This window comes from Ranitomeya imitator, chromosome 3 (genome assembly GCF_032444005.1).
Source record: "Ranitomeya imitator isolate aRanImi1 chromosome 3, aRanImi1.pri, whole genome shotgun sequence".
NCBI lineage: Eukaryota > Metazoa > Chordata > Amphibia > Anura > Dendrobatidae > Ranitomeya > Ranitomeya imitator.
This window is the reverse complement of record NC_091284.1, coordinates 669,235,128-669,379,306: the sequence shown is the minus strand read 5'-3', so window position 1 is coordinate 669,379,306 and position 144,179 is coordinate 669,235,128. Positions and strand designations below refer to the sequence as shown.

The 144,179-nt window shown below is 45.2% G+C and overlaps 1 long non-coding RNA gene across 2 annotated transcripts in view; it reads left to right on the top strand.

Annotated features, from left to right (window-relative positions):
* The first annotated feature begins 139,546 nt into the window (after positions 1 to 139,546).
* LOC138672254 (uncharacterized) overlaps positions 139,547 to 144,179 on the top strand; it is a 9,168-nt gene continuing 4,535 nt past the window's right edge. The window contains exon 1 of one of the 2 annotated variants that reach the window (XR_011319672.1): positions 139,547 to 139,599. This is a non-coding gene — a long non-coding RNA (uncharacterized lncRNA). Of the gene's footprint in view, positions 139,600 to 139,884; positions 139,989 to 144,179 lie in introns of those variants that run through there. The other variant, XR_011319673.1, reaches the window with a different exon arrangement.

The following is a 144,179-nucleotide window of genomic DNA, read 5'->3' as shown; positions in this document are numbered from 1 at the left end:
TCTGCTGCAATGACCCGGGTTCACCAGACATCAACACAATTTATATCCGCTACTTACATGTTAACCTCTGCGACATGTAAATGGCTGTAAACAAAGAGAAACTTGTGAATAACTCATGAAAGAATAAAGTTACGCTAAAACCAAGCACACCAATGTTTTTCTTGTGAAATTATCAATAAGTTTGATGTGTGACATGACCCTCTTCCCATTGGAAAAAATAAAGTTTAATCCAAAATTGCCAACTTCAAAATGGCCACCATTGTCACCACCCATCTTGAAAAGTTTTCCCCCTCCCATATACTAATGTGCACAAACAGGAAGTTGATATCACCAATCATTCCTATTTTATTTAGGTTTATCCATACACATGGCTCACCCTGTAGATTTAAGCAATAATTCATTATAAAAAAATACATAAAAGAGTTATAACACTTTAACCTTGAAAAATGTGCTCGGTTATGTCATTAGAATAGTAGGTTTATTTATGTTTCATAAAGGACATCTAAACCTGGAAGGCCTAATGGAAATGTGCTAATAAATGAATTACGTAAGTCACAGACGTAAAGAGGTCACTGCTTACACAAGCAGCATGAATTACACAACACAGGAGCACAGATGTACAGTGTATTCACTGCCGCTTGGCACCGTGCTACTGCTGATCATTGTTACGTTTCTCAAGCAACAATGCCAGAAATGAGTTTCTACTGATCACATATTGCCTAAGGGATTATTCATACGATATAATTACTATTCTTCATACAAAGTGAATTGGCTCCATGACTCTTCATGATCTCTGCTTTTTCTGAGATTTTGTGTATTTTGGCCATGTATATTAAATCACATTTTCCATGAAAAAATTACTTGTAAGTCTCTGATGGCAAACCAGTTTGGACAGCATTATACAGGGGGGAAAAAAGTATTTAGTCGGCCACCAATTGTGCAAGTTATCCCACTTAAAAAAATGAGAGAGGTCTGTAATTGGCATCATAGGTAGACCACAACTATGAGAGTCAAAATGAGAAAACAAATCCAGAAAATCACCTTGTCTGATTTGGCAATATTTATTTTGCAAATTATGGTGGAAAATAAGTACCGTATGTGCTCGAGTATAAGCCGAAATTTTCAGCCCACTTTTTTGGGCTGAAAGTCCCCCTTTCGGCTTATACTCGAGTCATACCCAGGGGTCGGCAGGGGAGGGTGAGCGGGGGCTGTCTAATTATACTCACCTACTCCTGGCGCGGCCCCTGCATGTCCCTGCTTCTTCCAGCACTGCAGCTTCATCCTGTAGTGAGCGGTCACATGGTACCGGTCATTACAGTAATGAATATGCGGCTCCACCTCCCATAGGGGTTGAGCCGCATATTCATTGCTGTAATGAGCGGTAACGGTGACCGCTCACTACAGGAAGAAAATGCGGCGCCGGGGAACAGACGTGCAGCGACGGCGCCAGGAGCAGGTAAGTATGAAGGGGCAGTGCGCGATACTCCCCTGCTCCTCGTTTCACCGTCGGCACCGCTGTGTCTTCCGCAGTGATGCTCAGGTCAGAGGGCGCGGTGACGTGATAAGTGCGCGCTGCCCTCTTTCTGAACATCGGCGCAGAAGATGGGAAGACACAGCGGCGGTCAGCGGTGGAACGGGAAAGGTGAGTATAGCAAGTGCCAGGGGCCTGAGAGGTGAGTATATAATTTTTTTATTTTTTTAATCGCAGCAACAGCATATGGGGCAAACATCTGTATGGAGCATCTTATGTGGCTATGTGCAGCATGATATGGGGCAAATATCTGTATGGGGCATCTTATGTGGCCATGTGCAGCATGATATGGGGCAAATATCTGTATGGGGCATCTTATGTGGCCATGTGCAGCATGATATGGGGGCAAATATCTGTATGGGGCATCTTATGTGGCCACGTGCAGCATGATATGGGGTTAAATATCTATATGGGGCATCTTATGTGGCCACGTGCAGCATGATATGGGGGCAAATATCTGTATGGGGCATCTTATGTGGCCATGTGCAGCATGATATGGGGGCAAATATCTGTATGGGGCATCTTATGTGGCCATGTGCAGCATGATATGGGGGTAAATATTTATATGGGGCATCTTATGTGGCCATGTGCAGCATGATATGAGGGTAAATATCTGTATGGGGCATCTTATGTGGCCATGGGCAGCATGATATGGGGGCAAATATCTGTATGGGGCATCTTATGTGGCCATGTGCAGCATGATATGGGGGCAAATATCTGTATGGGGCATCTTATGTGGCCATGTGCAGCATGATATGGGGGCAAATATCTGTATGGGGCATCTTATGTGGCCATGTGCAGCATTATATGGGGCATAGAACACCATACCATGTGAAGCATGGGGGTGACAACATCATGCTTTGGGGCTGTTTCTCTGCAAAGGGACTAGGATGACTGATCCGTGTACATGAAAGAATGAATGGGGCCATGTATCGTGAGATTTTGAGTGCAAACCTCTTTCCATCTGCAAAGGCACTAAAGATGAAACGTGGATGGGTCTTTCAGCATGATAATGATCCCAAGGACACCACCAGAGCAATGAAGAAGTGGCTTCGTAAGAAGCATATGAAGCTCCTGGAGTGGCCTAGCCAGTCTCCAGATCTCAACCCCATAGAAAACTTTTGGAGGGAGTTGAAAGTCCGTGTTGCCCAGCAACAGACCCAAAACATCACTGCTCTAGACTCTAGAGGAGATCTGCTTGGAGGAATCGGCCAACATGCCAACCTTGTGAAGACTTACAGAAAGCGCTTGACCTCTGTCATTGCCAACAAAGGATATATAACAAAATATTGAGATGAACTTTTGTTATTGACCAAATACTTATTTTCCACCATAATTTGCAAAATAACTCTTGCCAACTCTGACAAGGTGATTTTCTGGATTTGTTTTCTCATTTTGACTCTCATAGTTGTGGTCTACCTATAATGTCAATTACAGGTCTCTCTCATCTTTTTAAGTGGGAGAACTTGTACAATTGGTGACTGACTAAATACTTTTTTTCCCACTGTATAATGTAACCCTCATTCTCATAAAAGGATCATCCCCCTTTCAGAAAACTGTTCCATGCAGACTCAGTTAATTTTGAAAAAAATTTTTTGGCTATACTTAATGTAGAAGGGGAGTACCCCAAAATGTACACCGGGAATGGTCTTCCAACAGGAAGGAGTTCCCAGAGATGCTTAGCACTTGTTGGCCCTTTTGCCTTCACTCTGCGGTCCAGCTCACCCCAAACCATCTCGATTGCGTTCAGGTCTGGTGACTGTGGAGGCCAGGTCATCTGGCGTAGCACCCCATCACTTGCCTTCTTGGTCAAATAGCCCTTACACAGCCTGGAGGTGTGTTTGGGGTCATTGTCCTGTTGAAAAATAAATGATGGTCCAACTAAATGCAAATAAATGATGGTCCAACTAAATGCAAACTGGATGTACAATTTTCATAGTCATGAAAATACAGAAAAATCTTTCAATCTTGATATATACAGCTCTGGCAAAAATTAAAAAATTAAGAGACCACCACATCAAAACCTTGTCATAGGCAGCCCAATCTCCAGACTTGAACCCCATTGAAAACCTCTGGAATGTAGTCAAGAAGATGATGGAAAGTCACAAGCCATCAAACAAAGAAGAACTGCTTACATTTTTGCACCAAGAGCAGTGTGAAAGACTGGTTGAAAGCATGCCAAGACGCATGAAAGCCTTGATTAAAAATCATGATTATTCCACAAAATATTGATTTCTGAAGTCTACCTGAATTAAAACATTTGTATTGTTGTTTCTAAATGATTATGAACTTGTTTTCTTTGCATTATTTGAGGTCTGAAAGCACAGTTTTTTTTTGTAATTTTGACCATTTCTCCTTTTCAGAAAAAAACTAAAAAATGTATTGCTTGGAAATTCTGAGACATGTTGTCAGTAGTTTATAGAATAAAAGAAAAAATTACATTTTACTCAAAAATATACCTATAAAGAGAAAAATCAGCAAAAGGCTGGAGGGGAGATACGTTTCACTGAGGCTATTAGCTTCAGTGATTTGAAACACAGAAGATTTCTCCAGCACGCTATATGATGAGAGGGGTTAATCGAACATTTTAAGGGCTGGGTTTTTGTCAACAACCATAGAACAGGTAAGAGGTTGTCCACCTTATCTCTACTCCAGGGTGTGGCCTTGGGTTTAAATAGTGTTTGTGTTTGTGCTAACCTGAACCATGCTATACAGATGGCAGTCAGGGACTTCTGGATATTACAAAGAAGACTTGGGCAGAGGTAACACCCCACTGAAGCATCAAATATGTGGCACAGATGCAAGACAGGATCACTAGGGTGATGCTAATTGTGAGAGAGAGCCTCCTTCAAGCACAAGAAGCCCAGGCAAGGGTTTACAATTGGTTGGCAAGGCTGAAATCAGTTTAGCCATGTGTACCGGGTGTTGGTGTTGATCCCTACTGCAGAAAGTAAATGCCTGGCCAAGTGTCAAGGGTCATACAAGGTGGTCGAAAAGTTGAGTGACGTTGACTACAAGGTGCACCAACCAGGGAGAAGAAAGCCATACCAGGTGTACCACATTAATCTGCTAAAACCATGGAGAGACAGGAAACAGGTGGAAGTGAAGTGCCTAGATACCTATCCTGAAGCCAGGGTTGAGGATGTCACAGTGGCAGAGACACTGTCACCGGCCTAGAAGCAACAGTGTCGAGAGCTATTTCAGTGGAACCAGAACCTATTTTCAGAGTTGCCAGGTTGAATGCAGGTTGTGAAGCATGAAATTCTGACAGAACTGCATGTGAGGGTGAACAAAAAGCTGTATCGGATTCCTGAAGCCCTCAGTGAGGTTATCTCCAAAAAAGTGAGGAGAATGTTGAGTCTGGGCCTCATTGAGGCATCAAAGAGTGGCTGGTCCAGCCCCATTGTCCTTGTGCCGAAGCCGGATGGAGAGTAGCGTTTTTGTAATGACTGCAGGGAGCTGAACGAAGTGTCCAAATTTTACGCATATCCGATGCCCTGGGTCAATGAGCTCATTGATAGGCTAGCCAAGTATATCACCACCCTGAACCTAGCGAAAGAGTACTGGCAAATTCTCCTGTCCACAAGTGCCAAGGAGAAGACAACCTTCTCTACAACTGACAGAACCAATACACCAGGATGCCGTTCAGTCTGCAGGGAGTCCCAGGTTCCTTCCAGAGGGCCATGGACCGGATCCTAGCCTCTCACACAAAGTACACCACAACTTACCTGGATGACATCGTGATCTACAGAAGGTCTCGGCGGTATTGAGGAAGGCAAGGTAACCATAAATCCAAAGAAGTGCCCCATGGGGAAAAAGAGGCAAAATACTTGGGCTACATAGTAGGAAGGGGCGAAATCGGGCCGTAAATAAGATAGAGGCAGTCCAGAATTGTCCACAACCAGTCTCCGAGAAACAAATTTGGGTGTTTCTGGGAATTGTGGTATACTATTGGCAATTTATCCCAAATTTCCCCATGATAGCCGCCCCCTGCTGATCTTCTTAGGGGCACAAAGACGTCGATGGCCTGGTCCTCTAAAGAAGAAATGGCATTCCAGGAATTGAAGCTTCCCTTGTGTAATCAACCGGTCTTGATCGCACCTGATGTCAGTAGGGAATTAATGGTCCAGATGGATGCCTCAGAGGTCGGATGGTTGGGGGAAGAGTTGTCCCAAGAAGTAAATGGGGAGGTGCATCCCATCCTATACTTAAGCAGAAAACTCTCTGCCAGTGAGAAAAACTACGCCATCGTGGAAAAAGAGTGCTTGGCCATCAAATGTGCAATTGGCACACTGAGGTACTACCTTTTAGCTCAGCAGTTCAGGTTAGTGTCAGACCATGCCCCCCAGAGATGGATGAGCGAAAGGAATGGGAAGAGTGCAAGGGTGACTATATGGTTTCTGGCGCTCAAGGACTTCAGCTTCCATGTGGCGCATAGGCCAGGGAAACTACATGGTAATGCAAATGCTCTGTCCAGACTTCCCTGCTTAGTGAGCAAACATTCCAAAAACCCAGCTTTGGGTAGAGGGGTGATATGTGATGAAGTCACTGGCAAAGTGCTGGTGAGGAAATACATTTCACTGAGGCTACTAGCTTCAGTGATTTGAAACCCAAAAGTTTGCTCCAGCATACTATGTATTGAGAGAAGTGAATCGGCCATTTTAAGGGCTGTCTTTTTGTGGACAACCATAGAGCGGATGGAAGGTTGTCCACCTTATCTCTACCCCAGAGTGTGTTTATTTTTACTTCACCATGGTTTATACCACATATATAGTATAATAAACCAGTGAGTATCTTAAAGAGACAGTGTACCTGTGTCTACCTCCGTGTACAACTAAGTGAGACGATCTACCTCTATATATATTGGAGCAAGCATGTGGTCATGATTAGGGTTGAGCGAAACGGGTCGTTCATTTTCAAAAGTCGCCGACTTTTGGCAAAGTCGGGTTTCATGAAACCCGATCCGACCCCTGTCGAGCCAAAGTCGCGTTTCAATGACGCGAAAAGCGCCATTTCTCAGCCAATGAAGGTAAACGCAGAGTGTGGGCAGTGTGATGACATAGGTCCTGGTCCCCACCATCTTAGAGAAGGGCATTGCAGTGATTGGCTTGCTGTCTGCGGCGTCACAGGGGCTATAAAGGGGAGTTCCCGCCGACCGCCATGTTACTGCTGCTGATCTGAGCTTAGGGAGAGGTTGCTGCCGCTTCGTCAGAAGCAGGGATAGCGTTAGGCAGGGTCCATTAACCACCAAACCGCTTGTGCTGTAGCGATTTCCACTGCCCAACACCACCTTTGGTGTGCAGGGACAGTGGAAGCTACATTTTTTTTTTTTTCCCCCTCAGCGCTGTAGCTCATTGGGCTGCCCTAGAAGGCTCCCTGATAGCTGCATTGCTGTGTGTACGCCGCTGTGCAAACCAACTGCTTTTTTCAAAGCACAAATCCTCTTGTTCCTTCCTTTCTGCACAGCTATCTTTTTGGTTTGTACACACTTTTTATTTAATTTGTGCATCAGTCCACTCCTTATTGCTGCCTGCCATACCTGGCTGAGATTACTGCAGGGAGATAGTAATTGAAGGACACTCCCTGTTTTTTTTTTTTTTTTTTGTGGGAGATTAAGATTGACATTTCTGCTAGAGTGCCATCCCTGTCTGTGTCATCTCTCACTCAGTGGGCCATAGAAAGCCTATTTATTTTTTTGCTTGATTTGGGTTATAAAATCTACCTGAAAAAATCACTACATCAATCAGTGGGAGAAAAATATTGGCCTCAGGGCTTGTGTGCCACTCTTGACTCCTGTGTGCATCATCACTCACTCAGTGGGCCATAGAAAGCCTATTTATTTTTTTGCTTGATTTTGGTTCTAAAATCTACCTGAAAAAATCACTACATCAATCAGTGGGAGAAAAATATTGGCCTCAGGGCTTGTGTGCCACTCCTGACTCCTGTGTGCATCATCACTCACTCAGTGGGCCATAGAAAGCCCTTTTTTTTTTTTTTTTGCTTTATTTGGGTTCTAAATTCTACCTGAAAAAATCAATAAATCAATCAGTGGGAGATTAATATTGGCCTTTGGGCTTGTGTGCCAGTCCTAAGCGTGCCATCTCTCTCTCTCAGATAGTGGGCCATAGAAAGCCTATTTTTTTTTTTTTTTTTTTATTGGGTTTATAAATTTTCCCTGGAAAAAAAAAAAAAAGTGGGAGATTAATATTGGCCTCTGGGCTTGTGTGCCAGTCCTGAGCGTGCCATCTCTCTCACAAATAGTGGGCCATAGAAAGCCTATTTATTTATTTTTTTTTGGTTTTATAAATTCTCCCTTACAAAAAAAAAGGGAGATTAATATTGGCCTTTGGGCTTGTGTGCCAGTCCTAAGCGTGCCATCTCTCTCTGTCTCTCAGATAGTGGGCCATAGAAAGCCTATTTATTATTTTTTTTATTGGGTTTATAAATTTTCCCTGGAACAAAAAAAAAAAAGTGGGAGATAAATATTGGCCTCTGGGCTTGTGTGCCACTCCTGACTCCTGTGTACGTCATCTCTCACTCAGTGGGCCATAGAAAGCCTTTTTTTGTTTTATTTGTTTTCTAAATTCTCCCTGAAAAAATCATTTTATTTTCTTTGGTTTCTAAATTCTTCCTGAAAAAATCATTTTATTCTATTTTTTTTTTTTTTCCTAAAGTCTCCCTGAAAAAAACAAAAACAAAAAACAAATCAGTGGGAGATTAATATTGCCCTTTCTGCTTGTGTGCCAGTCTTGACTCCTGGGTGTGCCATCTTTCTCTCTCTCTCCAATTGTGGGCCATAGAAAGCCTATTATTTTTTTAGCTTGATTTGGGTTCCAAAATCTACCTGAAAAAATCACTACATCAATCAGTGGGAGATAAATATTGGCCTCTGGGCTTGTGTGCCACTCCTGACTCCTGTGTGCGTCATCTCTCACTCAGTGGGCCATAGAAAGCCTTTTTTTGTTTTATTTGTTTTCTAAATTCTCCCTGAAAAAATCATTTTATTTTCTTTGGTTTCTAAATTCTTCCTGAAAAAATCATTTTATTCTATTTTTTTTTTTTCCTAAAGTCTCCCTGAAAAAAAAAAAAAAATCAAATCAGTGGGAGATTAATATTTACATTTGTGCTTCAGTGACAGTCCTGCGTGTGTGGCATCTCTCTCATTTGTTGCCACCAACAACAGAGTGTGTAACATTGTGCCTGATTTTCGTTGTGGTCTCACTCACCTGTAAAGGGGTAGCTAAATACTGAAGTTATAGCTCACCGTGTAATTTGTGTGACAGCAACAAATACCGTTAGTTTGTTTACGTTTTTAAAACAATGAGGAAGTATGGTGGAAGAGGTCGTGGCCGGGGGCGTTCATTGTCAGCTGGTAATGAGGGTAGTGGTAGTGGTGGAGCATCAGCTGGTCGTGGGAAAAAAAATATTGCACCTAAGTCTGGAGCTGTGGAGCCAGGTTCGTCGTCTGGCTACACAAGGCCTCGAACGCTCCCTTTTCTGGGAGTAGGAAAACCGCTTTTAAAGCCGGAGCAGCAAGAGCAAGTTTTGGCTTATCTTGCTGACTCAGCCTCTAGCTCTTTTGCCTCCTCTCGTGAAACTGGTAAATGTCAAAGCAGCACGTCGTTAGTGGATGTTCACGGTCAGGGACAAGTCGCTTCCTTGTCCTCTTCAGCAAAAACAACAACAGAGAAGAATGCAGCAGGCGACACAACGGGTTACTTCATGGAGCTCTTTACACATACCGTCCCTGGCTTAGAAAGTGAAGCAGTTAACAGTCCATGCCCATTACAAGTTGAATCTGACATGGAGTGCACTGATGCACAGCCACAGCCAGACTACTATGCTGGTCCTTTGACTCAGACCACAACATTGCCCTCGCAGGGTGCTGATCAAGAATCAGACCCTGATGAGACTATGTTGCCCCATCACGAACGCTATACCACCGACCGACACGGTGACACAGACGAAGTTGCACACGAGCTACAAGAAAAGGTAATAGATGACCCAGTTCTTGACCCCGATTGGCAGCCATTGGGGGAACAGGGTGCAGGCGGCAGCAGTTCTGAAGCGGAGGAGGAGGGGCCGCAGCAGGCATCAACATCGCAACAGGTTCCATCTGCCGGGCCCGTATCTTGCCCAAAACGCGTGGCAAAGCTAAAACCTGTTGGAGGACAGCGTGGCCATCCGGTTAAAGCTCAGTCTGCAATGCCTGAAAAGGTATCCGATGCTAGAAAGAGTGCAGTCTGGCATTTTTTTAAACAACATCCAATTGATCAGCGCAAAGTCATCTGTCAAAAATGTTCAACTACCTTAAGCAGAGGACAGAATCTGAAAAGTCTCAATACAAGTTGCATGCATAGACATTTAACCACCATGCATTTGCAAGCCTGGACTAACTACCAAACGTCCCTTAAGGTTGTAGCACCCTCGGCCAATGAAGCTAGTCAGCAACGCAACATCCCTTCCGGCAGTGTAGGGCCACCATTTTCCGCACCACCTGCAGTATCTGTGCAGGTTTCTTTGCCAGGCCAAAGCCGTCAGGGTCAGGGAATCACCAGTTTCGTAGTAGGAAACACTGCATCTAGGGCACCGGTGGCAACAATACCATCTCCCACCGTCTCTCAGTCTGCCATGTCCACCGGCACCCCCGCTAGTTCCACGATCTCCAGCTCTCCAGTCCAGCTCACCCTACATGAGACTATGGTTAGAAAAAGGAAGTACTTAGCCTCGCATCCGCGTACACAGGGTTTGAACGCACACATAGCTAGACTAATCTCGTTAGAGATGATGCCCTACCGGTTAGTTGAAAGCGAAGCTTTCAAAGCCCTGATGGACTACGCTGTACCACGCTACGAGCTACCCAGTCGACACTTTTTTTCCAGAAAAGCCATCCCAGCCCTCCACCAGCATGTTAAAGAGCGCATCGTCCATGCACTCAGGCAATCTGTGAGCACAAAGGTGCACCTGACAACAGATGCATGGACCAGTAGGCATGGCCAGGGACGTTACGTGTCCATCACGGCACACTGGGTAAATGTGGTGGATGCAGGGTCCACAGGGGACAGCAAGTTTGGGACAGTTCTGCCTAGCCCACGGTCTAGGAAACAATTGGCTGTAGCCGTTCGCACCCCCTCCTCCTCCTCTTCGTCCTCCTGCAGAAGCGAGAGCTCGTCCACAGACCGCAGTCGCACAACCACTCCATCCGCAGCTGCCACTGTTGCACACCAGGTCTCCCATTATGGGGCAGCTACTGGCAAACGTCAGCAGGCTGTATTGGCTATGAAGTGTTTGGGCGACAACAGACACACCGCGGAAGTTCTGTCCGAGTTCTTGCAGAAAGAAACGCAGTCGTGGCTGGGCACTGTAGATCTTGAGGCAGGCAAGGTAGTGAGTGATAACGGAAGGAATTTCATGGCTGCCATCTCCCTTTCCCAACTGAAACACATTCCTTGCCTGGCTCACACCTTAAACCTGGTGGTGCAGTGCTTCCTGAAAAGTTATCCGGGGTTATCCGACCTGCTCCTCAAAGTGCGTGGACTTTGCTCACATATCCGCCGTTCGCCCGTACACTCCAGCCGTATGCAGACCTATCAGCGTTCTTTGAACCTTCCCCAGCATCGCCTAATCATAGACGTTGCAACAAGGTGGAACTCAACACTGCACATGCTTCAGAGACTGTGTGAACAGAGGCGGGCTGTTATGTTTTTGTGGGAGGATACACATACACGGGCAGGCAGTAGGATGGCAGACATGGAGTTGTCAGGTGTGCAGTGGTCGAAGATTCAAGACATGTGTCAAGTCCTTCAGTGTTTTGAGGAATGCACACGGCTGGTTAGTGCAGACAACGCCATAATAAGCATGAGCATCCCCCTAATGCGTCTGCTGATGCAAAGTTTGACGCACATAAAGGATCAGGCGTCTGCAGCTGAGGAAGAGGAAAGCCTTGATGACAGTCAGCCATTGTCTGGCCAGGGCAGTGTACAGGACGAGGTAGCGGGCGAAGAGGAGGAGGAGGACGAGGAGGATGATGGGGATGATTATATTTTTAATGAGGAAGCTTTTCCGGGGCCACTGGAAATTGGTGGCGCGGCAAGGCCGGGTTCTGGTTTTTTGAGGGACACAAGTGACGTTGATTTGCCTGAAACTGCCCCTCAACCAAGCACAACCGCAGATTTGAGAACTGGAACTTTGGCCCACATGGCGGATTATGCCTTACGTATCCTCAAAAGGGACACACGCATAACTAAAATGATGAATGATGACGATTACTGGTTGGCCTGCCTCCTTGATCCTCGCTATAAAGGCAAATTGCAAAATATAATGCCACATGAGAACTTGGAACTAATATTAGCAACCAAACAATCAACTCTTGTTGACCGTTTGCTTCTGGCATTCCCTGCACACAGCGCCCGTGATCGTTCTCACACGAGCTGCAGGGGCCAGCAAACCAGAGGAGTTAGAGGGGCAGAAATCAGAAGTGGCGTTGGCCAGAGGGGTTTTCTGACCAGGTTGTGGAGTGATTTTGCTATGACCGCAGACAGGACAGGTACTGCAGCATCAATTCAAAGTGACAGGAGACAACATTTGTCCAGTATGGTTACAAACTATTTTTCATCCCTTATCGATGTTCTCCCTCAACCGTCATTCCCATTTGATTACTGGGCATCAAAATTAGACACCTGGCCAGAATTGGCAGAATATGCATTGCAGGAGCTTGCTTGCCCGGCAGCTAGTGTCCTATCAGAAAGAGTATTCAGTGCTGCAGGTTCAATACTAACAGAAAAAAGGACTCGTCTGGCTACCCAAAATGTAGATGATCTAACCTTCATTAAAATGAACCACAACTGGATTTCGAAATCTTTTGCCCCACCTTGCCCGGCTGACACCTAGCTTTCCTATGAAAAGGTCTTGCCTGTGGACTATTCTGAATGCCTTTTCCAATCTCGTAATTTTCTGCACCTGATTGTCCAGCATACGACATGTTTACACCTCACTAAATGGCCAAACTCCCCACACGGGGCCGTGGTATCGACACTTGGCGACAGCACCCGTGAGAGTGCAGTTTGTCTGAAGAGGTGGGTGAGCCCGCTTTTGGTCGACGGCACTGCCACTGGGTCCCTCCTAGTACAATAAAGTGTCTCTGGTGGTGGTGGTGCGCACCCAACGTCAGACACACCGTTGTAATATGAGGGGCCCTGGGCCTGTACCGCCGGCCACAAGACAGTTTCCCCCCACCCCAGCTCAAACAGTGCTCTACCACTTGCAAAATTATCTCACAGCTCCACCAATGTTTAGTCTATGCGCTGACATCCTTCAATGCCTGCCACTGACAATACCATTGTATTGACATTTTTGTTATGTTAGGCCTTCGATGCCTGTCTGTGGTCACTCCTTCCACTAGGCCTCCACTGACCACACCACTGCTGCCCGTGTACCCCTGGAACCAATTTAAAATTGCCTACAGCCATGTGTTATTATTTTAGGCCTTCGATGCCTGTCTGCGGTCACTCCTTCCACTAGGCCTCCACTGACCACACCACTGCTGCCCGTGTACCCATGGAACCAATTTAAAATTGCCTACAGCCAGCCCAATTTTTTTATTTTAGGCCTTCGATGCCTGTCTGCGGTCCATTCTTTCAACTACTACTACACTGACCAGGGCACTGCTGCCCGTGTACCCCTGGAACCAATTTAAAATTGCCTACAGCCATGTGTTATTATTTTAGGCCTTCGATGCCTGTCTGCGGTCACTCCTTCCACTAAGCCTCCACTGACCACACCACTGCTGCCCGTGTACCCCTGGAACCAATTTAAAATTGCCTACAGCCATGTGTTATTATTTTAGGCCTTCGATGCCTGTCTGCGGTCACTCCTTCCACTAGGCCTCCACTGACCACACCACTGCTGCCCGTGTACCCCTGGAACCAATTTAAAATTGCCTACAGCCAGCCCAATTTTTTTATTTTAGGCCTTCGATGCCTGTCTGCGGTCCATTCTTTCAACTACTACTACACTGACCAGGGCACTGCTGCCCGTGTACCCCTGGAACCAATTTAAAATTGCCTACAGCCATGTGTTATTATTTTAGGCCTTCGATGCCTGTCTGTGGTCACTCCTTCCACTAGGCCTCCACTGACCACACCACTGCTGCCCGTGTACCCCTGGAACCAATTTAAAATTGCCTACAGCCATGTGTTATTATTTTAGGCCTTCGATGCCTGTCTGCGGTCACTCCTTCCACTAGGCCTCCACTGACCACACCACTGCTGCCCGTGTACCCCTGGAACCAATTTAAAATTGCCTACAGCCATGTGTTATTATTTTAGGCCTTCGATGCCTGTCTGCGGTCACTCCTTCCACTAGGCCTCCACTGACCACACCACTGCTGCCCGTGTACCCCTGGAACCAATTTAAAATTGCCTACAGCCAGCCCAATTTTTTTATTTTAGGCCTTCGATGCCTGTCTGCGGTCCATTCTTTCAACTACTACTACACTGACCAGGGCACTGCTGCCCGTGTACCCCTGGAACCAATTTAAAATTGCCTACAGCCATGTGTTATTATTTTAGGCCTTCGATGCCTGTCTGTGGTCACTCCTTCCACTAGGCCTCCACTGACCACACCACTGCTGCCCGTGTACCCCTGGAACCAATTTAAAATTGCCTACAGCCATGTGTTATTATTTTAGGCCTTCGATGCCTGTCTGCGGTCACTCCTTCCACTAGGCCTCCACTGACCACACCACTGCTGCCCGTGTACCCCTGGAACCAATTTAAAATTGCCTACAGCCATGTGTTATTATTTTAGGCCTTCGATGCCTGTCTGCGGTCACTCCTTCCACTAGGCCTCCACTGACCACACCACTGCTGCCCGTGTACCCCTGGAACCAATTTAAAATTGCCTACAGCCAGCCCAATTTTTTTATTTTAGGCCTTCGATGCCTGTCTGCGGTCCATTCTTTCAACTACTACTACACTGACCAGGGCACTGCTGCCCGTGTACCCCTGGAACCAATTTAAAATTGCCTACAGCCATGTGTTATTATTTTAGGCCTTCGATGCCTGTCTGTGGTCACTCCTTCCACTAGGCCTCCACTGACCACACCACTGCTGCCCGTGTACCCCTGGAACCAATTTAAAATTGCCTACAGCCATGTGTTATTATTTTAGGCCTTCGATGCCTGTCTGCGGTCACTCCTTCCACTAGGCCTCCACTGACCACACCACTGCTGCCCGTGTACCCCTGGAACCAACATCAGAAAATATAAAAATAAGTATTTTGCTTATAAAAAAGAAAATACTGGAGAGATATCAAATGCAGACATTTTAACATTAAAAACAAACACATACAACAAAAATCTGGTACAGTACTAAAAATGGCCACCAGCTACAATAACTTTCTCCTGCAAGTAGTTAACTGAAAGGTTTTTTCAATTTTAAACACAGATATGGCATCCACCGAGTGTTGTCCTGTCGCGTCTTCTTTATATTATTGCCAAGAAGATGCAAAACAATGAAAATAATAAAATCATTATTTACCAAAAAAATAGAGTAAGTCAAAACCACATTGCAAATAAACATTCATTACAAATAAAGAAGCAGGGCGCGTCCGAGGGTGAGTATATACCTAATAAGAATATAATCACCCTCGGACGCACCCTGCTTCTTTCCGACAGCCTTCCTTCCTAAGAATCAGCCCTTCCATGGTGTAGAGAGAGGGTTTGTTACACTCCAAGGTGTTCCCCAGGTTGCCTTTTCTGAGCTTCGATCTTCCGGCTCTCGTTTAGTAGTTGTTGGAAACTACGCTGCATTGGGCCTACAAATTGGGTATGGGGTGTAGAGAGATGGTGTGTTCCACTCCAAGGTGTTCCCCAGGTTGCCTTTCCTGAGCTTCGATCTTCCGGCTCTCGTTTAGTAGTTGTTGGAAACTACGCTGCATTAGGCCTACAAATTGGGTATGGGGTGTAGAGAGATGGTGTGTTCCACTGTAGAGAGATGGTGTGTTCCACTCCAAGGTGTTCCCCAGGTTTCCTCGCCAATGCTTCGATCATCATGCTCTCGTTTAGTAGTTGTTGGAAACTACGCTGCATTAGGCCTACAAATTGGGTATGGGGTGTAGAGAGATGGTGTGTTCCACTCCAAGGTGTTTTCCAGGTTGCCTTTCCTGAGCTTCGATCTTCCGGCTCTCGTTTAGTAGTTCTTGGAAACTACACTGCATTAGGCCTACAAATTGGGTATGGGGTGTAGAGAGATGGTGTGTTCCACTCCAAGGTGTTCGCCAGGTTTCCTCGCCAATGCTTCGATCTTCATGCTCTCGTTTAGTAGTTGTTGGAAACTACACTGCATTAGGCCTACAAATTGGGTATGGGGTGTAGAGAGATGGTGTGTTCCACTCCAAGGTGTTCTCCAGGTTGCCTTTCCTGAGCTTCGATCTTCCGGCTCTCGTTTAGTAGTTCTTGGAAACTACACTGCATTAGGCCTACAAATTGGGTATGGGGTGTAGAGAGATGGTGTGTTCCACTCCAAGGTGTTCTCCAGGTTGCCTTTCCTGAACTTCTATCTTCAGGCTCTCATTAAATTGTGGTTAAACGGAACAACTGCATTTGGCGTACTAGTTGGTTTGGGGCCTACTATCGGTGTCTGCCACTCCTTGCTGTTCTCCTGGTTTCCTGTCCTGAAATTCCGTTTTCAGGCGCTCGTTAAGTAGTTGTTAATGTTAGACTGCATTTTGCCTACTAGTTGGGTTGGGGCTTACTATCGGTGTCTGCCACTCCTTGCTGTTCTCCTCCACTGAACAAAGCTGTGCCGCCTGTTTACTACGGTTGCCAATTTTGAACTGCATTTCGACTACTTACTGATTTGGGCCTACTCTCTGTGTCAGCCTCTCATTCCAGTTGTCCTCCACTGCAATGCCCCCTGGTTATTCCTGTGTTACCAATTTTGAACTGCATTTAGCCAACTTTATTCTTTGGGCCTATATCTGTGTTTCCTCCTCATCCTGCCCATTGCCCAGCCAGTGATAGATGAGTCTGCTGGTACATTGACCCATAACGCAACATTCCCCGTGCACGCTACACAACAACATTGTGACCCTGCTGAAAGTCAGGTTGCTCTTCCCGCATACCATACCACCTTACACGGGGACAAAGAGGAAGGTGCAGATGAAAGTGCAGGTTCCTTCATCAGGTGGGGGGGAGGAATACTAGTTGGCGACGTCACTGGCACAGGGCCTCTCATAGTACGCAAAAGTGTTGCTGCCGGTGGGAGGCGCCCCCGCCGTGCAAACACACCGCTGTACTTTGAGGGGCCCTGTGCCAGTGCCAATGCCAACGAGTGGGCCCCCCCTGCTTGCTCAGGTTCACAGCACTTGCAAAGTTGAAATACTTACCTCTCCCTGCTCCACTGCCGTGACGTGGTCCAGATTTCCTGGGCCCACTAATTACTTGAACCAGCCCTACCCACCACAACTTTAGCCAAATGACCCCCAATTTCAAATGCCTTCCAATTATTATAAGGTAAATTACGCTTGACAAGCTTCATTAAGAAGAATGGATGGTTTTGACATTAAAATGGGCACTCTAGGTGTTTTCCTGGCCCCCACTCACTGCCGACTATGCTGCCCCATTGACTTGCATTGGGTTTCGTGTTTCGGTCGCTCCCGACTTTACGTCATAATCGGCCGATTTCACTCGACCCGACTTTTGAGATAGTCGGGTTTCGCGAAACCCGGCTCGACTCTAAAAAGGTCAAGGTCGCTCAACTCTAGTCATGATAGTTTGTTTATGGACAGATGGTTGGTCTAGAATAAATCAACCAAACGACTTCACATGCTTGCTAAACTGATTTGTGCTTATGAGGATTCCCTGTGTAAGACAGATTCCCCAAATTTCTACTGAAATGCATTGTATCACTAATTTGCAGAGCGTTTGAGCCTTACAGACACAATTGGCAGAGAATGGTCAATGCCATATTGATAGAGAGAAGATTTGCATGCTTGAATCGCAACTACAATAGATGAAAAATCATTGTCTTGATATTGATGCACAACTGACTCTAGTCTAGTGCTGAGATTAAAGGGAAGGTGCCATAAAAAAAAAATTTCAGCTATTGAAAAAATGTAAAGAATTAATGTTAAAATGTTCTTTAAAAATACAGTATTATCATTTGTTTATAATTTAGTAAAATATGAAAAATAATTTTAAAAACTTTGGTATTTCCACTTTAAACACTAGGGGAGCAGCTACTGAAATTTGACACAAAAATCTAGTGTACAGTTAGCTCACATTACTGCACTGCAGTAAATATGGGCTGAATCTGCTCACATGTGTGTGATGTCACTCCTCTCCTCCCCTTCTGGGTGTTTGCTAAGGGATAAGAGAGGATGACATTTAGGAAAACAGTACAGAGCCATTTTGTTGGTGACAAGTTATACTGACAAGTAGACGGTCACCGAACTTGGCAGGTAGCAAGGATTCTGTTAGTTGGTCCTGCTCAGTGTATTATGATCACATGCTGACACTCACACGCTGATGCTCACGCTCCCACGCTGACGCTCACACGTTGATGCTCATGCTCACTCACATGCTCACTCACACTCACGCTGATGCTCACACGCTAACGCTCACACTTACACTCACACTCACGCTTACACGCTGACGCTCACATTCACACGCTGATGCTCCCGCTCACATGCTGACCCTCACGCTCACACGCTGATGCTCACACTCACACTCACATTCACGCACACACGCTGACGCTCATGCTCATATGCTGGCGTTCAGGCTCACACGCTGATACTCACACTCATGCACATGTTCACACTAATGCTCATGCTCACATGCTGCTGCTCACACGCTGATGCTCATGCTCACGATGACGCTCTCATGCTGATGCTCACGTTGATGCTCACACTCACATGTTGACACTCACTCGCTGATGCTCACACTTACGCTCACACTCACATGCTGACGCTCACACTCATGCTCACACTCATGCTGATGCTCACACTCACGATGATGCTCACATGCCTGCTGATGCTCACACACTCATGCTTACACTCACACTTACATGCTGACGCTCACGCTCACATGCTGATGCTCAAGTAAGCAGGTTGCAGGATGCAATGGCGCAATGGAGGCAGAGCAAGGGTTAAAAAATAAACAATTTAATTGGAACAATAGAGTAACTTCTCGCAGGGAGAAAACGGCTAAATTGAAATGGAGCAATTGCAATGTAACAACAGTCCAGTAATCAAACGTATTGAGTCTTTAAGTTCTCAGCCGCAGGTGATCCACTGGGGGTTGTAGTGCCGGCAAAGGCCGGTGAAGTGTCCTGAGATGGGGTCCCACAGATTATGGTCCAACTTCTGGTGGCAGCGAGCGGTCACCGGTTTTACTCGCTGAGCTCCTAGTCCATGAGCCTGTGCAGCTAAGGCAAAGAGATCTGCTGAAATCCCGGTGTCACGCAGGGGATATTGCACTCTGGCCGGCAGAGGGGATCTCAACTTACTGTCCTGCAGCCGTCTCTCGCTTCCCTGCGCAATGCTGTCTCACTTTCAGTCAAGCGCACGGTGCCCTCCAATCTCACCATCTCGCCTCGAGTGTCCAGGAGAAGTTGCCTGCAGCATGTTGTGGGACTGATGCTCGGGTTGCGGCGCATGCGGCCCCCCTGCTGCACTCTCCCTGATGGAGGGAAACTGACTGACGCTTCGCGCGCTTTCGGCTCTGCTTCCGGTTTCAACACGCTCCCTTGTCCTGGGTCATGGGGCCTGTCCGGTCCCTCATTTCTTTCCCCGGGCAACATGAGACGCAGCCTCGGCAGTTCCAAACCCGGCTCAATACATGTATCCGCATCCCGATCCACCTCCTTACACTCACACACACACGCTCACATGCTGATGCTCACGCCCACACGCTGACACTCAGACTGACGCTTACACTCACGCTCACACACTGACGCTAACACTTACACACTGAGACTCATGCTTAGGCTCACACTTACATGCTGACGCTCACACTCACCCTTACACGCTGATGCTCACATTCACACGCTGACGCTGACACTTACATTCACACGCTGATGCTTACAATCACACGCTGATGCTCACACTCACGCTGATACTCACACTCACTCTGACACACACACTGACGCTCACACGCTGATGCTCACACACATGCTGATGATCACACGCTCACACTCACACGCACTCTGACACTCACATGCTGACGATCATACGCTGATGCACGTTCACATGCTGACACTCACACTCACATGCACACTCACACGCACACTCAGCCCGACACCATCATTACTAAGCAGATAACTAAACAAACACACACAAAACTACGCAAACATTGTCACCAGCCTATGTAGGAGCGTTAACAGAACAAACGTACAATAGGCTGTAACCAGACAGCAACTGTTAGTTTTAAAGAAAAAAAATTGCGTGGGCTCCTGCGTAATTTTAAGAACCAGCACAGGGAAAGCCGACAGCTGGGGGCAGATGTTTATAGCCTGAGAAGGGGGTAATACCCATGGAGCTTCCCAGGCTATTATATCAGCTCACAGCTGAATACTTAGCCTTTACTGGCTATTTAAATGGGGGATCCCCCCCAAAAAATTACATGGGGTACCCCTATAATTAATAATAAGCAAAAGCTAAGCTGACAGCTGCGAGCTGATATTAATAGCCTAGGAAGGGGTCATTTATATTGCCCCCGGCTAAAAACATCAGCTCTGAGCCTCCACAGAAAAGGCAAATCTATAAGATGCGCGAAATCTGGCACTTAGCCTCACTCTTCCCACTTGCCCTGTAGCGGTGGCAAGTGGGGTAATATTTGTGGGGTTGATGTCACCTTTGTATTGTCTGGAAACATCAAACCCATGGCTTAGTAATGGAGAGGCGTCTATAAGACACCTCTCCATTACTAATCCTATAGTTATATGGTAAATAAAGGCTTTGCCAGAATAAAGTCCTTTACTTGAAATAATGACACAGACTCCTTTAATAATCTTAATTAAACCATACTTACTGAATGCCTAATCCACCAATGCCCTCGTCTCCTGCGACAAAAATAAAATAATAAACCATAAATATTCCTCACCTGTCCGCTGAGAAAATAATTCATAATCTCCCACGACGATCCTGATCACTTTGAGAGCTGTCAGATCAGTGATATGACTGCTCTTGAAGACAGCCAGCAATACACTGACAGGAGGTAGTCACTCCTGCAGTGTATCACTGTGTTGCTGTGTGAGTTGACCAGAGTTCATCAGGAACTCCATTGTTCTCACTTACGGCACCACTGCTGCATAGGAAAGTTCTCACACAGCGGTGCCGTAAGTGAGAGCACCGGAGTTCCTGATGAACTCCGGTGAACTCTCACGGCTGCACAGTGATACACTGCAGGAGCAATTAGCTCCTGTCAGTTTATCGACGGCAACCGGGTAGAGCGGTCAAATCTCCCGATGTGACTGATCTGCACATGAGATCGCTGTGGGACAATCTGGATTACCTGTACTATGGCGGACAGGAAGTATATGGTGGTTTATTATTTTACATTATTTCAAGGAGACGAGGGCGTCAGGGATTTGGTGTGAGGTGAGTATGATGTTTTTTTATTTTCATGTGAATATATATGTATTTTTACTTTTCATTAACTGTGAGCACAGGTGCCAGCAGATGAGACTTCTCTCCTATCAGACATTGCCCGATGGAAGCAGTAGCCTCATCGGCCCGCACCTGCTGTTTTTACCGCAGGTCCTCGCTGCGGGTCACAGTCAGCTGCAGAATCACGCTGACATCTGCCAGCATGATCCCGCAGCACTGTGATGAACAGTACTGGCGGTAGCATTAACACAGGTGACAGTCTTAGCTGCGGGGTCACGCTGACATGTGACAACATTACCACGCAGCGCACTGACCATCACATGCACTGAGCAGGGAAAAATAAATACTGCAGCATACTCTGCGGGCTACAACAAAATGACCACAGTGTCCTCCCACAGCTGTGACCTGGACAGCCCAGGAGGGTTTGCCCAGGTCACAGCTAAGAGGCAGGAGGAGCGGCTTCAATGCAAGAGATACAGTCAGAGTCCGACCGTTGGCTCTTGTGCACATGGCTGGCGTAAGTGAGGTGTGCAAGTGTCGTGACCAGACACTTACGCCCCTTCTAGTGAAAATGGCAGCCCCCAGTGGCAAACATAAAAGTCAATACATAAACTATTAAAGCAGTTAATTTAATTTTGTATTAAAAATAATTGATTGTATAATCAATAATTATTAATACAAAAATTAAAATCACGGCATCTTCCCTTTAAAGCTTTTAAGGGTAAGGCAGCAGCTAGTGATGCTATAATTAATCAGTTGAGTGTGGAACTTGATACTAGAACAGTAGAACAATATTGTTTAAGGATCAGCATAGGATTATATTACTACACACTCAGATTGACTTAGGCAAATAAAGATCCCTTATTAAAGACCCTCAACGTAAAAAGACCCTATGCATTAAAAACACAGAGTGCTAGGGAGTGAATATTAACAGATCAATCCTGATCATGGGTCAGTCAAGTGCTAGTGCTTTACTTTTTGGCAGTCTCTTTAACAGCTACTATCTCTCTATTTATACAGTAATCCTTACTGACCCATGAAAAGGATTGGTCTGTTAATCCTCAACTGGTGAAGTGGGGTTTGCCACACCTCAATTTTTGTTCGGCTGCCATTCATTTAAAAATGCTGGTATAAGGATACGTGTTTCGCTAGCTTCCATACATTTCCTTGTCAACAGGATGTTGTCAAGGCCTCTCTCTTCTGGCCACGCATAACAGAGTTAGCTGTCGCTAAATGCTGTCTTGGCCTTGCTGAACCCCACATCACCACTCTTGTAATTCTTTTTTACACATTTTCAAATTTTGAAAACTTCTTTTTTTCTTGTGGATGTCAAAAATTTGTTATACTCATGTGTAATAAATCGCCAATAAGTAAACGATTAAAACAAACTTTATCTTTGCATTTTCTGTAAAAATAAGAGATTTCTAAACACTGGGGTATAGGATACCCCACCTCACCAGTTGAGGGTTAATACTCACTTCCACCTCAGCCCCTTGCAAATCAGCCAAGCAGTTTGAGCCCCAAAGTCATGCAGGAGTCTCTTCTGCTTTTTGATGACTCCACTGGCTGAAGTTTTATCGCCCATCCACTAGGCCCTGCCCAAAAAGTGGAAGAGACTGAGTACACTGATGCCCAACCACTTGTTATGTTGGAGGATGAGTACGTGGGAGGGCTAATGCACATGGTCAGTGGACCACCGCAACACATGTCAGATGATGACGAAACTCAGTTGCCAACTGCAGCATCTTTCTGCAGTGCACAAACTGGCAAGGAGAGTAGAATTGAGGAGTCAGTAGAAGATGATACAGGGGACCATGAGGTCCTAGACACCACATGGAGAGAAGGCAATATTAGTGATGCGCTGAGTTTGGAGTACGAGAAGGCATGCTGCACTAGCAGCAAAGCAAAAGAGAGAGCAGGGTGCAAGGGCACTGCAGGCTTCCCCTAGCAAGTGTGTCGGCTGCTACTGCCCATCGCACTGCTGAAGTCAGTGCACCAAAGACCACTCCAAAGAGCTCCCTGGCCTTGCATTTCTTCAGAGAAAGTGCTGACAACAAGCCATGGGCGGTTTGCACGCTGTGCCATCAGACCCTGAAGCAAGGCATAAATCTTCTGAACCTGAGCACCATCTGAATTCCAAGCACGAGGTAAAGTGTAGTACACACCTTAAAAAACATGAAGATCTGAACCTCCTCCTGCTCCCTCTTCTGCTGCGGTCTTGGCTTCTTTCTGCTGCTCCCAATCAACAACCTGTTTTCCTGCAAAGAGAGGATGTGACAGAACTACCACCACCACCAGTGTCACCGAGCATTTCCACACCATCCCATTGAAGTGTTGAGCTTTCCATCCCCAAACTCTCGAGAGAAAGAAGAGATAACCACGAGCCATGGTACTGAAGGACAACATTTCCAAATTACTGGCCTTTAAAATGGTGCAATTCTGGCTGATGGAGACAGACAGTTTTAAAAAAAAATTGATGGCACTGGCTGTCCCACAGTATGTTGTTCCCAGCTGCCACTACTTTTCCAGCTGGGCCATCACTGCCCTGCACATACATTTTGCTGACCAAATCAAGTGTGCACTGCACAACACCATTAGTGGCAAGGTCCACATGATGTGGACCAGTTGCCACTATCATCTTCTCATCTGGTCCCAGTAAGACCTGCACCACCAACTTCAGCACATCCAGGGAGAAACAACAGCAGGCTGTTCTTAAACTCATCTGAAGGAGAAATCCCACAATGTGCAGGAGTTGTGGACTGGGATTAAACAGCAGACAGATGAGTGCTTGGTGCCAGTGAATCTCAAGCCCGACCTGGTGGTGTGCAATAACAGGCGAAATCTCGTAGCTGTCATGGTTTGTCTGGGTCTGTTCTTCTAGGGTTAATTCCTGTAGCCTCACTCTGACCCTAGGTTGACTTTTTATAGCCTCTATCTTGGAATTTCCTTTGTCAGTGATACTTTTGCCCTTGGCCGAGTGTGTTGACCCCTGAGTGTGTTTTGTGCCGCGTGCAGGTTTGCCTGATTCTTTGTTTTTTGACTCGGTCTGTTCCCTGGATACTGTTTGTTGGATTCTGTCTCTGCATTTTCTCTGTCCGTTTGGTATTGACCTCTGCTTGGCCCCTACTATCCGTTCTGTCTAGTCCCTTTGTACCGTCACGCTATCCATCTGACCCGGCCTGATCTGGTTTACGTCCCTGTATCTATGCCCCTTGGTAGCTCTGTCCTTTAGTTACCTTTCTAGCAGTCTTCCTTCAGCTCTTAGCTCTCTGGTGCTTAGGCCACACCCCCAGCAGTCAGGTGCTTTAGGTCCTGTCAGGCCTGAAGCAATCTCTCTCCAGTCTCGCTTGCCCCAAGCTCCTGGAAGCCTGATGCTCTCTCCGGGTCCCGTCTTCCCGAGAGCTTGCATCGGTGAGTGTCACTTACAACTCCTCCCGTGAGAGTAGCAGCTCTGGTCCTAACTGGTTTGACCCACATCCCTTGCCTGGTGCATGTGCTGAACTTGGTGGTACAGAGCTTCCTGAAAAGCTACCCACACATGTCAGAACTGCTGCTGAAAGTGCGAGCAGTGTATGTGCACTTTATGCGTTCTCACCCAGCTGCTGCTCGTCTGTCTGCACTGCAGCCTCACTTCTGCCTTCCTGCTTTCTGCCTCATATGCAAAATACCCACAAGGTGGAACTCCACCTTGCATATGCTGGAGTGACTGTGTGAGCAGCAGCAGGCAATAGTGTAGTTTCATCTGCAGTACGCATGGCTGAGTCGTTCTGTGGAACAACACCACATCACCAACAATGAGTGGACCTCCTTGCGTGATGTGTCTGCCGTGTTGTGCTGCTTTGAATATTCCACCGATATGGCCAGCACTGATGAGCTATCATCAGCATTACTAAACCAATTATATGCCTGCTGGTAAAAAACAATTCATGTGCTGATGGATGATGTGGTGGCACGGGAGAAAGAGGAGAAGGGCCAATTCACACTATTATCAGGCTTGTTGTCCACACATGGCTCGGAGGTACCCAACTGCACAGCCAGTGGACAGATTGGGAAGATGAGAAGTATGAATAGTGGTGTTCACAGCAGTATGGCACTCAAATCAGCTAAGGGACGTTATTGGAGCATGGCTGGGGGATACAGAGGACCCAGACCATATTCCTCTCATCAAGTACAGCTTGTCGTTGCCTCTGGGCAGCCTGGCACTCATGAGCCAATACATGCTGCTGTGCCTGCTCTTAACAACTGACAAATTGCCCATATTGGTACATGTGCTGATTACTGGATGCCAACCCTGCCGGATCACTGCTACAAGGACAATGAACCATCATTACTTCTTTCACTGGAGCGTAATTGCAAAATGCATGACTACAAAAACAGGCTGGTAGATAACCTACTGCTGGTTTTCCCACCTGACAGTGGAGGCTCAGTGGAAGAACAAGGCAGAGGAGGAAAAAGTCGTCAATACAGCTGGGACACTGCCAGCACCTCAAATGGCAGGGTTAGCATGGCCAAAATGTGGCAAAATTTTCTCAGCACGCCACAACATCTGGTAACATCATCTGATATTGTACATATTAGCAGGAGGCAGCATTACAACAACATGGTGGGAGAGTACGTGTCCACATGTCTCCATAGACTAACTGATGGGTCTGCCTCATTTAATTTCTGGGTCTCCAAATTGTACACATGACCTGAGATCTTTTACCCCATACATACCGTATATACTCGTGTATAAGCTGAGATTTTCAGCACAATTTTTTCTGTTGAAAACGCCCCCTCGGCTTATACATGAGTCAATTGTCCAGAACGCTGGTGGGGGAGGGGGAGTTGCGTAGCAGCGGCAGGAGCCGGCGAATGTGGCACAGTGACAGCTGCAGCTGCCGGCTAACAGAATACATCATACCTACCCTTCATCGCTGCATCTTCGTCCCTGTATTTCCGTTGTCACGGTGCCGGAGGCCTCTCCTGTGCTGAATGGTCACATGGTAATGCTCATTAAGGTAATGAATATGGATCTGTCTCCACTCCCATAGGGGTGGAGCACATATTCATTACCTTAATGAGCGATACCACGTGACCACTGAGCTGAGGAGGGAAGAGCTGCCGGCGCCGTGACAATGGAGATGCAGTCTCGAGGAGGGTGTATATGACAGGGGAGGCAATGTGAATCATGCATACAACCAGGGGAAGGGGGTACGGGAGAGCTGAGCAATGCAAGACCAGGAAAACTGAGAAATGCGGGATCGGGGGAGCCATGCATACAACAGGGGGAGCCACACATACCATGACAGGATGAGGGGAGCCACAAAGCAGGACAGGGAGAGCCACGCATAGCAGGACAGGGATGAGGGGAACAATGCATACCCGGCTTATACTCGAGTCAATAAGCTTACCCAGTTTTCTGTGGCAAAAGTAGGTGGAACGCCCGCCAGGGCAATTGGGGTACTCGGTACTGGGTCCGGTCTTAAAGGGGATGTCACGATGACTGCGACTGGGTCCAAGGCCCTGGGGGCCCAATTAAAGGGGAAAGGTCTTTTAAAGGGAATTATAAAGTCATTTGTTCGTGACGCCACCTGTGGTGTTCGGTGAGTGGGGACCGACGTTGCATAAAGGGGTCATCTGGGGTGATGGTAGGGCAGCTAGATGGTGATGCTTCCCACAGGTGAAGCGGGGTCCCCAAGGCTTCCCAAGTGAATGGCACAGATGATGTGGTGGATGGTATAGGAAAGAACGAAGACACAGGTTTGCAGTCTTTACCTGGTTTACTGATGGTAGTAGTCATCAGTCCAGGGTACCAAGTGCAGGGTAGCTGTGGTGCAGCCGGCTTGGAGGCAATAGGAGATCCCTCTCCCAGGTGAGATCCGTAAGCCTTTCCTACTTGCGCTTTTTAGTTGATTAGGTCTCTATCATGACCCGGGCTCTAAGGTTACTGCTTCACCTCAGACTTGATGCATGCAATTGACATACAGTCCTATACCCTCCGGTTCTGCCGCGCGTCCTGGAGAACAACACGACCTCGGGCTCCCAGTACCTGATTTCTGAGCTCTAGCTCCCAGGCTGTCCTTACGCTGTTCTCCTGCTGAGCCTCGTCCTCCTCTGTGCTTCTTCCCTCTAAGCTCCTCCACTATTCATCTCTCCTTTGGATTCTATCTTAGCAGCTCCCTGCCACGCTGTCTTCTATTGAGATAAGTTTACCTGTTTATAGGTTATGTACCAGTATATTCTCGTGAAGAACCAACTAATTCGGGAAATGCTGGCTTTCTCTTGATATGAATTATGTATGGGGTAAAAGATCTCCTAAATGAATGACCTTTGGGTACTGGCCCTGAATTGATTGTGTAATTTAAGTAGCAATCTTTTTGTTTGTATTAATGATCTTTGGCTATTTTAGATAATTTGTTAACCCCATTTTTGTCATTATGGGACTTTAATTGCTACATACAGTGCCTTGCGAAAGTATTCGGCCCCTTTGAACTTTTCAACCTTTTCCCACATATCATGCTTCAAACATAAAGATACCAAATGTAAAGTTTTGGTGAAGAATCAACAACAAGTGGAACATAATTGTGAAGTTGAATTAAATTTATTGGTTATGTTAAATTTTTGTGGAAATTCAAAAACTGAAAAGTGGGACGTGCAATATTATTTGGCCCCTTTAACTTAATACTTTGTTATGCCACCTTTTGCTGCGATTACAGCTGCAAGTTGCTTGGGGTATGTCTCTATCAGTTTTGTACATTGAGAGACTGAAATTCTTGCCCATTTTTCCTTGGCAAACAGCTCGAACTCAGTGAGGTTTGATGGAGATCGTTTGTGAACAGCAGTTTTCAGCTCTTTCCACAGATTCTCGATTGGATTGAGGTCTGGACTTTGACTTGGCCATTCTAAAACCTGGATACGTTTATTTGTGAACCATTCCATTGTAGATTTTGCTTTATGTTTGGGATCATTGTCTTGTTGGAAGACAAATTTCCATCCCAGTCTCAGGTCTTTTGCAGACTCCAACAGGTTTTCTTCAAGAATGGTCCTGTATTTGGCTCCATCCATCTTCCCAACAGTTATAACCATCTTTCCTGTCCCTGCTGAAAAAAGCAGCCCCAAACCATGATGCTGCCACCACCTTGTTTGACAGTGGGGATGGTGTATTCAGGGTGATGAGCTGTGTTGCCTTTATGCCAAACATATCGTTTGGCATTGTTGCCAAAAAGTTCAATTTTTGTTTCATCTGACCAGAGGACCTTCTTCCACATGTTTGGTGTGTCTCCCAGGTGGCTTGTTGCAAACTTTAAATGACACTTTTTATGGATATCTTTGAGAAATGGCTTTCTTCTTGCTACTCTTCCATAAAGGCCAGATTTGTGCCCTGTACAACTGATTGTTGTCCTATGGACAGACTGTTCCTCCTCTGAAAACTGAAAAGTGGGACGTGCAATATTATTTGGCCCCTTTAACTTAATACTTTGTTATGCCACCTTTTGCTGCGATTACAGCTGCAAGTTGCTTGGGGTATGTCTCTAAAAGTTTTGTACATTGAGAGGCTGAAATTCTTGCCCATTTTTCCTTGGCAAACAGCTCGAACTCAGTGAGGTTTGATGGAGATCGTTTGTGAACAGCAGTTTTCAGCTCTTTCCACAGATTCTCGCTTGGATTGAGGTCTGGACTTTGACTTTGCCATTCTAAAACCTGGATACGTTTATTTGTGAACCATTCCATTGTAGATTTTGCTTTATGTTTGGGATCATTATCTTGTTGGAAGACAAATTTCCATCCCAGTCTCAGGTCTTTTGCAGACTCCAACAGGTTTTCTTCAAGAATGGTCCTGTATTTGGCTCCATCCATCTTCCCAACAGTTATAACCATCTTTCCTGTCCCTGCTGAAAAAAGCAGCCCCAAACCATGATGCTGCCACCACCTTGTTTGACAGTGGGGATGGCGTATTCAGGGTGATGAGCTGTGTTGCCTTTATGCCAAACATATCGTTTGGCATTGTTGCCAAAAAGTTCAATTTTTGTTTCATCTGACCAGAGGACCTTCTTCCACATGTTTGGTGTGTCTCCCAGGTGGCTTGTTGCAAACTTTAAATGACACTTTTTATGGATATCTTTGAGAAATGGCTTTCTTCTTGCCACTCTTCCATAAAGGCCAGATTTGTGCCCTGTACAACTGATTGTTGTCCTATGGACAGACTGTTCCTCCTCAGCTGTAGATCTCTGCAGTTTATCCAGAGTGATCATGGGCCTCTTGGCTGCATCTCAGATCAGTCTTCTCCTTGTTTGAGATGAAAGTTTAGAGGGACGGCCGGGTCTTGGTAGATTTGCAGTGGTATGATACTCCTTCCATTTCAATATGATCGCTCGCACAGTGCTCCTTGGGATGTTTAGAGTTTTGGAAATCATTTTGTATCCAAATCCGGCTTTAAACTTCTCCACATCACGGACCTGCCTGCTGTGGTCATTGGTCTTCATGATGCTCTCTGTGCTTCAAACAGAACCCTGAGACTATCACAGAGCAGGTGCATTTATATGGAGACTTGATTACACACAGGTGGATTATATTTATCATCATTAGGCATTTAGGACAACATTGGATCATTCAGAAATCCACAATGAACTTCTGGAGTGAGTCTGCTGCACTGAAAGTAAAGGGGCTGAATAATATTGCACGCCCCACTTTTCAGTTTTTAAATCTCCACAAACATTTAAAATAACCAATAAATTTCGTTCAACTTCACAATTGTGTTCCACTTGTTGTTGATTCTTCACCAAAAATTTACATTTGGTATCTTTATGTTTGAAGCATGATATGTGGGAAAAGGTTGAAAAGTTCAAGGGGGCCGAATACTTTCGCAAGGCACTATATAATCCTGGATTTATATTGTGGCAATGTGCAATGGGGATATCTAATTAAACACTTCATAGTGATGGTTTATAAGATATCATGGTGCATATAATAAGATATCATTCAAGTTTGCATAGGTCCTTTTTGCCTCACTTGATATAGTTTTATATGTGCAGCGAGGATATCTAATTTAATATTGCACAGTGACGGTATATGGTGCAGATAACAAGATACCATTTACGGTAACTCTGCATCTCCCCCTTTCTTTGCCTCATTTGATATAATTAACATATGGGAATATGTGCAATTTATATCTGCCTTTGCCAAACTCTTTCTATATATGATTTTGTTGTCTGTTGTTGGGCTCATTATAATATACCTGTTACGACCGCACATACTTACCTCTCTTCTTCTGTCCCTCGGCGCGCTCCCGGCTCTGCTACATGCTGCTCTGCTTCTCCCTTCTCTCGTTCACGGCCTTCTGTTCTTCCGCGCATGCGCAGTCGCGTCTCCTGCGCCGCACTGCCTCCTGGGAGGTTGCGACCAGATGGCTCCGTCCCAACATGGCGGCGCCAATCGGGTATTTCTTCCCGGCGTCTTCCCAGGTAAGACGCTTTTGCTTTTTAGGTTTCCCTGTACTTTTTGTCAGTGTACCTATGTCCTAGGCTCCCCGGTCTCTGTACCTTTGTCTCTCCGCCGTGCCTGCCCTGCGTACTTGCTTCTTCTGCCCTGTCTCTCTGCTGTGCCTGCCCTGCGTTCCAGTCTTGTCTGCCCTGTCTCTCCGCCGTGCCTGCCCTTCGTACTTGTCTTGTCTGCCCTGTCTCTTTGCCGTGCCTGCCCTGCGTACTTGCCTTGTCAGCCCTGTGTCTCCACCATGCCTGCCCTGTGTTTCTGCCTTGTTAGCCCAGTGTCTTTCCCATTCCTTCTCCGTGTTCCAGTCTTGCCCACTCTGTGTCTCCGCTGTGTCTGTCCTCTTCTTTTGTTTTAGTAGCCGTCCCTTTGGCTCCAGCTTTTGTGTCTCCATCCCCCTTGGGCCTGCTCCTAACGCTCCCTGTACAGGGGGTGGTTCCATCTGGTCCACTCGTCCTCAGGGGCTCTAGTGTCACGACCCAGAGGGACCACTCTCAGGTTCTTCTCCGAATCCTTACAATACCTCCCTCTCTGACATATTGCACGTGCCATATGGTATATCAAAGCTAGGGTATCAGGATTACCTGATTACATATGGTACAATATTGTTAACTCTTTGTGCGCTCTGTCTTCATAGGGATTTTTAAGGAAAGGGAAGGAGAGGCATCGTTGAGTGGGGGTGTCATTGCGCAGGTTGAAGGTTGCCAACCTCCGCTGGTAGGAAGGGAATCCATAGTGATTTAATAGGGGGATTTTTCCCTCTGTAATTTAACTACCTGCTTCCTTACAGACCCATATCATATGGAGTAATAGGAATGTAGTGAAATATCATATATTAGTATTTTTATATTATTATATAAAAAATTACTGTATGTTTTAATTGGTACTCCTCGGTGAATTCTATGTAATTTTGGTGCCTACCTATTTTGCTTTATGGTGAATGTCTTGGACAAGACTACTAACACTATAGTTCCTACCTCAGTAAACATGAGAGTGTCACGAACAAAGAGAGTCATGCCAGCTCGGACGTCGCCTGAATTAACAAGGTCCACACCAGATGTTGAGAAACCAGGACAATCTGATGATAAATGGGCTACTGGAACAAACGATACATGGACAAGTTAAGAGAACCTGGATCTCATGAAATGCTACTATAACAGCAAACCAAATGAGAGAGGATATTTGAAGCGCATGAGAAAACTCTGGATGGATACAAGACCTGTATGTCCACTGACTGAGAAACAACTAGTCACCCAATGTTTAAATGTCATAAAGAGAAAGCTATGATCACAACTTGAGATGGATCAACTGCACTGCAGATCCACCCCACATGAAGACCTGGAAGAACAACATATGCAACACCCCCAAAAATCCTGATCCAATCCTACAATAAGAGAGCACTGCTGCTGATCTGAAACAGAATATCTTAGATCAAATAAATACCATCAATTCCAGAGATCAACTGTCAAGGCTCAGCAAAGAAATATCACCAGACAGTATGCTAGAAAATGCCAATAGAGCACTTGCATCAATACTGACCACCACCATAACTCATCCTAATAATCTGATCTATGCTACTGCCTCGGCAATCATGGAAATGCTTGGCTATACAACCAGCAGGAACAACAGAAGTACATGCCCCTCTTGCTGAGGCAAAGAAGATAAATGCCGTGTTCTCCAAAGAACCATCCAAGGTGTACCCCCAACTACAGAGTAACAGCACAAAGGCAGCAACTCCACCAATAGCAGACACTAAAAAATACTGGAGGAACATATGGGAAAAGGGAAAAAATCGCAACATCAGTGCAATGTGGCTGCAAGACCTGAGAATGAAATGCAGCAAACACTTAGAGCAAGAACCAGTCACCATTACAGAAGCAGACATCCAACAGCGGGTCAAGAACATGAAGAGCTGGACAGCTCCTGGCCAAGACATGATCCACACCTACTGGCTAAAGAAATTAACAGCAGTCCTTAAGGCATGGCAAAGCAGATAAACCATCTGCTAGAAGCAGGCCACCACCCAGCTTGGCTAACACAAGGAAGAACAGTACTGATCATGAAGGATCCTCACTAGGGTTGAGCAAAACAGGTCGGCCATTTTCAGAAGTCGCCGACTTTTGGCAAAGTCGGGTTTCATGAAACCCGACCCGACCCCTGTGTGTGGTCGGCCATGAAGTCGGCGATCTTCTGAATCTGGTATCGGAATTCCGATCCCGAGTTCCGATATGTTTGCAATATTGGAAATTGGTATCGGAATCCATATTTAAGTGTAAAATAAAGAATTAAAATAAAAAATATCGCTATACTCACCCTCGGACGCGCCCTGGTACTAACCGGGAACCTTCCTTCCTTCGAATCAGCGCTTGCAGGACCTTGCGGTGACGTTGCGGTGACGTTGCGGCTTGTGATTGGTCGCGTGACCGCCCATGTGACCGCTCGCGCGACCAATCACAAGCCCTAACGTCACCGCGACGTCACCGCAAGGTCCTGCAAGCGCTGATTCTTAGGAAGGAAGGCTGCCGGAAAGAAGCAGGGCGCGTCCGAGGGTGAGTATATACCTAATAGGAATATACTCACCCTCGGACGCGCCCTGCTTCTTTCCGGCAGCCTTCCTTCCTTCGAATCAGCGCTTGCAGGACCTTGCGGTGACGTCGCGGTGACGTCGCGGCTTGTGATTGGTCGCGTGAGCGGTCACATGGGCGGTCGCGCGACCAATCACAAGCCGCGACGTCACCGCGACGTCACCGCAAGGTCCTGCAAGCTCTGATTCGAAGGAAGGAAGGTTCCCGGTTAGTACCAGGGCGCGTCCGAGGGTGAGTATAGCGATATTTTTTATTTTAATTCTTTATTTTACACTTAAATATGGATCGCAGGGCCTGAAGGAGAGTTTCCTCTCCTTCAGACCCTGGGAACCATTGGAAACCCAATGCACTGCATTGGGTTTCGAGTTTCGGCCGACCCCGACCCCGACTTTTTATAGGATCGGCCGATTTCACTCGACCCGACTTTTGAAAAAGTTGGGTTTCGTGAAACCCGACCCGATCCTATAAAAGTAAACCCTAATCCTCACAAAGGAACAGTTCCATCCAACTACCGCCCAATAACCTCCCTTACAACAGCATGGAAACTCCTGTCAGGCATCACAGTCATCAAGCTACAGAACTATATGAACCAGTACATGAATCCAGCTCAGAAAGGCATTGGGACCATCACCAGAGGCTCTATGCATCAGCTCCTAGTAGATAGAGCAGTCGCTCAAGACTCACGATCCAGACAGACCAATCTCAGCACAGCCTGGATTGACTACAGGAAAGCCTATAACTCAATGCCACACATCTGGGTCTGTGAATGCTTGGCTCTACAATGTCAAAAGGAAATTAAGAACCTTCCCCAGAAACTCAATGGTACTATGGAGAACAACACTGGAAGTCAATTCAATACAACTAGTACAAGTGACCATCAAATGCAGCATATACCAAGGTGATGCACTGTCCTCATTGCTGTTCTGCATAAGCTTGAACCCCCTCACCCAGATAATTACAGAGTTTGGCTATGGATACAAGTTCAAGAGTGGAAGCAGCATCAGCCACCTCCTCTACATGGATGACATCAAGCCGTATGTGAAAAACAAAAGACACATCATTTCACTGATCCACCTGACAAGGATCTTCAGCGTAGACATCGGAATGTCCTTTGGACTGGAGAAGTGAGGCCGGTTGGTACTAAAGAGAGGCAAGGTATTCAAGACTGATGGAGTGGAAATACCAGCAGGGCACATACCAGATGTACAGACATGCTACAAGTACCTCCACCTCCCACAGGGATACGGTTAACATGATGAGGAGGCAAGGAATGCAGCAACATCCAAATACCATCAAAGGGTAAGACAGGTCCTGAAGAGCAAGCTCAATGGGAAGAATAAAATCCTCGCCATCAATACATATGCACTGCCAGTTATCAGATACACAGCTGGCATAGTGTGCTGGCCCAAAGAAGAGATGGAAGTTGCAGTTGTGAAGACTCAAAAGCTCCTCACAATGCATGGAGGTCTCCACCCTAAGTCTAACACCCAAAGATTGTATACCAACAGAAAGGAGGGTGGTCGAGGCTTTATAAGCATCCAAGCCACCATCACGGATGAAACAAGGAGTATCCAGGAATACATCAGAAAAATGGCACCAAAAGATGAGATGCTGAGAGAAAGCCTAAGGCAGCAACAACAACAGATCTGTAAGGAAGAACAGGAACATGAAGCACCATGGCAAGACAAGCTGTTGCATGGGATGTACCATCGACAGATAATGGAGGTGGCTGAAATGGAGAAATCCTATGAATGGCTGGAGAAAGCTGAACTCTGAGACAGCACAGAGGCGCTAATCATAGCGGCACAAGCAAGCACTCAGTACCAGGTCCATAGAAGAAGGAATCTACCACACAAGAGAAGACCCAAGGTGCAGACTATGCAAAGAAACCTCTGAAACAGTCCAACACATAGTGGCAGAATGTAAAACACAAGCAGGAACAGCGTATACCGCACGCCACAGTCAAATAGCGGGTTATATATGATCCACTTGAGGATAATGGGTGCACTGAATTGTACACTGTACATGTTGTGCTCCACTGACACCATTTCCATTCACTCAGCATTGTGGAGTACTCTGCAGAGCGCTTGTGCCTTCCACTTACATGATTTCCGCCCGCACGGCATTGTAGAACATCTTTGTGGAGCGCAACGTGCGCTCCACTGACGTCACATCTGTCCACGCGGCAGTGTAAGACTCATTCTGTGTCTCACTGACATCATCTCTGTCGGTGCAGTAATGAGCGGTGTTTCACTTCCTGACCATGAGCTAATTTGAATAATGACAGCACCATTGGGTATGTAGCTACTTTTTGTCCTAACCGCTTTAAGTTGGCAGCATGTGTATCAGACACAGCACACAGCACCTTTTCTGGCCATGTAGAGAGAGATTTGGGTCTCCCACCAGTCCCCTGATGAACCCTGAATAACACACGGGGAAACGCGTCGGAACTGCTAATGATAAGTGTTGGTTGTTTATTTGTACTGTTCTACATTGTTAGAGAGCCAGTTGCATTTGTCTGATTTGGGACAGGCAGACTATAACTCTGTTGCACACAATGAGTTTTATTAATGCTAACATTGAAAAATATGTAGATAGCTGAATAAGGTTTGATGTCTCTGTGGCCCCTGGGGATTGGACTAGAAAGACTGAGGTATTCTGGAGCAACATTTTTTTTGTCTTTTTGTTTTGTATTAGAGACATTAATTAATGTGACACCTTTGTATATGGTAGATAATCTTCCCAAACTAGTTACTTAGAGCTGCCTATGTACTCACTCTCCCTGGTGATCGGACCAGTGGATTTTGAGAATTTCTGGAGTAACAATGTCTGTTATTTAATCTGATTTTAAAATATTGTTACATTGACTGCTCTCCATATGAAATACGACCAGTCTTCTTAGATCTGTCTCCCTATCCCTTGGGGACTAAACCAGAGGGATTTAGAGAAGATTTGTCTCTTAGTAGACCATAAAAAACAAGAAAAAAGCTGAATGACACTAAGAAACAGGTGAGTACTCACTGTTTGAGCAGACTTAGCAGAGTCCAGTAGGATGAGCTGAGTCGACAACCCCACCAAACGGTAATCCACTGGAATAAGGCGTGCTTGCTTGAAAAAACACGAGTGGAAATCCAAACAGGAAGAAAATAGATCTGGACCCTTTGAAGCGTATACCACGCGAAACGGCTGTAGTCCATTAACCTAACCAGTTCATCTTGCAATTATCCTGCCCTCTGTAACCATGTCCACAGCACGTTGTTAAAATAAAGGACAAAGGTTTTTTTTACTGGAAGACTTGTGTGGTGCTATTTTCTTCCTGTATGGATGTCTCTTAGTAGAGTTTGCACCGGAAACATTGATATGGTGACAACCCAATGTATGGTGTTTAGTGATGAGCGAGTATACTCGTTGCTCGGTTTTCCAGAGCATGCTTGGGTGATCTCCCGAGTATTTGTTATTGCTCGGAGATATAGTTTTCATCGCCTCAATTGCATGATTTACAGCTTCCAGATACGCTGAATACATGTGAGGAATGCCTGTATGTTAGGGAATTACCACATGTATTCTGCCTGTCCAGCAGTCGTAAATCATGCTGCTGAGGCGATGAAAACTGTATCGTCGAGTAATAACACATACTCAGATCACCCGAGCGTGCTCAGGAAAACCCGAGCAACGAGTATAGTCGCTCATCACTAATGGTGTTTAATCTAGGTAACAGGCTCATGTATGGTACACAGTCTGCTTCACACCAAATTACCTGTGATTTGTCCTTATCCCCTGGAGATTTAAGCAGAAGGATTTAGATAATACTTATTTTTCTATTAGCATGGTCTGAATTTGAAGCATTGACATGGTGACAGTTCAATATATGGTGTATGTTTGGGCCTGTCAGATTATACCTTGTGGTAGAGATATTGTAATATATTTTCATTTGTTCACTGTCTGTGTATAGTTATACTCTGGTAGGATATCTACTAGGGCGTTCAGGGACACAATTTCGCAAATACTCAACAGTGGGTCAGTCAGCGGACGGCTGGGCTCACACACAACGGGATGGAAATGGGGAGAGGAAGGCCCTATTGATAAGGAGTGAAGCATGGGCACCTCCTGCTCAAACCTGAGCCTGTCCCGGCACTCCCATAACGCCCTAAGCTGGTCCTTCCCCCCACCGCCATCAGGAACCTCGTCCCACGCTGTCACCTCGCACCGCCCTGGCTAGTGCACTGGCTGGCAACGGCACTACCCTCACCACTGCAAATGGTAACACACAGGGGACAGTGACAAACACAAGACAGATGAGAAAAAACACCAAACTTAGCTTAATAGCCTTCTCTGCTAAAAAAAAAAAAACGCACAGCAGAAGAAAGGCACCCAAATCATGAACTCCACGAAGCCAGCTGATTCACCACTGCATCCAGAGAGCTCCTTACTCCAGGCTTGGTCAACATAGATTGCTCTATCACCAACAGTCAGCTGATGCATCAGGTGACTATTTAAAGGATGGTGGAAGTGGTCACCACCCACATCAGCTGACCTAGCAACTCTGCAACTTCAGTACACAGCCAGCAAGGGAAACTGACATTAACCCCCGCTGGCCTGAAAATAAAAAGCTACATTTAAATCATAGTGGAATCAGAGCTGTCACCCATCCAAAAATGGATCGTGACAATACTAGATGCCAACCTCCACTGCCAGGTAGGGTGAGAGAAAGGGACGACTAGCGATTTGGTAGGTCCATCATTATCACTGTCTGGCATAATTAGATCTACTCTACCGAATCCTTAAATATCCTTAGAGTTTTTGTTGTGGATATGCTAAATACCCGTGAGTCCTATATATATTTTTAATATATCAGTAAAAGTTAGTTTTTAGGGGTCTAACTTTCTTCTGGTTTCATTTGATTTATGAGGACCTGCTTCTTTATTTATGATTTGGTTGTTATTTTTTGACAAGAGAACTATACCAGCCATACCCAGTCAGTCTTCAACTCTATTTATCATTGGTTTCATTTGGGTGCCTACTCCACAAATAAAAAAAAAACAAAAAACTGTGTTGGCTACAACCTTCTCCACCTCTTCCACCTAGACCACCACATCCATCTACTCCATCTCCCCCTACAGTCAGATCTCCGCACCCTGGTTGTAGCTTGCTAGTTTATTTTTGGTTCATTCTATGCTCTTTTAAGCGCAGTTCCTTGGAAAAACATAAGAAAACAGAAAAAAATGCAAACAACAACAAAAAAAATGTTGGATTACTCCTCCATTGCATTTTCAACCTATACGCCACATTAATCTCTTCCTCCAATTGGACCTATGCCTACTGGTTCTAGATTGCTAGTTTGAGGTTTGTTAATTGAAGACTGTTTTAAGTCAGTTCCATTTTTTTTTTTTTTTTTTAAACTGCAAAGAAACAGAAAAAGAGTACAAACAATACAAAAAACAGTGTTGGATTATTCTTCCATTGCCTTTGCAACCTATACTGCCATGCCAATCTCTTCCTTTAACCCCTTAAGCCCCGAGGGTGGTTTGCACGTTAATGACCGGGCCAATTTTTACAATTCTGGCCACTGTCCCTTTATGAGGTTATAACTCTGGAACGCTTCAACGGATCTTGGCGATTCTGACACTGTTTTCTCGTGACGTATTGTACTTCATGATAGTGGTAAAATTTATTCGATATAACTTGCGTTTATTTGTGAAAAAAATGGAAATTTGGCAAAAATTTTGAAAATTTCGCAATTTTCCAACTTTGAATTTTTATACCCTTAAATCACAGAGACATGTCATGCAAAATACTTAATAAGTAACATTTCCCACATGTCTACTTTACATCAGCACAATTTTGGAACCAAAATTTTTTTTTGTTAGGGAGTAATAAGGGTTAAAAGTTGACCAGCAATTTCTCATTTTTGCAACACCATTTTTACCAACGGTAAGAGAAGAAATTAGACCACAAAAGTTGTTGTGCAATTTGTCCTGAGTACGCTGATACCCCATATGTGGGTGTAAACCATTGTTTGGGCGCATGGCAGAGCTCGGAAAGGAAGGAGCGCCATTTGACTTTTCAATGCAGAATTGACTGGAATTGAGATGGGACGCCATGTTGCGTTTGGAGAGCCCCTGATGTGCCTAAACATTGAAACCACCCAAAAGTGACACCATTTTGGAAAGTAGACCCCCTAAGGAACTTATCTAGATGTGTTTTGAGAGCTTTGAGCCCCCAAGTGTTTCACAACAGTTTATAACGCAGAGCCGTGAAAATAAAAATTCTTTTTTTTTTTCACAAAAATGATTTTTAGTCCCCAGTTTTGTATTTTCACAAGGGTAACAGGATAAATTGGACCCCTAAAGTTGTTGTCCAATTTGTCCTGTGTACGCTGATACCCCATATGTGGGGGGGAAGCACTGTTTGGGCGCATGGCAGAGCTCGGAAGGGAAAGAGCGCCATTTGGAATACAGACTTAGATGGATTGGTCTGCAGGCGTCACGTTGCATTTGCAGAGCCCCTGATGTACCCAAACAGTAGAAACCCCCCACAAGTGACCCCATATTGGAAACTAGACCCCCCAAGGAACTTATCTAGATGTGTTGTGAGAACTTTGAACCCCCAAGTGTTTCACTACAGTTTATAACGCAGAGCTGTGAAAATAAAAATTCTTTTTTTTTTCACAAAAATGATTTTTTAGCCCCCAGTTATGTATTTTCACAAAGGTAACAGGATAAATTGGACCCCAAAAGTTGTTGTCCAATTTGTCCTGAGTATGCTGATACCCCATATGTGGGGGGGAAGCACTGTTTGGGCGCATGGCAGAGCTCGGAAGGGGAGGAGCGCCATTTGGAATACAGACTTAGATGGATTGGTCTGCAGGCGTCACGTTGCATTTGCAGAGCCCCTGATGTACCCAAACAGTACAAACCCCCCACAAGTGACCCCATATTGGAAACTAGACCTCCCAAGGAACCTATCTAGATGTGTTGTGAGAACTTTGAACCCCCAAGTGTTTCACTGCAGTTTACAACGCAGAGCCGCGAAAATAAAAAAAATCTTATTTTTCCCACAAAAATGATTTTTAGCTCCCCACAGTTTTATTTTCCCAAGGATAACAAGAGAACTTGGACCCCAAAAGTTGTTGTCCAATTTGTCCTGAGTACGCTGATACCCCATATGTTGGGGTAAACCCCTGTTTGGGCGCACCGGAGAGCTCGGAAGGGAAGGAGCACTGTTTTACTTTTTCAACACAGAATTGGCTGGAATTGAGATCGGACGCCATGTCGCGTTTGGAGAGCCCCTGATGTGCCTGAACAGTGGAAACTCCCCAATTCTACCTGAAACCCGAACCCTAACACACCCCTAACCCTAATCCCAACAGTAACCCTAACCACACACCTAACCCTGACACACCCCTAATTCTAATCCCAACCCTAATCCCAACCGTAAATATAATCCAAACCCTAACCCTAACTTTAGCCCCAACCCTAACCCTAACTTTAGCCCCAACCCTAACCCTAACTTTAGCCCCAACCCTAACCCTAACTTTAGCTCCAACCCTAACCCCAACCCTAACCCTAGCCCCAACCCTAACCCTAGCCCTAGCCCCAACCCTAGCCCTAACCCTAGCCCTAACCCTAGCCCTAACCCTAGCCCTAACCCTAGCCCCAACCCTAACCCCCAGCCCTAACCCTAGCCCCAACCCTAACCCTAACCCTAGCCCTAACCCTAGCCCTAACCCTAGCCCTGATGGGAAAATGGAAATAAATACATTTTTTAAATTTTATTATTTTTCCCTAACTAAGGGGGTGATGAAGGGGGGTTTGATTTACTTTTATAGCGTTTTTAATATCAGATTTTTATGATTGGCAGCCGTCACACACTAAAATAAGCTTTTTTTATAGCAAAAAAGTTTTTGCGTCTCCACATTTTGAGACCTATAATTTTTCCATATTTTGGTCCACAGAGTCATGTGAGGTCTTGTTTTTTGCGGGATGAGTTGACGTTTTTATTGGTAACATTTTTGGACACGTGACAGTTTTTGATCACTTTTTATTCCGATTTTTGTGAGGCAGAATGACCAAAAACCAGCTATTCATGAATTTCTTTTGGGGGAGGCGTTTATACCGTTGGATGAAGCAGTTTTATTCTTCGGGTCAGTACGATTACAGCGATACCTCACTTATATCATTTTTTTATGTTTTGGCGCTTTTATACGATAAAAGCTATTTTATAGAAAAAATAATTATTTTGGCATCACTTTATTCTCAGGACTATAACTTTTTTATTGTTTTGCTTATTATGCTTTGTGGTGGCTTGTTTTTTGCGGGACAAGATGACGTTTTCAGCGGTATCATGGTTATTTATATCCGTCTTTTTTATCGCGTGTTACTCCACTTTTTGTTCGGCGGTATGATAATAAAGCATTGTTTTTTGGCTCGTTTTTTTTTTTTCTTACGGTATTCACTGAAGGGGTTAACTAGTGGGACAGTTTTATAGGTCGGGTCGTTACGGACGCGGCGATACTAAATATGTGTACATTTATTGTTTTGGTTTTTTTTAGATAAAGAAATGTATTTATGGGAATAATATTTTTTTTTTACACATGTGGAAATTTTTTTTTTAACTTTTTTACTTTGTCCCAGGGGGGGACATCACAGATCGCTGATCTTACAGTTTGCACAGCACTCTGTAATATTGGCGATCTCACTGACATCGCTGCAGTCTTACAGAGCTGCAGGCGACCCGGAAGGACTCCCTGCAGGACCCGGATGCAGCCCCGTGGCCATTTTGGATCCGGGGACTGCAGGGAGAAGACGCTCGGTACATGGTGAGTACATCACCGTGTACCGATCGTCTCAGGGAAGCACGCAGGGAGCCCCCTCCCTGCGCGATGCTTCCCTGTACCGCCGGCACATCGCGATCATGTTTGATCGCGGTGTGCCGGGGGTTAATGTGCCGTGACCGCTCCTGGCACATAGTTACGGATGTCAGCTGCGATAGTCAGCTGACACCCGGCCGCGATCGGCCGCGCTCCCCCGTGAGCGCGGCCGATCGCATATGACGTACTATCCCGTCACTGGGAATTAAGTCCCAGGTCACCTGGATGGGATAGTACGTCATATGGGATTAAGGGGTTAATTGGACCTACGACTCCTGGTTCTAGATTACTAGTTTGATTTATTAATTTAGGCTGTTTTAAGTCAGTTCAATAAAAAAAAACACTAAAAAAAAAAATACAAACAAACCAAGAAAAAAAAAAAAAAACAGTGATGGATTACTCCTCCATTGCCTATTCAATCTATAGCGCCACATTAATCACTTCCTCCAGTTGGCCCAATGCTTCCTGGTTCTATATTACTAATTTGAGTTTAGTTATTTGTAGGCTATTTTAAGTCACTTCCATTAAAAATAAATAAATAAATACAATTAATAAAAAAACAGTGTTGTATTACTACTTCCTTGCTTTTTCAACCTATACCGCCACGTCCAATTCTTCCTCCACTTGAACCTACGCCTCCTGGTTCTAGATTGCTAGTTTTGTTTTTGTTATTTCTCAGTTGTTTTAAGCCAGTTCCATAAAAAAAAATTAAATAAAAATACAGCAACTATGAAAAAAATACAAAAAATAATAATACTCCCATAAAAAAAAAAAAAATTGGATTACTCCTCCATTGCCTCTTTCACTCATAACGCTACGTCCTCGTCCTCCACTTGGATCTGTTCCTCCTGGTTCAATATTATTATTTTTTTATTTTTGCTCTTCTTAGCGTAGGGACACGATGCAGCTGTAATGAGGGACAATATTAGGTTTTGTGTGTGCGCAGTTTTACAAAAACACTCTCTATGTGTACTCTGCACCCATTTTTCTACTCTTATGCAACCATGCCCCCTGAGGAAGCGACATTTAAACACAAACGCGCATTGGGGTACGTGGCCGAGGTCTGGGCAGGATGCATCATTATAATGGGTAATTATTCCTGATGTTACTAATATTACTTTTGATAAGTACAGGGTGCAACAGAGGGATTTAGAGGCTTTTGTCTTGCTTGCATATTATTTAGGTTATTGGATATCTAATGTCAATGTGGAATTACTGGTACATACAGGCATGTGATACCTTGTTTTATTGCCCCTGGAAATGGATTACATATCCTCTTTTCTTTCTGTTTGCACTTTATTACAAATCCTGACATTTTCTTCTGCCCGATGTTTACGCCTATGGATTTAATCACTCTTTTTGACTAAAACCCATGTATTACATTTTTGTATTTATTTATTTACAAGAAATAGGCCCGATGCTATTGCATCGGGAGTGCGGTGAAATAAACATTCCCTGGTGTTCAACCAATGACCGGTGTGGGATTCAAATCCCCCACCCCGCCAGCTGAGCCAATGACTTGGCGGTGGATTCAAATACCGCGCGGCACCAGCTGAGCCAATGAGCGGTGCCGCAGGGCTTTGGCAGGGGATTTGAATCCCGCAGCGCAGCTTGGCGGGGGGTTCAAATCCCACGCAGCAACGTTCATTAGCTCAGCAGGCGGGACGGGGGATTTGAATCCCGCTGCGCTCAGCCAATGAGCAGATTTGAATCCCGGCCACCATATCGGAATACCCATAACTTGGGTGTTCCAATATGTCGGTCGGCGTAGTTCCTATGCGAGCAGCCAGGAGATGAGCGGCTGGTGCCGCTCATCTCCCGGCTGCATCGCTGCTGACCTCCCTGCAGCGGGAGATGAGCCACGGCTACCGTCGCTGATCTCCCAACGAAATATCTGTGCCATTTTTGTCACAGCTTCCGGCCGCAGCGGATTGTGGAATAGCGACACAATCGCTGGAAGCTGTGACAGAGCCGATTGGAAATTATATATTAGATTATTATTTTTTGTATGTATTTGGATTGTTGTTTATTTAATTGAAGTAATAAACTTTGTTGATTTTTTATTGGCATTTTTTTCACTAGGTTTTCTTTTTTTCTTTGCATTGTTTGGCGAGTCACCATTTACATGGGTATTTGCTGTTACTTTACTGGTAATTATATGTAGATCTTATGCAACCATGTCTGTGATAGTACTGTGCCAAATCTGCAAATCCCTTCATTGTCTCTCAAAGCCACAACATATCCACTTCAAGTTAGTAACACTGGCCTGCTAAGTCGTCCATCACCTGTCTCCCCCATACATATATGAACTAATCTCCCGATATAAACCACCATGTAATCTCTGGTCCTCCCAAGACCTTCTCCCCTCCACAATCACACAATCCTCATCCAATCGCCTACAAGACTTCTCCTGAGTATCCCCCATCCTGTAAAATTCTGTGACCCAACATATCCGATTATCCCCTACATTTGTAACTTTCAAATGAAACTTGAAACTCCATGTCTTCAGAAAAGTTTACAGCCTGCTATGACCACGCTGCCATCTCACCAACACCAGAGCTGCTGCAACCCTTGAACCTACTGTCTCCTTCTCCATTATCCAGTAGAATGTGAGGCCATAAGTGTAGGGTCTTTTCCCCTCCGTACCAGTCTGCCTATTAGTTTGTTCCTTTTCATTTCTATTTGTATTTTGTTTGTAACCCGTCTTCATGTAAAGCACCATGGAATCAATGGTGCTCTAAATATAAATAATAATAATAATCCCCGCTTAATGTTCCATCAAGTCTTCATCCCTGCCCTCCTTGCAGGTGTACACACAACTGGAAGCTGCAGCAGTTGGCACCTGTGGTTCATCATCATCAGAGACATGTTGTGGTGTTCCTTTGACCCTTTGCCCAACCCATCCCACGTACTCTTCCCTTAACAGAACAAGTGGTTGAACACTGTTGAACAAGTGGTTCAGTGCACTCAGTCTCTTCATATTGTGGGGCAGGGTCATGTAGATGGCCCACAGAACCACAGCTTCAAGACTCTGTGTTGAGTGTTCCGGGGGTTCCTTCCCTGTCCCTAATGCTAGGGGTGCCCTAACTCGCCCAGCTCCCTGGATTACTTGTGATGGTGAAGACGCTGGGGCCATGTACCTTGCCTTATGTCCTGAATCCACCCTCAGTTTGTACCCTTTCCCCACCCAGGAAAGAGAGGAAAAAGACCAAACATACAAATATACTCACACATACAACAGAGGAATGCATCGGGGGGTGGAGAATGGTGTAAAACCAAAGTAGGAGAAGAAAGGGAATTATCACACACTCAAAACCTATCAACAGTCACAGATAAATCCACCAAACGCCTTCTCCAATAACTAGCAACTTCCAGCCAAGCAGCATAAGCTAGCTCTGACAATGAGTACTAGCCAGGCGCCACTTTATACAGGAGATGGGAGTGGCTAACAGTGCACAACTGAGAGCTTTAATGCTCCAGGAGCTCTCAACTGGGCAGATTAACCCCTGCACTGCTAAAATAAATTTACAGCATTTAAAATGAAGGTGAAGTACTTCTAATCAGTGCAGGAGTAGGAGAAATCAGATGCTGTGGTCTTCTGGCTCCTCTGTGTCGTGGTAAACCTGTGGCACACAGCCAGCAGATTCATCAAAAAACAGAAATGATTGCTGCATGACATGGGGCTCAGACTGCTTGCCTAATTTGCAAGGGGAAGAGATGGAAGACAGATGCCCATGGGCCACAGGTCTAAAATCTCCCCTTTCAGCAGGGGAACAGGTGGAAAACAAAGCAAAGGGACTGAAGGCACTCTGGCACTCTCAGCCAACCAATATAAAACCACCCTACATGTTCTGGCCTTACCATTCATCCAATGGTACTTGGGCCTATGACATTACAGAGAATGTCCTGTTGCCTGCTTGCAGCAGAGGATGGTGTTTCATTTGGGAACATAGCAGACACAGATTGACCATGCTCAAATTTTTCAAATCTGACATGTCACTTTATGTGGCAAAACCTTTGGAATGTTTCAACATCTGTAAATGATTTTGAGATTGTTTTTTGTGACACATTATTTTTTATGAAAGTGATAAATTTAGGTTGATATGTTTTGCATACGTTTTGCATTTATTTATGAAAATATCAGAAACTTCACCAATTTTCAAACTTTGAATGCTAATACCTTTAATCCAGATAGTCATACCTCAAAAGTAGTTAAACAAAATATATATATAATTTCCCATATGTCCACCTTACATCAACACAATTTGTCTAATGTCCTTTTACTTTGTTACGATGTTAGAAGGTTTAAAAATGTAGCAGCAATTTTCCTTTTTTTCAAGGAAATTTTAAAAACTTATTTTTTGGGGGACCACTTCACCCATAATAGTGACACATTTTTAAAAACAGCACCACTCACCAAAATTAAAAACTGCAGTCAAGTAGTTGATTAACACTTCTGTTTCTTGTCAGGAATTAAGTGGAATGATATGAATAAAAATGTACAGTTTTATCACTAAAATGCTGCAACAATCTGAACAGGCCACAAAAGTTGCCAGACTCTTGGCCTTGGATTGCCATGGCAACCATCAGGTCTACACAATCTTGATCTCATGATGCCAATGGGGTTACAGAGGGTGCGCCCACATTCTGTTAGTCAGTTAGATAGTTATCCCTATTGACAGCAGCATCTAGGGGGTTAAACGGTCGTGGTTGCTACCAACACTGGTCGCTAATATAACAGTGTCAGCTAGAGTGTACAGCTGCTGCATTTTCACCTGTCGGGGGAATGTTATTCTCTTCCATCTCAGGTCAGTAGAAAGGTGTATTAGCGGTCATTAAGGGGTTGAAAACGTAGGAATTACTTAGAATTGTGCTTCAGTAACCATAGGAACATCTGTCTAAAGATCTCAAAATCACTGAAGCTGCAAACTTTGTGAAAACCTAAATTCACGCCTTTTGGCCACAACTGTACAATCTAACACATTGCACATTACACTTTCATAATATATCCACAAGATGGCGATATTGTGTTTGATTTACAATGACATAACCAAGATTATGGCGCTCCATAGGTTTAAGGGGTAACGTTTCTCCTTGTGGAGAGTGACACATCGGTTCTGGCATGCCAATGTAAGGAGGATTTTTTTGCCGTGCAATGCTCCTCTGGGAAATTTAATATGTAAATTGCCTCTTCAGAGAGGAAGAGGGCTTGAACTTTATAGCGCCACCTGTTGGAAGCAGCAATCCTAAAAGTCACTACCAACCCTTTAACCTGTCTTGCAGTATGACTTGGGATGAAAGCCAAACCAGAAATTCAATTTGCAGACACTGTGTTTTGGGGTACTGCCCCTCATCAGTGCAACGTATGAGATCTGATTTGGCTCGGTGAGAGGCTCTGAACTGAGATCTAAGCGGTAACATTTCTCCTTGTGGAGAGTGACATACTGGCCATGGCACGCCAATATAAGAAGCCTCTCACTTAGCCAAGGGGTTCTTTGACCGGACTACACATATTCCTTTCTTGTCACATCTCTTGATGCAAGCCTAGTCTTCCTAAATACGTAGGCGTAGTTCTCTCTGGCAGTCTAGGAATGTACCTTATAGACTTAGGGACCTAGTACCTAATCTTATTATTTTGTTATATTTATATACATATGTTTGTATGGGTCTTCCTTGGGGCACTCTGTCCATTTTCTGTATTGAGTGTTTGTAATTATCAAATATTATAATAAAGATGTATTTTTTATGAGACTTCATAGCACTAGTTTTTTTTTGTCGGTATCTATTGTATGAGTAATGTGTCTCTGGACTTTTTTTCCGCTTACTTTTGATCAGTGTTCATGTAGGTATTCATAATATTGCAACACTGGCTGCCTGTATACTCTATATCATAAGTGATCAGACAATTGCAGCTTAAAGTTCCCTAAGGGGATTAACAAGAACAGTGAATGTTTAAAAAAAAATACTGAAGAATATGAGAAAAAAAAATAAGTTCATATCACCTCCTTTTCCCCATATACCGTATATACTCGAGTATAAGCTGACCCGAGTATAAGCCGACCCCCCTAATTTTGCCACAAAAAACTGGGAAAACTTATTGACTCTAGTATAAGCCTAGGGTGGAAAATGCAGCAGCTACCGGTAAATGTCAAAAGTAAAAATAGATACCAATAAAAGTAAAATTAATTGAGACATCAGTAGGTTAAGTGTTTTTGAATATCCATATTGAATCAGGAGCCCCATATAATGCTCCATAAAGTTTATGATGGCCCCATAAGATGCTCCATATTAAAATATACCCCGTATAATGCTGCACAAAGGTTAATAATGGCCCCATAAGATGCTCCATAGAAACATTTGCCCAATATAGTGCTGCATAAAGGTTGATGGCCCCATGAGATGCTCCACACATTATGGCCCCATGAGATGCTCCACACATTATGCCCCATTAGATGCTCCATACATTTGCCCCATGAGATGCTCCACACATTTGCCCCATGAGATGCTCCATACATTTGCCCCATGAGATGCTCCATACATTTGCCCCATGAAATGCTCCATACATTTGCCCCATGAGATGCTCCATACATTTGCCCCATGAGATGCTCCATACATTTGCCCCATGAGATGCTCCATACATTTGCCCCATGAGATGCTCCATACATTTGCCCCATGAGATGCTCCATACATTTGCCCCATGAGATGCTCCATACATTTGCCCCATTTGCTGTGATTAAAATAAAAAAAATCACATACTCACCTCTCTTCGCTCAGGCCCCCGACACCAGCGATAGTCACCTTCCTCATTCCACCGCTGCATGCTGCTCTGTCTTCCCCGTCCTCCGCACAGACTGTTTAGGCAGAGGGCGGCGCGCACACTAGTCGCGTCATCGTGCCCTCTGACCTGCACAGTCACAGCCAGAGGACGGAAGACAGAGCAGCGCGCAGCGATGGAACGGAGGACAGGTGACTATCGCGCAATGCTCCCCCTCCCCCGTCATACTCACCTGCTCCCGGGGCGGTCCCTGGCAGCCTCTCACTGTCAGATGGTCTCCGGGAGCCGGAGGCATCGTCCTGTGTACCACTGATTAAAGTAATGAATATGCGTGCATATTCATTACTTTAAATGAGCGGTACCACGTGACCGATGAACACAGAAAGAGCTGCCCGGAGACCTTCGGACATGCAGGGACCGCGCCAGGAGCAGGTGAGTATGTCACCGCGCCGCTCCCCCTCACCAGCCGACCCCCCCGCCGGCACTGACTCGAGTATAAGCCGAGAGGGTCACTTTCAGCCCAAAAAAGTGGGCTGAAAATCTCGGCTTATACTCGAGTATATACGGTAATATATAAAGCTGAATGTGTGTGTGTGTGCGTGTGTGCGCGTGTGTGTGTGTGTGTATCCAGGATTGGCATCTGCACCGTCGCAGCTACAGCCACAAAATTTTGCACAGTCACACATCTGGACCCCGAGAGCGTCATAGGCTATGTTGTGAGGCGAAATTTTACCCCGCGCTTTCCAATTCACCAAACAATTTTGCCCCTATCTACATAATGGGGAAAAAGTGAAAGGAAAAGTGTTGGAGGCAAATTGACAGCTGCCAGATGTGAACAAGGGGACATAAAGAATGAGAGCGATGGCGCCAAAGAGTATATATCATACAGTTGCTAAGGTGGGACCCCGACATGAGATACTCACCACACATGGGGATATGAACACACACACAAAATGCGCCACACATTACCACGTGCTTGAACACATATACCACCCTCAGCACACATTTCACCACACATACACCAACCTCGCCACATAAAAGTCAAAACACAAAAGTCACCGCTCAAAACTCGCCACGCACAAAATTCGCCACATGCAAAACTCGCCACATGCAGAACTAGGCTCACGCAAAACAGGCCACACGTGCAAAACTCACCTCCTGGAAAACTCGACACACGCAAAACTTGCACACGCGGAAAAATTGCCACATGCACAAAAGTTGCAACACATGCAAAACGCACCGCACATAAAACTCGCCACGCGCAAATCTCGCCATGCGCAAAACTTGCTGCACACAACTTGCTACACTAACCAGTCACATGCAACTCGAGACACAAAAAATTGTTACACGCATGTCGCCACACAAAACTCAACACACACAACTTGAGACAGTTAGCAGGAAAAAATCAAGAACGCAAAAATCTACTTATTTTGGTTGCTGCAATACCATCGACCGAAAAATTAAAATGTTGCAGGAAAATGGCAACACAACCCAAAAATGTCTTTTTCAAACTTCTGTTTTTTTATTTTTACTAATAAAATAATAATAAAAAAACTGGACATATTTGGTATCATGGTGATGATACTGATGAGCACAATCCTATTGCGAGATCATTTTTACCAAAAAATTCCCCTGATGAACCCCCGTCATTCCCAATGGGGGGGAAATGCATCGGGCATTACTTGGGGATACTTTAGATGTTGACTACTGCCTCATTCATTATACTATCCTTGCACATGGGTTTTGTGGATGCCGCAGCAAATAAATGAGTACAAATCTGAGATATTGCATTGCCTTTCTATTTAAAGAGACAATTGTGTCTTTGCATTATGCATTAGTACATGCCTGCACAAGGCAATCTTGCCTTGCGTAGGCTAGTACTATGGAGGACAGAGAATGAACTTTAATCCAATATTGCAGCCAGCATGCAGCCAGCGGGTAAGGAAAGGGTGAATCAAACACCCGAAAACCCCGCCTCTATGGCTGAAAATTGTTCCCTCCAAATTCAGGTGACAGAGTCCCTTTAAGGGACCCTAGGGTCAGCCATCGATGAGTGGGTGCACCTACCGTTGAAAATTAGGGTGTCTACCTCCACTGCCAGGCAAGTGTTCTTATAGGGATTATCTATAGGGTTCACCAGAATTCCTGTATTGCAGGGATTTTTAGGGACTTAAAGGGTGAGCCGTCGAGGAGTGGGGGCGCCTACCGCAGAAACTCAGGGTGCCAACCTCCACTGCCAGGCAGGGCTCAGTATAGTTACCCTTCAGGGTCTAACAGGTACACATTTTGTCTTCCCAATTTGTATTGTTATTATGAAAAATAGAGTTTTTTTAACTTTCTTCTATTAAAAGTTATATTTTATGGATCCTTGTTGTTTTTTTGTTTTTTTGTGTTTTTCTAGGATTCTGACTCATTATATGTGTTTTTTGCTATCGTACATGTACTGCGCAATTCATGTCTCTCCCATTGATGTGGGCTACGGAGATGAGCCCACATCTTTTAAGGCAGATGTTAGCTGTTTTTGAGCATCTGATATGTGCCCCTAACAGCCGCGGGTGAAATCGTGATCCACCTGTGGCTGTTAAACCGTTAAATGCCGCTGTCAATCTCTGACAGCGGCATTTAATGTGATCGAGCCAGAAGCAAGTCACTAATCACGCCCATCAGCGCCCAGTGTCACATGACCGCAGGTTGCCAATGTGTTGGCATGACAACCCCGGGTCTGCAGCAGACCCCTGTGGTTGTCATTGCCGGATTGCTATGAGCGCCGCCCAGCAGTCAGTGCTCACAGCAAGTGAGCATTTCTACTACACACAGGCAATCTGATCATCACCTGTGTGTAGCGGAGGCAATCGGACAACTGCAGCTTCTAGTCTCTCATGGAGAATATTGAGGCATGCAAAAAAATTTAAAAAGTTTTTACAAATATAAAAAATGTATAAAAGTTCAAATCACCCCCCATTCGCCCCATTCAAAATAAACAATTTTTTTTAAAAATACACATATTTGGTATTGCCGCGTTCAAAATCGCCAAATCTATCAAGCTATAAAAAGAATTAATCCAATCGGTAAACGGCGTAGTGAAAAAGTAAAAGCGCTAAAATTTAGTTTTTTTGGTCGCTGCAAGAGTGCACTAGAATGCAATAACGGGTGATCAAGACATCGTGTCCACACCAAAATGGTATAAATAAAAACATCAGCTTGACCCGCAAAAAATAAGCCATGACCCAACCCCAGTTCACGACAAATGGAGATGCTGCAGGCATCAGAAAATAATGCCTTTTTTTTAACAAAATTTGGATATTTTTTCAATGTTTAGATAAAAAACAATCTATACATGTTTGGTATCTATGAACTCGTAATGACCTAGAGAATCATAATGGCAGGTCAGTTTTCACATTTGGTGAACAAGGCAAAACAAATCTGAAAAAAAGTTGTGGAATTTCACTTTTTTTGCAATTTCACCGCACTTGGAATTTTTTTCCCGTTTTCTACACGACATGGTAAAACCAATGGTGTCGTTCAAAAGTACAACTCATCCTGCAAAAAGCAAGCCCTCACATGGCTATATTGGCGGAAGAATTAGGCCGGCGTCACACTCAGCGTATGCAAATACGGTCCGTATATTACGGCCGTAATACGCTGAAAAGTCCCGAAAATAGTGGTCCGTAGCTCCTCCGTAGGCGGGGTGTGTCACCGTTTTTTGCGCATGGCATCCTCCGTATGTAATCCGTATGGCAGCCGTACTGCGTGTTTTTATCGCAGGCTTGCCAAACCGACATACGCCTACACAAGGGATCCATGTGTAAAAAAAAAAAAAAAAAACATATATACTGTCTATATATATATATATATATATATATATATATATATATATATATGTCAGTAGACACATATATATATATATTATTCCTTCATACAGCGCGAGATAGCAAAAAGCCGGTAATTCAATTACCGGCTTTTCCTATCTCCTTCCTAAAACCCGACATGATATGAGACATGGTTTACATACAGTAAACCATCTCATATCACCATTTTTTTTGCATAATCCACACTACTAATGTTAGTAGTGTGTATCTGCAAAATTTGGCCGTTCTAGCTCTTAAATTAAAGGGTTAAATGGCGGAAAAAATTGGCTCCCGCGCAATTTTCTCCGCCAGAGAAGTAAAGCCAGTGACTGAGGGCAGATATTAATAGCCTGGAGAGGGTCCATGGTTATTGGCACCCCCCTGGCTAAAAACACCTGCCCCCAGCCACCCCAGAAAAGGCACATCTGGAAGATGCGCCTATTCTGGCACTTGGCCACTCTCTTCCCATTCCCGTGTAGCAGTGGGATATGGGGTAATGAAGGGTTAATGCCACCTTGCTATTGTAAGGTGACATTAAGCCTAATTAATAATGGAGAGGCGTCAATTATGACACCTATCCATTATTAATCCAATTGAATGAAAGGGTTAAAAAAAACACACACACATTATTAAAAATTATTTTAATGAAATAAAAACAAAGGTTGTTGTAATATTTTATTTAACGCCCAATCCAATCACTGAAGACCCTCGTTCTGTAAAAGAAAAAACATAATAAACCAACAATATGCTTACCTTCCGCAGATCTGTAAAGTCCAACGATGTAAATCCTTCTGAAGGGGTTAAAACATTTTGCAGCAAGGAGTTCCGCTAATGCAGGCTGCTCCTTGCTGCAAAACCCCGGGGAATGAAGCTAAATATAGGTCAATGATCTATATTTAGCTTCATTTGCGGTGAGGCGCCCTCTGCTGGCTGTTCATAGATCGTGGGAACTTACCTAGAAAGCTCCCAGGCGGGAGCCCACGCCAATTTTTTCCGCCATTTAACCCTTTATTTTAAGAGCTAGAACGGCCAAATTTTGCAGATACACACTACTAACATTAGTAGTGTGGATTATGGTAAAAAAATGGTGATATGAGATGGTTTACTGTATGTAAACCATGTCTCATATCATGTCGGGTTTTAGGAAGGAGAAAGCAAAAGCCGGTAATTGAATTACCGGCTTTTTGCTATATCGCGGCTGTATGAAGTAAGAATATATATACATATATGTGTCTCACTGACATATAAATATATATATACCTATTCTATGTGTACATATTTATTCTACCTATTCTACTGTAAGCTGTCAGTGTGATTTTACTGTACACCGCACTGAATTACCGGCTTTTCTCTGTAACAGCGCTGCGTATTTCTCGCAAGTCACACTGCTGGTCCGTGTGTAATCCGTATTTTTGGGGCTTCCATAGACTTTCATTGGCGTTTTATTTGCGCAATACGGTGACAAACGCAGCATGCTGCGATTTTCTACGGCCGTAGAAAGCCGTATAATACTGATCAGTAAAATACGGCAGATAGGAGCAGGGGCATAGAGAATAATTGTGCCGTATTTTTTGCGAGTTTTACGGACGTAGTTTCTGTGCTCTTACGTCCGTAAAACTCGCAAGTGTGACGCCGGCCTTAAAGTTATGGCTCTGGGAAGAAGGGGAATGAAAAACAGAAACGCAAAACGGAAAAAGGGCTGTGGCGTGAAGGGGTTAATCTGCAATCATTGTCCCCTTGGTTAACACCATAAAAAAAGACCATATTGGGACACTAAACACAATAGACCATTTCTCTGGAACCATATATCACAGAATAAAAAAAAATACAAAAATGAATTACTCAGGAGAGCAGTCGGAAAAAAAAATAAAAGCAAAAACTTCCCATTTTGGACCTGGTGACAGGACCTTCTTAAGAGAGTAAAAGTCATTTATTAATATTGTCCCTATTCATAAAAACTGGAATGACAGGCTCTGGTAGTAGCTCCTGTGTGCCCCAAGGCTGCTGTAGTAATGTTGACTTGTTGACACTGCAAACATTATTATTAATAAATGTCCCTGCATTTTAGTCTTAGCAGAAAGATATCAACCTCGTGTTTTTGCTAATCCCCACTGCAACCATTACGGTATGTATGATAATACAGCTCTTATTTGAAGACTAAAAATGATACAATTGACAGGTCTCGAAATTGGTGATATATTACCAGCAATTAGAAATGAGGAAGGAACAGTAACTCTTTCAGGAGTGGCACGTCCTTTAGGTGTCTTCTAGCCAGCAAAGCTCCAGGGCAATTAAGCTGTGCCAAAGAATACCCGTCTGTTGTATATTTTAGGGAAGTGAGATTTAGTCTACAACAGACAACATTGGAGTTTTTATTTATAGATGTAATAGAAGTTTTGACAATGTTCCTCATTCTAAGCAGCTGAGAAATCTATGAGATAAGCGAGTCACAATGGATGGTTTCACAGCGCTACATTAAAAGGCGTTGTCTTCAGTCACAGCAAGTCGCACTCTATGTGACTGCAGACTAGTGAGTCCTCACATCGCGCACACTGCGCACTATGAGGATTCTTTGGTGTCGGGAGTGATATCCATAATCCCGGCCACTTTCCGACTAGACTGTTTTCCAACTTGCATTGAGCGAGGCCATGCCCATTAGTCTGAATGTGGCTTGTAGTATGCATATCGCAAACTTACACATGACCACCCTCTCCTGGCACCGGAGACGGAGAGTCCTCAGGCCCAAAAATGGACGTGATGTGAGGAGTCACAAGTCTGTAGTCACATAGAGTGACTGCAGACTTGTAACTTAAGACCGGACAACCCCTTTAGCAGAGCAATCAGGGGTACAAATACAATTCCTATTGCCTGTGGATATGGTGAGACCATGAATAAATAAATATATAAGAGGTCCTTATGACTCAATAAGGTGGTGGCAAAAGGAAAATGAATCAATCACTTATAAGAAGAAAGCCTTCAGAAGAAATAGAAAGTTGCCTAAAGTAACTGTATTTATTGAGCCAACCCATACGAGACAGAATATATTCCAACGTTTCCAATGTTTTGGCCCTTCTGGCCTCTATCAAGGTTATCCAGGTGCTAGTCAGTGGATAGGGGAAATCTGCCCTAAAGCTCATCAGTGTTTAACGGTATAGCATGTAATATCACAGTAGAGTGTATGGGGAGACCAAAGTTAGGGTAAAATATACCACAAGGATTCTAGGCTCTCTCTGGAGGCTTGTCCATCAAGCTGCAGCCTTGCAGTAATATGCGCACAGCTCCCTTCTGAGCCATAGTCCCACATTCATTCTGTTGATTTGTAAGGGTGTGACTGAGAGTGTCGTGTACATGACAACAATTGTAAAGTGTGTACTGTGACATCTGGCTTCATTGTGTAATGTAAAATGAGAAATGCGTAGAATGTTACAACTATTGATGCTGCTGTATGGGTACTATATTGGTAGTGCCTAATATAACTCTGTACACTCAGGTTTAAAGAAAGAATAGGATATAAGTTAGTATTTAGGTAGTCATATATAGCAGGAAAAATAAGCATTTATAAAAGTTTTCCCACCTACAATAAAGTAGGGGCCTGTAATTTTTATCATAGGTACACTTTAACTGTGAGAGACAGAATCTTAAGAAAAAATCCAGAAAATCACATTTTATGATTTTTACATAATTAATCTGCACTTTATTGCATGAAATAAGTATTTGATACAATAGAAAAACAGAACTTATTATTTGGTACAGAAACCTTTGTTTGCAATTACAGAGGTCAGACATTTCTGGTAGTTCTTGACCAAATTTGCACACACTTACTGTTGCACGGATTTTGGTCTACTCCTCCATACAGATCTTTTTGAGATCATTCATATTTCAGGGCTGTTGCTGAGCAAGATTGAATTTCAGCTTCCTCCAAAGATTTTCTATTGGGTTCAGGTCTTGAGATCGTCTAGGCCACTCTAGGATCTTAAAATGCTTCTTATGGAGCCACTGCTTAGTTGCCCTGGCTTTGTGTTTTGGGTCATTGTCATGCTGGAAGACCTAGACTTGACCCATCTTCAAAGCTCTTACTGAGAGAAGGAGTTTGTTGGCCAAAATCTTGCCATACATGACCCATTCATCCTCCCTTCAATACAGTACAGCTGCCCTGTCCTCTTTGCAGAAACGCACCCCCAAAGTATGATATTTCTCCCACCATCCAAGGGGACCGTGTTTCTTGGGTTGTACTCATCCTTCTTCTTCCTCCAAACATGGCAAGTGGAGTTGATACTAAAAAGTTCTGTTCTGGTCTCATCTGACCACATGACTTTCTTCCATGCCTCCTCTGGATCATCCAGATGGTCTTTGGCGAACTTCAAATGGGACTGGACATGAGCTGGCGTGAGCAGGGGGACCTTGCGTGCCTTGCAGGATTTCAATCCATGACGGCTTAGTGTGCTAATATTTGAAACTGTTGTCCCTGCTCTTATCAGTTCATTGACCAGGTCCTCCCGTGTAGTTCTGGGCTGATTCCTGACCTTTCTCAGAATTATCCTTACCCCACAAGGCGGTCAACCGTTGTTTCCTTCTCACAACACTGCTTGCATATTGTCCTGTAGCCCATCCCAGCCTTGTGCAGGTCTACAATTTTGTCCCTAGATAGCTCTTTGGTCTTGGCCATGGTGGAGAAGTTGGAGTGTGACTGAGTTTGTGGACAGGTGTCTTTTGTACAGTTAACAAGTTCAAACAGGTGCATTTAATATAGGTAATGATTGCAGAGTAGGAGGGCTTCTTAAAGGAAAACTAACAGGTCTGTGAGAGACAGAATTCTTGCTGGTTGGTAGGTGACCAAATACTTATTTTGTGCAATAAAATGCAATTTAAATATTTAAAAACGATACAATATGATTTTCTGTTTTTATTTCTAGAGTTTGTCTCTCACAGTTGAAGTGTACCTGCGATAAAAATTACAGACCTCTCCATTCTTTGTAGGTGGGAAAAAAGCAAAATCGGTAGTGTATCAAATTCTTATTTTCCCCACTGTATAGGAACTTTAAGACCCAGAGTACTTACAGATAGATTAAGATAGGCAATGGTGGGCCTGTTTTTGCATTAGTATTGTGTTAATATAGGTAAGTAATGCAAGCTGTGTGCTGGAATGTAGGTGAAAGGTTAGATCTTCCCAGTAACAGACTGCAGGAATACATACAGTTAAATGTTTGGAACCAGCCCAGCATGGGAGGGGAAGTGTCACGCAAGAAGGGGAGGCATTTCCTGGTTTAGTTGTCTGAGTTATTGGGAAGTTAGTGTGAAGTTCAGGTTCAGTGTGCAGCGTGGGCTGGAGGCACATGGCGGCACAGGCCGTACCAATTTTCCTGTGGACCTTTGTTTATTGTCCGGGGCCTATGCCCAAACTAGGAAATGAGGAGTGTGCCTTAATCCCTTCAATACAGAGGAAGCCGGACAGGGGAGCCATGTGAGCGAAACATACTGGATCGTTTGAGTGCTACGAGGCTGGGATGGGAAATCCCTGGGGCTGGAAGGAGGATCAAGTGTAGGGATAGTCCAAGCTGAGCATAAGCAGAGGCTTAAAATATACTGTGTTGATGAAACTGGAACTGGAGGGTTCTGTGCACGAAACTGTGTTAAAGACTGTTGTATCTGAACTGACCAGTAAAGTTGAATCTGTTATAACGAACGGCTGCGCTGCTGATCCTTGACCTAAGGACATGAGTGCAGCTGAGGCCTCAGGCCTAAAAGTGAGTGCACTGCATTGTAGACAGCACAACATTGATGGACTGGGACACTGTTTATTTGTGGGGTGACAGGGCATGGAGAAGTAGCAGCTCGCTCACGGATAGCGCCCTGGGCACCTTAAAACTGATGCAGGATCCCAGGTTGCGTTTTATACACAAATTAATGGAGGTTAGGCCGGAAGAAAGAAAAATGCCAATGAGACATTTTAGGTATATGCACAGTGCACTATGGGTGAATGAAAAATATGACTAACAATGTGGTGACTGTTTGACTTCATATTGGGTCAAGCATAAAAATTGCAAAAACTTTAGATACAGCTCTGGCAAAAAAATAAGAGACCATCACATCATAACTCTGTCATGGGCAGCCCAAACTCCAGACCTGAACCCCATTGAAAACCTCTGAAATGTAATCAAGAGGATGATGGATAGTCACAAGCCATCAAACAAAGAAGAACTGCTTACATTGTTTGCGCCAGAAGCAGTGTGAAAGACTGGTGGAAAGCATGCCAAGACGCATGAAAGCTGGGATTAAAAATCATGGTTATTCCACAAGATATTGATTTCTGAACTCTTCCTGAGTTAAAACATTAGTATTGTTGTTTCTAAATGATTATAAACTTGTTGGGTTTTTTTTTTTTGCATTATTTGAGGTCTGAAAGCACTGTTTTTTGTTTTTTTTGTAATTTTGACCAGTTCTTCTTTTCAGAAAAAAAATTACAAAATGTATTGCTTGGAACTTCAGAGACTTGTTGTCAGAAGATTATAGAATAAAAGAACAATTTACATTTTACTCAAAAATATACCTATAAAGAGAAAAATCAGACAAACTGAACATTTTGCAGTGGTCTATTAATTTTTGCCAGAGCTGTAGTATGTAAGTGCAAAATATGAAATATGGGAGAAGACTCCAAGCAATTATAATAACGTTACTGGAAAGATAAATGATAATCTATACAACTAACACATACAGAATATCACTAATGAAATGTTGTAATTAGCAATGAATTTTGAAAAGTAAAGTAGACCCTAACTCACTATGGGGGTCATGTCTTCAGAGTACCCTACGCTCTAAAGTTATAGTCAAGGAATTTGGGCAGAAAAAAACAAACACCATAAATTCCAAGGGCATACACATTGGAAATTAAATAATTCTTTTTGTTTGTTTTGTTTTAGTTTTTTGCTGTAGCATAGGGATCTTACTTATTAAAATCTCATCCACGTTACTGCTACTGTAATGGTCAGCACTGTATTCACTATTTGTAAACATGGCATTAAAGGGAATGTGTCATTAGAAAATGATTCACGTTTTAAATCAGGTTTTTAAATGTTGACAATGTTTTTTATTTTTTTTCCACAACACAATCTTTATTACAAATACAAATTAAAAATCTGTCAATTTTCACGCTAGACATACGAACATTTTAGACTACAAATTCCTGTGGTTTCAAGAAATCTACATAAACATGTCCACAATAAACAGACTGACTATTTGTACTGAAGGATCTTCTGAGCATGTGCAAAGGTCATTATAACGGGAGGGGATATGCGACTTCACCTGTTGTGATTGGTGGATCCTGTGTTATCAGCAGTGTATAGAGGTGTTACCTGTCATTGTAATCCTGCCTCTGATGATAAGGAACCTGCTGTAAACTATTCCAGAAAGGACAGGAAGTATGTTTAAAATAGCCTTAGTGACCAATGTTAAAATTAAAAGATATAAGAAATTAGTTTAAAAATAACTGTGAAATGAAGAAAAAAAAATATTGCCTAGAAAATAAGATAAACATGTAACACAAAAACGTGTTTTAAATGATATGTAATTTTTGGAGAGCACATTTAATTTACCAGACATTTGTGTTATACAATCACGGTTAAACAGCTAAACAACCACTAATAAGCTAAGGTTACGTTCACATGTCTACTAATCATCAGTTAGAATGGGTCCAGCAGCAATTCACAACTTTTTTAATCGAGCTAAAAAAACTGATTTCAACTCGATCTGTTTTTTTTTTTTTTTTGTAATATTAAAGGGCCTGTCAAAATGATCCGTTAATTAGCCATCTGTTTTTCTTGCATTTGATCCTTTTTTTGCTTACGGCATCAGTGTCAAATGAAACAAAGTGGATTGTTATTTAACCCCTTCACGACATGCGCCGTACATCTACTGCGCATGCCGTGAATCCCCCTTTGATGTGGGCTCCGGCGGTGAGCCCACATCAAAGTCGCGACATGCCAGCTGTTTTGTACAGCTGACATGTGCGCGCAATAGCGGCGGGTGAAATCGCTATTCACCCGCCGCTATTAACCTGTTAAATGCCGCTGTCAAACACAGACAGCGGCATTTAACTACCGCATCCGGCCGGGCGGCCAGATATGACGTCATCGCCGACCCCCGTCACATGATCGGGGGTCGGCGATGCATCAGGAAGGTAACCATAGAGGTCCTTGAGACCTCTATGGTTACTGATGCAGGTCTGCTGTGAGCGCCCCCCTGTGGTCGGCGCTCACAGCACACCTGCATTTCTGCTACATAGCAGCGATCTGATGATCGCTGCTATGTAGCAGAGCCGATCAGGCTATGCCAGCTTCTAGCCTCCCATGGAGGCTATTGAAGCATGGCACAAGTAAAAAAAAAATGTTTTTAAAAATATGAAAAAAATATAAAAAATATAAAAGTTTAAATCACCCCCCTTTCGCCCCATCCTAAATAAAACAATTAAAAAAAAACCAAACCTACACGTATTTGGTATCGCCGTGTTCAGAATCGCCCGATCTATCAATTAAAAAAAAGCATTAACCTGATCGCTAAACGGCGTAGCGAGAAAAAAATCCGAAACGCCAGAATTACGTTTTTTTGGACGCCGCAACATTGCATTAAAATGCAATAACGGGCAATCAAAAGAACGTATCTGCGCAAAAATGGTATCATTAAAAACATCAGCTCGGCACGCAAAAAATAAGCCCTCACCCGACCCCAGATCACGAAAAATGGAGACGCTACGGGTATCGGAAAATGGAATTTTTTTTTACCACTTAGATAAAAAATAACCTAGTCATGTTAGGTGTCTATGAACTCGTAATGACCTAGAGAATCATAATGGCAGGCTAGTTTTAGCATTTAGTGAACCTAGCAAAAAAGCCAAACAAAAAACAAGTGTGGGATTGCACTTTTTTTGCAATTTCACCGCACTTGGAATTTTTTTCCCGTTTTCTAGTAAAAGACATGGTAAAACCAATGGTGTCGTTCAAAAGTACAACTTGTCCCGCAAAAAATAAGCCCTCACATGACTATATTGACGGAAAAATAAAAAAGTTATGGCTCTGGGAAGGAGGGAAGCGAAAAACGAACACGCAAAAATGAAAAAGGGCCGCAACTTGAAGGGGTTAAGGGATCCGTTTTCCATAGGCTTCAATGTAAAAAACAAACAGATCCAGTTGAAATCAGTTTGCTGGACAAAAAAGTTGTGTTTGCACAACTTTTTTATTAAAGAATTGTTGCTGGATTCATTCTATCTGATAATTACTGAACATGTGAACAGAGCCTTAGACAGGCCAACTGTATTTCCAATGTGCAGAGAACAATTGGTAGTAGATATGATGTCTGAGCATAGACTATCATTGTTCTCGGCATTGTTTTCTTTTCCTCTCCCTTGATGAAGCTGACTTGACCAGTGATACGCATGTGGATTAATCACTGTCATTCCATTATACTGACTTGGATTCTACATTATGGGTCTGACATATTTAATACCAGAGTTATACTTTACTCTGCAGAGTATATAGCATTATATTACTATTAAAGGGGCATTAACGGTGGTTCTTTATTATTACTATTTTCATTGTATCTATAGTAGTTTTTTTGTATATTAAATACATTGCCTTGCACTTTATTATTTCTTCTTTATGAATTTATCTTGATGGTGTAAACAAGAAAAATATATCCCATAAAATTATATCTAATTTATTTTACAAGATATTGCATAAAAAGTCAAATAACAGACATCACATATATTGACAAAGTAAATAGATGATTAGCACAAATATAAAGTGCATTGGCCCCAGTAGTGAATAGGGGAAAATAATGAAGTAGCAAAATAAAAGAGAAATCTTTATATAAAGTGCAAGTGCTAGTGCTAATGCAATTTTTTGTCCCCAAATCTCAGAAAAAAGAAGGGGTTTACCAATCACATGATTATTTATGTACTAAAGATATCAGAGGGATATAATCACCGATTAAGTTAATACGGCATATATCCCTTTAAGGGAAACAAAAAAAACGCACAATAAATGCTAACTTACCCATAATGACCACCTGGGACCACAGCACTGACAGCCCCCCAAGGAAGCCCACGAGAAACGCCCGTTGGGGCTGGCAGTGCTGTGGTCCCAGATTTATTTACTAATCTTGTGACAAATGATTTGAAGTGTTTGAATAATTATAAAAAAGAAAGACAATCTGACCAGTCAACAACAGATGGCCCTGGATGAACTGAGGGCACTTGAGGGAGTTGTCATAAAGCTAGCTGATATGGGAGGGAATGTGGTGATCTGGCATGTGGAGAAATATGAGAAAGAGGCCTTCAGGTAATTGCGTGACCAGGACACATATGCTTGCTGTAAATCCCCTTCAGTCCTTTTAAGCAAAATTAGGTAACATCTTAGGGATGGCCTTCGAAAAAGGCATCATTTCTAAAAAAGAAATGGATGGACTGATTGTCAAGTTTCCAGTTGTTCCAACATTCTATCTTCTCCCCAAGGTCCACAAAGATCATGTCAACCCTCCGAGACGTCCGATTGTCTCTGGTATGGGAGGATTCTGTGATCCAGTTTGTAAATTTCTTGAACTTTATCTTAAACCACAGCTTGGGACGCTGTCCTCCAATGTCAGGGACACTATGGACATCCTGAAGCGGTTAGATGGTGTACATCTGGAAGAAGATATGCTCCTCGTCACTGCAGATAATGAGTCACAGTATACGGCACGAGGATGGGTTGAAGGCTGCTCAATTTTTCTTGGATTCTAGCAACCTTGATGCTGATGTGAGGGGCCTGGTGTTGGAGTTGTTGTGGTTCATACTGAGTCATAATTTTTCCCGTTCAAGGACCGCTTTTATTCATAGTGCATAGGTACCGCTATAAGGGCAGCGTGTGCACTCTCATATGCTAATTTATTCCTGGGTTACTGGGAGAGGAACATCTTCCCTGATGGTGCACATGCTGCTTCCCAGATCCTTGGATGGTTCCAATATATACAGTGCCTTGCGAAAGTATTCGGCTCCCTGGAACTTTTCAACCTTTTCCCACATATCATGCTTCAAAAATAAAGATACCAAATGTAAATTTTTAATGAAGAATCAACAACAAGTGGAACACAATTGTGAAGTTGAATGAAATTTATTGGCTTTTTTAAATTTTTGTGCAAATTCAAAAACTGAAAAGTGGGACGTGCAATATTATTCGGCCCCTTTACTTTCAATGCAGCAAATTCACTCCAGAAGTTCATTGTGGATCTCTGAATGATCCAATGTTGTCCTAAATGCCTAATGATGATAAATATAATCCACCTCTGTGCAATCAAGTCTCCGTATAAATGCACCTGCTCTGTGATAGTCTCAGGGTTCTGTTTGAAGCACAGAGAGCATCATGAAAACCAAGGAACACAACAGGCAAGTCCATGATACTGTTGTGGAGAAGTTTAAGGCCGGATTTGGATACAAAATGATTTCCAAAATTTTAAACATCCCAAGGAGCACTGTGCAAGCGATCATATTGAAATGGAAGGAGTATCATACCACTGCAAATCTACCAAGACCCGGCCATCCCTCTAAACTTTCATCTCAAACAAGAGGAAGACTGATCAGAGATGCAGCCAAGAGGACCATGATCACTCTGGATGAACTGCAGAGATCCACAGCTGAGGTGGACAGCCTGTCCATAGGACAACAATCAGTCGTACACTGTACAAATCTGGCCTTTATGGAAGAGTGGCAAGAAGAAAGCCATTTCTCAAAGATATCCATAAAGTGTCATTTAAAGTTTGCAACAAGCCACCTGGGAGACACATCAAACATGTGGAAGAGGGTGCTCTGGTCAAATGAAACCAAAATCAAACTTTTTGGCAACAATTCCAAACGATATGTTTGGCGTAAAGGCAACACAGCTCATCACCCTCAACACACCATCCCCACTGTCAAACATGGTGGTGGCAACATCATTGTTTGGGCCTGCTTTTCTTCAGCAGGGACAGGGAAGATGGTTAAAATTGATGGGAAGATCGATGGAGCCAAATACAGAACCATTCTTGAAGAAAACCTTTTGGAGTCAGCAAAAGACCTGAGACTGGGATGGAGATTTGTCTTCCAACAAGACAATAATCCCAAAAATAAAGCAAAATCTACAATGGAATGGTTCACAAATAAACGTATCCAGGTGTTAGAATGGCCAAGTCAAAGTCCAGACCTCAATCCAATCGAGAATCTGTGGAAAGAGCTGAAAACTGCTGTTCACAAACGATCTCCATCAAACCTCACTGAGCTCGAGCTGATTGCCAAGGAAGAATGGGCAAGAATTTCAGTCTCTCGATGTACAAAACTGATAGAGACATACCCCAAGCGACTTGCAGCTGTAATCGCAGCAAAAGTTGACGCAACAAAGTATTAAGTTAAAAGGGACGAATTATATTGCACGCCCCACTTTTCAGTTTTTGAATTTCCACAAAAATTTAAAATAACCAATAAATTTCATTCAACTTCACAATTGTGTTCCATTTGTTGTTGATTCTTCACCAAAAATTTACATTTGGTACCTTTATGTTTGAAGCATGATATGTGGGAAACGGTTGAAAAGTTCCAGGGAGCCGAATACTTTCACAAGGCACTGTAGATGACATCTTGTTTATTTGGCAGGACACTGCAAATGAACTGAGTAATTTTATGTCAGGGTTGAATAATAATATTAATTATAATCTTTATTTATATAGCGCCAACATATTCCGCAGCGCTTTACAGTTTAACAGTTTCAAACACAACAGTCATAAGTAACAACTTTATCAATACAATAATTAAAGCAAAATAAGACGACCTTGCTCGTGAGAGCTTACAATCTACAATGAAGTGGGGGAGATACAAGGTACAGGTGTGTATTTACAATGATGGCCCAGCCATCTTCAGAGGGTGGGGGATAGATGGAAGTAGTGAATTGGCTACACACACACACTTACACATAAAATGACTTTGATTAGGGAACGTGATAGGCCGCTCTGAACAAATGACTCCAACATCACTTATACTTTTCACCAGGACGAGACCTTCTTTTTGGACATTCTAATTTAAAAACAAGCTAATAGATTACTACATACGGATGTTTACAGAAAGGAGACTTCAGTGAACACATTATTACATGCTAAATCTGCTCATGCACACTCCACCATTAAGGCAGTTCCAACCGGACAGTTTCTCCATATGAGGACAATCTGTTCCTCTGACTCATCTTTTGAGAGGCAGGCAGTGGACCTTGGTGAGCGTTTAATGAATAGGGGATACAGCTGGAGATGTGTCAAAATGAGCTATTCTAGAGCCAAGGGTACCTACAGGAATGAGTTGCTCCTACCTAGTAAGAGAAAAACAATGATTCTTAGATTCATCTCATAGCCACATTTAATCACCAATGGGATGCAATTAGAACCATACTGCAGAAACACTGGTCAGTATTAAAAACTGATCCAGTGTTGTCCAAAATGATCCCTGACTTACCACTCATGACCCCCCAAAAAGCAGAAATTTGAAAGATATTCTGGTGAATAGCCACTATGTTTCAAAGACCCCTTGATCAATTTAAGGTGGGTAGATGGATCGCCCCCAGACACAGGGCCACGAGTTCTCGGTACCGGGCCTCTCTGATTCGGTTCTGAGGCTGTCACGGTGGCTAGACCCGGTCCGCGACCCTGCTAAGGGGCGTCCAATAAAAGGTGATAGGAGTCTGTCAAGGTTTCGTGACACCACCTGTGGTGTTCGGTCAGGGTGACCGACGCTGCTGTGGGGTCCGCTGGGGTGATGGAATGGCAGCTGGATGGTATACCTTCCCACAGGTGAAGTATGTCCCCAGGACTTCCCAGTAAGGTGGATGGTGATGGTGTGAGGTGCAGTCAATAACGAGGACACAAGGTTGCAGTCTCTTTACCTCTTTACTGAAGACTTCAGGATCCTCAATCCAGAGCACGCTTAACAGGGCTATCTGAGACTGGCCGGTCCGATGGGCACTTCCAGAGTTCCCTTTGCAGGTGGAAATCAGTGCCTACCACTAGCGCCTGTGTGTTTGTAGTGCTACCCTGCTGAGCATTCGGAATAGTCCTCACAACTTCTGTTCTCATTCGTTCGTTCTTTCTAATTCTCTCTCGCTTGTTCCAGATGTTACTTGTTGTGAATTCTGCTCTTGGGCTCCCTCCGGTGGTTATGAGTGGTAGTGCTGCGGTAGTTGGATCGCAGCATTTATCAGGTGTATCGATTTTTTGCAATTTGGGCTGGGCTATTTAAGTCCTGCTTTATCCTTTGTCAGTGCCAGTTGTCCATTGTTTTTGGAGGATTCTCATCCATACTTGGTCTCTCCTGGTCTGCTGTTCATTTCTTCAAAGATAAGTTCTGGCCTTGTTTTTGCTGTCCACCTGCTGTGGACCTTATAGTCTGTGCATTTTCTTGTTTTGTTTTGTCCAGCTTTGTCTGTGAAGGATTTTTTGCAGCCTAGCTGTGTCTCTGGAGATGCAGATATACCCTCCATGTCTTTAGTCAAATGTGGTGTTTTGTATTTTCTGTGGTGGATATTTTCTAGTGTTTTAATACTGACCGCATAGTACTCTGTCCTATTCTTCCTTTTTAGCTAGTATGGCCTCCTATGCTAAATCCTGATTTCATGTCTGCGTATGTTATTTCCCTCTCCTTTCACAGTCAATATTTGTGGGCGGCTGTCTATCCTTTGGGGATTTTCTCTGAGGCAAGATAGTTTTCCCGTTTCTGTCTTTAGGGGTAGTTAGTTCTTAGGCTGTGTCGAGGGGTCTAGGGAGTGTTAGGTACCCCCCACGGCTACTTCTAGTTGCACTGCTAGTTCAGGGTTTGCGGTCAGTAAAGGTACCACCTTCTCCAGAATACGTCTCATGCTGCTCCTAGGCCACCAGATCATAACAGCACAACTGACCAACAATGAGTTAAATGCATCTCAGAAGAAGGGAAGGAAGCTATTGAGCCATTTTTTTTTCTCCAGTCTATTCTGTGTTCTCTTCCCTCTTAATCTCTGGGTGGCTACGGAACCTAGTATTAACATGAATGTTCAGGAGTTAGTTTCTCGGGTGGATCAGCTTGCTGCTAGGGTACAGGGTATTTCAGATTTTATTATTCAGACTCCTGCCTTAGAACCTAAGATTCCCACTCCTGATTTATTTTTTGGTGACAGATCCAAATTTTTGAGTTTCAAAAATAATTGTAAACTGTTTTTTGCATTGAGACCCCATTCTTCTGGTGATCCCATTCAGCAGGTTAAAATCATCATATCCTTGCTGCGTGGTGACCCACAGGATTGGGCATTTTCCCTGGAATCTGGCAATCCTGCTTTGCTTAATGTTGATTCTTTCTTTCAAGCATTGGGGTTATTGTATGATGAGCCTAATTCTGTGGATCAAGCTGAGAAGATCTTGTTGGCCCTGTGTCAGGGTCAAGAAGCGGCAGAATCGTATTGCCAGAAATTTAGAAAATGGTCTGTACTGACTAAATGAAATGAGGATGCCTTGGCGGCAATTTTCAGAAAGGGTCTTTCTGAATCCGTTAAAGATGTTATGGTGGGGTTCCCCATGCCTGCTGGTCTGAGTGATTCTATGTCTCCGGCCATTCAGATTGAACGGCGCTTGCGCGAGCGCAGAGTTGTGCACACTGTGGCGTTGTCCTCCGAGAGGAGCCCTGAGCCTATGCAGTGTGATAGGATTTTGTCTAGAGCTGAACGACAAGGATTTAGGCGTCAGAATAGGTTGTGTTTTTACTGCGGCGATTCTGCTCATGTTATTTCTGATTGCCCTAAGCGTACAAAGAGAATCGCTAGTTCTGTTACCATCAGTACTGTACAACCAAAATTTCTGTTATCTGTGACCTTGATCTGCTCATTATCGTCATTTTCTGTCATGGCATTTGTGGATTCAGGCGCCGCTCTGAATTTAATGGACTTAGAATTTGCCAGACGTTGTGGTTTCCCCTTGCAGCCTTTGCAGAACCCTATTCCTTTAAGGGGCATTGATGCTACACCGTTGGCTAAAAATAAACCTCAGTTTTGGACACAGCTGACCATGCGCATGGCGCCAGCCCATCAGGAAGATTGTCGTTTTCTGGTGTTGCATAATTTGCATGATGATATTGTGCTGGGTTTTCCATGGTTACAGCTACATAATCCGGTGTTAGATTGGAAATCCATGTCTGTGACTAGTTGGGGTTGTCAGGGGGTTCATGATCACGCTCCTTTGATGTCGATTTCCTCTTCCCCCTCTTCTGAAATTCCTGAGTTTTTGTCAGATTTCCAGGATGTATTCGATGAGCCTAAATTCAGTTCCCTTCCACCACATAGGGACTATGATTGTGCTATTGACTTGATTCCAGGTTGTAAGTTCCCTAAGGGTCGACTTTTCAACCTGTCTGTGCCAGAACATGCCGCCATGCGGAGCTATATTAAGGAGTCTTTGGAGAAGGGGCATATTCGGCCATCTTCTTCACCATTGGGAGCAGGTTTTTTTTTTGTTGCCAAGAAGGATGGCTCCTTGAGACCGTGTATTGATTATCGCCTCTTGAATAAGATCACGGTCAAATTTCAATACCCTTTGCCTTTGCTTACTGATTTGTTTGCTAGGATTAAGGGGGCTAGCTGGTTTACTAAGATTGACCTTCGAGGGGCATATAATCTTATTCGTATTAAACAGGGTGATGAGTGGAAAACTGCATTTAATACGCCCGAAGGCCATTTTGAATACCTAGTGATGCCATTCGGACTCTCTAATGCCCCATCTGTGTTCCAGTCCTTCATGCATGATATCTTTCGGAGTTATCTTGATAAGTTCATGGTTGTATATTTGGATGATATTTTGATTTTTTGCGATGATTGGGAGTCTCATGTGAAACAGGTCAGGATGGTATTTCAGATCCTCCGTGATAATGCTTTGTTTGTGAAGGGGTCGAAGTGCTTCTTTGGAGTGCAGAAGGTTTCTTTTTTGGGCTTCATTTTTTCTCCCTCATCTATAGAAATGGATCCGGTTAAGGTTCAGGCCATTCATGATTGGATTCAGCCCACATCTGTGAAGAGCCTTCAGAAATTCTTGGGCTTTGCTAATTTTTATCGTCGTTTCATTGCCAACTTCTCCAGTGTGGTTAAACCTCTGACCGATTTGACGAAGAAAGGCGCTGATGTGACGAATTGGTCCTCTGCGGCTGTTTCTGCCTTTCAGGAGCTTAAACGCCGATTTACTTCTGCCCCTGTGTTGCGTCAGCCGGATGTTTCTCTTCCATTTCAGGTTGAGGTTGACGTGTCTGAGATTGGGGCGGGGGCCGTTTTGTCTCAGAGGAATTCTGATGGTTCCTTGATGAAACCGTGTGCCTTCTTTTCTAGGAAGTTTTCGCCTGCGGAACGCAATTATGATGTCGGCAATCGGGAGTTGTTGGCTATGAAGTGGGCATTTGAGGAGTGGCGTCATTGGCTTGAGGGGGCCAAGCACCGTATTGTGGTCTTGACGGATCATAAGAATCTGATTTACCTCGAGTCTGCCAAACGACTGAATCCTAGACAGGCTCGATGGTCCCTGTTTTTCACCCGTTTTGATTTTGTGGTCTCGTACCTTCCTGGTACTAAGAATGTTAAGGCGGATACCCTCTCTAGGAGTTTTTTTCCTGATTCCCCTGGGGTTCTTGAGCCGGTCGGCATTCTGAAGGAAGGGGTGATTCTTTCTGCCATCTCCCCTGATTTACGACGGGTTCTTCAGGAATTTCAGGCTAATAAACCTGACCGCTGTCCAGTGGGGAAACTGTTTGTTCCTGATAGATGGACTAGTAAAGTGATTTCTGAGGTTCATTGTTCTGTGTTGGCTGGCCCTCCTGGGATTTTTAGTACCAGAGATTTGGTTGGTAGGTCCTTTTGGTGGCCTTCTTTGTCGCGGGATGTGCGTTCTTTTGTGCAGTCCTGTTGGATTTGTGCGCGGGTTAAGCCTTGCTGTTCCCGCGCTAGTGGGTTTCTTCTGCCTTTGCCGGTCCCTGAGAGACCTTGGATGCATATTTCTATGGATTTTATTTCAGATCTTCCGGTTTCCCAGAGGATGTCGGTTATCTGGGTGGTTTGTGACCGGTTTTCTAAGATGGTTCATTTGGTACCTTTGTCTAAATTGCCTTCCTCTTCTGATTTGGTTCTGTTGTTTTTTCAGCATGTGGTTCGTTTGCATGGCATCCCGGAGAATATTGTGTCCGATAGAGGTTCCCAGTTTGTTTCTAGGTTTTGGCGGGCCTTTTGTGCTAGGCTGGGCATTGATTTGTCTTTTTCTTCTGCATTTCATCCTCAGACAAATGGCCAGACGGAGTGAACTAATCAGACTTTGGAAACTTATTTGAGATGCTTTGTGTCTGCTGATCAGGATGATTGGGTGGCGTTCTTGCCATTGGCCGAGTTTGCCCTTAATAATCGGGCTAGTTCTGCTACCTTGGTTTCGCCTTTTTTTTGTAATTTTGGTTTTCATCCTCGTTTTTCTTCAGAGCAGGTTGAGCCTTCTGATTGTCCTGGTGTGGATTCAGTGGTTGACAGGCTGCAGCGGATTTGGGCTCATGTGGTGGACAATTTGGTGTTGTCTCAGGGGGAGGCTCAGCGTTTTCCTAACCGTCGTCGGTGTGTTGGTTCCCGGCTTCGGGTTGGGGATTTGGTCTGGTTGTCTTCCCGTCATGTTCCTATGAAGGTTTCTTCCCTTAAGTTCAAGCCTCGGTTTATTGGTCCTTATAGGATTTCTGAGATTATCAATCCAGTGTCTTTTCGTTTGGCCCTTCCGGCCTCTTTTTCCATCCATAATGTGTTCCAGATTTTTGTTGCAGAAGTATGTGGTGCCCGTTGTTCCCTCTGCTGATCCTCCGGCCCCGGTGTTGATTGATGGGGAGTTGGAGTATGTGCTTGAGAAGATTTTGGATTTTCGTTTTTCGAGGCAGAAGCTTCAGTATCTGGTCAAATGGAAGGGTTATGGCCAGGAGGATAATTCTTGGGATGTTCATGCTGACGATTTGGTTCGTGCCTTTCATTTGGCTCGTCCTGATCGGCCTGGGGGCTCTGGTGAGGGTCCGGTGACCCCTCCTCAAGGGGGGGTACTGTTGTGAATTCTGATCTTGGGCTCCCTCCGGTGGTTATGAGTGATAGTGCTGCAGTAGTTGGATCGCAGCATTTATCAGGTGTATCCATTTTTTGCAATTTGGGCTGGGCTATTTAAGTCCTGCTTTATCCTTTGTCAGTGCCAGTTGTCCATTGTTTTTGGAGGATTCTCATCCATACTTGGTCTCTCCTGGTCTGCTGTTCATTTCTTCAAAGATAAGATTTTTTGCAGCCTAGCTGTGTCTCTGGAGATGCAGATATACCCTCCATGTCTTTAGTCAGATGTGGTGTTTTGAATTTTCTGTGGTGGATATTTTCTAGTGTTTTAATACTGACCGCATAGTACTCTGTCCTATTCTTCCTTTTTAGCTAGTATGGCCTCCTATGCTAAATCATGATTTCATGTTTGCGTATGTTATTTCCCTCTCCTTTCACAGTCAATATTTGTGGGTGGCTGTCTATCCTTTGGGGATTTTCTCTGAGGCAAAATAGTTTTCCCATTTCTGTCTTTAGGGGTAGTTAGTTCTTAGGCTGTGTCGAGGGGTCTAGGGAGTGTTAGGTACCCCCCACGGCTACTTCTAGTTGCGCTGCTAGTTCAGGATTTGCGGTCAGTAAAGGTACCACCTTCTCCAGAGTACGTCTCATGCTGCTCCTAGGCCACCAGATCATAACAGTTACTAGTTTCTCGTCCCCCAGTATGTTATGGCTAGGACGCACCCGTATGACGAGAAGGCTCGGAGCTCTTCCGGGACCCTAGAGACGCCCCTCTCCACGTGTTGCCCCCTATGTCTTCATAGGAAATTTAAGGTAGACAGCCAACCTATAATTAACTGTCCTGCGGAGTTCGAAGTAAGGCCTAGAGTCAGTTACTCCCGCGGTATTCCGGCCACTTGCTACGCGCCTCAGTAGGATGTTGCCTCGGTCTCACGGCACAACTCCTACTGGTTCTCCTTTGTGCTTGATCTCGTTTCTCACTGTTCCACAATATCCTTCCCTTCGTGTCTCTCTCTCTCAGGATACCGCCGCGGGGTGTGCAGGCGCGGTTCCGTTACGTTCTGCTCTGTTCGCTAGGCACCTGCCAGGTTCCCACGCCTGACAGGGACCCCCCTGTGTCTTCTCCCTGCAACACCCCCTGCCACAGGATGTTGCCTGAATCCAACCCAGTCAGCTTCTGACTAACTTCCTGTCCAACCCCTAGTTTTACCAGTGTGAGGAGTGGCCCAATAAATAAAGCCTTTTTCTCCCCCTAGTGGCCGGAGTGTGAAGTGTAATGTGTGCTGGTGATACCTGGTCAGTAGAATTCCTTCAGTGCCATCAGACGTACCATCACTCCCCTTAGTGGCAGAGTGTCATACTGCAACGACCAGATCTCTGGGGCGCTGCACTACCCCCTTTCACCCCCCCCGGTTAAATCCAGTACTCCTGGACTGGGAAGAAGAACAACAATACATTTCATCAAAGGACATACAAGATTTTGAAATGCTTAAAACAAGTAAACAAGTAAATAGAACAATGCTTCCCTTTATGGGAGGTGAGGACACTTGAACATTACAAACAAAACAAGGTTAAATATTTTTAAATAACATCCTATTCTACATAGTATAAATAACTCTTATCACCCAGCCGGGTATTCTACTAAATGCAAATTCTGAACAATAATTTAACTTTTCCTTTAAGGGCGTATAAGCTGAAGCCACTAAAGTCCTACTACAAAATACTATAAAATAACTCAACTTGTCTTTCCTTTCTAGCTTCACCAATGCAGGACCGCCTAGCTCCTGGGCCGGGCCTACTGTCATTGTCTCTCTTCCAACAACCAACTGTCGTTCTACGGTTCTCAGGAGGACTCTCTCTCTAACCCCTACGGGTTCACTTTCAATCTTTCCTGTCCTCAATCTCTATCAACATTATCAAACTTTTCTAAATTTCAACATTATCAACATTTCAACCTTTCCTAAGGCAACATGTAACCATTCCCTTTAAGAGGGAGCCGAGTCTCTAGGAGGTAGTGCAGATTCTCTCTGTCTGCAAGTCCAATGAAAGCAAGACCTTCTGCGTCATGTCCAAAAGCATTATCTTCGCAAAGTCTTCTTTCTTTTGTAAAACCAGGAGGGAGCACCTTTAAGAAGGTGCAAACTATATACAAAACAGTTTTGGAATCATTCATTGTTCATGATCCGGCAGTCTTTGAAACAATGCAAAAAGAAATGCAAAACAATAGGGTCAACAAAGGGATCCCTTTAACCCTGCTGTTCTGTTGGTCAAAAATGACCGACTTTGAACTTCAATATTCTTTAAAATATTCAAGATGCGGCTCTGAAACCCGTGGCCGACCGACCCATCCTCATTTAAGTCAATCAACCACAAGTTTCAGAACCGCATCTTGAACACCCCAAAAAATACCAAAGTTCAAAATAGGTCTCCCCAGACCGAACAGAACAGCAGGGTTAAGAAATAACCTTGGACGGGTTTAAAGCAGCAAAAGCAGGAAACAGTTAACTATTTACATTTGTCGGGGTTTCGAGGTTTATGTCTATAGTAGGTTGCAAGGCATCAATCGGTAGTGAACACCTCCCGGCCGTGGAAGCTCTGGTTCCGTGTTCTCGCCTGATGCGGTGTCAGTATCATGGGTTCGTCTCTCAGATGCGGCCAGGTCACCCGGTGTCTGGATCCGAATGTCAGCTTTGGTTGCAAGTTCAGTAGCGGCGATAATGCACACTGTGGTGACAGGGGTGGAATTCATCAAACCAGGATTAGTCATAGTCAGGGCAGCAGGTGGCGCCATTACCGGCTCGCATCGATAAACGTTTCGAGCGCACCACCCTTGCGCACTCCGATGGCGGTGTACGTCACCTGGTCCCCTCTGTATAGCAGCCAATCTTCACATCTATGACGGCACGGGGTCTTCACATTGTAGCTAGTAAAGAAGATTTCCGTCGGTAGCCCCGGTTCCTGTATGTAGCCCCAACCCCTCTTCGGGTGAAAGGCCAGGACAGTCCCCCGCTTTACCGGACTTCCTTTACTGTGTTCTGTCTTTGGTCCTTGTGCTTTCAGTGGGTCACTTTGTTCTGTCTCTTTTCGGTCTTTCCAGTGTAAAATTAGGCATTGTTTATATTGTTCCCAAGTGAGCGCAGCGATGCTGAGGCCCTCCTGCCTGGTTCCGTCTGGCCCAATCCTTGGGGTGTCCCACTGGAAGATTACCCCCTCTGAGCTTACATCCAGCGGTATCCCCATAGTCGTCGGTAGCGGAGGCACCAGCTTCTCCATGGTGCCGGGGGCTATAACCACCAGTTCAGGGGCAAGGACTCGGTCACTGTCAGGACAGGGAGCGGTCACGGGAGCTGGATCGGTCAGGAGGGTAGGGGCATTTTCCATACCTCCTTCCGATGTGGCTCCACCGATGCCGATCGGTTCCATTGATGATGACACTAGAGTCGGCTGTGGCTCTGACTGCAGTTCTCCCGATGCGGCCCTCGGTGATGGCTCCGACCTCCATTGCTTCACATCGGCTGGCTCCACACTCAGGATAGGCTGACTCGGCTCCTCCGCCCGCGGCTCCAAGAAGTCCGAGTCCTCCAGCCGCGGCAGATTCGAGTCTGGATCCTCCTCCGGCCGACAGGGACAGGCCAGGATCACTCCTTCGTCGTTCGGGCACCCGCTGGTCGTCATCCCCACTCCGCGATCTGCGATGGCACTCACACGCTGCTCCTCCATTTTCTGGGGGTGGAGCTCCTTCTTGTCTTGGTTCCTGCCATTGCAAATCAGGGGGCTGTTCTCCTCTGCTTTGGGGCCGATCGTCCTCCCCCAACAGTAATCGGAGGGGGCGGTCAGCACTTCTGGCGCCACTTTGGTAGTCTCCTCCCATGGCACGCCCTCCTTCTTCTTCCCCTGCGCTCCTCGTGGCGCGGCAATGGCGGCAGTTTTGGCGGGAATCTTGCGGCAGATAGCAATACACAGTCTTTGCAATAAATCACAGTCCAAACATGTTTCAATCACAATTCCAAGACACACATGACCTGCTTCTCAGGCTTAAGTACGATCCTGTTCGTGACGCCAAGTTGGATCGCCCCCAGACACAGGGCCACGAGTTCTCAGTACCGGGCCTCTCGGATTCAGTTCTGAGGCTGTCACGGTGGCTAGACCCGGTCCGCGGCCCTGCTAAGGGGCGTCCAATAAAAAGTGATAGGAGTCTGTCAAGGTTTCGTGACGCCACCTGTGGTGTTCGGTCAGGGTGTCTGACGCTGCTGTGGGGTCTGCTGGGGTGATGGAATGGCAGCTGGATGGTATACCTTCCCACAGGTGAAGTATGTCCCCAGGGCTTCCCAGTAAGGTGGATGGTGATGGTGTGAGGTGCAGTCAATAACGAGGACACAAGTTGCAGTCTCTTTACCTCTTTACTGAAGACTGATCCTCAATCCAGAGCACGCTTAACAGGGCTATCTGAGACCGGCCGGTCTGATGGGCACTTCCAGAGTTCCCTTTGCAGGTGTAAATCAGTGTCTACAACTAGCGCCTGTGTGTTGTAGTGCTACCCTGCTGAGCATTCGGAATAGTCCTCACAACTTCTGTTCTCGTTCGTTCGTTCTTTCTAATTCTCTCTCGCTTGTTCCAGATGTTACTAGTTTCTCGTCCCCCAGTATGTTATGGCTAGGATGCACCCGTTTGACAGGAAGGCTCGGAGCTCTTCCGGGACCCTAGAGACGCCCCTCTCCACGCGTTGCCCCCTATGTCTTCGTAGGAAATTTAAGGTAGACAGCCAACCTATAATTAACTGTCCTGCGGAGTTCGAAGTAAGGCCTAGAGTCAGTTACTCCCGCGGTGTTCCGGCCACCGGCTACGCACCTCAGTAGGATGTTGCCTCGGTCTCACGGCACGACTCCTACTGGTTCTCCTTTGTGCTTGATCTCGTTTCTCACTGTTCCACAATATCCTTCCCTTCGTGTCTCTCTCTCAGGATACCGCCGCGGGGTGTGCAGGCGCAGTTCCGTTACGTTCTGCTCTGTTCGCTAGGCACCTGCCAGGTTCCCACACCTGACAGGGACCCCCCTGTGTCTTCTCCCTGCAACACCCCCTGCCACGGGATGTTGCCTGAATCCAACCCAGTCAGCTTCTGACTAACTTCCTATCCAACCCCTAGTTTTACCAGTGTGAGGAGTGGCCCAATAAATAAAGCCTTTTTCTCCCCCTAGTGGCCGGAGTGTGAAGTGTAATGTGTGCTGGTGATACCTGGTCAGTAGAATTCCTTCAGTGCCATCAGACGTACCATCACTCCCCTTAGCGGCAGAGTGTCATACTGCAACGACCAGATCTCTGGGGCGCTGCATAGACAACAACAACATTGACTGTTTAGCGTGTAGGAATCTTATTCAAACAACTTCTTTCACCTCAGCAGATGTGCATCAGCAATATACAGTAGAATCAAGGACTATATTTCATGTAGTACAACACATGCGGTATACTGCACCAGATGCTCATGCGGGTTGCTATATTTTGTCCCTTACCTCATGTGATTTGAGAGTGAGAACACGTGAGGATGTCAGGAATATCCTGGCTGCTAAGAATGTGGCAGATGTGAGTGTGGCACCCCAGGAGTTCGGGTACCACAGTAGTGCTGCCTTCCTCTTGGGGAGGGTAGTGCTATGCCTGGAGACAAGTGAGATTCCCTTCAGCAGGTTGTCACACACACAACACTTTCCAAATCCAGGCCAGGAGGGACTGCTTCCCTGGATAAAGATCCTGGTTTGGAGGATGAGCTAGTTCAGTTTGTACAGACAGTCTGTGAGCGAGGACAGACAGGAAAGGAGCAGAGGAGAGATTCAGGGCTCAAGGAGGCTGAGAATAGGCCTCCGAGGAGTCAGTGCACAGAGACTGGGTACCGGGAGCCCGAGGCTAGAGTGGAATGACAGGACACTCAGCAGAACCGGAGGGCATATGATCATACAGATATTGCCCAAATTACGCCTGTGGCACAGCAGCATCGTGGAGCCTGGAGTCACCGTGTAGAGACCCCAGAAAGTATGGCTCAAGCTGCCTGCCATACAGGTACCTGTCCCAGGACAGGAGAAAAAACTGAAAGAAATAGAACCTTGTTTGGACCACTTCAGGCAGCAAGGGACTTTAGCAAGCGCAGAGTGGATGGCTGATAACCTGACTTGCCAAGGGGATTCCGCTTGTTTCCGGACTGCCTGGACTCCTATGTACCTGTTGCTGGTGCCCTAGACTGTGGCCTGCTAACTACAGTAAACCAGGTAAAGACTTACAACTTGTGTCCTTTACTCATTTACCGGCAACCGTCATCACCACCATACACCTTAGGACCCCTGGGGATCCCGCTTCACCTGTGGGAAGTGTACAATAACAATAACATCCCCCAGAGGACCCCTTTAATGCAGCGTCGGTCCCACTATTGACTGAACACCATAGGTGGCGTCACGACAGACCAATAAACACATTTCCCTTAAAAGACCGTCCCCTTTGTTGGGCGCCCAGGGCCACGAACCGGGTCGCAGCCACCGTGACTTCCGCTTTAATACCGGACCCGGTACCAAGTACCCTGCTGCCCTGGTGGGTGACTCATGAGCACCTTAAAAACGATCCCCCGACATTTTAGGATCCATCATAATTGCAATCCGGCTGAGATTCAAATGCTGGGGATCAACAGAATCCGCCTGGGCATTAGGGGTGGTGATGCCAAATGTATCTTGGCACAGTGTGAATGTCGCTGGATTGCAGTATTGGGGACCATGGCACCAGCAGACTTGAACAAGCATCTGAGTTTCATTCTGTATTTAGAAGGTAACGTGTCTCTAGATTTATTTTAATTCTGTGTTTTGTTTTGTTTTTAGTAATTGATTTTGATGAAATTGGAATGTTCTTTTTGGATCCTGATCTGAAGTTCTATCATCTTTCCGCTGTACCAACTGACATTAATCGGCCAACATGTTGGACATTTGAAGAGTACTTATCTTATTGACGAAGAGGCAAATATGGATTTCTAATCATATGCTCTTTTGGATGTATAAATGTTTTAAGCTGTACTGTGTTTGACCTAGTTTTTGCATTCATAGTTATGAATCTTATTTTATTACATTTTTTATATATTGGTTGATTTAGAAAAATATTTTTTTGTATTTTAATACTGTGCTAATTTGTATTGCATTGTATTATATTACTCTTTTTTTTCACTTAAGCAGTTATCTGCATATATTACTATTGCTGCTATTTTTTATTCAACATATGATATTTAGGATTATCTGTGTAATATTGTATTTTGGTGATATCACATTACTCTTTTGTGTTATTAATTACTTGAACGTTTTCCTTTATCAATTGATATTATTTGTCTTTTTGTGCACTGTCACTTTAAATTATTGTTACATATATATATGTGAAAAAATTTTTTATGGAGCTTATAGATATATATGTTCAGTGGGTGCTGTTCCAACATAGGGGCACAATAATTTGGGACTTATATAGTAATGATTTTTTTATTTAACTCTAACTATTTTTTTTTGTTTTATGTATTATCTTACCATATTATCTAATGGTTCCTGGTATATGCTGCCCACGTATGATTGTGCCTGCCCCCGTATTGAGCATGTCCATTTTTCCTTTGCCCATATTTAAAATGGTGTCATTTATGTGGGTGCACTCGCACGGTATGCGTGTGCATGCCCTCTAGTAAATATGTCCTTTTTTGTTGCCCGGGCCAAATATGGCATCATCTGCGCATGCGCAGCCTGCAATTTCTCCGGCCACATCGCCGATGGTCTCTTGCGCTGGTGCAGTCTGAATTAATTACATCATAGGGGTTTTCTTACGCGACGGCTCCAGTTTGAGGCTGGATGTGATGCGGTCGTGGGTTCAGGACGTGCTGCGCATGCGCCGACACAGTGTAGTTGATTGGGATTCTTATTTAAAGACAAGAAATTACATCTTGCTACAGCCCCCAGAGGAAGCCCACGCGAAACACGTGTTGGGGCTGCTGCACTGGGTTGCTGAGTGGAGAATATGGGTAAGGGCAGATGCTGGCGCATTTAAAACTTTTTTGGTGCCTTAAAGTGATACACATACACACCCTTTTTACTAAGTGTTTACGCATGACTTTCTGGTGTTATATACTTCATTATTTAGTGGTACTTACCTTATATTAATTATTAGACTGTGTGCGTTTTTGTCTCCACTCAGACTTTTACTTTATTTAGAGACACCCATGCTTGGGTTGCACGTGCACTTTACTTTACCTGCTGCTATTTTCTGCCTTCCCTTCCATTATATTACAGGTGGACCCTGTGCTTTACACCTGTGAGAATCACCATCTGGATTTGTCTCCATTTTGATTGCTACTATTTTCTCTTATGTGTTATAAATGTGGTTTTTTTTTTTATAAATTTGATACCATTTTATATTCTGGGACCTTTGTGCTCTCTTTTTTTCTTTTGTGTGGTTATGCTCTATGAGAGCGTCCTGAGTTACTGTAGCCTCCCTTATCACTTGGTATAGGGCTTGATGGAATGGAACTATGTTTTCTGATCTGAGGATTGTGTTTATAACATTTCCCAAGTGTCTACTTACATCAGCACAATTTTGGAACAAAAGTATTTTTTGTTAGGAACTTGTAAGGGTTAAAAGTTGACCAGCAATTTCTCATTTTTACAATAAAATTTACAAAACCATTTTTTTAGGGACCACCTCACATTTGAAGTCACTTTGAGGGGTCTATATGATAGAAGATACCCCAAAGTGACACCATTCTAAAAACTGCATCCCTCAAGGTGCTCAAAACCACAATCAGTAAGTTTATTAACCCTTCAGGTGTGTCACAGGAATTTTTGGAATGTGGAAAAAAGATGAACATTTAACTTTTTTTCACAAAAAATGTATTAAAGATCCAATTATTATTTATTTTGACACGGGTAACAGGAAAAAATGGACCCCAAAATTTGTTGTACAATTTTTCCTGAGCATGCCAATACCCCATATGAGGGAGAAAATCACTGTTTGAGCACACGGCAAAGCTCGTAAAGGAAGGAGCGCCATTTGAGTTTTTGAATGTAAAATATCCTGGAACAATTGGATGACGCCATGTCGCGTTTGGAGAGCCTCTGATGTGCTTAAACAAGGAAAATCACACACAAGTGACCCCATTCTGGAATTTAGACCCCTCAGGGAACTGATCTAGATGCGTGGTGAGCACATTGAATAATAAGGTGCTTAACAGAAGTTTATAACATTGAGCCATAAAAATAAAAAAAACTTCTAATTTTCCCCACAAATATGTTTTTAGCACAAGATATTGCATTTTCATAAGGGTAACAGGAGAAATTACACTATACAATTTGTTGTGCAATTTCTCCTGAGTACGCCAATACCCCATATGTGGGGGAATACTACTCTTGAGGCACAGTGCAATGGTCAGAAGGGAAGGGGCGCCATATTGGAGTTCAGATTTTTCTAGAATGGTTTAAGGGTGCCATGTCACATTGCAGAGCCCCTGAGGTGCCAGAACCACCTATATGTGGATTCAATTTGCAAACTACACTCCCCAATGAATTCATCTAGTGGAGTAGTGATCATATTGATGCCACATGTGCCTCACAGAATTTTATACCACTGAAGAAAGAATAAATTATATTTTTACCACTAAATTGTTTTAGCCCCAAGCTTTTAATTTTTGTAAGGGCTAATAGGAATTTTTTTTACAACGGGAACCCCTGCTCACAGGCCCCATAGCGTCCATGTGGCAATGCAGAGAAATTGTGTCTCCCTGCTCTGCAGAAGAGTTTAAAAGTATCTGCGCGCTGTGCCTGCCGATATAGTTAGAAGTGCCATAGGTCCGGGTGGGCCTCTCAGAGTGCAGGGCCCGAGGAGACCCCCACCGGTGACTTTGCTACTGCTTCTTCTGAAAGGAAGCTATTCACATATTTTATTTCCAGGGAGCACTGCATTTCCTGTTAGTCTCCCTATGCCAGCTTGACAGTCTCCTTTAGAGGAAACTTTACACGTAGATTCATTGTGTAAAGTGAAGAAATATTGCTAGTATACAACATTTTGTGATCTAAGTGGACTCAATCTGTGGGTAATAAGACCCTTGTGGATCCCGAAAATGAAGGTTCATAGTACAAGGTTTACCCTACCTAGAGGCTCTACTGGCCACACAGCTCTGCAGGGTACTCTGCTCTGTGAGATTCACCTAAATCGAGCAATGCTCCAGTTCCCTGCGCAGTCTTTCGCTGAGACCTTACTAACTGACATGTCATTGCATCTTATTTTTAATTAAAGCAGAGCTACAATACATTCTCTTTGGTATTCTACATTTCATGATGTCCGGTGTTATATCCTCCAGTGTCTAGTTTTGTTAGTTGAAGATAAAGTTTTTGTTACTGTGGAAAAATATATAAAATTATCTACCCTAGCGGTATCACTTTCCACAATTGCTTCCTTTGCTTGACAGACATGCTATGGAATATGAACTTTTGGCTCCCACCATACATAATCTGCATGGACTTCAACAGCTATTTATGACTTGACAGACTAGAGTCACTTTCGGTTGCAGCTGCACAAAAAATACAGAAGTTCTATGTTCTTCAGTTAATGCAGGGCCACATCCACACATCTGTGGCACATGGCCAGCATCGATAGAATTACAACTTCATCTAATGAATATCCAATCTGCAGCTTAACATGTGTAGATGAGTCGCCCACCAGGGCCATGGGGTACCCGGTACCATGTCCGGTGTTCACAGGGGATGTCACGGTGGCGACCCGGTCCATAGCCCTGGGCGCCCATGTAAAAGAGGATAATTGAATAAAGTTTATGTTCGTGATGCCACCTGTGGTATTCGGTCAGTGGGGACCGACGCTGCTTAGAGGGGTCCACTGGGGTGATGCTATGGCAGCTAGATGGTATAACTTCCCACAGGTGAAGTATGTCCCCAGGGCTTCCGGTGTGTAGATGGAAGATGGTGAATAGTGCAGTAAAGAACGAGGACACAGGTTTGCAGTCTCTTTACCTGGTTTACTCAAGACTTCAGGCAGCCACAGTCCAGGGTACCAGATCACCGGGTAAGCAGGGTCCAGCCGGCTTGGAAGCGAATCCAGAGTCCCCTTTACCAGGTGGAGTTAAAAGCCTTCCTCTAGTGCGGTGGTGTTGTAGTCCCTTACTGCCTATGGCTTCAGATAAGGTCCTCACAGTTCTTCTCTCTGTCCCCCATATAGGATAGGACAATATCGGCATAACAGGTAACTCAAGCCTTTTTTACAGGGACTATAGCACGCCCCAGGCTCTATGTGTTACTGTGTCTTAGGTGTGTGTCGTGGACAGGTAACTTGCAGTTCAGCTGTCCTGCCGGTCTCTGCTGTAAGTCGTAGAGTTCCTTAGAACCTCGGTGGTCCGGCTACCGGTTATCTGCACTTCATAGGGTGACAGCTTGTTTGCAGCTGGTCTCCCCTGATATCACTCTCCTGTGCTTCACTCTCCTGCACGCTCACTGAACAATATCCTTTCCTTCTGTATGTCTCTTTCCAGGAGCTGTAGTACTTCAGACTACACGGTCCCTTATACGTTCTTCCTGCCTCAGACTGCTCCAGTCTGCTTCATGGCACTATCTGACCAACTTTCCCTCCAAAACCACAATATATATGCATATGCAGGGGAGTCACCTAGGAATAGGATCAAGAGCTCCCCCTGGTGGCCTGGAGTGTGAACATGTTGCATGCTTGTATTTACCTGGTGAAAGTTATCCTTCCTTGCCTTCAAGCGTAACATCACTCTCCCCGTGAGGAAAGCAATATTACTGTGACGACCAGGACCCTGGGGCACCACATAGCTCTTTTTCACCCTGATCACTATGAATCACCCCAGGTCTATTAGGCCCTGGCAGTGTCAGACTGGGGTGCCAAGGGCCCACCAGTAACAATGACTTTGGGGGCCCACTTTTCACCTGCATACAAATATTACACTACCCTTGTTCACAAATTTACCTATATCTCTATATAATAAACAGGGCAGTTTGGTTAATGAATGAGGAGATGCTGCTATTTTTCTGTACAGAGAAAATCATGTGAATTATGCCATGTACTACCCATATATTGGGGTTGGGGCCCGTGTCTGCACAGGGGCCCACGGGGGATTTCCCTGTTCCCCTCTGGGCCAGTCCGAGCCTGGGCCCTGGTAACATTGGCTTGGTGCTGATATAGTATAAAAATATGTACTGTGTGAGCAGGTTGCGAGATACAGTGACGGACAGGAGGCAGAGTGTTGTGAATTCTGTGGCAGAGCTCCCTCCTGTGGTCACAAGTGGTACTTCGGCTGATTCTCTCTGTGAGCTTCCGTTGGTGGAGGAGAGTGGTACTGCGGCTCCTGAGTTTCCTTCCTCAGGTGATGTGGTGAAGTCGTTAGGTGCTGCTCTATTTAACTCTACCTAGTGCTTTGATCCTGGCCTTCAGTCAATGTTCTAGTATTGGACCTGTTTCCTCCTGGATCGTTCCTGTGGCCTGCTGCTCTGCATAGCTAAGTTCCGCTTTTGCTTTTTGTTTGCTGTTTTTTTTCTGTCCAGCTTGCTTATTTGTTTTTTCTTGCTTGCTGGAAGCTCTGGAACGCAGAGGGTGTACCTCCGTGCCGTTAGTTCGGTACGGAGGGTCTTTTTGCCCCCTTTGCGTGGTTGTTTGTAGGGTTTTGTGTTGACTGCAAAGTTTCCTTTCCTATCCTCGCTCTGTTCAGAAAGTCGGGCCTCACTTTGCTAAATCTATTTCATCTCTACGTTTGTCTTTTCATCTTAACTCACAGTCATTATATGTGGGGGCTGCCTTTTCCTTTGGGGTATTTCTCTGAGGCAAGGTAGGCTTATTTTCTATCTTCAGGCTAGCTAGTTTCTCAGGCTGTGCCGAGTTGCATAGGGAGCGTTAGGCGCAATCCACGGCTGCGTCTAGTGTGGTTGGAGAGGATTAGGGATTGCGGTCAGCAGAGTTCCCACGTCTCAGAGCTCGTTCTATGTTTTTGGGTTATTGTCAGGTCACTGTATGTGCTCTGACTTCTATGTCCATTGTGGTACTGAATTACCAGATCATAACAGTACTGGAGGCCAAAAGTACTAATGATTCTCAATAGAGGGAAAAAATAAGTTCTGAGACCATTTTTTTTTCTCTGCACTGTGTTTTGCCTTTTTTTTCCCCTAGACATTTGGGTGGTTCAGGACACAGGTGTAGCGATGGACATTAAAAGTCTGTCTTCATGTGTGGATCAGCTCACGGCAAGAGTACAAAAGATTCAAGACACTATTGATCAGAAATCTATGTTAGAACCTAGAATACCTATTCCTGATTTGGTTTTTGGAGATAGAACTAAGTTTATTAGTTTCAAAAATAATTGTAAACTATTTCTGGCTTTGAAACCTCGCTCCTCTGGTGACCCAGTTCAACAAGTTAGGATCATTATTTCTTTTTTACGTGGCGACCTTCAGGACTGGGCATTTTCTCTTGCGCAAGGAGATCCTGCATTATGTAATATTGATGCGTTTTTCATGGCGCTCGGATTGCTGTACGATGAACCTAAGTCAGTGGATCAGGCAGAGAAAAATTTACTGACTCTGTGTCAGGGTCAGGATGAGATAGAGGTGTATTGTCAGAAATTTAGAAAGTGGTCCGTACTCACTCAATGGAATGAAGGTGCGCTCGCAGCTATTTTCAGAAAGGGTCTCTCTGAAGCCCTTAAGGATGTCATGGTGGGATTTCCTATGCCTGCTGGTCTGAATGAGTCTATGTCTTTGGCCATTCAAATCGGTCGACGCTTGCGTGAGCGTAAATCTGTGCACCATTTGGCGGTATTATCTGAGCATAAACCTGAGCCTATGCAGTGCGATAGGACTTTGACCAGAGTTGAACGGCAAGAACACAGACGTCAGAATGGGCTGTGTTTCTACTGTGGTGATTCCACTCATGCTATCTCTGATTGTCCTAAGCGCACTAAGAGGTTCGCTAGGTCTGCCACCATTGGTACGGTACAGTCAAAATTTCTTTTGTCTGTTACCTTGATCTGCTCTTTGTCATCTTATTCTGTCATGGCATTTGTGGATTCAGGCGCTGCCCTGAATTTGATGGACTTGGAGTATGCTAGGCGTTGTGGGTTTTTCTTGGAGCCCTTGCAGTGTCCTATTCCATTGAGAGGAATTGATGCTACGCCTTTGGCCAAGAATAAGCCTCAGTACTGGACCCAGCTGACCATGTGCATGGCTCCTGCACATCAGGAGGTTATTCGCTTTCTGGTGTTGCATAATCTGCATGATGTGGTCGTGTTGGGGTTGCCATGGCTACAAGTCCATAATCCAGTATTAGATTGGAAATCCATGTCTGTGTCCAGCTGGGGTTGTCAGGGGGTACATGGTGATGTCCCATTTCTGTCTATTTCGTCATCCACCCCTTCTGAGGTTCCAGAGTTCTTGTCTGATTACCGGGATGTATTTGATGAGCCCAAGTCCGATACCCTACCTCCGCATAGGGATTGTGATTGTGCTATCGATTTGATTCCTGGTAGTAAATTCCCAAAGGGTCGACTGTTTAATTTATCTGTGCCTGAGCACGCCGCTATGCGGAGTTACGTGAAGGAGTCCTTGGAGAAGGGGCATATTCGCCCGTCATCGTCGCCATTAGGAGCAGGGTTCTTTTTTGTGGCCAAGAAGGATGGTTCGCTGAGACCTTGTATAGATTACCGCCTTCTAAATAAGATCACGGTTAAATTTCAGTACCCTTTGCCGTTGTTATCTGATTTGTTTGCTCGGATTAAGGGGGCTAGTTGGTTCACCAAGATAGATCTTCGTGGTGCGTATAATCTTGTGCGTATTAAGCGAGGCGATGAGTGGAAAACTGCATTTAATACGCCCGAGGGCCATTTTGAGTATCTAGTAATGCCATTCGGACTTGCCAATGCTCCATCAGTGTTTCAGTCCTTTATGCATGACATCTTCCGAGAGTACCTGGATAAATTCCTGATTGTGTACTTGGATGACATTTTGATCTTCTCGGATGATTGGGAGTCTCATGTGAAGCAGGTCAGAACGGTGTTTCAGGTCCTGCGTGCTAATTCTTTGTTTGTGAAGGGATCTAAGTGTCTCTTTGGTGTTCAGAAGGTTTCATTTTTGGGGTTCATCTTTTCCCCTTCTACTATCGAGATGGACCCTGTTAAGGTCCAAGCCATCCATGATTGGACTCAGCCGACATCTCTGAAAAGTCTGCAAAAGTTCCTGGGCTTTGCTAATTTTTATCGTCGCTTCATCTGCAATTTTTCTAGTATTGCTAAACCATTGACCGATTTGACCAAGAAGGGTGCTGATGTGGTCAATTGGTCTTCTGCTGCTGTGGAAGCTTTTCAAGAGTTGAAGCGTCGTTTTTCTTCTGCCCCTGTGTTGTGTCAACCAGATGTTTTTCGCTTCCATTCCAGGTCGAGGTTGATGCTTCTGAGATTGGAGCAGGGGCTGTTTTGTCGCAGAGAAGTTCTGATTGCTCGGTGATGAAACCATGCGCCTTCTTTTCCAGGAAGTTTTCGCCTGCTGAGCTAAATTATGATGTTGGCAATCGAGAGTTGCTGGCCATGAAGTGGGCATTCGAGGAGTGGCGTCATTGGCTTGAAGGAGCTAAGCATCGCGTGGTGGTCTTGACTGATCATAAGAACTTGACTTATCTCGAGTCTGCCAAGCGGTTAAATCCTAGACAGGCTCGTTGGTCGCTGTTTTTTGCCCGTTTTGATTTTGTGATTTCGTACCTTCCGGGCTCTAAAAATGTGAAGGCGGATGCTCTATCTAGGAGTTTTGTGCCCGACTCTCTGGGTTTATCTGAGCCGGCGGGTATTCTCAAAGAGGGAGTAATTGTGTCTGCCATCTCCCCTGATTTGCGGCGGGTGCTGCAAAAATTTCAGGCTAATAAACCTGATCGTTGCCCAGCGGAGAAACTGTTTGTCCCTGATAGGTGGACGAATAAAGTTATCTCTGAGGTTCATTGTTCGGTGTTGGCTGGTCATCCTGGAATCTTTGGTACCAGAGAGTTAGTGGCTAGATCCTTTTGGTGGCCATCTCTGTCGCGGGATGTGCGTTCTTTTGTGCAGTCCTGTGGGATTTGTGCTCGGGCTAAGCCCTGCTGTTCTCGTGCCAGTGGGTTGCTTTTGCCCTTGCCGGTCCCGAAGAGGCCTTGGACACATATCTCTATGGATTTTATTTCTGATCTTCCCGTCTCTCAAAAAATGTCAGTCATTTGGGTGGTTTGTGATCGCTTCTCTAAGATGGTCCATTTGGTACCCTTGTCTAAATTACCTTCCTCCTCTGATTTGGTGCCATTGTTCTTCCAGCATGTGGTTCGTTTACATGGCATTCCAGAGAATATCGTTTCTGACAGAGGTTCCCAGTTTGTTTTGAGGTTTTGGCGAGCCTTTTGTGCTAGGATGGGCATTGACTTGTCTTTTTCCTCGGCTTTCCATCCTCAGACTAATGGCCAGACCGAACGAACCAATCAGACCTTGGAAACATATCTGAGATGCTTTGTTTCTGCTGATCAGGATGACTGGGTGTCCTTTTTGCCTTTGGCTGAGTTCGCCCTTAATAATCGGGCCAGCTCGGCTACCTTGGTTTCGCCGTTTTTCTGCAACTCTGGGTTCCATCCTCGTTTCTCTTCAGGGCAGGTTGAGTCTTCGGACTGTCCTGGTGTGGATACTGTGGTGGACAGGTTGCAGCAGATTTGGACTCATGTAGTGGACAATTTGACCTTGTCCCAGGAGAAGGCTCAACGTTTCGCTAATCGCAGACGCTGTGTGGGTTCCCGACTTCGTGTTGGGGATTTGGTTTGGTTGTCTTCTCGTCATATTCCTATGAAGGTTTCCTCTCCTAAGTTTAAACCTCGTTTCATTGGTCCGTATAGGATTTCTGAGGTTCTTAATCCTGTGTCTTTTCGTCTGACCCTTCCAGATTCTTTTTCCATTCATAACGTATTCCATAGGTCATTGTTGCGGAGATTATTATTATTATTATTATTATTATTATTTATTATTATAGCGCCATTTATTCCATGGCGCTTTACATGTGAGGAGGGGTATGCATAATAAAACAAGTACAATAATCTTTAACAATACAAGTCACAACTGGTACAGGAGGAGAGAGGACCCTGCCCGCGAGGGCTCACAATCTACAAGGGATGGGTGAGGATACAGTAGGTGAGGGTAGAGCTGGCTGTGCAGCGGTTTGGTCAATCGGTGGTTACGTGGAGATACGTGGCACCTATGGTTCCATCTGTTGATCCTCCTGCCCCGGTTTTGGTGGAGGGGGAGTTGGAGTATATTGTGGAGAAGATTTTGGATTCTCGTGTTTCAAGACGGAAACTCCAGTATCTGGTTAAGTGGAAGGGTTATGCTCAGGAAGATAATTCCTGGGTCTTTGCCTCTGATGTCCATGCTCCCGATCTTGTTCGTGCCTTTCATATGGCTCATCCTGGTTGTCCTGGGGGCTCTGGTGAGGGTTCGGTGACCCCTTTTCAAGGGGGGGTACTGTTGTGAATTCTGTGGCAGAACTCCCTCCTGTGGTCACAAGTGGTACTTCGGCTGATTCTCTCTGTGAGCTTCCGTTGGTGGAGGAGAGTGGTACTGCGGCTCCTGAGTTTCCTTCCTCAGGTGATGTGGTGAAGTCGTTAGGTGCTGCTCTATTTAACTCCACCTAGTGCTTTGATCCTGGCCTCCAGTCAATGTTCTAGTATTGGACCTGTTTCCTCCTGGATCGTTCCTGTGGCCTGCTGCTCTGCATAGCTAAGCTCCGCTTTTGCTTTTTGTTTGCTGTTTTTTTTCTGTCCAGCTTGCTTATTTGTTTTTTCTTGCTTGCTGGAAGCTCTGGGACGCAGAGGGTGTACCTCCGTGCCGTTAGTTCGGTACGGAGGGTCTTTTTGCCCCCTTTGCGTGGTTGTTTGTAGGGTTTTGTGTTGACCGCAAAGTTACCTTTCCTATCCTCGCTCTGTTCAGAAAGTCGGGCTTCACTTTGCTAAATCTATTTCATCTCTACGTTTCTCTTTTCATCTTAACTCACAGTCATTATATGTGGGGGCTGCCTTTTCCTTTGGGGTATTTCTCTGAGGCAAGGTAGGCTTATTTTCTATCTTCAGGCTAGCTAGTTTCTCAGGCTGTGCCGAGTTGCATAGGGAGCGTTAGGCGCAATCCACGGCTGCCTCTAGTGTGGTTGGAGAGGATTAAGGATTGCGGTCAGCAGAGTTCCCACGTCTCAGAGCTCGTTCTATGTTTTTGGGTTATTGTCAGGTCACTGTATGTGCTCTGACTTCTATGTCCATTGTGGTACTGAATTACCAGATCATAACAGCAGAGCAAGGGTTAACAATTTTACTTAACAGGAGAATACTCCACGCAAGGAGGCAAACAGTTAAAGCGAGGACAAAAACAGTTGAGAGGCAAAAAGATGTGCAGAATCAATGAAAACAAGAGAAAAGATAGTGGCAGTTTGTGTTAGATCAACTTAGCCTGTCAGTCGTCTTCCAAGCCGTGGCAATTACGGAGCAGGCGATGATGCCAACAATGGCTGGTGCGGTGCTGTTCCAGTGGAGTTCTGCAAACAACGGTCCGTCTTCTGGCTGCAGTGGTCGGTGTCCAGTACCTTTCACTGAGCCCCTAGTCCATGAACATATGCAGCCGTAGCAAACAAGGCCGCAGCACAATCATGGTCTCCCGTGGGCAGAAAAGTATATGCTGGTAAGGTGGGTTACAAAAGTCTATCCAGTACTCGGTTCTCTCTTTGCGGCACGTGCGCTGTACGAACGGTCACAAAACACATGGCACCTCGATCTCTGTCAGCTACAGGGCGCGCTGCACTTTTTTCTCTATGCTGCACGCTGCCTGTTCCCACCAAGACTGAAGCACCTACAACAGCTGGCGGGCTGCTTCTCCAGCAGGGTACTGCAGACCACGTCCGGCGACAAGGGCAGCAGTGAACAGTCATGAACTCTGCCCTGGCTCTTAGGCTGGCATGCGGCGCATAACTGAACAGGGCTCCCGGCTCTTTCCTTATTACTGTGGTAGGCTCCGACAGCGTCCTGGCATCGAATTGGCTGTGTATCGTTGCGGCCTGGCTACGCACCCCTCGGAGCCCGCTGCGCACGCACCTTGCCTCTGTCACCACTGGCGGGAAACTGGCCGACACTGTGCATGCTTTATCTTTCTGCTTCCAGCCGGGTTCGCTCTCTAAACATGCCCCCAGCTTCCGGGTCAGAGCCTGGTCTGGTCCTTTTTGCCATCCCCCGGGAAACAATGGACGCAGCCTCAGCAGTTCTGGACCCGGCTCAATACAGGTACTTGCAGCCTGGTCTCCCTCCTTACAACTGCATGGATTCAGCCATGGTTATAATTATTCATTAAAGTGAACCTGTCACCCCCCTCAGGCTTTTGTAACTAAAAGAGCCACCTTGTGCAGCCCTAATGCTGCATTCTGACAAGGTGGCTCTTTTATTTATGCTCCCTGCACACTCTGAAATAAACGCTTATAAAATGTGCCCCCTCATACCGTGAAATCGTCCCGGAGCGGGTCTTTCCCCCCTAATCAGACGCACCACAGCCATCGCTCCGGGCCTGTGCGCATCGGGCGCCGCCTCCTCTTGCTTCATTAGCGTCCCTGGCGCCTGCAACTGCGCATGCCCGGAAAAAAAATACTTACAGGGCAGGTGCCAGAAACGCTAATGAAGCAAGAGAAGGCGGCGCCCGGCGCGCACAGGCCCGGAGTGACGGCTGTGCTGCATCTGATTAGGGGGGGAAAGACCCGCCCCGGGATGATTTCATGGTATGAGGGGACACATTTTATAAGCGCTTATTTCAGCGTGTGCAGGGAGCATAACTAAAAGAGCCACCTTGTCAGAACAAGTGTCTCTTTTAGTTACAAACGCCTGAGGGGGGTGACAGGTTCCCTTTAAGAGGTGCAGATGTACTGCAATATGAAGGGCCAGGTGTTTAGTTTTTAAAAGGAATAATAATAGTCTGTAATGTAAAATGCAATAAGTATGGGCTAAATTGAGAACACAAGCTGCATCAAGAATTTGCATTCTTTTGAAGTGAGGCCACAAGGTTAGTGCTAGTAACTTTGTATTCAGTTAATCATGGTGCATACTGCATGGCTACCAATCTGAGAATATATTTGATTTATTTCAGGTGTAATCATGACTCTAAAGTTTTCTATAGATAAACATTAATGGGAACCTGACAGTAGACATGGTTTCGGGCAGCATGAATCAGCACAGCCAGCTGCATTAGCAGAGCTCCTGGGTGTAAAATGATTTAACCCCTTCAAATGGATTTACAGCATGGGACAAGACTGTAACGATGGAAGGTATGGAATATTGTTGTTTGTTTTTTTTAACTTTGTTCCAGGTGACAAGGGTCTTCAGGTGGATTAAGAGTATAATAAAATATTAAAACACCCTGTGTCTTTATTTCATTAAAATACTTTGTAATAATGTGTGTGTGTTTTATTAACCATTACGTACTATTGGATTAATAATGGATAGGTGTCATAATTAATGCCTCTCCATTATTAATCTGGCTTAATGTCACCTTACAATAGCAAGGTGACATTAACCCTTCATTACCCCATATCCCACCGCTACACATCTTACAGATGTGCCTTTTCTGGGGTGGCTGGGGGCAGATGTTTTTAGCCAGGGGGGGCCAATAACCATGGACCCTCTCCAGGCTATTAATATCTGCTCTCAGTCACTGGCTTTCCCACTCTGGCGGAGAAAATTGCACGGGAGCCCACACCAATTTTTTCCGCGATTTAACCCTTTAATTTAATAGCTAGAGCCCCCAAATTTTACACCAACACACTTCTTACATTACTAAAGAGGAATATGTAATAAAAGAAGGGATATGAGATGGTTTACTATATGTAAACCATGTCTCATATCATGTCGGGTTTGAGAAGGAGATAGGAAAAGCCGGCAATTGAATTACTGGCTTTTCTGCTATCTAGCGCTGTATGAAATATTAACCCCTTTCTGCCAGCTGACGGAATAGTACGTCAGCTGGCAGATCCCCTGCTTTGAGGTGGGCTCCGGCGGTGAGCCCATCTCAAAGCCGCGACATGTCAGCTGTTTTGTACAGCTGACATGTGCGCGCAATGAGCGCGAGCGGAATCGCGATCCGCCCGCGCCCATTAACTAGTTAAATGCCGCCGTCAAGCGCTGACAGCGGCATTTAACTAGCGCTCCCGGCCGCGCGGCCGGAAATGCTCGCACTGCGGACCCCCGTCACATGATCGGGGGTCAGCAGTGCATCGCCATAACAACCAGAGGTCTCCTTGAGACCTCTATGGTTGTTGATGGCCGATTGCTTTGAGCGCCACCCTGTGGTCGGCGTTCAAAGCAACCCTGCATTTCTGCTACATAGAGGTGATCTGTACTTCACCTCTATGTAGCAGAGCCGATCGAGTTATGCATGCTTCTAGCCTCCCACGGAGGCTATTGAAGCATGCCAAAATTTTAAAAAAAAGTGATTAAAAATATAAAAAAAATAAAAAATATATAAAAGTTCAAATCACCCCCCTTTCGCCCCAATCAAAATAAAACAATTAAAAAAAAATCAAACATACACATATTTGGTATTGCCGCGTTCAGAATCGCCCGATCTATCAATAAAAACAAAGGATTAACCTGACCACTAAATGACATAGCGAGAAAAAAAATCAAAACGCCAAAATTACGTTTTTTTGGTCGCCGCGACATTGCATTAAAATGCAATAACGGGCGATGAAAAGCACGTATCTACACCAAAATGGTATCATTAAAAACGCCAGCTCGGCACGCAAAAAATAAGCCCTCACCTGACCCCAGATCACGAAAATTGGAGACGCTACGGGTATCGGAAAATCGCGCATTTTTTTTTTCTTTAGCAAAATTTGGAATTTTTTTTCACCACTTAGATAAAAAATAACCTAGACATGTTTGGTGTCTATGAACTCGTAATGACCTGGAGAATCATAATGGCAGGTTAGTTTTAGCATTTAGTGAACCTAGCGAAAAAGCCAAACAAAAAGCAAGTGTGAGATTGCACTTTTTTTGCAATTTCATCACACTTGGAATTTTTTTCCCGTATTCTGTTACATGGCATGGTAAAATCAATGGTATCGTTCAAAAGTACATCTCGTTCCGCAAAAAATAAGCCCTCACATGGCCATATTGACGGAAAAACAAAAAAGTTATGGCTCTGGGAAGGAGGGGAGCAAAAAACGAAAATGAAAAAGCGGAAAAAGCTGAAGGGGTTAATATATATACATATATGTGTCTCACTGACATATATATATATATATATAAACAGTATATATGTTTTAACGAATATTTGAGACCATGGATCCATTGTATGTCCGTTTTGCAAACCTGCAAGAAAATCTAGCAGTACGGATGCCATACGGATTACATTCGGAGGATGACATGCGCAAAATACGCTGACACACCCTGCCTACGGTTGACCTACGGATCACTATTTTGGAAACATTTCTGCGTTTTACGGCCGTAAAAAAACGGACCGTATTTTCATACGCTGAGTGTGACGCCGGCCTTAGGGTACTTTGAAAAGCTGAACAGGGACTAAGCTTCTCAGATAACTAGTCCAAGAAGAAGTGTTTGGTGGCTTCTCCTGCACGCACCTTCATCATGACGTACCGGTCTCTCCCTAGGTGTGCAAAGGAAAAGACCTGTTAGTCTAGAGCAGCGAGACACGGAAAAGCCACCGGGGACCGGTCTCTAGGAACATTCAAAAGAGATGCATGGTCCTTTTCAAAGTATGTTTTCTCCGCAGGTTTTCAGTATGAATCTCCTGTACGGTTCCCCTTAAGTGAAAAATGTTGCATTCCTAGCATGACCGTTGGCTGAAGCTTGCATATTCATGACTGTAATTGGCGGCACCACGTGACCGCTCATACAGGAGAAGCTGCGGCGAGGACAGGACGCTGCGAGGGAGCCGGGTGAGTATTTTATTAACAGCGGGGGGGCGCACAGGTGGTGGGAGGGGGTTGGGGACAGGGATCTTTATTTTAAACAAAAAAAAAGGATTTTTCATATCTTCTATAGAGGCGAACGCTGCTGGAGAGAAGATATGAATGGCGGCTTCAGCACCACGTGGGGGGACAGTGCTTACTGTAGCGCTGTGTCCTGCATGGCACACAGACTGCACACGGACAGCGTCCGTGTGCGGTCCGTGTTTTACACGGACCCATTGACTTTAATGGGTCCATGTAATCCGTGCGCTCCCACGAACACTGACATGTCTCCGTGTTTTGCACACGGACACACGGTCCGTGAAAACACGCTGACATGTGCAGAGACACATTGATTTCAATGTGTCTATGTGAGTCAGTGTCTCCGGTACGTGGGGAAACTGTCACTGACGTTTGAAACCGGCCTTATATAGTCTGTAAAACTAAATTTAATAGTGGGAAGAATGTTTACAGATTCATTCAATTTAGATGTGAATTGTAAGAGAACTGCATGAACCAATTAGTAACTAGATGTTAAATTACGACTTTTGTTAGAAAATGGAACACAGCAAAGACTTGATGATCAATATGGGAAGACCACTGACTTGATCACTAGAAGTCATGACCTAGGCAACAGTATAAAAGGTATTGCATGTAATACTATGTAGTACACCAGAGGGGTAGTAGGGGTGCAAAGTGCATACATTTGAGAATAGGAGTCAAAAAGTCCTTGCATGCTTAACTACTGGGTCAAAAAGAGCCCTGAATACAAAGCAAATACTACAAGGATAGCATGGGTGGCATATTCTGGTGTTCTTTATCTCTTTGTAGTTACAGTTTTTGGTTACCTGTTTTTGCTTCTGTTTGAAAGTTCCAGTCTGCCAAAAGAGGTGGGCTCATGGGTGTACCCAGGATGAAAACTAGGGGGGGCAAGTCATGGTCGTTCAGGTTGTAAAATTTTAGAACCTGGTTACTGATTCCTAAGAGGTCCTTATCCCTTAATATTTTATGTTTTTTAGTCATAAAGTCAGACCATGTGACTGCTATGGTGCTCATGAGTCAGGGGAGCCCTGTAACCGGCAACCCATCCAACCCCCGGTGCCAAACTTTCAACTATATCTGTATATACATCACCAGCCAAGCACCTGTATATACAGTACATCACCAGCCCCGCACCTGTATATACATCACCAGCCCCAGCCCCGCACCTGTATATACATCACCAGGCCAGCCCCTGTATATACATCACCAGGCCAGCCCCTGTATAAGTCACCAGCCCCAGTCCAGCACCTGTATATACATACATCACCAGCACCGCTGTGCTCTGCTTTACGGCCGGCCGGCGCTCACAGTCAGTGCGGGAAGCTGACTGCGAGGGACGCGACAGACACCGGAATGTAAGTATGTAGTGTTTTTTTTTTAGGTAACCAGGGTAAATATCGGGTTACTAAGCGCGGCCCTGCGCTTATTAACCCGATGTTTACCCTGGTTACAAGTGAAGACATCGCTGGATCGGCGTCACACACGCCGATTCAGCGATATCAGCGGGTGATCCAGCGACGAAATAAAGTTCTGGCCTTCTAGCTCCGACCAGGGATCTCACAGCAGGAGCCTGATCGCTGCTGCGTGTTAAATACAACGATATCGCTATCCAGGACGCTGCAACGTCACGGATCGCTATCGTTCTAAAGTCGCTCAGTGTGAAGGTACCTTTACTCTCTTAACTCCGTGGTTTTATCTTATATCAGGGTTGATTTAACAATTACACATTTTTTGATATAGTGCATGGGATTCTGTAGAACATCAGTCTGATATCACAACATAAAAGGAGATGGGGCTGGCAAAAGTGAATTTGTTTAGTCTAGGAAATGTTTTGAGCTAGGAGACCATTTCCTTTTATGAGAGGAAGTTTTTGGACATGCAGTAAGTGCAACTTATTGAACATCCAGCCCATCCTTACTGCACATTAAATGGCCAGATGTCTTCTAATTTGAGCATTTACATACAGAATTCTGTAAATTTAATCTAAAATTGTCTGGTTCGAAGGCCAAACTGTATGAGATGTAAATGCCCAATCTGGTGCAAATCGATTCCCAGAAACCATTCCGTCAGTTACATCAGTGATCTTGGTCTCTGAACAGGACCCCTGAGAACAGCTTCCTACACCCTGGCATCAGTGGTTGGTCTTTTGAATGGCTGCACTGATGTAACATCATCATTGTAAATACACACCTGTGCTTTGCATCTCCCCCACCTCATTGTAGATTGTAAGCTCTCACGAGCAGGGTCGTCTTATTTTGCTTTATTTATTGTATTGTTAACGTTGTTACTTATGACTTTTGTGTTTGAAACTGTTAAACTGTAAAGCGCTGCGGAATATGTTGGCGCTATATAAATAAAGATTATTATTATTATTATTATTGTGGCATGAGGCAAATGTGATATAAGGAGCAGACACAGACAGAAGAGGGCCTTTGTGCAAGAGCAATATATGGCCCTTTTCTAGTCCAATAGCTCATCAGAATCTACAATTCTACCTTCTTTAGAGGTGGGAAGGGGCCACCTTATTTCTCAGGCCCCTGTGTCGCTGCAGGGGTTGCCTTAATGGTATGCACACCAGGGAATGATAGCATTTCAGGCCATCTAATCAAAAGAGGAGCCGCAGAGGTAGGAGATGGTCCTCAGGGCTCCCGAACAGTGGCCGCAGATTACTAACATGGTGGATGGACCGGGTCCTTCAGTGTTGATGTTTCAGTACTGAGTTATGGCTACTTTGCACAAAGTAAAAAAAAGTCAGGACTGTTCCTATTTATGGCTAATAGGACAGGATGAGATCTCTGTGAAACAGTTGCACTGGAATATACATTTAGAACCAAATTACATTGATATATGAACTGGTTAAAAATCACCAGTCTACAATACACTGAAACAGTATCAGAAAATTTGGCATTAGCACGAACACTGACATGAGTGGTCAGTGTCCTACCATTGCCAAATATCAGAATGGTTCATCTCTGTGTTGTGAGTGAGGTCATTTATCTCCAGCCCACACACTTCTTAATGAACTTTCACCCCATTGTGTTGGCATGGAAACTCCTGTTTACACAGTTAGCTGGTTGGATCAATTTTACAGATAGACGCCTCCAAAAGGGAAAGCGATATACAGACACACATATAACTGTTGCTAAGCAACACTTGGCATGAAGTGTGTCTACGACTAAAAAAGCATCCATTTAACAAAAACATAAATAAATCCGTCAATATAAATAGTATGTGTGTGTATATATCTACATGTATATATATATATATATATATATATATATATATCTCTTTCTGATTCAAATCCTTGCATTTTGTTGGATTTGTTAATAAAAGTTGGCAGCCATGGCAACTTTGGAGTTGTTCTCACCCAGTATGGATTACAAATGACCCAAAATGTAACATTCGCATGTTGATAACTGTCACATATTTAGGAGACCTCAGAGGGGTCATTGGCGTACTGAAGTGTTGACATTTAAATTCTAATATATTAAGAAATGTTATTTCCTAAACATTCTTAAAGGGGAAATGTTAATAGATTAGGGGCAGCACGGTGGCTCAGTGGTTAGCAATGCAGCCTTGCAGCGCTGGAGTCCAGGGTTCTAATCCCACCTTGAACAACATCTGCAAGGAGTTTGTATGTTCTCCCCGTGTTTGTGGGGGTTTCCTCCCATATTCCAAAAGACATACTGATAAGGAATTTACATTGTGAGCCCCATCGGGGACAGTGACGATAATGTGTGCAAAACTGGAAAGTGCTGCGGAATATGTTAGTCCTATATAAAAAAAAAATAAAGATTATTAAGGCACCCAAGATTACTTGTTACCTATAGTAAAATAAAAGCTACACTTAAAGGGAAGGTGAGGTTCTAGTACAAAATGTAAAAACTCACTCTTAACCTAGTGCAATGCAGTGTGGTTGGTGCAGTGCAATAGATAGGCAGGGACCACAGGAAAGTTCAAAGCAAAGTGTCTTTAATGTCCAAAATAAACTTACAAATCGAAAACAATGGTATCCTCCAGATCGCAGCCAGGGCGTCAAAACAGTCAGTATGCAAGACTTGTTGCCATGGGCGACTGCACCACCGTGTCACACTGAGGGGCGCCAGGTGTTCGCTTTCCTTGGCTCTGTGTTAACTGCAAACCTAAGCTGGATGTTGCAGAGCCACCTGCTCTGCAGTTTGCAAACAAACTCTGACACACCCAACCCTTTGCTGCAGGGTTTTTAACGCCTTACTGTCATTGGGCACACATTTACGCTGATGTCAGTCTCCCTCCCCTTGATTTGGGCTCCGGTGGTGAGCCCACATTTTTCCGGGGACCACTTAAATGCCGATGTTAAACTGACAGCGGCATTTAAACCGGGCTTCCGGCCATAGGGCTGGAAATAAACACACCGGTGACATGATCGCGGGTCACCAGTTTCTTGGCATGACAACTTGAGGTCTCCTGGAGAGGAGGTGGTCGACGCTCATTGCAAGTCAGTAAATCTGCTATACAGAGGCGACCTGAACATCGCCTCTATGTAGCAGAGCCGATCGGGCTATGACAGCTTCTAGTCCAGGGGTGTCAAACTGCATTCCTCGAGGGCCTCAAACCATGCGTGTTTTCAAGATTTCCTTAGCATTGCACAATGTGCTGGAATCATTCTCTGCAGGTGATTAAATTATCACCTGTGCAGTGCAAGGAAATGACCTGGTTGCAGCCCTCCAGGAATGCAGTTTGACACCCCTGTTCTAGTCTCCTATGGAGACTATTGAAGCATGCCAAAAGTTAAAAAAAGTTTTGAAAAATATAAAAAAAAATGTAAAAAAGATAAAAATTCAAATCACCCCCCTTTCGCCCCATTCAAAATGAAACTATAAAAATAAAATCATAAAATCAAACAAACACATATTTGGTATCGCTGAGTTCAGAATCACCTGATCTATCAATAAAAAAAATATTAACTTGATCGCTAAACGGTGTAGCAAGAAAAAAGTCAAAACGCCAAAATTACATTTTTTTGGTCGCCGCGACATTGTATTAAAATGCAATAACAGGGAATCAAAAGATCGTATCTGCACCAAAATGGTATGATTAAAAACATCAGCTCGGCACGCAAAAAATAAGCCCTCACCCAACCCAAGATCACGAAAAATGGAGATGCTACAGGTAGCGGAAAATGGCACAATTGTTTTAAAACAAAAGTTTGGATTTTTTTCACCACTTAGATAAAAAAGAACCTAGACATGTTTGGTGTCTGTGAACTCGTAATGACCTGGAGAATCATAATGGCAGGTTAGTTTTAGCATTTAGTGAACCTAGTAAAAAAGCCAAACATTTTAAGTAATAAAAATGCCTTAAAACATTCTCTCTCTCTCTCTCTCTCTCTCTCTGTCTCATTATTCTGTCAGTTGGCAAATATTAATAATTATGGTAATCCTAATTGACCTAAAATGGGAAATGTTTATTCTGATTTCATGTCAGATATGATATATGTGTATATACCTATTCTATGTGTACACATTTATTCTACCTATTCTATCAAAAAATCAGGGAAAATCAGGGAAGATGACGAAGCCTGGTCCGCCGGGCGATACGCGTGGGGCATCACCACACCAGGTTGTATCTTTGTAGGAGGTTATCTCCCGTTTACCTTCTGTGACCCAGTGATTTCACCATATATAGGTTTCCCATTAGCCATTGTTTGGGCTCGCCTCTTTTTACTTCTGCTTGAGACATATTGTTGTGCCTACTATTGTTTTGTTGGCCTGGCACTGTGTGCATCCTGGCTTACTATTTTGGCACCGTCCCGCTATTTACAATTTTGCGCTGTACCCCATGAGCCATTTGGGTTAATTTTGGGTTACCTTATTACACTGTATTATGGTCCGTTTTTCCTGTGTGTTTTTGATGGTGCTATATGTTTTTAATTATGTTTTTATTGTTTATGGTGTGTTTTTCCTTTGATCTGTCAATAAAATCAGCTTGTATTTTATGTATTTTGTTGCTAATTAATTGCAGGTGTGCGACTTGTTGCAGTAATGCTTTTCTCTTTGGATTCTCAGTATAGTGTTTATTACTGTTACCGCACCCTCATAAATGTCTTTATACAATTATATAGCAGTGCGCCCAATCACCTTTTAGCTTTGCTAAGTGCCAGAATAGGCGCATCTTACAGATGTGCCTTTTCTGGGGTGGCTGGGGGAAGATGTTTTTAGCCAGGGGGGGTCCTATAACCATGGTCCATCTCTAGGCTATTAATATCTGCCCTCAGTCACTGGCTTTCCCACTCTGGCGGAGAAAATTGCACGGGAGCCCACGCCAATTTTTTTCGTGATTTAACCCTTTAATTTAATAGCTAGAGCACCCCAAATTTGACACAGACACTTCTTACATTACTAAAGAGGAATATGTAATAAAAGAAGGGATATGAGATGGCTTACTGTATGTAAACCATGTCTCATATCCTGTCGGGTTTGTGAAGGAGATAGGAAAAGCCGGCAATTGAATTACTAGCTTTTCTGCCATCTAGCGCTGAATTAAATATATATATATATACCAAATAGCAAAAAGAAGGCAGCACTCCAAAAGTTTCAGATGAAAAAAAGGTGAAATTTTAATCGACCCACATCACTGCGCGACGTTTCGGCTCACTGAGCCTTTTTCAAGCCATGTTGGATTAATGTTTGGCCTCGGCCAATCAGAGACTGGCACAGCATCGACGTAGAAATCCCGCATCTCTGATTGGTCGAGGCCGCCAGGCCTCGACCAATCAGCAACGGGCACAGCGACGATGATGTCATAAAGGACATAGACATCCCGCGTTTCTGATTGGTCGAGGCCGCCAGGCCTCGACCAATCAGCAACGGGCACAGCGACGATGATGTCATAATGGTTGCCATGGCGACGATGTCATAAAGGTTGCCTCGACCAATCAGCAACGGGCACAGTCTGCCGCGAATTCTGGAATCATCATTGTCCATATATTACAGGGACATGCATATTCTAGAATACCCGATGCGTTAGAATCGGGCCACAATCTATTATATATATATATCTATATATATAATTGTCTAAGGGTTTTTCCTTCTGTCTGTCTGTCTGTCTGTCCTGGAAATCCCGGCCCTCTGATTGGTCGAGGCCGCCAGGCCTCGACCAATCAGAGACCGGCACAGCATCGACGTAGAAATCCCGCGTCTCTGATTGGTCGAGGCCGCCAGGCCTCGACCAATCAGCAACGGGCACAGCGATGATGATGTCATAAAGGACGTAGAAATCCCACGTCTGATTGGTCGAGGCCGCCAGGCCTCGACGAAGCAGCAACGGGCACAGCGACGATGATGTCATAATGGTTGCCATGGCGACAATGATGTCATAAAGGTTGCTTCGACCAATCAGCGACGGGCACAGCGACGATGATGTCATAATGGTTGCCATGGCGACGATGATGTCATAAAGGTTGCCTCGACCAATCAGCGACGGGCACAGTCTGCCGCGAATTCTGGAATCATCATTGTCCATATACAGTGGGGCAAAAAAGTATTTAGTCAGTCAGCAATAGTGCAAGTTCCACCACTTAAAAAGATGAGAGGCGTCTGTAATTTACATCATAGGTAGACCTCAACTATGGGAGACAAACTGAGAAAAAAAAATCCAGAAAATCACATTGTCTGTTTTTTTAACATTTTATTTGCATATTATGGTGGAAAATAAGTATTTGGTCAGAAACAAAATTTAATCTCAATACTTTGTAATATATCCTTTGTTGGCAATGACAGAGGTCAAACGTTTTCTGTAAGTCTTCACAAGGTTGCCACACACTGTTGTTGGTATGTTGGCCCATTCCTCCATGCAGATCTCCTCTAGAGCAGTGATGTTTTTGGTTTTTCGCTTGGCAACACGGACTTTCAACTCCCTCCAAAGGTTTTCTATTGGGTTGAGATCTGGAGACTGGCTAGGCCACTCCAGGACCTTGAAATGCTTCTTACGAAGCCACTCCTTCGTTGCCCTGGCGGTGTGGTTTGAATCATTGTCATGTTGAAAGACCCAGCCACGTTTCATCTTCAATGCCCTTGCTGATGGAAGGAGGTTTGCACTCAAAATCTCACGATACATGGCCCCATTCATTCTTTCATGTACCCGGATCAGTCGTCCTGGCTCCTTTGCAGAGAAACAGCCCCAAAGCATGATGTTTCCACCACCATGCTTTACAGTAGGTATGGTGTTTGATGGATGCAACTCAGTATTCTTTTTCCTCCAAACACGACAAGTTGTGTTCCTACCAAACAGTTCCAGTTTGGTTTCATCAGACCATAGGACATTCTCCCAAAACTCCTCTGGATCATCCAAATGCTCTCTAGCAAACTTCAGACGGGCCCGGACATGTACTGGCTTAAGCAGTGGAACACGTCTGGCACTGCAGGATCTGAGTCCATGGTGGCGTAGTGTGTTACTTATGGTAGGCCTTGTTACATTGGTCCCAGCTCTCTGCAGTTCATTCACTAGGTCCACCCGCGTGGTTCTGGGATTTTTGCTCACCGTTCTTGTGATCATTCTGACCCCACGGGGTGGGATTTTGCGTGGAGCCCCAGATCGAGGGAGATTATCAGTGGTCTTGTATGTCTTCCATTTTCTAATTATTGCTCCCACTGTTGATTTCTTCACTCCAAGCTGGTTGGCTATTGCAGATTCAGTCTTCCCAGCCTGGTGCAGGGCTACAATTTTGTTTCTGGTGTCCTTTGACAGCTCTTTGGTCTTCACCATAGTGGAGTTTGGAGTCAGACTGTTTGAGGGTGTGCACAGGTGTCTTTTTATACTGATAACAAGTTTAAACAGGTGCCATTACTACAGGTAATGAGTGGAGGAAAGAGGAGACTCTTAAAGAAGAAGTTACAGGTCAGTGAGAGCCAGAAATCTTGATTGTTTGTTTCTGACCAAATACTTATTTTCCACCATAATATGCAAATAAAATGTTAAAAAAACAGACAATGTGATTTTCTGGATTTTTTTTTTCTCCGTTTGTCTCCCATAGTTGAGGTCTACCTATGATGTAAATTACAGACGCCTCTCATCTTTTTAAGTGGTGGAACTTGCACTATTGCTGACTGACTAAATACTTTTTTGCCCCACTGTACTACGGGGACATGCATATTCTAGAATACCCGATGCGATAGAATCGGGCCACAATCTAGTATATATATATATATACCTATACTATGTGTACACATTTATTCTACCTATTCTATTCTAACCTGTCAGTGTGATTTTACTGTACACCTCGCTGAATTACCGGCTTTTGTATAGAACACCGCTGCGTATTTCTCGCAAGTCACACGCATGATCCGTGTGTAATCCGTAATTTTCTCGCCCCATAGATTTTCATTGGCATATTTTTTGTGCAATACGCTGACAAATGCAGCAAGCTGCGATTTTCTACGCCCGTAACATACCGTATATTACAGATGCGTAATATACGGCAGATAGGAGCTGCCCCATAGAGAATCATTGGGCCATGTGCAATGCGTATTTTCTGGACGTATTTTCTGCGCTCATACGTCCGTAAAACCCGCTAGTGTGACGCCGGCCTATGGGGTTCAGATCAGGTGAGCAAGGGGGCCATGTCATTATTTTTTCTTCTTTGAGACCTTTACTGGCCAGCCACGCTGTGCAGTAGTTGGAGGCATGTGATGGAGCATTGTCCTGCATGAAAATCATGTTTTTCTTGAACGATACCGACTTCTTCCTGTACCACTGCTTGAAGAAGTTGTCATCCAGAAACTGGCAGTAGGTCTGGGAGTTGAGCTTCACTACATCCTCAACCCGAAAAGGTCCCACAAGTTCATCTTTGATGATACCAGCTCATACTAGTACCCCACCTCCACCTTGCTGGCGTCTGAGTTGGAGTGGAGCTCTCTGCCCTTTACTGATCCAGCCTCTGGCCCATCAAGAGTCACTCTCATTTCATCAGTCCATAAAACCTTTGAAAAGTCAGTCTTAAGATATTTCTTGGTCCAGTCTTGACATTTTATCTTATGTTTCTTGTTCAAAGGTGGTCGTTTTTCAGCCTTCCTTACCTTGGCCATGTCCCTGAGTATCGCACACCTTGTGCTTTTTGTTACTCCAGTAACATTGCAGCTCTGAAATATGGCAAAACTGGTGGCAAATGGCATCTTGGCAGCTTCACGCTTCACAATTTTTCTCAATTCATGGGCAGTTATTTTGCGCCTTTTTTGCCCAACACGCTTCTTGCGACCCTGTTGGCTATTTGCCATGAAACGCTTGATTATTCGGTGATCACGCTTCAGAAGTTTGGCAATTTCAAGACTGCTGCATCCCTCTGCAAGAAATCTCAAAATTTTGGACTTTTCAGAGCTCGTCAAATCTCTCTTCTGACCCATTTTGCCAAAGGAAAGGAATTTAGGAAAATAGTCCAATTAATAACGAGTGTCCCCCGACAACCTCCCCTATAGAACAGTGACATCGGGTGATGTCACTGCTCTATAGGACCCTCAGTGACACACTGACAGGAGACAATGGCTCCTACAGTGCATTACTGAGAGGTTACCTTAGGACAAAATCTCACTTTATGGCAATTGCTGCGTCAGAAAATTTCTCATACAGCAATTGCAAAAGTGAGACTAGGGACTTTTTTTTTACAGCGGCGGAGGAATACAATGCGGAAGGATACAGTTAGGGCCAGAAATATTTGGTCAGTGACACAAGTTTTGTTATTTTAGCTGTTTACAAAAACATGTTCAGAAATACAATTATATATATAATATGGGCTGAAAGTGCACACTCCCAGCTGCAATATGATAGTTTCCACATCCAAATCGGAGAAAGGGTTTAGGAATCATAGCTCTGTAATGCATAGCGTCCTCTTTTTCAAGGGACCAAAAGTAATTGGACAATGGACTCTAAGGGCTGCAATTAACTCTGAAGGCGTCTCCCTCGTTAACCTGTAATCAATGAAGTAGTTAAAAGGTCAGGGGTGGATTCCAGGTGTGTGGTTTTGCATTTGGAAGCTGTTGCTGTGAGCAGACAACATGCGGTCAAAGGAACTCTCAATTGAGGTAAAGCAGAACATCCTGAGGCTGAAAAAAAAGAAAAAATCCATCAGAGAGATAGCAGACATGCTTGGAGTAGCAAAATCAACAGTTGGGTACATTCTGAGAAAAAAGGAATTGACTGGTGAGCTTGGGAACTCAAAAAGGCCTGGGCGTCCACGGATGACAACAGTGGTGGATGATCGCCGCATACTTAATTTGGTGAAGAAGAACCCGTTCACAACATCAACTGAAGTCCAGAACACTCTCAGTGAAGTAGGTGTATCTGTCTCTAAGTCAACAGTAAAGAGAAGACTCCATGACAGTAAATACAAAGAGTTCACATCTAGATGCAAACCATTCATCAATACCAAAAATAGACAGGCCAGAGTTAAATTTGCAGAAAAACACCTCAAGAAGCCAGCTCAGTTCTGGAAAAGTATTCTATGGACAGATGAGACAAAGATCAACCTGTACCAGAATGATGGGAAGAAAAAAGTTTGGAGAAGAAAGGGAGCGGCACATGATCCAAGGCACACCACATCCTCTGTAAAACATGGTGGAGGCAACGTGATGGCATGGGCATGCATGGCTTTCAATGGCACTGGGTCACTTGTGTTTATTACATAACATAGTAACATAGTAACATAGTTAGTAAGGCCGAAAAAAGACATTTGTCCATCCAGTTCAGCCTATATTCCATCATAATAAATCCCCAGATCTACGTCCTTCTACAGAACCTAATAATTGTATGATACAATATTGTTCTGCTCCAGGAAGACATCCAGGCCTCTCTTGAACCCCTCGACTGAGTTCGCCATCACCACCTCCTCAGGCAAGCAATTCCAGATTCTCACTGCCCTAACAGTAAAGAATCCTCTTCTATGTTGGTGGAAAAACCTTCTCTCCTCCAGACGCAAAGAATGCCCCCTTGTGCCCGTCACCTTCCTTGGTATAAACAGATCCTCAGCGAGATATTTGTATTGTCCCCTTATATACTTATACATGGTTATTAGATCGCCCCTCAGTCGTCTTTTTTCTAGACTAAATAATCCTAATTTCGCTAATCTATCTGGGTATTGTAGTTCTCCCATCCCCTTTATTAATTTTGTTGCCCTCCTTTGTACTCTCTCTAGTTCCATTATATCCTTCCTGAGCACCGGTGCCCAAAACTGGACACAGTACTCCATGTGCGGTCTAACTAGGGATTTGTACAGAGGCAGTATAATGCTCTCATCATGTGTATCCAGACCTCTTTTAATGCACCCCATGATCCTGTTTGCCTTGGCAGCTGCTGCCTGGCACTGGCTGCTCCAGGTAAGTTTATCATTAACTAGGATCCCCAAGTCCTTCTCCCTGTCAGATTTACCCAGTGGTTTCCCGTTCAGTGTGTAATGGTGATATTGATTCCCTCTTCCCATGTGTATAACCTTACATTTATCATTGTTAAACCTCATCTGCCACCTTTCAGCCCAAGTTTCCAACTTATCCAGATCCATCTGTAGCAGAATACTATCTTCTCTTGTATTAACTGCTTTACATAGTTTTGTATCATCTGCAAATATCAATATTTTACTGTGTAAACCTTCTACCAGATCATTAATGAATATGTTGAAGAGAACAGGTCCCAATACTGACCCCTGCGGTACCCCACTGGTCACAGCGACCCAGTTAGAGACTATACCATTTATAACCACCCTCTGCTTTCTATCACTAAGCCAGTTACTAACCCATTTACACACATTTTCCCCCAGACCAAGCATTCTCATTTTGTGTACCAACCTCTTGTGCGGCACGGTATCAAACGCTTTGGAAAAATCGAGATATACCACGTCCAATGACTCACCGTGGTCCAGTCTATAGCTTACCTCTTCATAAAAACTGATTAGATTGGTTTGACAGGAGCGATTTCTCATAAACCCATGCTGATATGGAGTTAAACAGTTATTCTCATTGAGATAATCCAGAATAACATCCCTCAGAAACCCTTCAAATATTTTACCAACAATAGAGGTTAGACTTACTGGCCTATAATTTCCAGGTTCACTTTTAGAGCCCTTTTTGAATATTGGCACCACATTTGCTATGCGCCAGTCCTGCGGAACAGACCCTGTCGCTATAGAGTCACTAAAAATAAGAAATAATGGTTTATCTATTACATTACTTAGTTCTCTTAGTACTCGTGGGTGTATGCCATCCGGACCTGGAGATTTATCTATTTTAATCTTATTTAGCCGGTTTCGCACCTCTTCTTGGGTTAGATTGGTGACTCTTAATATAGGGTTTTCATTGTTTCTTGGGATTTCACCTAGCATTTCATTTTCCACCGTGAATACCGTGGAGAAGAAGGTGTTTAATATGTTAGCTTTTTCCTCGTCATCTACAACCATTCTTTCCTCACTATTTTTTAAGGGGCCTACATTTTCAGTTTTTATTCTTTTACTATTGATATAGTTGAAGAACAGTTTGGGATTAGTTTTACTCTCCTTAGCAATGTGCTTCTCTGTTTCCTTTTTGGCAGCTTTAATTAGTTTTTTAGATAAAGTATTTTTCTCCCTATAGTTTTTTAGAGCTTCAGTGGTGCCATCCTGCTTTAGTAGTGCAAATGCTTTCTTTTTACTGTTAATTGCCTGCCTTACTTCTTTGTTTAGCCACATTGGGTTTTTCCTATTTCTAGTCCTTTTATTCCCACAAGGTATAAACCGCTTACACTGCCTATTTAGGATGTTCTTAAACATTTCCCATTTATTATCTGTATTCTCATTTCTGAGGATATTGTCCCAGTCTACCAGATTAAGGGCATCTCTAAGCTGTTCAAACTTTGCCTTCCTAAAGTTCAATGTTTTTGTGACTCCCTGACAAGTCCCCCTAGTGAAAGACAGGTGAAACTGCACAATATTGTGGTCGCTATTTCCTAAATGCCCAACCACCTGCAGATTTGTTATTCTGTCAGGTCTATTAGATAGTATTAGGTCTAAAAGTGCTGCTCCTCTGGTTGGATTCTGCACCAATTGTGAAAGATAATTTTTCTTGGTTATTAGCAGAAACCTGTTGCCTTTATGGGTTTCACAGGTTTCTGTTTCCCAGTTAATATCCGGGTAGTTAAAGTCCCCCATAACCAGGACCTCATTATGGGTTGCAGCTTCATCTATCTGCTTTAGAAGTAGACTTTCCATGGTTTCTGTTATATTTGGGGGTTTGTAACAGACCCCAATGAGAATTTTGTTACCATTTTTCCCTCCATGAATTTCAACCCATATGGACTCGACATCCTCATTCCCTTCGCTAATATCCTCCCTTAAAGTGGACTTTAGACAAGACTTTACATAGAGACAAACCCCTCCTCCTCTCCGATTTTTACGATCCTTTCTAAACAGACTGTAACCCTGTAAGTTAACTGCCCAGTCATAGCTTTCATCTAACCATGTCTCGGTTATTCCCACTATGTCAAAGTTACCTGTAGATATTTCTGCTTCTAGTTCTTCCATCTTGTTTGTCAGGCTTCTGGCGTTTGCGAGCATGCAGTTTAGAGGATTTTGTTTTGTTCCAATCTCCTCACTGTGGATTGTTTTAGAAATGTTCTTACCTCCCTTCTGAGTATGTTTTCCTGGGTCGTCTTTGTTCGAGTCTAATGTTTTTCTTCCCGTCCCCTCTTCTTCTAGTTTAACGCCCTCCTGATGAGTGTAGCGAGTCTTCTGGCGAATGTGTGTTTCCCAGGTTTGTTGAGGTGTAGTCCGTCTCTGGCGAGGAGTCCATCGTACAAGTAATTCACACCGTGGTCCAGGAATCCGAATCCTTGTTGTCTGCACCATCGTCTTAGCCAGTTGTTTGCATCAAGGATCCTGTTCCATCTCCTGGTGCCATGCCCATCTACTGGAAGGATAGAAGAAAAAACTACCTGTGCATCCAGTTCCTTTACTTTCTTCCCCAACTCTTCAAAGTCCTTGCAGATTGTCGGTAGGTCCTTCCTTGCCGTGTCATTGGTGTCAACATGTATCAGAAGAAATGGGTGGACGTCCTTGGAGCTGAAGAGCTTTGGTATCCTATCGGTCACATCCTTGATCATCGCACCTGGAAGGCAGCATACTTCTCTTGCAGTTATGTCCGGTCTGCAGATGGCTGCTTCTGTGCCTCTCAGTAGTGAGTCTCCCACCACCACCACTCTTCGTTGCTTCTTGGCTGTACTTTTTGCTGTCACTTGTTGCTGTGTGCCCTTTTCTTTTTTGCTTGCTGGTATTGCTTCATTCTTAGGTGTGCCATCTTCATCCTCTACAAAGATTTGATATCGGTTCTTCAGTTGTGTGGTTGGTGATTTCTCCATGGTCTTCTTGCTTCTTTTGGTCACATGCTTCCACTCATCTGCTTTTGGAGGTTCTCTGACACTTTTTGCACCTTCTGTGACCAGTAGAGATGCTTCTGTTCTGTCTAGAAAGTCTTCATTCTCTTTGATGAGTTTCAAAGTTGCTATTCTTTCTTCCAGACCCCGCACCTTTTCTTCTAAAAGGGCCACTAGTCTACACTTCTGACAGGTGAAATTGGATGAATTGGATCACAGGTGAATTGGATCACCTTATTGATGACATAAGAGCAGACAAGAGTAGCCGGATGAATTCTGAAGTGTACCGGGATATACTTTCAGCCCAGATTCAGCCAAATGCTGCAAAGTTGATTGGACGGCGCTTCATAGTACAGATGGACAATGACCCCAAGCATACAGCCAAAGCTACCCAGGAGTTCATGAGTGCCAAAAAGTGGAACATTCTGCAATGGCCAAGTCAATCTCCAGATCTAAACCCAATTGAGCATGCATTTCACTTGCTCAAATCCAGACTTAAGACGGAAAGACCCACAAACAAGCAAGACCTGAAGGCTGCGGCTGTAAAGGCCTGGCAAAGCATTAAGAAGGAGGAAACCCAGCGTTTGGTGATGTCCATGGGTTCCAGACTTAAGGCAGTGATTGCCTCCAAAGGATTTGCAACAAAATATTGAAAATAAAAATATTTTGTTTGGGTTATGTTTATTTGTCCAATTACTTTTGACCTCCTAAAATGTGGAGTGTTTGTAAATAAATGTGTACAATTCCTACATTTTCTATCAGATATTTTTATTCAACCCTTCAAATTAAACGTTACAATCTGCACTTGAATTCTGTTGTAGAGGTTTCATTTCAAATCCAATGTGGTGGCATGCAGAGCCCAACTCGCGAAAATTGTGTCACTGTCCAAATATTTCTGGCCCTAACTGTACCTTCCTCTCGTCATTATGTTCCTGGAGCCCCTAGAGAGCGGTCTCATCAGCTGTCCTGCCGTTCTCTACAGGAGATCGTCGTGGGACACTCGTGGATTTCTGCGGACAGGGAGTATATTGGTTGTTTGTTATTTTCATATTTTTTTATAGATGACACTGGCTTCGGGGAACAAAGTGACAAGTAATGGTGAGTATGAACTCTATGTTTAATGTACGGTATGTCTGTATGTATGTATTGTATGTAATGTATGAATGTACAGTATGCAGTATGTATGTAGTATGTATGTAGCATGTATGTAGTATGTATGTAGTATGTATGGGGTTTTTTTCATTCAACACATTAGCCAGATGATGGGACTACCACTGTCCCATCATTGGCTAATGTGTCAATTCACTGTCACTGTAGTAGGCATCGTCCGATGGGATTTGTAGTCCCATCGGACGATGCCTGCACACAGGCACAGAGCCCCGGCAGCCCACACAGAGCCCCGCAGGCCGCACAGAGCCCCGACACGCCGCACAGAGCCCCGACACGCCGCACAGAGCCCTGGCACACACGCACAGAGCCCCGCACGCCACACAGAGCCCCGGCACGCCGCACAGAGCCCCGACATGCTGCACAGAGCCCCGTCACACACGCACAGAGCCCCGGCCGCACAGAACCCCGGCAAGCTGCACAGAGCCCTCGCACGCCGCACAGAGCCCCGCACGCAGCACAAAGCCCCGGCACCCATGCACAGAGCCCCGCACACTGCACAGAGCCCCGGCACGCCGAGCAGAGCCCCGGCACGCTGCACAGAGCCCCGGCACGCCGCACAGAGCCCCGCACGCCGCACAGAGCCCCGCACGCCGCGCAGAGCCCCGGCACGCCGCCCAGAGCCCCGGCACGCCGCCCAGAGCCCCGGCACGCCGCATAGAGCCTCGCACGCCGCACAGAGCACCGGCCCGCCGCGCAGAGCACCGGCACGCCGTGCAGAGCCCCGCACACCGCACAGAGCCCCGCACGCCACACAGAGCCCCGCACGCCGCACAGAGCCCCGCACGCCGCGCAGAGCCCCGGCACGCCGCCCAGAGCCCCGGCACGCCGCATAGAGCCTCGCACGCCGCACAGAGCACCGGCCCGCCGCGCAGAGCACCGGCACGCCGTGCAGAGCCCCGCACACCGCACAGAGCCCCGCACGCCACACAGAGCCCCGCACGCCACACAGAGCCCCGCATACCACACAGAGGCCCGGCACACATGCACAGAGCCCCGCATGCCGCACAGAGCCACAGCACGCAGGCACAGAGCCCCGGCACGCCGCACAGAGCCCCGGCACACACTCAAAGAGTCCCGCACGCCACACAGAGCCCCGGCACGCAACACAGAGCCCCGCACGCCACACAGAGCCCCGCACGCCGCACAAAGCCCCAGCATGCCACACAGAGCCCCGCACGCCGCAAAGAGCCCCAGCACGCCACCAGGATCCCTGGCACACATGCACAGAGCCCCGCACGCTGCACAGAGCCCCGACACGCCGCACAGAGCCCCGGCACACATGCACAGAGCCTCGCACGCTGCACAGAGCCCCGGCACGCCACACAGAGCCCCGCTTGCCGCACAGAGCCCCGGCACGCCACACAGAGCCTCGGCACATACGCACAGAGCCTCACACGCCACACAGAGCCCCGCACGCGGCACAGAGCCCCAGCATGCCGCCTAGAGCCCTGCACGCCGCACAGAGCCCCGGCAGGCCCGCACAGATCCCCGGCAGGCCCGCACAGACTCCGCCCGCACACACAGACACGCACAGTGTCCGCCCACGCACCGCCTACACTCTTCCCCCCTCCGGAACAGGATGTAGAAGGACAGAAAGGGCTTATTTACATTCCGATATTTGTATCCCATTGACTTGCATTGGTATCGGGTATCGGCGATATCCAATATTTTTTGGATATCGACCGATCCAATCCGATACCGATACTTCTGGATATCGGAAGGTATCGCTCAACACTAGTCATTAGCCAACACCCCTCCTCATTACAGAGATGCACATCACCTGATTTACTTAATTGGTAGTTGGCTCTCAAGCCTGAACAGCTTGGAGTAGAACAACATGTATAAAAAGTATCATGTGATCAAAATACAACTTGCCTAATAATTCTGCACACAGTGTATATCAATCTGCCCCCATAATATCATGTTATCAGCAGCATATCTGCAGTTTACACCGGCGATGTGCTGCTGAGAACAATTATTTTTGTTCTGGCATAAACAATCCAATCACACGATGAATGAGCAGAATTTCGCTAGTTCGTTTGATGATTTCTGACATGTTTACACCTATGAATTCTCGACTGCATTGACGGGATTTATAAATGGATTCTCCACACACAGTATGTGACACACATACGGCATGTTACACACACATAGCATACATGCATGTACAGTTAGGGCCAGAAATATTTGGACAGTGACACAAGTTTTGTTATTTTAGCTGTTTACAAAAACATGTTCAGAAATACAATTATATATATAATATGGGCTGAAAGTGCACACTCCCAGCTGCAATATGATAGTTTCCACATCCAAATCGGAGAAAGGGTTTAGGAATCATAGCTCTGTAATGCATAGCGTCCTCTTTTTCAAGGGACCAAAAGTAATTGGACAATGGACTCTAAGGGCTGCAATTAACTCTGAAGGCGTCTCCCTCGTTAACCTGTAATCAATGAAGTAGTTAAAAGGTCAGGGGTGGATTCCAGGTGTGTGGTTTTGCATTTGGAAGCTGTTGCTGTGAGCAGACAACATGCGGTCAAAGGAACTCTCAATTGAGGTGAAGCAGAACATCCTGAGGCTGAAAAAAAAGAAAAAATCCATCAGAGAGATAGCAGACATGCTTGGAGTAGCAAAATCAACAGTTGGGTACATTCTGAGAAAAAAGGAATTGACTGGTGAGCTTGGGAACTCAAAAAGGCCTGGGCGTCCACGGATGACAACAGTGGTGGATGATCGCCGCATACTTAATTTGGTGAAGAAGAACCCGTTCACAACATCAACTGAAGTCCAGAACACTCTCAGTGAAGTAGGTGTATCTGTCTCTAAGTCAACAGTAAAGAGAAGACTCCATGACAGTAAATACAAAGGGTTCACATCTAGATGCAAACCATTCATCAATACCAAAAATAGACAGGCCAGAGTTAAATTTGCAGAAAAACACCTCAAGAAGCCAGCTCAGTTCTGGAAAAGTATTCTATGGACAGATGAGACAAAGATCAACCTGTACCAGAATGATGGGAAGAAAAAAGTTTGGAGAAGAAAGGGAACGGCACATGATCCAAGGCACACCATATCCTCTGTAAAACATGGTGGAGGCAACATGATGGCATGGGCATGCATGGCTTTCAATGGCACTGGGTCACTTGTGTTTATTGATGACATAAGAGCAGACAAGAGTAGCCGGATGAATTCTGAAGTGTACCGGGATGTACTTTCAGCCCAGATTCAGCCAAATGCTGCAAAGTTGATTGGACGGCGCTTCATAGTACAGATGGACAATGACCCCAAGCATACATCCAAAGCTACCCAGGAGTTAATGAGTGCCAAAAAGTGGCACATTCTGCAATGGCCAAGTCAATCTCCAGATCTAAACCCAATTGAGCATGCATTTCACTTGCTCAAATCCAGACTTAAGACGGAAAGACCCACAAACAAGCAAGACCTGAAGGCTGCGGCTGTAAAGGCCTGGCAAAGCATTAAGAAGGAGGAAACCCAGCATTTGGTGATGTCCATGGGTTCCAGACTTAAGGCAGTGATTGCCTCCAAAGGATTTGCAACAAAATATTGAAAATAAAAATATTTTGTTTGGGTTATGTTTATTTGTCCAATTACTTTTGACCTCCTAAAATGTGGAGTGTTTGTAAAGAAATGTGTACAATTCCTACATTTTCTATCAGATATTTTTGTTCAACCCTTCAAATTAAACGTTACAATCTGCACTTGAATTCTGTTGTAGAGGTTTCATTTCAAATCCAATGTGGTGGCATGCAGAGCCCAACTCGCGAAAATTGTGTCACTGTCCAAATATTTCTGGCCCTAACTGTATATACTAAGCACATACACACACATGTACACACAGAGCACATACATACAGTTAGGTCCATATATATTTGGACAGAGACAACATTTTTCTAATTTTGGTTATAGACATTACCACAATGAATTTTAAACAAAACAATTCAGATGCAGTTGAAGTTCAGACTTTCAGCTTTCATTTGAGGGTATCCACATTAAAATTGGATGAAGCGTTTAGGAGTTTCAGCTCCTTAACATGTGCCACCCTGTTTTTAAAAGGACCAAAAGTAATTGGACAGATTCAACAATTTTAAATAAAATGTTCATTTTTAGTACTTGGTTGAAAACTCTTTGTTGGCAATGACTGCCTGAAGTCTTGAACTCATGGACATCACCAGACGCTGTGTTTCCTCCTTTTTGATGCTCTGCCAGGCCTTCACTGCGGTGGTTTTCAGTTGCTGTTTGTTTGTGGGCCTTTCTGTCTGAAGTTTAGTCTTTAACAAGTGAAATGCATGCTCAATTGGGTTGAGATCACGTGACTGACTTGGCCATTCAAGAATATTCCACTTCTTTGCTTTAATAAACTCCTGGGTTGCTTTGGCTTTATGATTTGGGTAATTGTCCATCTGCAGTATGAAACGTCGACCAATCAGTTTGGCTGCATTTGGCTGGATCTGATCACACTGTGTGGCTCTGAATACCTCAGAATTCATTCGGCTGCTTCTGTCCTGTGTCACATCATCAATAAACACTAGTGACCCAGTGCCACTGGCAGCCATGCATTCCCAAGCCATCACACTGCCTCCGCCGTGTTTTACAGATGATGTGGTATGCTTTGGATCATGAGCTGTACCACGCCTTCGCCATACTTTTCTCTTTCCATCATTCTGGTAGAGGTTGATCTTAGTTTCATCTGTCCAAAGAATATTCTTCCAGAACTGTGCTGGCTTTTTTAGATGTTTTTTAGCAAAGCCCAGTCTAGCCTTTTTATTCTTCATGCTTATGAGTGGCTTGTACCGTGCAGTGAACCCTCTGTATTTACTTTCATGCAGTCTTCTCTTTATGGTAGATTTGGATATTGATACGCCGACCTCCTGGAGAGTGTTGGTCACTTGGTTGGCTGTTGTAAAGGGGTTTCTCTTCACCATGGAGATTATTCTGCGATCATCCACCACTGTTGTCTTCTGTGGGCGCTGTGGTCTTTTTGCATTAATTAGTTCACCAGTGCTTTCTTTCTTTCTCAGGATGTACCAAACTGTAACTTTTGCCACTCCTAATATTGTAGCAATTTCTCGGATGGGTTTTTTCTGTTTTCGCAACTTAAGGATGGCTTGTTTCACCTGCATGGAGAGCTCCTTTGACTGCATGTTTACTTCACAGCAAAACCTTCCAAATGCAAGCACCACACCTCAAATCAACTCCAGGCCTTTTATCTGCTTAATTGAGAATTACATAACGAAGGGATTGCCCACACCTGTCCATGAAATAGCCTTGGAGTCAATTGTCCAATTACTTTTGGTCTCTTTAAAAACAGGGTGGCACATGTTAAGGAGCTGAAACTCCTTAACCCTTCATCCAATTTTAATGTGGATACCCTCAAATGAAAGCTGAAAGTCTGAACTTCAACTGCATCCGAATTGTTTTGTTTAAAATTCATTGTGGTAATGTCTATAACCAGAATTAGAAAAATGTTGTCTCTGTCCAAATATATATGGACCTAACTGTATACATGTATACAAAGCACATACATAGACATATATGTATACACAGAGCACACATATATACCTATCAAGAGCCCATACATGACATAGGGTATACGTGAGTTCCATGACCTGGAAAAATTACCCCAACCCCCTTAAACAGGCCTCTTAACAATCTAAAGAATAAACTTCTAACGTACTCAAAACAGCAGACGGAGACATATGTTGGATTTAATTGGCCACAGCAGCCATTTTATTAAATAAAAGATAACAGAACTTTTATAACAACCCAGAATAGGAGGGGTGGTCCTCGAAGCCCCAAAGTTATAAAACTCAGTATCCCAAAAACTCCACAATGTTCAGCCCAGGATGAGTCTTACCCCCAGCCGTAAAGCACCAGCTCAGGGATAGATAACAATCCTGGTCCACCGAACCCACCCCCATGCCAGGGGCCCTTAAATCCACCTCACGCGGGATAACCGTACCGCGCCTTGTTAAATTCTCTCATGGGGTGTCCAGGACCTCTCAAGATCCCCCCCCCCCCATTGAACCATGATTTACCATTTCCACCGACTTCGAGGACCTCCACCCCCGCCAAACTGCCGTGACAATACCCTGACAGTATTCACATAACAAAATAAATACATTTAGTCGCCTCTTAAAACAATACTCCAAAAGCCCACATGTGCCAACTTCACACCCCCATTACCCTAACCAAAAAAGGGAGGGTGGGCGGGAGATTCCTCACTTGTCACGCAGGCACCTAAAATGGATGCCTGCGTGAGGAGCGTGCTCCTTTTTATGTGCCCCCTCCCCGCAGTCCCCTAGTTCCACCCCTTACATTAAAAAAATGCCCCTTAAGCCACCCCTCGAGTTCCAGTTAACCCTTACATCTGTATCCCTTCTAACTGCTCCAGCTCCCCAGGTCCCACGTAACCCCGTCATGGCGGCCTCCCCTTAAGTGCCGTGGGCCCCCCAGTACGGCCTTTCTTGACATAGGGTATACGTGAGTTCCGTGACCTGGAAAAATTACCCCAACCCCCTTAAACAGGCCTCTTAACAATCTAAAGAATAAACTTCTAACGTACTCAAAACAGCAGACGGAGACATATGTTGGATTTAATTGGCCACAGCAGCCATTTTATTAACCCTCCGTCACATACAATATTCGGACTAACGAGTTCACATACAATGTGCCTGTCAGGCGCCTGCTGGAAAAATACCTATAATATCTAATGTTTGCAATTTCAGTGCTCTAAAAGTGATCAGTGACCTTCATAGGGATGTAATAAAAGAGACTACACATAATCAGTTGCAAAAAAAAAACATTTACTTAACATAAAACTAATAACTATGAAATACAAACTTTTCAAAACTCCCGCCAAATAGTCCCCAGTTCGACTCTCTCAAAAAAATGTACAAAGAAAATTTTTGAACACAAACTTAATTTTAAGGTACCTTAAGTACTATTAAAAACATATTCAATCAGAAGTAGATGCTGAGGTTTCCCCAGAAAAGTCACACTTGCAGAGCAAATAGCAAGAATTACACACCATTTTTGCATGTGTCAGGCAAATTGCTTTATGACATTTGAGACATTCATAATTTGAAAGCCTTCTGTGTTATGTTTGCTAATGACAGGTGTTATGAAGGCAATCCAGAAACACAGTGTGCTTAGCGATCAGAGCGCACACAGTGATCTGACAAATACCCAAAAATACAAGAACGAGCTCTGAGACGTGGAAACTCTGTAGACTGCACACCTGATCCTATCCTAAACACAACTAAAAGCAGCTGTGGATTGCGCCTAACAACTACCTAGGCAACTCGGCACAGCCTAAGAAACTAGCTAGCCTGAAGATAGAAAAATAGGCCTGACTTGCCCCAGAGAAATTCCCCAAAGGAAAAGGCAGCCCCCCACATATAATGACTGTGAGTAAGATGAAAAGACAAAACGTAGGGATGAAATAGATTCAGCAAAGTGGGGCCCGATATTCTAGGACAGAGCGAAGACAGTAAAGCGAACTTTGCAGTCTACAACAAGCCCTAAAGCAAAACCACGCAAAGGGGGCAAAAAAAAACCACCGTGCCGAACTAACGGCACGGCGGTACACCCTTTGCGTCTCAGAGCTTCCAGCAAAACAAAAGACAAGCTGGACAGAAAAAAAGCAACAAAAAGCAAAAAGCACTTAGCTATACAGAGCAGCAGGTCACAGGAACAATCAGGAGAAGCTCAGATCCAACACTGAAACATTGACAAGGAGCAAGGATAGCAGCATCAGGCGGAGTTAAGTAATGAAGCAGTTAGGCTACGTTCACATTGGCGTTCCGCCAATGTGCGTCGCTGTTGCGCCGGCGACGCAGCGGCGATGCGCCCCTATGTTTAACATAGGGGACGCGTGCGTTGTTTTGGTGGCGTTTTTGCCACGTGCGTCGTTTCCGACGCTAGCGTCGGACGCAAGAAAACGCTACATTGTAGCATTTTCTGTGCGTCCGATTTTCGTCAAAAACGACGCACGCGTCGCAAAACGCGCGCGTTTTTGCGCGCGTTTGCGCGCGTTTTTACATGCGTCGCGCGTTGCGTCGCCGACGCAGGGCGGCGCAACGCTAGTGTGAACCTAGCCTTAACGAGCTCACCAGAACACCTGAGGGAGGAAGCTCAGAAGCTGCAGTACCACTTGTGACCACAGGAGTGAATTCAGCCACAGAATTCACAACACTTCTGGTTCCGCTTTCCGTTTGGCAGGTGGTGCATCTCCTTCTTTTGTGAGGTGGTGCAGATGGTGACTTTTCACTATCATCTTCTGGGCGGAACCTTTTGAGCTGAACTTGAAGGCGAGAGGGGATACCGATTGTTTTCACGCTTCTCCTGCGTAGCTCTCCAAGTACTAGTTCATGGGCCAATTTTTTCAGATACAATCGTCTACGGAGTGGTTCAAGCTTGTTTTCAAGATAAATTACTTGTGAATTTATACCACCCAAATTCAACATAGCAAAAAATATGACCATTGGCCAGCGTTTGATGTTTCTGCTGACGTTGAAAGTGGAGCACATCTGATCTGCTGTATCCACACCCCCTTTGGTGGCATTGTAAAATGTAATTATCTCCGGGTTTTTTTCTGCCCCAGTCCCAGGATCGATGGCAGCATCATCATGAAGTGTTGATAGAAGAAGTACGATTTTTTTGGCATGTGGCACATAGGAAACTAAAGCCTTTCCATTATGGAATGCAAACATACTGCTGTACTGTTGTCTCTCTTTCACACTTACAAACTGTGGCGGCAATTCCCTTTTGTTTTTTCTTACAGTTCCCACATATGACAGCTTCTGAATTTTCAGATAATCAATCAGATCACAACTTGTAAACCAATTGTCAGCTGTAATATTGCGACCCGATCCAAATAAGGGTTCAGCCAGTCTTTTTACAACATCAATGGGTTTGTTGCTCACACAGTAAGGACCTTCTGGTTGTTTTCCTGCATAAACTTCCAGGTTGTAAGTGTAGGTCTTACTGGCATCAACAAGGGCATAAATTTTTATTCCATATTTGTTTGGCTTTGATGGAATATATTGACGAAAGGCACATCTACCACGAAAACCAGGGAGCATTTCGTCAATAGTGAGATTCTCTCCAGGGTAATAACTTTGTTTACAGTTTACAACAAATCTTTGAAATATATCACGAATTGGAGCAAGTCGGTCATGTGTTTTGCGTTCGGTTCGGGTAGTTCTGTCGTCAAACCGAAGGCAACAAATTAGAATCTTGAATCTGTTTATGGACATAACAAGGCTAAATTTTTCAACTCCATCCCCATCTTTACCCCAAAGTTCCTCCAAACTTTGTCTATTTGCCCTATAAGCTCCTGCAAGGTACAGTAATCCAAAAAAAGCACGCAGTTCTATTTCATCTGTGGGCTTGATGGTTCTGTTGCAGATGTACTTGTCCTTTATAATGTCTATATATTGGTTGGTATATGTGACAATAGAGTCCAGAATGTCATCTGTAAATATACTGTTCCAGCATTCAACTGCAGTTTTTGCATTACGTGCAGTTCCTATTACTGCAGGAAGGTGAGTAATAATGTTTAAAGGTTCCCTACGTTTTTTCTGGAATGGCTTCTTGTTCCATTTAGTATTTTTATCTTTTCCAATATAATATGATCCAACTTCTTCATCCTCACCACTGTCACCATCTTGCTCTGTTTCAGAATCCAGGACACATTCTTCCACCTCATCATGAGAATCAATCTCACTTTCCTCTCCTAAATCCTCATTCAGTGTGAGGTCTCTATCATCTAACAGCATGGTTGTTACTTCCTCAACATCAAGTTGTTTGGATAAATTGTACATTTTCCTCTCCATTTCAGCAGATAATCTGAAGCAAGAGAAGGAATATGTTAGGGAACTACTATATATGCCTGAGCAGCACACTTTCTTTTATAAAATCTCCCTTATTTCTATGAAATATCCTCACATTTTGTGCTATACATTCATAAAACAAGCTAAATAAACTATTGTGATGAATAAAAACATAAAATACCAACCTTACTGAATGTGACGTATTCACATACAATGAGCCTGAGAGATCTGTGCAGCTATATCCTCTCCCCTGAAGCTCTGAAATCCAAATGTGATATCAGGTTTCACAGACCTTCAAGAGACAGGAGACTACCTGGAGGGAGGGGGTTTCCTCACAATCTGGTGAGGAAGGAGAAATGAAAGTAAAAGAGAAGCGCCTGTCAGATCAGTTGTATGTGACGGATGGTTAAATAAAAGATAACATAACTTTTATAACAACCCAGAATAGGAGGGGCGGTCCTCGAAGCCCCAAAGTTATAAAACTCAGTATCCCAAAAACTCCACAATGTTCAGCCCACAATGAGTCTTACCCCCAGCCGTAAAGCACCAGTCCTGGTCCACCGAACCCACCCCCATGCCAGGGGCCCATAAATCCACCTCACGCGGGATAACCGTACCGCGCCTTGTTAAATTCTCTCATGGGGTGTCCAGGACCTCTCAAGATCCCCCCCCCATTGAACCACGATTTACCATTTCCACCGACTTCGAGGACCTCCACCCCTGCCACGAACATGAATGGCCTGACACCTTAGCCATTCATGTCCCTCCACACCTTCAAGCTTAATTCGATGCCACTGCGGATAGCCAAACACCACATATCATTTCCCACCGCGTTCAGGTGCACGCCATCAGCTCTCCAGTAAGCTCCTTGACCCGATTCCAAGTCCACATGTCTCACGGCCAACGCGCCATTCCTCACCATAAACCGAGATATGGCCCTGTTTATTTTGATCCGGGCCCTGTTCACCCCCTCATGTGATCTAGCACCTCTCCATCTTTTACGCGGAATGATGTCGGACCACACCAACAACACTTTTGGATATATGACCCAGAACCTCAGGATATCGAATTTAATATCCTTAATCAGCTCCCTACAAGACCGTTTAGCCAAATCATTCCCCCCTAAATGAATCACCACGATCTCCGGCACTCTATCCAGTCTAACAAAACGATGAAATTCAGGTAACCATTCCTTCCACACCATCCCCCTTTTACTGATCCATCGTAAAGTCACTGTCTCTTGAGAAAGACCCAATTGACGACCGTCCGGACGAACCGCAGCACGCAACGCAGCCCACACAACAAACGAATGCCCCATGATCCAGACGAGCATCGGATCAGGCCCTGCAACACAGAAATAAAGGCAACAAACAATTAACTTAACACAGCTTCTAACTCACAACAGGTTTGGGCGAACATACGACCGGAATCTTGAAGATTCCCACCTCCCAATTCTCTGAACCACATCCTCACCAAGACCCCACCTAGCGGCCTCAGTCGCTGCCCCGATCCTGAAGGAGTGACCACTATATTGTGTTGCAGGTAAGCCCGCTGCCGCCAAACATTTCCTAAAAACAGAAATAAACTGAAAACGGGACAAGAAAGACCCATTTTCGTGCACCAAGAATGGCTCGTCTAACACCCCGCCCTTTGCCATGTACTTCTTCACGGATGCCACCGGGCACACCGGGGATCCTTCAACATTGAACAACACCACTTTGCACCCTTTCCCATACACGTCCGTTTTTGAAGCCTTAATAAACACCACCACCTTATTCCCTTCGACATCAACGTTTTCTCTTAACAAAATACCTTTTTTACTAACGGACGGGCTAACCAACTCACCTAACCGAAATGCCCCAAAGAAGGCCAAAAAAAGGCTGCACGGAACAGAACAACTTCCCATTCAGAAAAACACACCTCCTGCAACTTCCGCTCGATGGCTGAGAGCACCTCATAAGACATGGGTCGCCGACCGTCCGAAGCCTTCCAGCCTTTCTTCCAACCCCGAACAACTTGCCGAACCAAGAAGGATTTCGTTATATCCTTACCCCCCTCCATTTAAGGTTGAAGGCTAGCCCCGCCAAAAACTTATTCAAACGTGTCACAGACCAACCTGCCTCCCAATGATGACCTAAGAACAACAACAAACCATACTCCTCCTCCATATCCTGATCCATACTTGACATCCAGGATTCCCACAAGCTCCAAGCCTGATTATAATGAGACCAAGATGAATCCGCGAGCGATTTGGTAAATAACTCTGTTACGGCCCTCGCGGCAGGTTCCACAATTCCACTGGACAATCCAGACCCACGCTCTCCGCCTGTGGTGCCAAATCCTGGAAAAGCTGCCACTGAAATTGAGAAAGAGCAACAACTATTGGATCAGGCGCTGACAAGCTAACTTCAGATACAATCCATAAGTTAAACTTAAGACCCAGGAAAACCAAGTGCTGCAAGACCTTCACTACTGCAGGCGTAGCCGCTGACAATGAGTTTACCGCCGTCACCGTTCCAACATGCTCACAATGAAAAGAAATCTTCAAATTCCTCAATTTGTCACCCCACAGGGCCAACGCAACTACCCTGGGGAACAAATGCAACAGTAGTCGGTTGTTTGTTAACCCCTCCTCCTTCCATTCTTCTGGCTAAGCCGCTGCTGACTAGCTACCATGAAAGAAAAGACCAAAGCCACTCATTTCAACGACATGCAGCAAAATGCCCAAGGAGGTAGCATCTGCCACAGGCTGAATCCACAGAGATCTGCCATTGTACTCGTCAAGAAAATCCGCCCACATCTTTAAATCGTCCCGAAACTCTTTCTTTATCCTGATGAAATGCAAAGGGGACTTTACCCTTACTGTTGCCAAGGATAGGCAGCGGCAGAACGCTCGACCCATCGGCATGATCCTACATTCAAAGTTCAATTTCCCCAACAACGATTGCAAACTGCGCAAATTTATCTTCTTCAAACCAATCGTATTAACCACATCTTGGCGCAACGCGGTAAGCTTGTCTGCAGGTAGCCTACATTCCATTGCTACCATGTCAATTTCAATGCCTAGGAAGCTCAACACTGTCACCGGACCAACTGTTTTATCCTCCGCTAAAGGCACCCCGAAGTTTTTTGCCACACTCACCATTGTATGCAATAAAATCGAACAATCTGCTGATTCCGCTGGCCCTATAAACAAAAAATCATCCAGATAGTGCGAACATGAGCGTATCCCAGACACATCTTTCACCACCCATTCTAGGAACGTGCTGAAGGCCACAAAGTAAGCACATGAAATCGAGCAACCCATGGGAAGACAACGATCAACAAAGAAGCCGCCATCCCAAAAACAACCCAATAAATGCAAACTGTCAGGATGAACTGGCAACAAACGAAAGGCCGCTTCGATGTCGGTTTTTGCCAACTTAGCCCCCTTTCCACATGCTCGAACCCACTCCATCGCTGAATCAAATGATAAGTACGACACCGAACTCAACTTGGGATCAATACCATCATTAACCGAAGATCCCTTCGGAAACGACAGGTGATGGATTAACCTAAATTTATTAGGTTCTTTCTTAGGGACCACGCCAAGAGGTGACACCCTCAGATTTGCAATCGGGGGGGGGGGCGACAAATGGGCCTGCCATTCTTCCCAGAGCAACTTCCTTATTCAACTTCTCCGACACGACCTACGGGAATTGTAACACCGATTTCAAAGTTTTTCTTTTTAAACTAACATCCTGCTCAACATAAGGAATTTTGAAACCCTCCTTAAAACCGTCGCGCAATAAAACTGCATTGACCTATCGGGGTATCTACTTAGAAGGGCCTCCATCACGACCCACTGCACCGGAGTCACCCCTTTTGTCAGCTGAATCTCCAACTTTTTGCCTGTTACCCCTGAAACATTTTGAAGCGCTATGCACCCCCCCGCAGGATGAACACTCGTGCCTAAATTGACACTTGCTCCCGAATCTGCATTCCCCATCATTGAAGGCGAAACACAGTCCCTTCTGCAAAGCCGCAGAGTGTCCTGACTGTCCTGAACTCCCGGCGCCCCCGTGAAAAGGCTGACTGGTCTAACCTAAACGGGACGGGACCATAACTCTCATCCACAACGCTATGTCCTTGTGATCCCACCTGATACTTGGCCTAAAAGCCTTACGCTGACGAAACTGTTCGTCATAGCGTAACCAACCCTGTCCCCCGTAGGTCGTGTAAGCCTTCCCTATGGCATCTAAGTAACAGAATAACGCCGAGCAATTTTCCGGGGCCTTCTCCCCGATTACGCTAGCCATAATAGCGAAAGCTTGCAGCCAATTTGAAAATGATCTGGGAATCAGCCTATATCTCCGTTTCTTCTCATCTTCTTTTTTAGAGTCCTCCCTTCTAGGTCTATCCAAATTAAATCTCTCTAGGGGTAAAAGAGAAAATATTTCTACATACTCCCCTTTCCAGATTTTTTCCCTAACCTCCTGTTTTAAATGTGCCCCTAACGGGCCCTCGAAGCAGACATAGACCTCCCCCCTAGCCGCATCGTCTAGTTGCGGGACATCCTCCTTTTCCTTATCCTGCAAAGCTCCTTCACCTGATGCATCAATTCCTGACCCGGGCCCTATGGATATCGCTGGTGCTGTTCCGTCCTTCTCCCTTGATGAGCTCCCAGTGTTTGACGCAGGACCCGCACTGCTGGATGTACCCGTAACCTCAGACAACTGTCTAGACCCCTCAAACGACCCCGTATTTCCCAACCAAGCAGCTGACGGCAAAGACCCCCTGCTAAGACCGGACCCCCACAAGCCCGCTAGCTCCCCTAAACCTCTAAGGATTAAACCCATACCCCCGCTAGCAACTCCCGAAGTAATGTCAGTATTCCTAGCTTCAGGGGAAACTATGCCTGACATATTAAAGATAGGGAAAATGTTCTCACCTAGCTGCCTGGGTGCTGTGAGCCCAGCAGCCGAAGATCCAGCTCCCAGCCGAAGGTGTCCTGAATCCCGACTGGCTTGATCCGCGATGTTGCCCGCCGAACTCCTGGCGGCCGTATCCGCGTCCTGGCGACCCGGTGATGCCGTCAACTGCCCTGGTGCTGCGGAAGGGGAATAGGCCGAGCCAGCATCCTGCCGCCCGATGGAAGATGTGCGGCTCCTTGCCACGGATACGTGCCCGGCACTGCCTCCTGAAGCGACGGAATGTCGCCTACCGGAATCCGGAAAATTTCCGACACCACCAGCAGAGGACGCAGATCCAGGAAAGTTCCGGCCATCACCAGCAGAGGGCGCAGATCCAGGAAAATCCCGGCCATCACCAGCAGAGGGCGCTGATGCAGGAAAATACCGGCCAACACCAGCAGAGGGCGCTGAACTTGTAATATCCAGGCCACCACCAGCAGGGTGCGCTGCAGAAGGCCGCACGCTGATGCCAGGGCCAGCCGACTGCCGCCCGCATAATCCCCGGCGCTGAGGGGCCACCGCACCTGACCCCCGTCTCCTCGGCTGTTGCTGCCTCCCACGCTGAGCGGCGCCAGCGGACATGCTGGCGGCCGCAGTTCCGGCTCCTGCTCCTGTCGCCCCACGTTGCCCGGACACAGAAGGAGGGGAGGAAGGATCCACCCCCCGTTGTAGGCCCCGCCGCACTGGAGGATTCCTCCCGGCGCCGCGCTGTGAGGTGGAGGGAACAGCACTGCTTACCGGAGGGTCCGCAGAGGGGCTCCTATTTCGGCGCCGGGCCCTGGGGATCACGTCAGGGCTTAGGCGCGCCGGAGGCCTAGACCTCCGCGGCCGGCACCCGTCCTGCTGTGCCTGGGAAGGTGGCACGGATGTACCCTGGAGGAGGCTGTTCACCGAAGCATTAAGCCAGTCGGTCCCCTGAGAGCTGGCTGCCGTCCGGAGACTAGTGATGGGAAATCTAGTTCATTTTGGTGATTAGTTCACCATGAACTAGTTCACTGAAAAGATTAGTTCAAAAGATTAGTTCATTTAGTTCAGTATTTCTCTGGATTCTGCTGAGAAGAGATGGATCAGTTCTAGTTCGTTACACAGAAGCTGTGGCTCCTAGGATGAGTTATAGTTTTGTTAAAATGATCAGAAATAGTTTTTTTTTTTTTTTTTTTGTTCAAATAAATTTTTATTAAGAATAACAGTACAATTAACATGTTTCATTTGCATTTTCAATACAGAGTATTTTTCCCCCCTCTCCCTTCAAACAGCCCCCTTCGATCCCAAAGCCCCCCTCCCCCACCCCACAAAGCAGCTCGTCTTGTTAATTACTACCATCATTAAAACAATTGAGTGTCTAATCCCTCAACCAATCGTATAAGCCACACTTCACATTACTATCCCATAGCAATCCATGGAGACCACATTTTATTGAACGTTTCAGTTTTCCCTTTCTTCTTATAAATCCCTTTTTCTAGTGTCAGGCCCTGTTTTACGTACTGGAGGAATTCTCCTCTTGACGGCGGCTCTTCCCTAATCCAGTTTCTAGCTATCACCTTCCTAGCCATGTACAACAATCTAGCTATAGCTATCTTTAGATGTTTATCCACCCCAATCTCATCCACGCATCCCAACAAACAGACAACTGGATCCCTTGGCACCGTGCATCCATACGCACCTTCCATACGACTCAAAACTACCACCCAGAAGGCAGCCAACCTCGGACATGTCCACATCATATGTAAAATGTCTGCATCCGTAGACTTACACCTCGGACATTCAGAATCATTACGCAATCCTGCCTTATATAGCACCATCGGAGACCTATAAACTCTGTGTACCACATAGAGCTGTGACAATCTATTCGGTTCACTCAGCGACAGTCTTGGGATCCATTCCAACACCGACTCCCAAGTCTCATTATCCATTGGGCCCAGATCTCTTTCCCATTTAGCTCTCGCCATTATTGGAAACCCCAATAGGAAAGTGTCCCGTCATTACACACATACTCCAGTACTATATCCCTTTGAATCCTAATACCTCCGTTCCTACTCTGAGCTCCAAAAGCATGCCTCATCCGCAGATACTGATACTCCCCTGCATTTCCAAGGCCAAATTCCGCCTGCAATTGGGAGAATGATTTCAGTTCACCTTGCTCAATTATTTGATACACATACTGAATCCCTTTGCCCAGCCATTCTATCAATACCCCTAATGCCTCAAATTCTTTCAGATTGTTATTATGCCATAGCGGCGAGTATCTAGTCAAGTCCGTGATCCCACGTACATGCCTCAATCTACTCCACAGCTTGCGTATCAACAGCAAAGTCGGGTATAGCTTCCCCAAACTCTCCAAGGATCCATCCTCCAAACATTGCACCACTGGCCTTCTTTTTGTCACCACTTCCATCAACCGCTGTACCGCTCCAGATGACCCTTCATGCGCCCAGCCCCTTAGATGCTGACTCTGGGCTGCGAGGAAGTACAATTCAGGGTTAGGCAATGCCAGACCCCCATCATCCTTGGGTCGCTGAAGTGTCTCTAGTTTAATACGCGGATGTTGCCTCCCCCAAATCAAGTTCCTAAACAGAGAGTTGATCTGTCTAAATTTCCCACGTGGTATCCAAACCGGTGCATTGTGAAGAAAATACAGTATTTTTGGCATCAGAATCATTTTGATAAGATTCACCCTACCTACCACAGACAAATGTAGCTTGAGCCATGCATCTGCTTTTGCCTTGAGTGCACCCAAGATTGGAGTCAGATTCTCATGTATATAGTCAGTGACCGGCATAGATACCCATATTCCCAGGTACTTAAATTTACTCGTCACCTCCAGTCGCCCATTCTCCAATGGCTCCCCATCCACATCGTCCACCTTAAACAAGATAGACTTACTCCAGTTTATCCTAAGCCCCGACACTGATCCAAATCGTTCAATAATCCCAATGGCTCCTTCCAAGGATGCAACTGGATCTGCCAGAAACAACAAAATGTCGTCCGCATACAACGCCACCCTTTCTTCAATCACCCCATATTTAAATCCCGTCATCTCATCAGACCGTCGAAGCTTAGCAGCCAGCGGCTCCACTGCTAGAGCAAACAAAAGGGGGGAAAGCGGACACCCCTGCCTCGTCCCTCTAGCCAATTGTATGGTCCGTGACAACTCCCCATTTACCCTAACCCTGGCCATCGGCATCGAGTACATTAATTGAATCCAGGATATGAACTGCGGTCCAAACCCCATTCTTTGCAACACTTGCCAGAGATACCCCCACTCCACACTATCGAACGCCTTGTGGGCGTCTAAAGATGCAATAACTCTCTGGCCACAGTTATCAGCTCTGAGTTGCAAGTTCACATACAATCTTCGCAAGTTGATCGCAGTTGACCTATCAGGCATAAAGCCAGATTGATCTGCGTGTACCAGGCCAGAAATAACACTTGTCAACCTCATCGCCAACACCTTAGCCAGGAGTTTAACGTCAATAGTAAGTAAAGAAATTGGTCGATATGAATCCGGCTGTGTCAGGTCTTTCCCCTCCTTTGGAATCACCACTATTGTGGCCTCCCGCATAGATGCCGGCAGCCTTCCGCCAATCCTAGCCTCCTCCAAGACCACCTTCAATTTAGGGATCAACACTTCCCCCAAGTTTTTATAAATTTCAGCAGGAAATCCGTCTACGCCAGGCGCCTTCCCATTAGCCATCGACTGTAATGCCCGTCCCAGATCCTCTTCCGTAATGGGAGCCTCCAGTTCCTCCCTATCCCTGTCACTCAGCCTCGGGAGCTCCAACTCCTCAAGGAACGCCACCGTGTCCTCCATTGACCCATCTACCCGAGAGGAGTATGTTATGAAGGCAATCCAGTGACACAGTGTGCCAGCAATCAGAGCACATACAGTGATCTGACAACAACCCAAAAACAATAGAACGAGCTCTGAGACGTGGAATCTCTGTAGACCGCAATACCTGAACCTATCCTAAACACAACTAAAGGCAGCTGTGGATAGCGCCTGACACTACCTATGCAACTCGGCACAGCCTGAGGAACTGACTAGCCTGAAGATAGAAATACAAGCCTGACTTGCCTCAGAGAAATACCCCAAAGAAAAAAAGCCCCCCACATATAATGACTGTTAGCAAGATGAAAAGACAAAACATAGGGATGAAATAGATTCAGCAAAGTGAGGCCCGATATTCTAGATAGAGCGAGGATAGCAAAGAGAACTTTGCAGTCTACAAAAAACCCTAAAGCAAAAACCACGCAAAGGGGGCAAAAAGACCCACCGTGCCGAACTAACAGCACGGCGGTACACCCTTTGCGTCTCAGAGCTTCCAGCAAAAATGAATAGACAAGCTGGACAGAAAAAACAGCAACAAAAGCAAAGAAGCACTTATCTAAGCAGAGCAGCAGGCCACAGGAAAGATCCAGAAGCTCAGATCCAACACTGGAACATTGACAAGGAGCAAGGAAGACAGAATCAGGTGGAGTTAAATAACAAGGCAGCCAACGAGCTCACCAGAACACCTGAGGGAGGAAGCCCAGAAGCTGCAGTACCACTTGTGACCACAGGAGTGAATTCAGCCACAGAATTCACAACAGTCCCCCCCCTTGAGGAGGGGTCACCGAACCCTCACCAGAGCTCCCAGGCCGACCAGGATGAGCCACATGAAAGGCACGAACAAGATCTGGAGCATGGACATCAGAGGCAAAAACCCAGGAATTATCTTCCTGAACATAACCCTTCCATTTAACCAGATACTGGAGTTTCCGTCTAGAGACACGAGAATCCAAAATTTTCTCCACAATATACTCCAATTCCCCCTCCACCAAAACAGGGGCAGGAGGCTCAACAGATGGAACCATAGGTGCCACGTATCTCCGCAACAACGACCTATGGAATACATTATGTATGGAAAAGGAGTCCGGGAGGGTCAGACGAAAGGACACAGGATTGAGAATCTCAGAAATCCTATACGGACCAATAAAACGAGGTTTAAATTTAGGAGAGGAAACCTTCATAGGAATATGACGAGAAGATAACCAAACCAGATCCCCAACACGAAGTCGGGGACCCACACGGCGTCTGCGATTAGCGAAAAGTTGAGCCTTCTCCTGGGACAAGGTCAAATTGTCCACCACCTGAGTCCAGATCTGCTGCAACCTGTCCACCACAGAATCCACACCAGGACAGTCCGAAGACTCAACCTGTCCTGAAGAGAAACGAGGATGGAACCCAGAATTGCAGAAAAATGGAGAGACCAAGGTAGCCGAGCTGGCCCGATTATTAAGGGCGAACTCAGCCAACGGCAAAAAGGACACCCAATCATCCTGGTCTGCAGAAACAAAACATCTCAGATATGTTTCCAAGGTCTGATTGGTTCGTTCGGTCTGGCCATTAGTCTGAGGATGGAAAGCCGAGGAAAAAGATAGGTCAATGCCCATCCTACCACAAAAGGCTCGCCAGAACCTTGAAACAAACTGGGAACCTCTGTCAGAAACAATATTCTCAGGAATGCCATGCAAACGAACCACATGCTGGAAGAACAAAGGCACCAAATCAGAGGAGGAAGGCAATTTAACCAAGGGCACCAGATGGACCATTTTAGAAAAGCGATCACAGACCACCCAAATGACTGACATCTTTTGAGAAACGGGAAGGTCAGAAATGAAATCCATCGAAATATGTGTCCAAGGCCTCTTCGGGACCGGCAAGGGCAAAAGCAACCCACTGGCACGTGAACAGCAGGGCTTAGCCCTAGCACAAATCCCACAGGACTGCACAAAAGTACGTACATCCCGTGACAGAGATGGCCACCAAAATGATCTAGCCACTAACTCTCTGGTACCAAAGATTCCTGGATGACCAGCCAACACCGAACAATGAAGTTCAGAGATAACTTTACTAGTCCACCTATCAGGGACGAACAGTTTCTCGGCCGGACAACGATCAGGTTTATTAGCCTGAAATTTTTGCAACACTCGCCGCAAATCAGGGGAGATGGCAGACACAATGACTCCTTCCTTGAGGATACTCGCCGGCTCAGATAAACCCGGAGAGTCGGGCACAAAACTCCTAGACAGAGCATCCGCCTTCACATTTTTAGAGCCCGGAAGGTACGAAATCACAAAATCGAAGCGAGCAAAAAATAACGACCAACGGGCCTGTCTAGGATTCAAGCGCTTGGCAGACTCGAGATAAGTAAGGTTCTTATGATCAGTCAATACCACCACGCGATGCTTAGCTCCTTCAAGCCAATGACGCCACTCCTCGAATGCCCACTTCATGGCCAGCAACTCTCGGTTGCCCACATCATAATTACGCTCAGCAGCAGAAAACTTCCTGGAAAAGAAAGCACATGGTTTCAACACTGAGCAACCAGAACCTCTCTGTGACAAAACCGCCCCTGCTCCAATCTCAGAAGCATCAACCTCGACCTGGAACGGAAGAGAAACATCTGGTTGACACAACACAGGGGCAGAACAAAAACGACGCTTCAACTCCTGAAAAGCTTCCACGGCAGCAGAAGACCAATTAACCAAATCAGCACCCTTCTTGGTCAAATCGGTCAATGGTTTGGCAATGCTAGAAAAATTACAGATGAAGCGACGATAAAAATTAGCAAAGCCCAGGAACTTTTGCAGACTTTTCAGAGATGTCGGCTGAGTCCAATCCTGGATGGCTTGGACCTTAACCGGATCCATCTCGATAGTAGAAGGGGAAAAGATGAACCCCAAAAATGAAACTTTCTGCACACCGAAGAGACACTTTGATCCCTTCACGAACAAAGAATTAGCACGTAGGACCTGGAAAACCATTCTGACCTGCTTCACATGAGACTCCCAATCATCTGAGAAGATCAAAATGTCATCCAAGTAAACAATCAGGAATTTATCCAGATACTCACGGAAGATGTCATGCATAAAAGACTGAAAAACAGATGGAGCATTGGCAAGTCCGAACGGAATCACTAGATACTCAAAATGACCCTCGGGCGTATTAAATGCCGTTTTCCATTCATCTCCTTGCCTGATTCTCACCAGATTATACGCACCACGAAGATCTATCTTAGTGAACCAACTAGCCCCCTTAATCCGAGCAAACAAGTCAGATAACAATGGCAAGGGATACTGAAACTTAACAGTGATCTTATTAAGAAGGCGGTAATCAATACACGGTCTCAGCGAACCATCCTTCTTGGCTACAAAAAAGATCCCTGCTCCCAGTGGTGATGACGATGGGCGAATATGTCCCTTCTCCAGGGATTCCTTCACATAACTGCGCATAGCGGTGTGTTCAGGCACGGATAAATTAAATAAACGACCTTTAGGGAATTTACTACCAGGAATCAAATTGATAGCACAATCACAATCCCTATGCGGAGGTAGGGCATCGGACTTGGGCTCTTCAAATACATCCTGATAATCAGACAAGAACTCTGGGACCTCAGAAGGAGTGGATGACGAAATAGACAAAAATGGAACATCACCATGTACCCCCTGACAACCCCAGCTGGATACCGACATAGAGTTCCAATCCAATACTGGATTATGGGTTTGTAGCCATGGCAACCCCAACACGACCACATCATGCAGATTATGTAGCACCAGAAAGCGAATAACTTCCTGATGTGCAGGAGCCATGCACATGGTCAGCTGGGCCCAGCACTGAGGTTTATTCTTGGCCAAAGGTGTAGCATCAATTCCTCTAAACGGAATAGGACACCGCAAAGGCTCCAAGAAAAACCCACAACGTTTAGCATAATCCAAATCCATCAGATTCAGGGCAGCGCCTGAATCCACAAACGCCATGACAGAATACGATGACAAAGAGCATATCAAGGTAATGGACAGAAGGAATTTGGACTGTACAGTACCAATGACGGCAGACCTATCGAACCGCTTAGTGCGCTTAGGACAATCAGAAATAGCATGAGTGGAATCACCACAGTAGAAACACAGCCCATTCAGACGTCTGTGTTCTTGCCGTTCAACTCTGGTCATAGTCCTATCGCACTGCATAGGCTCAGGTTTAATCTCAGACAATACCGCCAGATGGTGCACAGATTTACGCTCGCGCAAGCGACGACCGATCTGAATGGCCAAAGACATAGACTCATTCAAACCAGCAGTCATAGGAAAACCCACCATGACATCCTTAAGAGCCTCAGAGAGACCCTTTCTGAACAAAGCTGCCAGCGCAGATTCATTCCACAGAGTGAGTACTGACCACTTCCTAAATTTCTGACAATATACTATATCATCCTGACCCTGGCACAAAGCCAGCAAATTTTTCTCAGCCTGATCCACTGAATTAGGCTCATCGTACAGCAATCCGAGCGCCAGGAAAAACGCATCGACACCACTCAATGCAGGGTCTCCTGGCGCAAGAGAAAATGCCCAGTCCTGAGGGTCGCCGCGCAAAAAAGAAATAATAATCAAAACCTGTTGAACTAAATTACCAGAAGAATGAGGTTTCAAGGCCAGAAATAGCTTACAATTATTTTTGAAGCTCAGAAACTTAGTTCTATCACCAAAAAACAAATCAGGAATAGGAATTCTTGGTTCTAGCATAGATTTCTGATCAATTGTATCTTGAATCTTTTGTACATTTATAACGAGATTATCCATTGAAGAGCACAGAGCCTGAATATCCATGTCCACAGCTGTGTCCTGAAGCACCCTAATGTCTAGGGGAAAAAAAAGACTGAACACAGAGCTGAGAAAAAAAAATGATGTCAGAACTTCTTTTTTCCCTCTATTGAGAATCATTAGTTAGGCTCCTTGTACTGTTATGAAGGCAATCCAGTGACACAGTGTGCCAGCAATCAGAGCACATACAGTGATCTGACAACAACCCAAAAACAATAGAACGAGCTCTGAGACGTGGAATCTCTGTAGACCGCAATACCTGAACCTATCCTAAACACAACTAAAGGCAGCTGTGGATAGCGCCTGACACTACCTATGCAACTCGGCACAGCCTGAGGAACTGACTAGCCTGAAGATAGAAATACAAGCCTGACTTGCCTCAGAGAAATACCCCAAAGGAAAAGGCAGCCCCCCACATATAATGACTGTTAGCAAGATGAAAAGACAAAACGTAGGGATGAAATAGATTCAGCAAAGTGAGGCCCGATATTCTAGATAGAGCGAGGATAGCAAAGAGAACTTTGCAGTCTACAAAAAACCCTAAAGCAAAAACCACGCAAAGGGGGCAAAAAGACCCACCGTGCCGAACTAACGGCACGGCGGTACACCCTTTGCGTCTCAGAGCTTCCAGCAAAAACGAATAGACAAGCTGGACAGAAAAAACAGCAACAAAAGCAAAGAAGCACTTATCTAAGCAGAGCAGCAGGCCACAGGAAAGATCCAGAAGCTCAGATCCAACACTGGAACATTGACAAGGAGCAAGGAAGACAGAATCAGGTGGAGTTAAATAACAAGGCAGCCAACGAGCTCACCAGAACACCTGAGGGAGGAAGCCCAGAAGCTGCAGTACCACTTGTGACCACAGGAGTGAATTCAGCCACAGAATTCACAACAGGAGTATAAGTCTGCGTAAAAATCTGCAAAAGTCTCCAAAATCTCTGAAGTCTCCGAAACAGCAACACCACTCCCAGTCACCAGAGAATGAACAAAGGATGTATTTCTCTGGGCAGATGCCACCAGCGACAGTAAATGACCCACTGATTCACCCTCCTGATAATAGGCCAGATTCATGAATTCCCTCTTCCTTTCAGCCTTACTCAGCAAGACCTCCTCTAGCTGGTTTTGAGCTGCTTTCAACCTCCTCCCAGCCTCCAGAGTACCCGTTATTACCATCTCATCCTCAGCCACCCTCAGCCCATCAATCGCCAACCTCTCTGCCTCTCTCGATTTCCGCTTACACCTGCTAATATCCCTAAACAACAGCCCTCTCAAGTACGCTTTCATGGCTTCCCACACAGTAAGCACATCTACACTTCCCTCATTTATCTCAAAAAATTCCCCTAGTTCCTTCTTAATCTTCTCCAAATCTATACTGTGTAACCAATTAGGGTGAATTTTCCACTCCCTTCTGCTCCCGTTCCGTGTCCCCACTGGTCTAAATTCCACTTCAACTGGACTATGGTCTGAGAGAGCCCTAGGTAAATATCTCACATCCCCCACCATCGTATCTAATAATCGGTTACCTAGTGCCAGATCAATCCTAGACAGTGTACCATGAGCTGGCGAGTAGCATGAATACGCCCTTTCCCCGATATGCCTAACTCTCCATAAATCAATCATGCCCACTTCCCCGACATAAGTCCCAAACGTAGTGGTATGTCCCGCCGTCCTATTCTGGGGGTTTTTGTTCTTGTCCCAAAAGTCATCACATATATTATTAAGGTCGCCGATAATTAGTAATGGTAACGGTCCCCAGCGCTCTACCCTCTCCAGCACCTCTCTTATCTTCTTGCTTGAGTATGGGGGCGGAATATACATTGCCACTATACACATCAATACTCCATTCATTTTACACTTCACCACCACATACTGACCATCCAAATCTTCCTTTACCGCTACCTCCTCATATTGCACCCCAGCAGGAATCAACACAGACACACCCCTAGAATACGTCGAGAAAGTAGAATGATATGCTTTCTGTATCCAGCGCCTATTCAATACATTCACCCTCTCCCGCACTAAATGTGTCTCCAGCAGACATATCATTGAAACCTTCTGCTCTTGAGCATACTGTAGACTTGCCGCTCGCCGTGTTTTATCCGCCAGACCTCTCACATTCCAACTCAATATTTTAATACATTCTCCCCCCCTGTGGCTCATCATTTCTCATTTTATCCAATTTCCCAAGTATGAGCTGCCCCACCCCTCCCATCCCCCCTACCCCCTCCCGCCCCCCTACCTCCTCCCAACTTACTCCCCTAACCCCCCCCAGTGTAACGCATTCTTCCTCTCAGCAAGAGTGGGGCTCCACTGCCCACTGCGAACACTCTCCCTCACTTAACCCTCTCCATTCGCGTCCCGCTGCCACACTAAACATAATTTCCCCCTAACTTTAACTTTATTATAACTTAACATTGCACTTCTATGACATGTAAGAAAAATAGCAAACCAATTTACAATATCCGTCATAGCCCTCCTCCCCCACATTTGGTAGACAGTACTGTCCCCTCCGGCCAGTCCTCAACATGGCCTAGCAGAACCCTCAGCAGTTGCTCAACTTTTTTAAAACCGACACTAACCAGCGCAAAACTCTCCGCCAACGACAGAGAAACCAATTTCCAGCCAAATCTCGCCGGCATATCAGTCTCCCACTCCTTTCAACTTTTTCTCATTGGTGTCAAGCCACTGGGCAGCGTCCTCCGGTGTCAGGAAGAAATGTGTCTTATTAAAAGCCACCAGTCTCAGCTTGGCGGGAAACATCACTGAATACTGCACTCCCAGCTCCCTCAGTCGCCGCTTGACTCCAGTAAACTTCATCCGCTGCTTCTGAACTGCAGCGGAATAATCCGGATAAATGGCGATTTTCTGACCTCCAGCCGTCAGATCCTCCATCTCTCTAGCCTTTCTAAGGATAATGTCTCTGTCCCGGTAGTTCAGTATTTTAGCAAGCATGGTACGGGGATTCGCTCCTGGGGCAGGGGGCTGCGGCGGGACCCTATGAGCACGTTCAACAGCAAAAACTTTTGTCAACACTGTGTTCCCAATCTTCTCCAGCAGCCAGTTCTCCACAAACTCAGTGGGATTTCTCCCCTCAGTCTTTTCAGGCAGCCCCACTATACGTATGTTATTCCTTCTGGACCTATTTTCCAGATCCTCATTTTTGGCAGCGAGCTCGGCTATTGCTTGGGCAAACTTCTTTTCAGCTTTTTGTAGCTTAACTATGTGATCTTCTGCCGTGCTCACCCTCTCCTCCACCACTCCTATACGTTTGTCCATTTTCTGCAGAGCCGCATTAATCTGTGCCGTGTCCCCTTTAACTTCCTGCATCTGCGGCTCCTCTCCCTGTGATATGGCTTCAGGTCCCCCACTAGCCCCAGCCATGCTGCCTCTCTCCTTCCCCCTCTGTACCTCATGCTGCTCGGCTGTGCTTGCTTCCTCCTCCTCCTGGTCAGCTCCAGCTCCTGGTTCTGCCTCCTCAGCAGCCTCCACTCTAGCATACTGCTGCAGCTTTGCGGCCACCTCCATGCGCCGCTGACATGCGGCGTTCTCCTTCTCGGCATCCTCCCTAGCATTGGAGCCATCTTGGCCGGCTCCTGCATCGTTGGTGCCAGCGTCTTTTTGCCGCCTCCTGGTCATCGCTGCCGACTCCGGACCCGCTGCTCTGCACCGCTGCACTCTCCGGACCTTCAGCCAGCCGGATTTAGGTGAGTTTACCCGAAAATCGGGGTTAAAACAGGATTTTTGTCCTTCTGGCAGCGGGAGCACTCTTCCCTGCTTCCACTCACATGGCCAGCTAGGACACGCCCCCGATCAGAAATAGTTAATACATCTGATCATTACATAACAAACTCTTGTTAAAGGGGTACTCAGGCTGGAGAAAAAAATTCAAAAGTTATTTATTCAAGTTAGTAATTTCTTTTTTTCTTTGTGAAATATTTATTATTATTAATATTATTTAAATGGCGTGACAGATTACCCACAGAACCACAAGCTACAATTATCACATTTGAGCAGTAGGAACATTTTGCTTTCTTTTGATCTCCACTAAGGCTACGTTCACATTAGTGTTTTCCGTGTTTGCGTCGGGCGACGCAGCGGCGACACATGCGTCATGCGCCCCTATATTTAACATGGGGGACGCATGGACATGCGCTGTGCGACGCATGCGTTTTTTTTGCCGCAAGCGTCGGGCGCAGAAAACGCAACAAGTTGCATTTTTCTTGCGTCTAAATTTTGGCAAAAAAGGACGCATGCGTCGCAAAATGCAGCGTTTTTGCGTGCGTTTTGGTGTGTTTTTATGTGCGTTGCGTCGCTGACGCAGCGGCGCACAACGCAAATGTGAACGTAGCCTAAGTGAAATGATTCCATACCTGGCTTCTTTCTCTTCAGTGCATTATCTGCACACATTATGGTCACTTGCAGTCTCTGGTATTGAGCACTGAGCAGTCAGACAGGATTCATTTCACACCACTGCAGTAGGTGGCAAAAAGAAGAGATGTGGTGAAACTACACAGAACTACAGATTTACCAAGCTGCCCATAGCAACCAATCACAGCTCAGATTTCACTTGGCAGAGCACTGCACTACTGCAGTATCAGAAAGCTGACCTGTGATTGGTTGCTATGGGGCAAAGAAAATCTTTCTATTAGACAGCCTGATAATTCTCCACCCTATCCTGTGAGGAGCTGATAGGAAATGCATCATGTCATGTGACCTGTGAACTAAATGAACTATATGAACTGCTGAACTAGATGTTCTGTATTGAGGCTGATCCTCTGCAGGAGGCGGATCTTATCACAAAGACTGGTGAGAGGCATGAACCACAGCACAGAAACACTCTCTCTCATACACACATGAGCTGTGTCTGTCTACTGTACAATTTCAGTTTGTATTATTACTATTATATTTGTATTTACTATTTGATGTGTGGTGTAGCGTTTTACTACCTTCTTTTCCAGCATCAGGAGCTATAAAGAGCAAGTGTGAGAGCAGGGATCGTCAGTGTGAGGAGCTGTGTGAGGGATCACTCTCTGTCTCCTCCCACTTGCTGTTTAGTTCATAATGAACTAATCTCTGTCAGGATGGTGAACTAGATGAACTAGTTCACTCTGAAGATTAGTTCATTTTGAACTACTCACTCACAAACTACCCATCACTGCCGAAGACGCTGGAGGATCGCCTCATCATCCATGCTGGTAAGTGTGACAGATTCCTCACTTGTCACGCAGGCACCTAAAATGGATGCCTGCGTGAGGAGCGTGCCCCTTTTTATGTGCCCCCTCCCCGCAGTCCCCTAGTTCCACTCCTTACATTCAAAAAATGCCCCTTAAGCCACCCCTCGAGTTCCAGTTAATCCTTACATCTGTATCCCTTCTAACTGCTCCAGGTCCCACGTAACCCCGTCATGGCGGCCTCCCCTTAAGTGCCATGGGCCCCCCAGTACGGCCTTTCTTTCTGATGTCTTCACTAAAATTAATCACCAAAAGCTCATACATTCTAGGCTCAACCACACACAGAGCAGGGGTAGGACAAGGTATTTTGGTGCCCTAGATAAAGATAGTGCCCCTTCTATTCCTATCCCAAAGTAAAGAAATAATGGGCCAGAGACTAAGGTAACAGTATTTGGTGATTTTTGTACTTCATTATTTCTAGGCTAAAATTGGGAGTGGAACAATCAGAGGGAAAATATAATAGAAACACGTTACCACTTCTGTATTTATCACCCACTCCTGGTTTTGGTTTACAAATACTTTAGTATAATACTGACCAAATACTGAATGTGTGAATGTGGCCTAAGCATTGCAATATGTGTTACCGCACCCTCAAAAACACTAGTTTACAGCAAAGAAGCAGATCAAAATGACAATTATCCATTGCAAAGAGGCTTCAAATCTGCAGGCACACCCAGCAAATGTACTTCTATCATGAATCAGTGCAGCTTTCAAAGGTTATCCAACAATATCTATGAAACTGCAATTTTTTCAGCAAAACTGTCTACATATTAACAATCCTATTAAGGGCTTGCTCCCAGGAGTGTATATTCTCTCACATGAGAGAATCAAATTGATTATGTTAATGACACTCCAATCAAACTCTGATCCGAATTTGAGCCAAGTGTCAGTTTACTGTGATCTGATGAGATCTGTGATCTTTGGGTGAGAAAACTGCATCAGAGGTGAGGAGATGGAGAACACGATTTCTCCATCATTTCCATTGTGCACTCATTTCCACACTCCCATAGACTTGAATAAGTGCATGCGATCGGATTTGCGCAGCCCCTCACAGCATACTGCAATTTGTTTCTCATGTAACATTAACGTGAAAATAAAATGGCAGATCTGCACTGCCCCATTGGTCCCAGTGCTATAAAACATTGGACAGCACTCTTCCAAAGAATACGCTAGTGTGAGCGAGTCCTAAAACTCACTGACTTGCGGTACTGGCACAAGTTGGCATGCTTTGCCAATCCATTAACCCATTAATACCATATGACGTACTCTGTATGTCATATGACATCTGCCTGTCTCTCTTGCGAGCCCACCTCTTTCACCTATTTACCGGCAGATGATGGATGTTAACCTGTTAAATGCTGCTGTCAATCTGTGATGTAGGAAATGGATATACTTCAATCTGTAGTAGTGGGTGCTCAGATAAGACATCACTTAAGCCAGGGGCAGAGATACTGCATGTGCAGCCGATGCATCTGCACTGGGGCCCAGAGGTGAAGGGGTGCCCCTGCAGGGCAGCTGACACTGAGGGCAATCTGCCTGTTTCTCCGGCCCTGAGGCTCTGAGGGACTCCTGGCCAGATTGCCCCCATGTGCGGTGGGCAGGGAGTGATTCCTGCAGCTCCGCTGCCTACCAGATAAATTGGCAGTGGAGCGGAGCAGCAGGGATCCAGCCTAGGCATCCTGCCTGTGCTTCCTGTCTGACACAGCTGCGTGTTTGGATGACATCTGCATTCAGCATGCATATGTGTCAGATAGAAAGCTGCTGGTGATGATGAGATGATGATGGTGATGGAGGAGAGGGCACAGATGGAGGTGGGCGGAACAAAGATGGAAGTGGTGGAGAGGGTAATGATGGATGTAATAGAGAGGGCAATGATTAGGTGGTGGAGGGGCAATGATGGAGGTGGTGGAGAGAGCAATTATGGAGGTGGTGGAGGAGAACAATGATTGGGGTGGTGGAGAGAGTAATTATGAAGGTGGTGGAGAGGGCAATCATGAGGTGGTGGGGAGAACAATGATTGAGGTGGTGGAGAGGGCAATGGTGGAGGTGGTGGAGAAGGCAATGATGGAGGTGATGGGGAGGGCAATGATTGGGGTGGTGGAAAGGGCAATTATGGAGGTGGTGGAGAGGGCAATGATAGGGTGGTGGGGAAGAACAATGATTGGGGTAGTAGGGAGGGCAATGATGGAGGTGGTGAAAAGGCAATGATGGAGGTGATGGGGAGAGCAATGATTGGGGTGGTCGAGAGGGCATTGATTGAGGTGGGGGAGAAGGCAATGATGGTGGTGGTGGACAGGGCAATCATGGGTGTGGTGGAGAGGGCAATGATGGGGTGATGGAGAGGGCAATCTTGGGGGTGGTGGAGAGGGCAATGGTAAGGGTGGTGGAGAGGGCAATGATAGATTGTAGATTGTAGATTGTAAGCTCTCACGAGCAGGGTCGTCTTATTTTGCTTTAATTATTGTATTGTTAACGTTGTTACTTATGACTTTTGTGTTTGAAACTGTTAAACTGTAAAGCGCTGCGGAATATGTTGGCGCTATATAAATAAAGATTATTATTATTATTATAGGGTGGTGGAGAGGGCAATGATGGAGTGGTGGAGATGGTAATGATGGGGTGACGGAGAAGGCAATGATGGAGGTGGGGAGAGGACAATGATGGGATGTGGGGGTGGAGGACAATGAGGGATATGGGGGATTGGGATGGGAGTAAGGAGAACTTTTAATGGACTTACGAACAGGGGGAGGAGGCATTAGATATGGATGTGAAATTAATTGGGTGGTGGAGGAGGGTGCTGAGCCCCTAATAGCATCCTTCCTCATCTCACAATTCATTGTGATGCTATTGTGGACTTTATTGGGGAGTGGGAGAGCAGGCCATAAGGTGCATAGGACCCTGTCAGGAATATGATGTATTTGATTGTCTATTATCACGCACACTGAGCTCTGCTACATCCATTAGAGCTGAGTACAGACACACTGTGGGCTTTCCGACCCCCCCTTCCTCCCAGCTCTTTCTCCCTGCTGACAATACAGCTGTAACGTGAAATTCCAGTGTGGGACTCTGTTCCCCCCCCTCAAGAATGCTAAGCTTAGTAGAAAACTACCGTATATACTCGAGTATAAGCCGACCCGAGTATAAGCCGACCCCCCTAATTTTGCCACAAACAACTGGGAAAACTTATTGACTCGAGTATAAGCCTAGGGTGGAAATGTAGCATTTACCGGTGAATTTCAAAAATAAAAATAGATCATTATTTCCCCATAGCTGTGCCATATAGTGCTCTCCACCATTCATTATTTCCCCATAGCTGTGCCATATAGTGCTCTGCACCGTTCATTATTTCCCCATAGCTGTGCCATATAGTGCTCTGCACCGTTCATTATTTCCCCATAGCTGTGCCATATAGTGCTCTGCACCGTTCATTATTTCCCCATAGCTGTGCCATATATCTCTGCACCGTTCATATTTCCCCATAGCTGTGCCATATAGTGCTCTGCACCGTTCATATTTCCCCATAGCTGTGCCATATAGTGCTCTGCACCGTTCATATTTCCCCATAGCTGTGCCATATAGTGCTCTGCACCATTCATATTGCCCCATAGCTCTGCCATATAGTGCTCTGCACCGTTCATATTGCCCCATAGCTGTGCCATATAGTGCTCTGCACCGTTCATATTTCCCCATAGCTGTGCCATATAGTGCTCTGCACCGTTCATTATTTCCCCATAGCTCTGCCATATAGTGCTCTGCACCGTTCATATTTCCCCATAGCTGTGCCATATAGTGCTCTGCACCATTCATATTTCCCCATAGCTGTGCCATATAGTGCTCTGCACCGTTCATATTTCCCCATAGCTGTGCCATATAGTGCTCTGCACCATTCATATTGCCCCATAGCTGTGCAATATAGTGCTCTGCACCGTTCATATTTCCCCATAGCTCTGCCATATAGTGCTCTGCACCGTTCATATTTCCCCATAGCTGTGCCCCATATAGTGCTCTGCACCGTTCATATTTCCCCATAGCTGTGCCATATAGTGCTCTGCACCGTTCATATTTCCCCATAGCTGTGCCATATAGTGCTCTGCACCGTTCATATTGCCCCATAGCTGTGCCCCATATAGTGCTCTGCACCGTTCATATTTCCCC